Raw genomic sequence first — 142590 nt, 5'->3', positions numbered from 1 at the left:
TCATACCTAGGGGCAATTTACAGTGTTCAATCGGCCTGCCATGCATGTTTTTGGAATGTGGGAGGAAACCGGAGTACCCGGAGGAAACCCACGCAGGCACGGGGAGAACATGCAAACTCCACACAGGATGGCCGGAGCTGGGATTGAACCCACGCCTGATGCTGTCTCTCACTGTGAGGCCATGGTGCTAACCAGTCGGCCACCGTGCCGCCCGGGGCGCTCCATAGTTCAGAAAATACGCCATATAAATCTGGATTGTTTTTTTTTTCTCGTGTTTGTTCGGGTTTAATTAGCAAAGTTGTAGCCGTGTTAAAAGGCACTGTTTTAACAATCTGTTGATGTACCATTATGTGCATTCACAGTAGAAATTTGTTCTATACATGCAGTAAAAAAAAAATATTTCAACATAGAAAACCGCGGTTTATAGCTAGCTTGGTGCGGCTTGTATACCTTTTTTTTTGTTAATAGCTACTGCGGCTTTTATAAAGGTTCGCTTTATAGTCCAGAGATTACTGGAATCTTGGACATGAATTTCAGCATGCCCAAATTTCTGGACACATGAAAAAAAAAATCCCCATTCATTCCCAGTTTCACATTCAACATCATTTCAAATAATTCTCTATTTTTCAATATCACTTCATATTTTTATATATCATTGCATGTCATTAGAAATCCTTCCTCGGTTTCAATATTTTTTTATTCGGCATTTCAGCTTTCACACTCCATTTTTTTCCAGAAATTGTAATGCCTCGTTTATTTTGTTCCCATCCTCTTTTGGCTTCTTCACTACCTCCTTTCTAGCCAAGGACACCATCTTATATCTATGAATGGAATCATCAAACAAAAGTAAGCTTCACATCACATCAGGTAAAGAAGACATGCCCGGCACTTCTAACAGCCTCCCAAAGTGTGTGTTTCAAGTGTTCACAAGAAGGCTGCCTCTCATTGAACTTCAAATAGATGGCTCTTAGGCACAAGCTTTCCAAAAGGAGGCGGGGTGGCGGCGGCGGCGGCGGTGAGGGGGTGTCGCTTAGGGAGGGATGTAGGTCAGCTTGCTCACCTCTGTACCAAACCTCCACCTCCGAGTAAGGCGTCAACATGAGAGAAGCTCAGACCAGAGAAACTCCTTTCCATTTTCTTTTGGCCTTCAAGCCGTCCTCCTTACTCCTTCTATCATCCAGGGAGTATGATAGAAGGAGTTGATTTCAAGGAAAAAAAACGCCACCCCAAAAATATTTATCAAGCTCATTTTTTTTTTCTTTCTTCTTTCCACATTTCTCAACGGATTCAAATGTTCAACTCATTCAGCAATGTTTTTTTTTCACACTCTACAAATTTGTTTTTTTCCCAACAACAATAAAAAAATCCCACTGAAAAGAATAAGAAATTGAAAAAATGAATCAGAACCCGCACACTCGTCCGAGTCGAACCAACTACAAACTTTTTAGTGCCATCAGGACGACATCTCACATTCTCAAAATTGATCTATTATTTTTAAATAGATATAATATGGTCCATATGCATGATGGGATTGCAAGGCGCTGACAACCAAAGCTTCCACACATTTGGATGTTCTAAATTGCAGAATCCATCTGTGTGAGCAAGCAATGACAAGTTTTTGTTGTAAGTTGAGGTCCTCTGACATTTGCAATGCAAGTGTGACAGGGGGGACAAAAACCAGCATTAAATCAACACATGAATAAATAATCCACTTGCCTTTTGAGTGTCCCATTTTGACAAACCCCAGACCATCCTCTCCCCCCCAAAAATGCCTGTGACTCATTTCGTGCTCAACTGTTTCATATCAGCATCTATTTGATGCTGAGCTGAGTTGGGTAATAAGCACAAATATTTTTGCGTTGGCTTTATAGTGGCGCTTCTTAATTTCCCACTGATCAGATTTCATGAGAAAATAGATGCCACCCATCATTGGAGTAAACATGTTCTTGTGAAATGTTACTTCTTGTTTGAATCATCTGTTATAACTGCCATACACATTTTACATTTAACGGCAGGGATTACATTTATTTTATGTTTTTGCCACCACTGGAATAAAAAACAACCAGTCCACATCTAATTATCTGTTAAGTACATAGAGAGGCTATCCAAAACAGACATTCAGCATTGATTTCCTGAAATATTATATGGAAAATAATGATTGATTTGATTTTGATTTTGATTGAAATATGATTTCATGGGATTGAATTTGTCATGTTGAGCAGATGCAGGGTCATTTTTCTTGCTACACCAGATAGTGGTCATCACTCAACCCATTGTCGGTTCAATGGGTTGAGTGATTTTTTCTGAAGAACATAAAATACATTTAAAAAAAAAAAAGTGAAACTCTAGATACCCTACGAGGCAATATTTACCATCAAGTCAGAATAAAACAAACTAAATTCGTCAATATGAATTACTTTACATTCACAAATAAATGAACTAAATGAGCTAACATCACCTCAACTGCCATAGTAACCTGACATTGTGCTAACGCAATTAGAGAGTGTTAGCATGAATCTTAGCGCTTTTATACATGTTGCCGAATTGACATCTTTTAAGATAAAAGCGCCACAGAATTGTACATTGTTAACAACAAAAACTTGTACGTACCCATGATGCTACCAAGGGCGTAAGATGTTTGCGGATTGTGCTCGATTGGACGTGAATATCATCACATTTCGCTCTCATTGACGATCTATTATTTTACTTCCTACTTCCGCGTACGCGAGGTCGGATTTGATGACGTCATTTTTGGTTATGAACTACGCTGCTTCATAACGAAACTAAAGTTACGTTTCACAAAAAACATTTATAAAAACATTTAACGCTACTCTTCACAGTAACTTGAATTCAACAACTGGATTTATATTAACTACAAATTGCAAACAGAACAAGTACTTTTTTTTCTTTTTCTCACATTTGCATAAATAACTTTTTTTTTTTAAGGACAACCTTTACCACAGAAAGCAACATCCTTTTCTCATCACAGGAAACAAACAGTCCAGCACTGAATTTAACTCAACAAACCAAAACCATATGCCTGTCTTACTTTTCCGATCATCCTCTTTTCTATGAGAAACATGTAAATACAAAAACCGAGAAACACATGTGCTAAGTCATAAAGCTGCATATGTACCCCCCCCAGCCTCCATTTTGTTCTTCCCTCTGTTCTGCCCCCAGCCTCAACTCCCTTGCCTGAAAAACAAAACCGCAAGAAAGAAGGGAGAGAGGATGAAAAGCTAAGAAACAGGAAAACAATAAAAAAACAAGAACCAAGAATGGAGGAGGGGATCACAGCATTGGGAAAGCGACTTAATTGCTTGTGAGTGAATAGCAAAAGAAGAAGAGGGACAAGCTGGCGACGGGGAGGCACAAGAAAAAACACACATTGCCTCCTGGAGTCTCCCTCACCGTTTCTTTACAATGGTGGCCTCTTGGTTGGGGCGAGAGCTAAGTTTCATACGTAGAACTTTTTTTTTTTCATTTTTTTGCTCTCACACGTCATCTTCTCCATCTTAATCCTCATCATCAGTCATCACCATCCAATTTTGAGCATGTCAAAATTTCTTTGCCACAAGAAAAACGGTTGGCGAACATCTGAGGAACGTCTTTGCAACCTAAACTCAGCGAAAGCGTGGACTGTCTATAAATAAAGACGCACACTCTTTGTTGGTTTAAATTGCATTTGGTGGTAAATGTTTTGATGAGCAGATATTGTTGTTCTGTGGGTGAACTGGTGAAAATTCGAAAATCTAAAATATATTCTTGCTTTTTTAAACCACAATGGCCGAAGGAAGGAAAAGTGTGTATTTAATTGCGGATACTCTTGCGATTTTCAAGACGGACCTTTCAAGAGAAGCAGGGTCGTCCAACACTCATTGAGTACCGTGTCTTTCTGTACATTTATCCAGCCGTGGTGTGATTGTGTATACGCTCTTCCAATTATGTCTGAACATTCATGTGGAAAAAAAGAACCTCAATGGCTTAATTTCTGAAGTCTTGGAAGTGCTGATCCTCGCCCGAAACACACCCCGCCGCCTCCATCTGAGGCCACAGACGAAGAATTTAGAGTGGCCGCATTCCACTCGGTCAGCGTGGAATGCGAACAAGACGGTGCGCCACGCAAAGCATCTTGTGTTATCAGACCATTTGGACTTTTTCCAAGGTTAAACAACGGCGGTCCAGTTGGACAACGCTGCTGACCACCTTTGGACCACGAGGCATGCATTTGAGCCTGTTCCTCCGCTTGGGATCTGAAAAAGATGAAGTCTTGTGGTGTTTACTGACAAAAGAACTCGGCTAAATTCAGCTGCGGTTCACCAATCTGTAAATATGGCCCTTCGCAGCCAAATTGTTCCCCTTGTTGACAGTGGTTTGGACCCAAAGCTCCATGTTGCACAAAGAACAGAGACTTTCCACGAGCTTGCTTTGAGACTCAACAGGGGGTAGTTTGACAAAATCGGCGCCTGTCCACCACTGTCACAATTTGGTACACTTACAGACAAACTGAGACAAATGAATGCTCTGAAAATAAATGAACCAAAAATGCGTTCTCTTCAAGTGATACAAGTGACCAGGACGAACTACAGTGCATGCTTTTTTTTTTTTTTTTCCCCACTTTGCAGCATTTGAGAATCATCAAATATTTGTTGTTGGTGATGGGCATACTTCTCGGGAAATTAAGAAAGAGTTGACAATGGATGGCTGGTTGGCAGTGGTGGGGAATGTTTCTTTGTTGTCAGGTTTTTTTGGGGTTGATTTTAAATGGCAAATGGATTTATTCATGCGTAGACTATTGTAAAATGTAAACTTGAAAGCACTTTGAGTTACAGACGAATGAAAACGCCCGACGGGTTCTGTAAATTTTGACATCATATTTGATATGTGATGCGATACGATGTAATGTGATATGGGCGGCTCGGTGGACAACTCGTAAGCTTGACCGGCTTATCTTTCAGAGATGCGGGTATCGATTCCGTCTCCGGCCTTCCTGTGTGAAGTTTGCATGTTCTCTCCGTTTCTGTGTGGCTTTTCTCCGGGTAATCCGGTTTCCTCCCACATTCCAAAAACATGCTTGCCAGGTTGATTGGACACTCTGAATTGCCCCTCGTTGTGGTTCGTGTTAGTTTGTTTGCCGGCCTCCAGTCCAGGGTGTAGCCCCGCCGACTGCCTGAAGACAGCCGGGAGAGGCTCCGGAACCCCCTCGACCCTCGTGAGGAAAAGCGGTTCAGATAATGGATGGATGATATGCGTTACTATAAATAATGCAGTTCGACAGTCCCGTCAAAATTTCAGATTTGAATTCTGATTTGGCATTTGAACCTGCAGTGTGTCATTCCAGTCTTCGAGATGTGGAAGTCAAACGTATGTTGGTCTGTGAGGTCCTTGTCGCACGTGAACGGAAGAAAATTTCAGTCATCTGGGATTTAACCTGCACCCTAAACGAGTTCAACTGAGCCCATCTCACAATAACTTCCATCATTACAAGAAAGCGACCAACTATCTTTTTTTTTTTTCCCCCTCTGTCACACTTTCTTCCAAGTTGTCTTTCTGGCAGCGGTCTCCACTGTTTATGCCTTTACTCAGATTGCTGGCGGGATTGTCAGAGAAAAAGAAGGGTTTATTTTTCCATTCTTTTGTCTCTTTCTTTTTCCCCTCTGCAATCTCTTGCCTTCAGAAACCATTAACGCCCATTCAACAGCAACATCAAGGCCCAGCTTTGATGTCTATTCTGGCAACAGACTTCTTTCTTTCTGCGCTGCCTGCTGCTCTATCTCTGCCTCTCTCGCCTTCTCCCTCTCCCCATTCATCCCTTGCTTTTTTTTTTCACCCCCTTCTCACACTCTTTACGGTTACTGTACAATCAAATAATTAAATGGATTGTCGACAGCGATTTTACCTGGCAATTAAATATGCAAAGCGAGTCGTCAGGCGGTGTATGAGAAGGCGATTAAACTGGGGGGGGGGGGTGTCTGCAAATCTACAAAGGCTTCGGCAGCACAATAGGCAGCGAGCTTCATACGCTAGCTTAGCCTGGGGAGTGACTGGTGCCGTTTTATGCTCGCACAGCCATGTTTACAATAGCACCAACGATGGCATGCCAATTACGGCCACGCGTGGAGAAATTAGTGCAACTGTGTGGATGAAAGGCAAGGCGTAAGGCAGCGGCGCAAGAGATGAGAGCCGTACGGGGGCAGAGGTGACCGAATAACATGTTCCTGATTGATGAAAGGACTTGCGACGGAATTGGGTGCTTCAGATTCAAGTTGGGGAGTTGAAGGAGTCAAAAGCATGGAATGGAAGTCAAGTTTCCATGAATAGAACTTGCGTGGCCCTTCAACAAAGCACCTGGAATGCCACAGAAAGGCAGACACACAAGGAAGGAGAAGTGGGAATGTGACAGTCAATGTCCATCGCTCAACACTTTGCGGAGGAAAAATGCAAGCAATTTTCCTGGATCGGTTTCCTTTCAAAGCCGGGAGCCCCAGAGGCTGTGAAAATCGAGTCGGTCAGGAGAGCGGCGGTGGAGGAGGGAGGGGGTGGAGGGCTTACACCTGCCCCATTCCAGACAGTTCAACAGCAAACGAGCTGCTTCTGTCTGATTAAACCCTCCCCATTGTGCTGATAAATCCGTGCACAAATTGATTTTTGGGTTGCGCGGGTATGTAATACACCGATTACGTGTTGAGGTTTCGCCGCTCCGTGCCTTTGATGAAGAGTCTGGGAAATTAATGTGCTATTTGGGGTGCTAAAAAGACAAACTTGAAAGGAAGTGCGGCGGTAAAATGACGTTTGAGGCAAAATTCAAAGCGGATGCGCTTTTTGGAAAATGAGAAATACCTTTTGTGCCAAATTGCCAGGAACAACTTGCTTATAAGGTGGGAAGAAATGCAAAATTATTTTTTGCTGCCAGTGAAAGCTTTTCCCTAATGACTGCTGTTAACTACCTCGGCTTTTTACCACTTGCAAGCCTTTATATATGACCTCAATTTGATTTAAGCAGTACAAGGGACTTCCAAACACTGAATTATTTCCCGGTATTAAATGCCCCCCCCCCTTCTGCTAAAGGAAAACAAGATAATTGAGGAAAGCATGGCTAAGCTCTGTGCTTGGTGCTTCATTAATTTTTGTGTTGACTCTCGGTGAAGTGTTGCTCCTTATTGCTCTTTAATAGGACCAATTAGCCCCGTGCCCCAATTTCCATGTCTAATGTCTCCCATTTAAGTGCCGAATAAAGAATCCACCAATTGAACCGCAGAGGCTGCCATGCGTCAAAGGGTCACACACTTCGGGCATTTTTCTGCTAACCTCGTGAAACATGAATTGTTTTTCCAGCAATGAGTCACATTTTGACATCAAGACCATGTCCACCAAGTTGAATTTGATCAACATCAGTAAAATAAAATACTTTCATTTGTAGGCCATTTTAAAAATAACTGAAGCTGTAAAATGAAAAAAAAAAGATAAGATCAAAAATGAAATAAAATTAGACAAATAAAAAAGTTCATAATATTAGCTAAAAATTTTATGTTAATATTACACCAAAAAATATACAAGGAAAGCTCAAAAGCAGGTGCTCCAAACTTAATAAAATTAACGCTACATCTGTGTAATCTACAAACATCCTTCCTATGCAGACGCGTAAAAGAGGCGGAAATTTCCCCACGAAAAAGGTCAACACTCTTAAAGCGCAGATGCAGAAAATGAATTGAACAAAGATATTTATTTTACAAAAAAATATAATTCAAACGCGAGACCGACAAAGTGCAACAAATGACGCTGGTGGAAAACGCACGAGGAAAATAACGACGGGAATGAAAAACGCTCGCAAAAAGGCAAGGAACAAAAAAATGAAACGAAAATCGCTCGCCGCTGAAGGACAAGGAAAAGCAATTCACAAAAGCACAAACGAGATAATTAATAAACAAATAAATCACTTATGAAGGAATAAGAATATAACTCACGTAATGCATAAAACGAGACGTCTAGTAATTCGCAACTCAGCAGCATGTGGAATATTCCGACACTGTCGGCATGGAGTCCTTAAATAGTCCCGTAATCAAGAACGTGACAAGTGACAGGTGCGTGACTGGTGGGCGTGTCTCCCCAGCCATGACGTTGCAGTTCGTGGTGTCTCCTACTTTGGAAAGGTTTCCTCTTCAATAATATATTCTGCTTTTATTTTTGTGAATGTGTGACTTTTCTCATATTTGACTTTCAACTTTCCTGAAGGTCATGTCAACTAACAAAGGTCATACTGCTAATACATGTCATTTCTGCGTTCTATATTGTCATGGCTTTGAATACGCAATCCCTACTTTACCTTGCAAGGTGTTTCAAATTGGTCATAAAAAAGCGACATAAAAAAAAAAGACTTAGTTGTCGTAGGAACTGACCGAAATGTGAAAATAATAAATATAATATAAATATAACAGAAAGAAAATCAACAAGCACAGACTTCATTTGAAAAATATAAAACTTTAATAAAGGCTACGTCTCTCAATAATTACAATAATTATAGGTCCATGTAAATCTTTAAATGAAACTCTTTATATAATGTATAATTTACAGTTTTCATAGAATGAAAAAAAGGCTGTGGTGTAAAAAAACAAAAGAAAAAAATAAACACGATTACATGATATCAATAAAAGCATAAAAATATCTTCAACATAAAAACCCTTCTGAAAACCAAGGGATATATATTAAAACCCTGAAACAGGGCAGCACATGGTATGGCATCCATTTAGGCACAGGCGCTGTACTCTGAAAACACCAGCAATAGCGTGTTCTTATAAGTGTTGTTTTTGGAGCGTCTCCTCCTGATGTGCAACACGTGTGTCGGTATCCATACTTTCCGATGCATAATTACAATGTATACAGGACTTCTGTTAAATACAAAATCACGATAGCGACATTCAAAGGATATCAGAGCCATTGTTCTTCATAGTTCAGCCCCCCCCCACCCCCCTCTCAAACTTGTTCTTGTTAGCGCAACTCATTTTGGTGTCTGAGCTGTAAATACGACGCTTATTAGATGATACAAACTTGTGTTCCAGGTCTCTGCTCTGTGTGTGTATCCCTCCCCCCAAAATCGCAAAGCCTGGTTTACAAACAAAGGCACAACACAAAAATCGAGCTCTGTTACTAAAGACACAAAAAAAAAAAAAAAAAAAAAAGTGAGCTCCGGCAAATAGGGGGGAGGGAACACGAGAGTGACAAAAGTAGCATTTCAAACTTTCAGCAGCATAAAAGACTGGGATTGACCAGAAGCCTCGACCAAGCCCAGAGAAGGATGGCAATTTGGACCCGAGGAGGGTAAGAAGGCCATGGGAGGTGCTCGGCTCGTGTCACATCCTTTTTGTGTTTTTGTAAAACAAAATAGAAAAACATTTTCAATTTCACCACAGTATTCTCCCAACATTCAAAGCAGCTTGCCTTTTGGCCGGAAAATCGGGAGAGGGCAAGAACAAGGTTGGGAGGGGGATGTTGTTTTTTTTTCTCTTCAATAAATATTCAATATAAACCTTCAACTGGTGGCACAACGCATCTAAATACAATACATGTATATATACATATATGCAAGTTATGTATATGCACATGTATAAACACTTTAGTAACTATGTAATAAGCTGAAGCATAGACTGGCTGGCGTGCTGCGTCTCCAGCCCTCCTGCTCGTCCGTTGCACTTGACCCGCGTGTCAGTGTAAACGCACAACAGTCTCTCAATACGCATCACAACAGTGGTTATATATTCAAGAAGTGGTAAGCCCCCCCCCCCAGACCCCCCTCTTACATTGGTCTTTGAAAGTTTCTCGTTTTGTTCCCTTGTGTTTCTAAGGCTGCTTGGTTGAGAAAATCAGGGAGGGACAGCCCCTCCTCTGGATTAGGCATACTTCATTGGCTCGTCGTCTTCCTTCAATCGCTCCTTGCTGGATATATTAGTAACTCTTTCTCTTTTTTTTCATGTGTGTGTGTGTGTGTGTTTTGTTTTTTTTGTTTTTTTTTTAGCTTAGTATTAATCATTTCAAGAAGTGAAGTTCATGTCTTCCTCAAGTTTTCCGGGACTTTAGCTTTTGGTGTTAAAGGACGTTGCGAGAGTTTTTTTTTTTAGTCCATCCTCTCCACCTTGCCCAGGACCTTGCCGTCGTACGTGGGCAAAACCGAGGCGTCCTCCCACACCTCCTCGAAGACGGCTCCGCACTCAAACTCATCGCTGGCCTTCTTAAAGTAGTATCTGCGGAGGAGACAAAACAAAAGCATGATGAGATGCACCGTGCCTTTTGGTGTGGAAAGACAAAATAAACAAAAAATGTGACTCAGGTGCCGATGCATCTCCATCCATTTAAATGCCGCCGCTAAATTCTCTTTAGTCCAAATCAAACACTAACAAGACACACAGAGAGCCAGAAACGGATCGAGCTCAAACCAACTTAGTCATCGCTTTCATGGCATACTGCACACTTCAAAGGCAGAGTGACTCCACCTCACACCGCTGCACAAACACAGCTCACCCCCCCCCCCCACCAACGACGACACGCCCACCACCCCTCTTTAAACACAATCCAAGCTGTGTGCGCGTGTGGTTCTGTTCATCCGCTTGTTCGTCATGACTGCTGGCCATTCAACAGACGCCTATCTTTTTGCAACCTCTTATTAGAGTTGAAGGGTTAATTAGAAGATGTCTTTAAGTTGCCCCCCTCCCCGTCCCCCCCGTCGCTGCCCCCCTTCTCCAACTCTTGGGCTTCTAATTGGACTCGCTGTCAAATGTCTGCCTTTTCTGTCACATAGCTTGACATTTCAGGTGCCTCAGAGTCTGCATAAGCTTGCACATGAGCACATATGATCCCCGAGTTTCTCCCTTGGAGACACAAACACACTCGGGAGGGTACCAATCAGCAAAAAAAAAAAAAAAAGGAAAAAAAAAATAAAAACAAGGGAAGATGGGGGGGGGGAAAGGGTAGCAAGGCTGGGGAAGTGGAATTGGGGCTGTCCTGTCCTGTCCTGTCCTGTGCTGAGTGAGCGTTAGCAATAAATTGTATTTAGGCCGAGCCCGAGGAGCTTTGCTCAAGGAGCTCGGAGGTGTCTCTTAAAGGTCACAGGTCACGTCGCTATCCCACTCTTCTTCTCTCAAGCTGAGTTAACTCCTAGGGTTAGTTTGCTCCCAGTGATTGTGAAGCCAAGGCTTCTAATGATTTCTCCTTTTTTTCTTTTTTTTTTAACTTTCAAGCCAGACTCAGATCAGCAGGGGGGGATTTAATGATAAGCTTTATAATGGGGGGGAAAAATATCTATACTTATTTTTACGCTCTTTTACGCTCTTTTACATGTGCCGTTATTCACAGTACAAAATAATCAGTAATGGCCTCGTATTTTATGAGCCAATTTAAACACTTAACAATACAAAGATAAAGTAAAGACTTTTTACTGGTGCATTTTCACCTCAGTCGTCGTACATCACATGAGCGTGGATACAAAACCGAAAAGGCGGTAAGAACAGAGCCACGGGGCTCTTGCGCAGCTAAAGTTGGGACGCTTTCGTGAAATGACATTTCCTCCTTTTTAGACTTTGCAGACACTCATTAGTCAAAAATGTGACCTCTCTCCGGTGGCTCGATTTAACATAATGCTAAGTTCTCCGAAATGCCTCAAAGTCATCACTTTGTGTCAGCGCACAAGAGACAGACAAAGCCTTTCCATTGGAACACGTTTTATGTGGTCGAATTTTTATTTTTTTTTCCTCGTAGCAACATCTGGCACCAATATTGTCTGGCAGGGCTGCCGCATACTGTTTTCTGCTGTACCATTGCCATGTCCAAATTAACCAACTCCGCACATTCTGCTGCCATTGAAGCCAAACTTTTCATGTCCGCCTCCCTCTTCGTTGCTCTTGCAAAAAGAGTTTTGGGTTAGCAGGGGTTGCAAGGACTTGTTTCAGTCTCCTAACAAACAGATGTGTCTGCAACCTCGTGGAGACGGCACAGGAAGCCTTAAGGCTTTTTCTCATGTACGCACACAGAGACAAAGTAACGACGGATAAATGACGCCTTTCTTCATCTTTTTTTTTTTTTTTTGTTCAACATTGCTTGGCCACCAAATTTAATGAAAGAGTCAAAGGCATATTTCTTTGAAGAATTTCTTTATCCGTTGTTGGCGGCAGATCCAAAGGCAGATGCTTGCAACATTTGATTTTAATGCCTGATGCAATAATGGGGAAGAGGAATTTGAAGGCCTCACAGTCTTTGTGCACGAAATAAAATGGATCAGGCTTCAAAGACATTTTATTAAGGCTGCCTTACCATGGAAATCAGTAACAGATGTGCAAACAAAATTGCTGCAGAACCCCCTCACACCCCCGCCCCCCACCCCCTTTCTGTGGATCAGCCCAGTTTCTTTCAACTCAAAAGCTCCAGTACTTCACACTCCGTTCTTGGCTTAACAATCAATGTTAAAGATGGCTTTACTGCATGCTTCGAGTGATGCACTTTTGCCTTTTTTTGCTATAAAGGGGCCCAATTCGAATGTGCGCCACGCCAGTGTAAAGATGCGTATGTTGCCTGTGTTATATTTACCGGTAATTGCCTTTCTTGCTAAGCTGTTCTTTAAAGTGTCCCAAGGTGAGGCAGTGGGTCTTCATCACACTCCGATAAGGAATTTCCTCACCGCAGAAGAAGTAGGTGACCATGAGTTCATTAGACCTGTGAAGAAAAATGACACATGCTTTAAACATCTGCCCTTTTGATGACATGAGTAAAAGATGGAAGGAAACGGGCAAACAAACATTGAGTGTATTCGACATTGCAGCATGTTTAATCTTAAAGTAGAAATCCTTACTCGTCCGTTTGTAGTCCAGAAGTGGCGAGAGAGCTGCTTCCGGCAGGGAAGGCTGAGGCTGGATGGCTCTGGTCTCGGAGGCCGATGGACGCTGTTGAATGCCTTTTAAAGTCCGGCAGATAAAATGTTTATGAGTACTCCAATGAGTTGAATGACCAATCAGTTTCGAATCACGCGAACTGCGCGTTAGCGTCGTCCCACCTCGGTTTTGGTGGCTTGGAGACCTCCTCCAGTCTACGACAGGCCTCTTCAAGCTGTGCTAGAGTGTTGGGCGGGGGCAGCGGTGGCATGGCGGGGTCCTGTATGAACGGATGGCCGGGGTGGTGGCCGCGAGGGTTAATCCCGGAACCAATGCCACCCCCGCCCCATAAGGAGTTGGTTCGAGCGGGCGGGGTCTTGAAGTCGAGGGGGTTGGGCTTCTTAAGGCCGGGGTAGCTGTTAAAAAAAATTTTAAAAAAAGTTTACGATGAACTCTTCTGCTGGGCCATCGTCATTTGACAAGCCACGTACCTGTGAGGCTTGTGTTTGCCCTGTCTCTCGCTCTCCAGAATCCACTGCCAAACATTCTGCGATCGGTCCGTGGTATCAAGAGGAAGGCGTGGTGACGACAAACCCTCATCGGAGGATCTGACTTGCCGTCTTGACAAAGTGCTGCAGCGACTAGAGGACGCGACAGGCAAACATTTGGCCTTAGCGACGTCCGTTTGGTGAAATGCGATGCAAACGTGAGCGATAACAAGTTGACAGTACTCACACAGGGGTGACGTCAGCGTAATTGGCGCCTCCGGGAGGGCAGAGGCACTGAACACGCTGAGCTGCCTCCACCTCAATCTGCTCCTTGGTCTTGTGCCCAGCATGATGATGGTGGATATAGTGGTGATGGCTGTGTTTTGCGGACTGCCGGCCTGACGCCGGAGCTTTGGCAGAGGCGGGATAAGCACCAAAGAAGGACCCGTGGCCTGAAGATACCAAGGCGCCGGTCCGTTCCGGGGAGTGTGAGCGCGGTGAGTGACGAGCCACAGAGGGTGACTGGCAGCCGGGCGTCTTCAGGACCCGTGAAAGATGATCGTCGAGGATAGCTTGGGGGTCCTCCTCACATTGGCTAGCAGATGGAAGAAGAGGGTGATGGAGGGAGGTGTTGCTGGTGACGTCCGTGCTTTCCTCTTTTTCCTCCTCCTGGACAGGCAAAGAGGAACAATAAAAACAATCAGGGATTTGAAAGAAACAACGTGGGGAAGGCAGCAAGCTGGGGAATTTATTTTTCAACTTACACCAACTATCGTCCTCAGTCAGTCAGTGAGAGTCAAATCCGCCGTAACTTGATTTGAATTTCCTTTTTGCCACATTGTTATCATCGCAAACGGGCTTTGGGTGTGCTTCATCTATAATGCAGTGCGCCGATGCATAACAAAGAGACTGGCACTACACATATTCAGCAAACGTGCCACTAGAGAGTAGCTAAGTGCTAACTATTTGAAGAAACTTCAAGAGCATCGAGAAACATAACTTTTAAAGTTCCACGGGATGAAATACTGGAGGACAAGAGTGGAAAAAGCGAAGAAGTAGACGGATTTTTAAATCTCTTGGCTTCATCCCTGTTCTTCGACACACCAAATCCGCCGTATTGGCTCCTTGTTATGTTTAAACACGACTTGGAAGGACGTAACGGTTTACCGTTTCCAAATAATGGTGATAATAGATAAGAGACATCGTATTACCGTTTCAAATTGTAATCAATATTCCCAAATTTCACATCTCGCCCTTTTCTCTTTCCTGTGCCATAAAAGCAAATAACCGCAGACGATGATGACGATGATGGCGGAGAACGTGAGACAGCAAAGCGGGCATCAGACGAATAAAGATTTGGGCAGAAGACGGCCCGTATTTCAGATTTTAATAACACCGCAGATGGAAAATGAATAAAAGATTATCGACCCGGATGGAAAAGATGACGGAAATAAAAGGGGGCCGGGCAATATGAAATGTCACTTTGATATTGTTTTGTATTCAAAATAAGTGGTCAATGATAATCATGACGAGCAAATATCACAGTTTCACCTGCAGAGAAAATGTGTGTGCGTGCGCGCCTCTAACCTCTTGAATCTGCTGTAGCCTCTCCGCCAAAGAGCTCATCGTGTCTTGCTCTCGCTTGAGCTTCTCAAGTCGCGTTATGAGTTGGGCAGCAAATGACGCAGGCTCAACGGGGGTCATCTCTTTCGGCAGACGCTGAGTCCTCTGCGGGGCAAACAGCACAGCTTTAATGTGAGGTGGCGTGTTCCCGACAGATGCAATATGGCGCATTAATCCGCTGCCCTTGTCCTAATCCAGTCTTGTTCCAAAAATCCTGCAACTCTTCCAAAACGCCATGATGCAGATGCCCTTGTCCTCGCTAACCTGAACCTTCTTTTAGTGCCCATCACAGCCCAGATCTCCCCGTGGCCAGTGCCCTTGGCAGTGCCAGGCTGCTGAGTAGCAGTTGGTTCGTTGCTTGGAGGGGAGGCCCCCCGCCTGCACCCTCCATAGCCCAACCGAGCCATCAGCTAGGCACCGTCTGAAGTCAGCACACTTCAAAGGGCCCTTGTCAAACATCAAACGCACACTAGGGGTGGGAGGGACACACAGCTTTAAACCTCCGTATAAAAGCCAGATATTGACGGAAAAGAGGGAGCGCGTAAAGAAGGGAGGAAAATGTGAGAAGCGGGACGAAATTAACAGCATGAAAATAATAAGGACGGAAATGCGCAATGGTAAGGTGGCGGCGGTGACAGAGAGGAGCGGCACGAAGCCGGGGAGAGGACAGACGAGTCAAATAGCAGGAAGATTGAAGACAAAGTCGGAATTCATTCCCCAGTTGCATGCAGGGCAGCGCAAAGACACTCCCGTCGCATTATCCTACTTTAAATATACCGTATATAAGCCCTCTTTTTCTGTTATTTGGAACGCTGGCTTTCTTGATTTTGACTTTTTTTTTTGTTGCTTCTCTCATCTCTTTGTATACACGATGAAGGGATAAGAAGAAAGGCGAGTGAAGCTGCTGGCAAAGGAGTGCCAGCCCTACATGGGGCCCCTCCTGCCTAGGGCTGGTACATCATGGGAGTCAGAGCCATCTCCAAATCAGGAGGGAAACATTAAAAGACTGCAAGTGGGAAAGGGAAAAAAAAGACTGTGAAACAGAAACGCGAGGAGGAGGGAGGTGGGAAGGGGGGGGGGGTATGAGGACCAAACAAGCACTGTAAAGTGCAAGCACAGAAAAAGCACACAACCCGACCACCACATTTAGCTATTCTTACTTTTTACTTCAAACGGATCCCCAATCTGAAAGGAGCAGCGGTTTTGACCCCCCCGCCCCCTCGAGGACTCAATCAGGTCCAATAATACAGAGAGTGGCGATGTCCTGCATTTACAATCCCATTTGCGTAACTTGTGGGTATTTGTGATTTCCTTTAACACGACATGAGCAGGACGAAGGTTTGAACATTGCAGTACCGAAACACATTCAAATTAACTTATTCACTTCCAGCCAGGTAAAAAAATGGATCTTTGACGTCTTTAGCCGTCAATGGCAGCAAATGAGTGAAGGAAGAACACATGACCAAAGAAAAACTTTTTTTTTTTTTTAAAGACTTACTGGAAAGTGGGGAAGGGTAATCTGGCCATTGATCTTGACACTGCGATTCATCTCCCGCTGAAGATGCTTCTTGGGGGCCAGTTTATAAGGAGGGATTCCATCTCTGTAAAAGTAAAAACTAAAATAAATAACATTCACTAAATAACATTCACAGTCCCTTTTAAAATGAAATAAACCCAATTTATCGGATTCTCTGCGACACACACGCGAGTCCTGCCACTTTCTTGCCAACTGCTGCTACTTTGGAGCAACTTGCCAATCTTTTTTTTTTTTTGTGGGCGGGAGAAAAAAAAAACAGCTGGGAAGCTGTTCATCAGCAAAGTGACCAACACAATATCCCCCAATGGCATACCGCTATTCACACTACAGAAAAGTCAACAGGCCTCACGTCTTTTGAAGCCAAGGCAACAAAAACGCACATCACAAAACCCAGCAGAACAATGGGTGAGATATGCTAAACACCCTCCTGTGGACTTCAAAGGAGCCCTCCTGATAAGATTAGTCCTTGTCAACTTTGACAGCACTTCTTAATAAAGCGGAATACGATGCACTAATCGCAATGGCTGCCAATGACTTTTTTTTTTTTAATCACCGACACAGAGCATGTCATGAGCTCATTCACTGCCAGCAGCGGTAAAATGGACTTTTTGACGTATAAATCCGTCAATGGGAGTGAATGAGTTGAGACGACATTCTCGCCTGCTGACAATTAAGCAATTATTCTGGGAGTTCTATTTCCTCCGTTTTGCTCGCCTTTCGAGTCAGTTGCCACTTAAGCTGAGCCAATTATCTTGGCCGTTTCGGCCGCTCAGAAGCATCTGACCTATCCCAAACGCTACTTTTCTGCTGCCGCTTTGAAATCTCAACACTCATGCGCATATGCGCCCACTGCCATCTTCGTTTGGCACGCGCTTTGCTGTGAGCCTCTGATCTGAGCAACATCAAAAGGCTGGTTTGTAAGATAAGGTAATGTTTGAAGTTGGTGCTGCAACATTCCCCAGCGTCCAAGTAAATCCATAAATAAGATATAAGCAAAAAACTGAAGCCCCCCCCGTCAAACACACCCCAAAATCCTCCTTCCTCTTGTTCTTTATCTGGGAAATGAGATTCAAATTTGCACAGTGCCTTTCAAACACTAATCAAACGGTTCCCTCGAATGAAAATGGGGAAAAATCTCTTCTTGTATGACTGAAATCCATTTGGGCGGAAAGACAAAGGAACGGCAGTCAAGGACAGGAGAGACGTGTATCGCGCACACCAAGGTCTGTGATTCTTATCTCTCCTGAGAAGAGAAAGAATTTGACATTTGACACAAAATGGGTGACATCATAATTAATATTACAGCCAGACTGGCATTATTGCGCAACATTTTAAGGAAGAAGAGAAAATAAAAATGGTTCTCTCTCCAGCACCCCAAAAAAAAAAAAAAAAAAAAAGAATGACCTGACACGAAATCTACTCTTCTCAACACAACACGGAGCAAACGGCCTCGCCGAACGGCCCGCACACCGGAGACACAATTTGGCAGCTTGATGCTTTGTGTGTAGGTTTTGGGAAGCGAAAACAAGACGTACTATTTTATGGCTTCACGGGCCCTTACTTTATGGGGATCTCCTATTCAGTTGTGCAAGTCATTTTCAAAGCAGCCAGCCACCCTTTTATCCCCCATAAGCCCCCCTCACCCAACAATAGGCTGAAAGCGATTCAGTTAAGCCCTTTATACTCCACGCACTTTATTTTCTCACTCTCTTGCACTTTGAGCCGCGCCACTCCCGCAACAGGCTCTGGAGGGTGGAAGAGAGACGCTGCGGAGGGCTGGGTCACGATGGAAGTGATTTTTTTTTGGGGGGGGTGCACCAGTCGGGCCAGGGGGGAGTTCCTCTGTCCCAAGGTCTATCAATGAGTAACCCCTGTGAAAGCCTTGCAGACACATGATCTCAGCACGCCACAGAGGCCAGTGGCAGGAAACCGACCCACCATGTGAGTAAGCCTCCTTTCATTTGGTGCCAACATTTTTCAGTGAGTTTGTCTTGAGGCCCAAATGGCCATTCCCCCCCCCCCCCCCTCTCCTTTAGCTCTTCAAAGAGAAGAGCGATTAGATAATATGAAGGGGGGGAAAAAACAGGTCTGTTGTGGCAGAAGGGTGGGTAGGACGGATGAATTTCACATTTGAAGAATGAAGCAACACCCACCCCCCCACCACCCACATCAAGTCAATCTCAGATTTCTTTTTTTTTTTATTCCGGTTGACTCTCCCACAAGCAATGCATCAGAAAATAAACTTGAAAAAGGTCTTTTCACCCTGGAGGCCATGACAATGCCACATTCATGGAATTACCTGTTTAACGACATTATTCGCAGGCCAGCTACAAAGAATAAGATGAGTCCGTTGATCTACAAGACCAAACATGATTCTTCGAGCCCACGGTTGTTTTCCTGGAAATGTGTTGAATGTGTGTGTGTGTGTGTGTTCCACTGGAAATAATGACATCCTTTGAAATTTGACCAGTTCTTGAAGTGGAACTGAGACATTTAAATTCGCTACTTTTTTTTTTTTTTAATCACCCGAGGGGGTGTATCTTGATAAAAACACTTACACACTACTGTCGGTCATTGACATGGAGTCGTCCGTCGTGGCATCACTGGAGATCTCGCTGTCATTGGCACTGGTGGCAGGCGCAAAGATGTAGCCGGAGTTGACAAAATAAGGGCTGGCATTGTCTCCTCTGCGGTGTGCCCTGTGAATAAAATGAGAATTGACGTTTTAACGGGATGCTTTTCAGGGTTGGAGTGCAAACTGGAATTTGTGGGATCATGTCGCACGATTGCTGTTTGCTTCTGATGCCTTCACTACCATTGACGGTTAAAGACGTCAAAGATCCATTTTTTTTTTTTTACTCGGCTTTTTGTGAACGAGTTAAGACGATAAACGGGATAACGTGAAGGTTTGCTTTGACGGTGTCCTCCGTCGATTTCTGTAACGTGAGTCATTACCACGACACCGTGCCATCTCTCCTTTTTCTTTCACGCCACCACTTCCCTGCTCTCCCCCTCCTCGCATTTGCTCTCTCCATCTACAGTGTGTGAATGCTCCCTTCCCCAAACTCCCTCGCTCTCCTTACTTAAGTCTTTCTGTGTGACTATCTCCTCTCCTGCTGTGTTGCATTCCAGTTGTAGTGGTGAAGGGGGCGGATGAGGAAGAGAGGGGAAGAGGAGGTGGGAGTTGGGGGGGGGGGGGACTTGAGCTTTTGCAAGGGTGGGGGGGAAGGAGGGGGTAGGCGGGCCCCTTTCTTTATGAGAATGCCTTCTGCTGGGAGTGCTGAGAGGAGAACCCCAGCATGACGAAAGCTGGAGGCCCCAAGCACAAACCTGACCTTTGGAAGGTCCGCGCAAAGAGTCAGGTATTTAGCACAGCTGGGCTTTCTGCACCCCCCACGCCCCCCAACTCTCTTTTCTGCATCTCTTGTTGCTTCCATGACCCCCCCCCTCCATTACTGTCTTCACTTCCTCCCTTCTTGTCTCTTCCTGCAAAGCATACTTAGTCTCTGACAAGCAATTTATTTTCCAAACAGGAGAGATAAAAGTGTTGAATTGCAGTCGCTCACAAAGTAGTGGCAAAGACCATGAAACTGAACTGAGGAAGTTTTTTACCGCTCTGGAGTTGCGTATGGGAGATCTAAGAAGGGGGGGGGGGACACGCTAGAAGACAGAATCTGTGCAGTGCCAAAATTAGTTCCACATGTTTGAGATGGAAATGGGTTGACCTACAGACTTGGTGAGAGCCACGGAAGAGCGAGGGGGGGGGGGGGGGGGCATACGGGTGATGCAAGGGAAAAAAGGTGGCTTTCTTCTCGCTATGTAATTTTTTACTACAAACTAAAAATAATATACGTCAACACCCACTTTGTTTACTGGATCCTTAACTTAGCAGAGACAATGACAATGCAATTGAAAAAGTACAACTTTTCGCCCCCCGCTCTTTACAAGAAGTGACATGAGTAAAGTAGCCAATGAAAACTTAAAGCAAACATGCGCGGTGCAATAAGACGCATCCTTGAGGAAACATTGTTCTTACCTGCAACTGTTTTCCAGAATTTCAGCGGTTGCCCGGATGGTCGCGGTCGCCCTCAAGGATTTAGCCGAAAGTCCGAGCACGGAACCCAAAGCCTTTGCCTTGAGGTCATGACAGCTCCACTCCTCTCCCTCCATAAGAGGTGGAAGATATCCACACATGAGCTTGAGGCTGCCGAGGGTGCCATGATTGGCGTAAGCGGCGTTCTCACAGCCGGTGCGCACATACTCGCGATATATGTCAGAGGTCAAAAACATCTGGTAAGCATTCTCTTCCATGTCGGACTGGATCTCTGTCTGTGCCTGGTCAAACATGGCGGAGTCTATCTGTTGCTTTTTAATACTATCCCTTATGAAGGTCTTGGTGGCGGGTTTGAGCTGCTTGGCAACGATGCTGTTGTTCTCAATGTACCGTTTGAAAATAACTTTGGCCACTCGCATTGTTTTGGTATCCTTTAAGTCCATTTGCCTGAAGCCGTTGCATGCGAACCAAAAGTCCAAAGCGTCCACGCAATTCTCCTGCTCCAAAAAGGTCCTAAAGAGGTGAGCACCATCTTGATCTCCGAGAAGAAAATGCAAAGACTTTGTCCACCGGATCAGTGGCGAGTCTGGAGACGCACTTCCCTCCGGCTCCCCCAATCCATCCTCGTTCCTCCTCGGAGTGGAGCCGGGGAGCGCGGTGGCCGTGGGGGTATCGTGAACCTTATTAAGGGATTTCATTTTTCCAGACCGGCTGGGTATGTAGCATGACGACTCTCCCTCCTCTCCCGGTACCGGAGGACGAGGAGCATCTTCTCGGAAGCTACTGCTGATGTGCTCCGTAAGCGCCCTGCTCATGGCTCCAGCTCCGGTTGCCTATGTGAGAGTGCAGTGGTGCCTCCACTGAGCTCCAGCCTAATCCTACTCACTCTCTAAAAGCAGCGGGGGAGCTTCTCAGCTCCTCTTCACTCTGAAACACACAAAGTATTGATCTGATCAAAGCCATATCCTGCTGAACTTCAAAGGAAGACTTCCAAGTAAACAGTCCCTCTTTTCTTAAAAAAAAAAACACACCTCAATAGGTTCAGAAAATAAAAAGCTTTTTTTTTTTGTTTCATTTGACTATTTATAATCCAAATAAGAGATCAATTGAAGCCCACATTCTCAACGTGCACGGATCTGTCACATCAAAACGTTTTTAGCCGAATAAACTAACCAGAGCATTAACTCCTCACCATAACCAGATTCTGGCATTTGTGGCTTGCACGTGTTTTCCTTTACAGTCCACAACGCTGGCTTCGTTTCCAAAATCACTCCCATTTGCGACCGTAGCAAACACCGGTTATCACACTCACAACGAACTCACACGGACTCATTTTGCATTTGGAGTCCCAAACACTTTGTCAACAGATTTCCAGCTCCGATACAGTACATCTCACGTGACCGCAGTACAACCATGCTCGAGAATAAAGCAGCCCCGCGGGAGAATCGGCTCGTTTGTGCGTAAACGTGAGCGATCAATAACCAAACGATAGTCAATAGAGGCGATTACGCTTTTATTGCTACAGCTTTATAACGAGTGCCAACGTCTCTGTCTGCAAAAATAAATAAATTGTCACCTTTTTATTCGCTGCGAGTTAAATTTCACAGCCAGATGAACAAGACATTTGAAATGAAGAGCAATTGCGAGGACGTCTGCAAGAATTGTATTTTTTTTAAACAAGGCGGACTCTCATATCAAAGCTGAGTAAATGCAACATACCATTGTAGGTTATATCTAATGGGAGTGCATTTGAAAAGTTGAGTTATTCCATTTTGTTAAAAAAAAGATGATGGCAGTCCACAACTCTCTGGGCAAGTAATCCAGCACAAAAAAAAACGCGAAATTGCACCGCATCTGCCGTTTGTCGTACGTGCCACGCGAGTCCCTCCTCGGAGCAAAATAGTGTAACGTAGCCTTCCCCCCATTCAACAAATGACCTCAGAAGTGGCAGGCTCAGTGCCTATGTAGCTCTCTGGGGGTGTCAAAATCTGGAGGAGGCAAACGAAAAGGAGGAGGGGGCTCCGGTTGTAGAATACATCCCACTTTTTTCCCCCAGCTATAGGAGACGCGCAGACTGAGAAATTGTCGTTTGCGTCTGTGCGAGTGTTTTAAATCTGAGCCACGTGTACGCGCGCGCGGGCGCGCACACAGACGCATAAGCTTCTTATCTCTCCGTATTTCTCGCCCACAAACAAGAAACATAGCCCGGCTTTCTCAACTTCAAAGCAGAGCAGCAGCACATCAAAGCGGCCAAGAGAGGGGGCCTGTGGAACAGCTTTGCTACAACTTACCATCCATGTTCTCCACCAGCCTTGCCACATTCGAAAGCGTTCAAAGTTGAGTTTGTATTTCGCTCGCACCCGGCGCGTTCTCCCCCGTCCTATCAAATTGGACAATTCCCTCGGCGTACACTTAGCTGGCGTCTTTGCCAATTTGTTCAGCCTCAGTCCAGGTAAAGAGTCAGTAATGATGAGAAGCAGCAGAACACACCACGGATGTTTCTAAGCCAACTGGGCTGAAGGTTTAACAGTGTTGGACTTCAAAGAAGAAAAAAACGGCTGGACTGGTCCCGGAAGATACATAACAACACGCGACTAGTTTCTAACCTCAGAAAAAGGCAAACAACTTAACCACGTGAAATAAAATGCAGGCAAATCCACACAATCGGTTCCGTGTAACGTGTTAAGCGTTACAGATTTGAACACATACATTTGTGAGTGCACTATTTTCTTCAAATAAATACAATGGGCTCCGAATCAATTCACTTGTATACCAGGACCTTATCAAAGACAAGACAATCGAGCGAACTCTTCTGAGGTTTTGGAACGTTTCAAGTGATTTGTGCTGTACTTTATTCTCACAGCGTTTATACACACCTACTTCGAAGAAGAAAACACAATTAACTTTTGTTGACTCTGGATTTATATTCAATAATGGCAGATGTTTATACAGATGTAGTTGTATATAATTACACAATGCTTGAAAGCATGACAAAAAAATAACGGTGATGTGATTTGCCCCAAGTCCACATATGGAGTTTTGTGATGACATGAATGAGTTGAAAACAGTGCAATTGTACAGACAAATAGTGAAAATTTATCTTCTATGGCAGATGTAATTCATTCTCACGATTATAGTAAATCTTGAAACACTTTAGTCCTTGATTCCAAATCTTTAATGGATCATTTGATGAATTGTGGTCATCTTCGGGGCTAACAATCTGATAATGAAGATTAATATAATTAGTCCCACAATTGTGAAATTGCAGGATTTGCAAATGTGCAATATTGATGCTTGTTACTAAACTTTCCACGTCTTTTCAACCTGACCATGAATTTTCCTCATTTCCTCATTAGGGTCATCAATCCATTTCATTCTTCTGTCTCATTTTTCCATTTTGTGTTTTTGAGTGGAGCCTAAAATTCAACTATAAAAAAAATCTTGTGTGTTCTTTTTCATTTATGTTTGATTTGAGGGGAGGAAAAAAACAAAATGGTGACTTTTTTATGCTTTATCTTTTGCCAATCGGAAATACAAAGAACGAATGATGCACAGAATTATAGCTAACCTGGATCGCGTTACTTGGTGCATCTCTCTGTGCATCTTTCAAGCCTTGCTGCAAAGTTGTTACTCTAACACAGTTACATGTTCCACAATCAAGGGAAATGGCACGGCATGACATTTTGACAAAAATTGGACAGAGCGAAGCATGAGCTGTTTGCTAGTCTTTTAATTCACATGACTTCCCTAATGTCATTGTGACAGAATCTTCGAGAGTGGGTTAGACAGTGATCCAGTCCCATGGTACTTCAAAGGTCCTTTTGATGTTGAAAACCAACTTTATGGGGGAAGAATATAATTATGTAAGTCAGAGGATTCACATTCGCAACACCCTCCAGATGGTACAGGACTAGACAACTAATGAAATTCAGCTTCTCAAAATATTTCATATTAAGTTATGAAGGAATAAGCACGCTGGGTAGCAGTTCCCATGTGAATTTTTACTAAGCTCCCAAATAGCGGGTGCTAAATGATGTGTTCACTCCAACTGTTAGAGCTCGCACGTGCTGTCGCTGGCCGTGTTGCCTGCGATTGACTAAGATTCAAATAGGGTGCAAAATTGCGTGTTCGCTACAAAACATATTGCGTGCTTTGTTGGGGGTGGTAGAACGCCGTACTTAAAAAGAGATTTTGTGCTCGCGATGCTGCGAAACCCGACTGAACTCTCGCATAGTGTATGGGGTTCGGCAACTGTTTTCCGTGAGTGCTTGAGATGTGGCAACTGGTTTTGCAACAATTCAAAATTGGGATTGCTATTGCACGGTTTGGAAACATCACAGATTACAGCCAATCAAAATGCACATCAGCGTTCACAAGCGCTAAAAATTAATTTCCAAGTTTTAAGTGAGTGTGACAGAGGGCTGCAGTGTTGCCCCCAAACCACACAAATACAATATATACAGGTCACAGCTTTTGTGTTTTACAACAACACTTAACCAGCGGTCAAGGCCTTCAAGGTCATATTCTTCACATTGATGTCATATTATAATCTAGTGTTGTATTTTCAGGTAAGAGTTATTATCCAATCAGAATTCCGCTGGCTCGTGTTGCCAGGCAGATTTCCCAATACCAGTAGCACGCACTGTTCTTTCCGAGGCCTTCAGATACAATCGTGCGGGCATCCGTGGACAGTTGCGATAGCCAATCAGATCACCGGTTGGTTACAGTGAGCCTTCTCGCTGGCCTTACTCTGAAGGTGATGAACGCGTTTTAAAAAGCCTTGATTTGTTTGATTGATCCTATCCCGAGAGCACGGCAATAGGTTTTGATAGAATAAATCTCAAATTCTGCAAAACATTATGTTTAACACCCCAAAAAAACTGCTCCGGGATAGACCGGTACCAATTGTCTCTGCTTTTTTTGCAGATGATGAGGTACTGTTGTCTTCTTCAAGCCCGTGATCGTTAGCTCCCACTGGAGCGGTTCACAGGCCGAGCCGAATCTGAGACCATGCTCCTCTTTCGGAAAGAGTGGAGTACACTCTTGAGGTCAGGGATGAGATCTTGACCCAAGTGGAGGAGTTCAAGTATCTCGGAGTCTTGTTCACCATGCGGCGTCTGCAGTGATGCGGCGAATCGAGCCGAGCCCAGATGAGGTGGCTCGGCCATCTGGTCAGGATCCCACCTGGTGAGTCCTACTGAGAGGAGGCCCCAAGGACAACTCAGGACACGCTCGAAAGACTGTCTACCAGCTTGGGAAGGCTTCGGGACCCGTCTGGAGGAGCAGGACCATGTGGCTGCCGCCCCCGCGACCCAACCTCGGCGAGACGGAAGAAAATGGATGGATGGATCGTGGGCTATTTGTTGTCTTTACACTTTAGTACATTGCAACTGGAAGGAAGGGAGGGCATAAAAAAAGCAAATTGGATTTATTTTAATATATAAAATGCCACTGTGCTTTCTGGAAGCATTCTGTCTTGATTTTAATCCACCGTAATCGTCATCAGTAGTCACTCTCCATTGCATTTTCAATATCGCCGAGCTTTTGGTACAAGCCAGACTTTAAAGCTAATTTACAAGTTCTCAATTATAGTTCCCAACATTCCGTTAAGAAACAGCCAACGTTTTTTTTTTTAACGAAAATATGAGCGTTACCAAGCCTCTCCTGTTTTCTGGTCGACCAGTTGATTACACTGACATTCAGCCAACCACACCCTGCACACACTGCGCTTGTCTGGCGGTTCAGACCAGATTATTTCAAACATATTTTTAAAACAAATTTTCACTGTAAGGTGTTTTCATAAAGCGTTGCGACAACAGTTACAAAGTCTGTTTAGGTGTGTGTGTTGGAAAGATGGAAGACGAAGAGGTCCTGGCCTCTGTTTACTCCGGATCTCTCTCTAAAACAAACACCGCTGCCACAAATCCAAACAAACCGGCACCCAAAATGCAAAAAGATCCGAACGATTCCCAAAGCAAAGTGGCTGCTGACTGCAAGATGGAACTTTAAATGACAAAGTGGGTCAGCGGCAGAAGCGGTGGGATGTTCAAGGGGTACTCGACTGATCTGGCCCAATTCCCGGCACGTCGCGGCGCTGATATCTGGGTGCAAACGACATCGTCGTCGTCTTTGAAAAGCGTATGTGTTATTTTCAATTCAGAATAAGATTAAATCTTTGTCCCAATCAAATTTGGCGGCAGATACAGCTGCAAAGTGTGAAAAAAAAAAGAAAAAGAAAAAAACAGACAGTAGAATTTTTGCTGACGGACAGGAAGCTGCTTAATGCCTTCGTCCGTCTGCTTTTAATGACCAAAAGTTCCGACTACTTTAGAATTCTTTGGTTTTAATCCGTTTCTGCAACACGTTACGATTGCCGGATAAACTCCTCCCCGATGGATTGATGCAAATTCATTTTGCAATCGCCACAGGATGCCAAATCCTCGAGACCACACCTGCTGACCCTTGAATGCCATGCTTGTGCTGCGCTCCGACAAAAGAGGGTGCTGTAAAGTAGCCACAACAAACCCCCCCCCCTTTTTTTTCATGTTGACCCAGCACTGACCCCTTTTGTTAGGACCTGAACAAATTTCACAAAAAGATCCAAACGCTTTAAAAGCAACAATACAGAACGGGAGTGCTGCCACTGACTTGCAATAGAGCCCCAATAAAAAAAAGGGTGACCTGGAGGCTAATTGGCAGTTTGCGAAGGAGATGAAATTAAGCACATCTGGTCTGATCATCAGAGATCGGAAAATAAGCACTCGATTAAACAGAGAAAGTGAGCAATCCACTGCTTGTCAGCGCAGGCGACATACCGGAACGTAAATGAAAAAAGTGTCGGAACTGTTGAAAGACGGTATTTTTCGGACAAAAAGTCGCTATGCGGCTAATACAACGGTGCGGTGGATTTTTTTTAACCATTCGGGGCGCTCTATAGTTCAGAAAATACACTAAATAAATCTCGATTTTTTTTTTCTCTTGGGTTTGTTCTGTTTTAATTAGCAAAATTATTAACGTGTTTAAAGGCAGTGTTTTACCAATCTGTTGATTTACCTTTATGTGCATTCACCGTACAAAATCGTTGCAGTAAACAACTCATTTTTTTCAACATAGAAAACTGCGGCTAAAAGCCTGGTGCGGCTTGTATATAGTTTTTTTTTTTATTCTCCTCGTGTTCTTGAGTATTGTAATGCTGCGATATTTGACGCCGCACCAACAAAAACGTCAATCCGGCAGACGGCCTGTATCATTTGTAGTCCCTTTTTCTTAAGAACTCTCGTATTTGCATCAGCCCACAGTTCCCACAATGCGAACAATACATTCCGCGCTGCCTGTTTTATCACCCTTTCCTCAGCACAAATCCTACACTTGTACTAAAATAGCACAGGAAAAAAAAAAAAGTAGCGAGGGTGGATAATTGCAAATAACCCAATATTTAGGAGTTCAAAGGCTGTGCTGGGTTTGGGTGATAATTTTGTCTGAAGCATCTCTATAAACACTAATAAAATTAAGTGCATCGGAGGGGGCGTGGCCAGGCGTCCCTTTGAAGGGACCCTGTGATCAGTTCCCCTCTCAATTAGCGTATTGTCCACTTCTCCTTTCAGCATGGGAGGGAGGGGGGGGCATTCTCCCCCCCACTAGCTTCCCTTTGAAGTGATTATCCCTTTATCTCAAGCCTGAGCGAGGAATATCTTGGGGGACAATGGCAAATTAAAGCCCATACGGAGAGAAGCGTGAATGGCTGTTTGTAGGCTCCGAGAGAAATAGTCAGAAAAGAATGCGCGGGATAGAGGAATAAACAGAGTAGAGGGGGAAGGAGGGAAAAGAAGGCAAAATAGCATCGTTCCGTTTGCATGAGCTCAGGGGTGAGTGCTACATGTCAACAATCATCCCAAAAAGTAATTTCGGGCTCGTGGCAGAGTTGACACTTGTAGCGGCGATCGTGACTTAAGAAGATCTGTCATGACAGATGAGGAAAGACTGAGACGGAGGACTGGGGAGATAGAAGGATGAGCATGAGGAAGGGAGAGGAGTGCAGTTGTCAGCAGAATCAGATGGCGGTCAGGCTTGAAGAAGATACAATTAAAGTGTGGAGTTAAGACGGGCTTTGAAGTTGGACATGGTGCATAACACCCTTAAAATTTGAGAAGCCAGCCATTCATCTTCGTGTTATGGCGAGTTAAGGCGGCTCCTTTTAAAAGATCCAATTTGAAAAAAAAATACAAAATAAACTTTAATTCCAAGTTTGGAAAAGTATAAATAAATCAAGAGCGGTAATAACTAGCTAAGGTTTTCAACAAGGCTAAAAAGGGATTAAAACAAAAAAGAATTGTCGTCTTTTGAAACATGAGTGAGGGATTTGTTCAAGAAGGTGGGAGGAGGGAGGGGGGGGCACTAGGGATGAATAATTACTTTCTGTGCCCACTCTCATGCCTTTCTATCGCAATCCTGTGTTTTGGTGGCTTCAAAGTTTAATAATGTATACAAACAATGTCTGTGATGTTTGGCCTAATCCGTTTAGGCTTGGCAAAACTGCACGCTTTGCAAAAATCGATCTGATGTTCACCAAGCCAGCCTGTACTCATAATTCCTCCTTCCGCGTGAGTTCATGTCCCGACTGTAGAAAGCAAAGTCTTCGGTGCTCTTCAGTAGAGCTGATTTCTGTTTCGCTTTTTCTTTTGAATTTCGGTGACATGTTTTATGAAAGGGCAAAGGGGAAAAAAAAAGAAGAAGCAGAACGTGAGAGGAGAGGAATAAATGAGGTGCCTGATTGGCTAGCTTCCATACAGTCTGTTTGGCAATTCTGATCAAAGTGGTAGATTGTTTTGTGCGTGTATTATGTTTGTTGATATTGAACGTCCAATCATGTTGAGATCAACTCCTTTTCAAAACCTGTGAATGATCTTATGGAAAATGGAAAATGTAAAAAAAAAATACCAGCAACTGAATAATTGAAGCGCATTCTCTCAGTGTAGCATCCGCAAACATCGACTCTCTTGCAGGGTTCATGCATTCACGAGCCACTGACCAACTGTGAAAATATGACAAGCTTGGAATGAGACCAGGACAAATATGGCCGGTGTCCCACACATGGCTGTTATCTGTTATCTGTCTGAATTGTTGTTAATTTCCGTCTTGCGCAGTTGTCACGGTCTGGCCTGGTGACGAGACATTTCAATAGCAAATATGCACCCGTGGGTGTGATGATCAGAATATGAGGTGTGGTTGGCCACATTGTTGGCACATGTCGGATGTCGTACAATGTGTCTGTTCCATTGACTGAAAAAACAGCAAACACCTTGTCTAATAGATTACACACGGCATACAGTTTTTTTCTTAAATTCTTAAAAAAACAAAACAAAAAAAACAAAAAAACAAAAAAAATATACAAGCCGCACCAGGTGACAAGCTGTAGTTTTCTATGTTGAAAAAAAATCATTTACTGCATGTACAGAACAATTTTGTACTGTGAATGCACATAAAGGTACATAAACAGATATTTAAAACAGTGCCTTTAAACACGGCAACAACTTTGCCAATAAAAAATGAACAGACCCAAGAGAAAAATAAATCAAGATTTATTTAGCGGATTTTCCGAACTATAGAGCGCCCCCAGTGGTGAAAGAAAAATCCACAGAAAAGCCGCACCGTGGTATTAGCCGCATGGTTCATAATCGAGGAAAGAACTAGCGGCTTATAGTCCGGAAATTACGGTAGGAACATTGCGGACCCACGTGACAGCATTGTCTGCCGTTTAACAAAACATGAGCTGGTGGGATGGAAAAATGTCTCTTTGTTTTCAAATGATGTTGTTATTGTAGCTATGACAACTTGGCCGTGATGTAACCTTGACCATGTTTTTGAAAAAAATGCCACCATGGACTACATCAAAAAGCCACATGTTGTCTTGGAAATATTCAATGTCAATCATTTTTGTAAAGAGTTTTTTTTTTTTAAGTTGCATACTGTTCATGCGAGAGGTGAAATAAAAAAAACAAAAAAAAATCGGGTGTAACTTCATTGTCAAGTCTAGACTACCGAGTTTGGGGGTCTGTGAGATGAGATGAACCTTCCCATGACATTAACCCTCTTCTCTGTATTCTGAATAAATTAGATGCTGTAAAATGTAAGAGCCCTCCTTACGTGTGTGTCGAGTTTGTTTTAAAGAGGAAATGATGAAGATGACGATGAAGATGATGGCGCCCTTGGCGATTAGCCCTGTGGCTAACATCAAAGGAGAGGAGAAACTGTAGCTCATTTTCTCCTCTGACCTTTGACTCCCACTGGTATTTTGTCAACTGTAAACACGGATTTGTGAAAGACCCGAGCACTTCTTTGGGGACTTTATTATGCGCAAGAAGGTCAGGAGAGGTTGTGGTCGAAGCTCAATTACGATTGTCCCGCTTTCTTGTGTCTTTTATACTCAGAGCTTGTTGTCGCCTCTCCGCCTTCGGTCATTTTTTTTTTACTTTTACCATCAACATTATTTTTCCAGCGACGTTGACAAAGAACCGACAAGGGCTGAAAGGAAACGGTTCTAATGACAAAAAAAAAAAAAATGCAGAGAAAACGAGGAACACCTGGACAAGCCGTAAAGGGTGGCAGGGAGCTGATTGGCTAACACAAGTGATCGGGTAATCGAGCACAGGTGGACACAATGAGCTAACGAGACGCAGAAAGGAACGCAAGGAAAATATGAAACGATGCAAGAAAACCAAAATCAAGTCAGAACATGACATCATGCATTTAATCCATTTGTAAAACAAGTATGGATCATCAGTAAAAGCGCACAATATGGAGGCAATATTTCACAAATCAAATCTGTTATTTTATTTATTATTATTAACTGTAGCCGCGTCATGTTCACAAAACAAAACGGATCCTTCCCGTTTTGCTGAAATGGTCTCCTTTAAACAAGGTGATTATTGGACTGATTAGAAGAGAAAGAACGATTCCAAAATGCAAGCGCATGTGCACACGTGCACCAATCTGATCAACATGAGAATGTGTGCATGTGGGCCTCGGGTGCGATCGCATTGTGGATGTCCGTCTCAATCATTCGAGTGTGGCTGACGATGTTGAGCTGTTTGTCTTTCTCATAAAAGGAAACAGGATCAAAGGGCTGGTCCACCAGCTGGACCTTCAATCACTTTTGGACACCGACTTTGGAGCACGGACAGCTGGGCCCGTGTGTGAGTACGTGTAGAACGTGTATGTGCTATTTGTTCAACAACTGCTTTTCAAACAACGACAGCAGACATCACCAATTATTATTATTTTTTTTTTGCAATAAAAGGCAGATATATGAGGGGTTGGAGGTTATTTACTAGGGAAAATTAGACTTTTATGTAAATTTTATCTATCCATGATCTTAGCCGCTCTTCTTATGAGGGTCACGGGACAGTAGGCGGGGGACACCCTGAACTGGTCGCCAGCCAATCGCAGGGCACATGAAGACAAACAACCATCCACACAGGGACTCCTACCTAGGGGCAATTTAAAGTGTCCAGTCAACGTGCCATTCATGTTTTTTGGAATGTGGGAGGAATCCGGAGTACCCGAAGAAAACCCACGCAGGCACGGGGAGAACATGCAAACTCCACCCAGGAAAGTCAGAGCCAAAACTAAACCCTCCATCTCTGCACTGTGAGGCTGAAGTGCTAACATTTATATAATGTATTTTCCGGACTACAAGACTCTACTATTTTCCCCGATTTTGCGGCTAAAACAACAGTGCAGCTTTTCTGTGCATTTTTCTTTCACCACTAGGGGCGCTCTATAGTTCAGAAAATACGCTATATAAATCTCGATTTTTTTTTTTCTCTTGGGTCTGTTCTGTTTTAATGAGCAAAGTTGTTTCCGTGTTAAAAGGCACGGTTTTAACAATCTGTTAATGTACCTTTATGTACAAAATCCTTCTGTACATGCACTAAAATATTTTTTTTCCAACATAGAAAAGCGGCTTATAGTCTGGTGTGGCTTTTTCTTTTCAAAAACAGTTCCTGCGGCTTATATACAGGTGCACTTTATAGCCCAGAAAATGCAGTACTACTATTTTGTTTTTCAATTACGTCTTGGGATTTAGAGGGCTAACCTGCGACCTCTGTTATCGTAACTAACAAATCAATACAATATAACTTTATTTATATAGCGCATTTCACTTGAGCCATATCATGTGAAAACGTGAGTTGGTACGACCATAAAAGTTCCTTCAATCCTTGAAACAAGGACGTAACAGTGAAAGTCTGTTCAAAGCAAAGTTTGTGGCTTCGTCCCTTCTTGCGTAATTGCAAAAAATGCATTGTCACTAAATCCGCAAAACACTGAAAAAGTTGGTAGCGGCAACAGCGGCAGTTCCATTCATGTAACCAGCTTGGGAAGGATTTCAGAGGCATTCTTCAGGAAGCCTAAAAATAGGTTGCTTTATTTAATTCATTTAGGAATTTGAATGATATGTCAGTGGAAAGGGCGAGCAAAAGGCTGCGGTTGTGTGGGTGGGATACGGATGCCATCCAATGTTCAAAGCCTTGAAATATGTGTGGCACACAATGTTAAAGCATTCCTTTTCACAATTTACAATGGATAAACATGATGGCTTACAGAGGCCCTGGGTGATTATTTGCGCTGTGGTCTCCTTTCAGCTATTTCAGGCTTCCTTGAGGCCGCTGCTCCATGCCGCCTTACAAAGTGATTCCTCCAAGTGTGAATTCACGGGCCCGCCGGCTTTTCTGTAAGGTGCTTACACACTGCACCAGGTTTGCGCGGCCTAACGTGTTGCAGGACGCATGACGGGGCAGAGCCGACGGCGACGCGGCGCAAGCGTGCCCAGATTTGGCGCCGGTTGGTGACCTCGCAGAAAATTTGGCTCGTGCCTTTTCCTGCTGGTTTGGGCTAAAGTAAGCCGCAGTTCGGCGAGATATATTTTTCAGTGTTTCAGGGGAAAGCCCTTTATTTATAATTAGGAGGAGGTGAAAGGAGAAAAATGAGGTGATGGGTTTATGCGATTCTAATGGCACGGCACAAGCCGCAGGTCCATGAAGTCCACTTTGAGGTATGTCAACTGTCCCAGAGGTTGGGACACTCGGACAACGCGTGTTGATTTTACTATAAAATGCCATCCCAAAAATCTTGCTGTTTACACTTCCTCTGAAATTTCTTTACTGACTGACGGGGTGTGGGAAAATTCACTGGCCTAACATAACCCAAAATTAAGAAATCATATCATATATAGAATAAAAGTTTCATATATATATATATATATATATATATATATATACACACACAATTCTTCACATTCATATTTTTAGGTGAGAGTTTTTATCCAATGACAATTCAGGTAGCTTGTGTTACCAGGCAGATTTCAAGGTATCAGTGCCACCTAATCTACATCCAAGGCTTTCAGAATAAACCGTGCGGCCTTCTTGTCGTTGCTCATGGGTTGTTTTATTATTGCGATCCAAAAATGTACATATTGGAACTAAACTGCATTTGGCCCAGTGCTCTCTGGGTCATATATTCATGGCATGAACCATCTTCATTTCATGAACATGACTTTGCTGTCAGCTGCTCTGATAACACAAGTGAGAATGCGGCAATTTCTTATTTTTCAAAAGTTGTTCAAAAAACCATGCCGAGCAGCGGCTCCGCCAGGGCCTCACTGATGTATCTTGAAAGCTAGTGACTTCTTAGTTTGCATTTGATATGGTCTTTTTTTTTTATTTTTTTTTTTAGCAGCCACACGAGAAAGCCAGTTAGGGGAAAACTGCAAAAGGGAGCGACAGGATGAGCTCCTGGGCCTTCAGAAGTCTTGTCAAAAGCGGTTCCTTCAATACTTTGTCCCACACATATTCATCTTGCCAGTTGAAAAGTGAAAACAGCAAAAAGTTGGGATTTGAAAATAACTTTTCAACTACAAAGAAGCATCTCACAATAGGGTAGACAAAAAAAAAAGTTTAAAAAGAAAAGTGAAATCGGAGCAAAGGACAGACTTACACATTAAGGGGCAATGTTTAAAAATGTATCTTGAGCAAATTTTAAAAATATTTCGCCAGTCTCTGTTAATGAAAAGAGGACGCACTAATTGCAGGACACAACATCTTTTTCAGGGGTAGCATCATTTTTGTTTTTCTTTTCAAATAATTCTGTTGAATCAAATTTAAAAAACAATATCAGATATTTATTAGTTCATTTTCATTAAATTTTGATCATTATTATTATTATTATTATTATTAATTTTTCTTTATTTTATTATCATTAGCTTTTAGGTACCAGCAATTTTGTCCACATGTCTATTTACCGTATTTTCCAGACTACAAGTCGCTCAGCCACATTTTTTTGCGGGTAATTTATTTTTCAAAATATTAGAAGTGGGGCGTCTGGAGAGCGTGTTTGGCCCATTCAACATGGCAAATCGGGTCAGGTTAAATGAGCACTCCGATTGGCTGTGAGCTGGGACAAGAACCCAAAATGACGGACAGACGGTGAAATTTGAAGCTATTCGTCAAGAACTAATTCAACTTTGCTCATTTTCCACATATGGCCGGACAGAAGAGCTTGAAGGCCAAATAATCGCTCTCATTCACTAAAGACCGCCATTATTGGACATCCCCATGAAAGGCTACGCAGTGACTAGCGCCGCCGAGGGCATGGAGGCGTACTACATCTCACGCATGCGCAGAATGTCCGGAGTTGTCTCGGCGTTCTTTGGTCATTTTCCGTTTAGTTTGGTGCGTAAAAGCCTGAAGGAGTATGAGATATCGTTGCATAAGATTAGAGTGCCCTCTTGTGGCTGTCTGTGAAATAGATTTTTTTGTTTTTTCATGTATAAGTCACTCCAGACTATAAGTCGCATGAACAGCCAACCTTTGAAAAAAATGTGACGTATAGTCCGGAAAATAGAATAGAATAGAATAGAATAGAAATCCCTTTATTGTCATTGTACTCAAGTGTGCAACGAGATTAGAGGGCTCCCCTCTCCAGTGCAATACAACAATAATACAGACAAATATATAAATTAGATAAATAAAGAAGACAGTGCAATGGAATTCAGTGCTGAATATATAATAAAATATAATATGTATAAACTTGATACATTTACGTGATCAGAATTTTCTAAAGTGATTGACCCATCAGAAAAAAAGCTCAATCACAAAAAAAAATCGATTGAAAATGTTTTGATAGAAGTTCAAATAATTCATAATCTCAAAGATACCCAAATGGGATCTTTCAGAATTTGCTTTTTTTCACCTTGTTGAAGCATCTTTCAAAAGAAAGCTGACTTCACCAACCGCATTACCGGCGTTTGACAAAAATGAACAGTAAGCTCCTGAATCCTTTTCTTTCCTTTGCTCAATGGCAAAATGAATAAATGATATTCTTGCCTTTAATCGACACGCTCAGCTCTAACAAAGAGACGTTGAGACACTTTGAGGACACCTAACGCTCAGAAATATCAGGAGGCGTGCTGCATTTCTGTTGACGGACAGGAAGATCAAAACCCACGGCCCTTAAACGCTTCTGCCCTCTTTAGAAACATTTTGCCCCCCTCCCCTTTTTAAATTCAAAGTGGAACAAAACAATCGTTTCATCTTTTTCCGTGTGCTCCAGTTTCAAGATTATTTTGCCAACGATAAGGCACTCCGTATTGACAACTTTCAAGGCACATTGTCGCTTGAATGAAGAGACTTTTCTTTCTAAATATATATATCGGATTAAGAGCGCGCCTGCGTTGATGTCTCGCTAGGAATGTATCTTGTGTTGATGTGGATGACAGCTGCCGGTTGAAAGACACGAGGAACCTACTGAACATTCAAATGACGTTTTTGCCATGACGACAGGGGCTGGCTTGAATGCTAATCAATCGATGGGCTTGGAAAAAAAAAAGGAAACAGCAAGTGACAGAAACTTGTCAGACGCCACCGAAAAAAATATCAAAAAGTCAAAGTTTGCGTTGTCACACAAGAGCCCAAATCGCAAGTGGTGCACGCTATAAAAGGTTTGACTTGAAACGTCTCACATTTAAGGAAAGGAAATTGGAACACTCCTCCATATGGTGTAAAAAGCCGGCAAAGTTTCTGCTCGTTTTTTTTTTAATGCTTTGCTCCTCTGACACCGATGAGGAGTTGCTCCTCAATTGTTCTAAACTCGACGTCTAAAAATATAACGTGTGACGAAACTTCTATCAGTGTTGCGTACGTTTATCCATCTGTCCATCCATTTGCTTTGCCGCTCGTTAGGGCTGCGGGTCACACGCGGGCTCTCGAGACGCTCTCCAAATTCCCGCGTCACACACACACGCACACACACAACAACGACATCATCCGAATGGGGACATATTGCAGTTTACGTGCCAATGTCATGCACGGACTCCAGTGAGTGATTTTGATGCAAAGTTAGGAATGCGGCCAGGAAAGCACAACGTCCCAACCCACAATGGCGTACACGGGTGCAAATGCCCCGTTACACCCAATTTTCCGGAGCGCAAAAGTCTAGAAAAATAACAAAAGGAATAAAGTGGGCACAGTTAGACTGCGCTTTGTGTTAGACCTGCACTCAGAATGAAAATAGGGCCCATCATGTTAACTCATTCACTGCCATTGACGGCTAAAGACGTCAAAAATGCATTTTTTTTTTTTACTCAGCTGATCACATTCACTTTCAGTTAACCCAGTGCTTCACAAATAGTGGGGCGGGGAACCCTGGGGGGGGGGGGGGATGCTGAGGGGGGTCGCGTTTAACCCTGGGGAACATGCTTTTTTCCCGCCGTACTCCAATAAAGTGTAATTGCACCTCCACTCCAGTAGTTGGCAGTGGCGCTCTCTTTGCCTATTGTGCGTCGCCAGTATTAACTCTTTGGTGTGGGTTTGTTTTGCAACGAAAACGCTATTATTTATAGTTGCGGCGGAGAGTGGGTGTTGGTGGGGGGGCGCAAATTGTTTTCTTCTTCCTAGGGTGTTGGGGGGGCGATACAGAAAATAATTGAGAACACATACACGTTTTGAAATGTGGGAGAGAAAGAGAAGCATGGAGTGTAAATTCCGCACTCAAAACCCAGGAGCTGAGATTCAAACGCCAAACTTCAGAACAGTGAGGCAAATGTGCAAACCAAACATTCCTCTTGCTGCCCCGATTCATCAAGCGTCAATATTTCATTGACAGTTGTTTAAGAAAAAAAAAAGCTTCAAGAGTTATCTGGAAGTCATGTTGCGTGCAGGTTCAGCATCTTGAAGCTCCCCTCCAGTCCTCCGAACTTAAAAGGTAAAACTTGAACTTCGAAAATGCTGCTGTTCTTCTCAGCATTTCGCTGAGCAGCTGGAGCTTTCATAACATCATCAAAATCCTTTCCAGATGTGGATCTCCGTGAAATTCCAGGAAACAATCACTGATATGCTCATCCATATGGACGTCACATTTAAAGAAATAAAAAATAAATAAATAAAAAATAGGTTTAAATGGTTAAAATGGCACACATCATGCCAAAATTGCCAAAAGTCGACCTGCATAATAACGTGTCCATTATTTTGGTCAACTTATTTAGCCAGATATTTCAGTAAAACGTCACGTCGTGATGCAAAGCTGCAAAATGCAATTGCAATCGTAAAGTTCAATTCAAATCTTTCTGATGGTGACAAGAAAATTGACAATACCTCAAAATCCAAAACATGCCTCAAAAGACGCACAAAACCGCCACTGAGCACGACGAGAGAGAGCGAGAGAGACATTTTTCTCGTTAGCATTAGCCAGTTTCAAAATCAAAATGGAGTTTCAGTTCATTTTCCTTTTCCCACTCTCATTTTTACTTAATTTCGTTCACAAAAACCGTTTGCACTTTCAATTTTTGTCTTGCGCCAGACACAATAAAATAAAACAATCGGCAGTATGCACGGAAGATCACGTTCAACATCCAGTGACAAATAAAGCGTCCTGGAGCGTTTTCGAGGCACAACTTCTCCGACTCACAGAATGTGGGAGCGATAAATCATTGTATGCGAACATATGCGACTCCTGATTTATAGCGAGCCATACATAACACATCTGCTCACAGACACACAAACACGAGTATGATTAACGCTGTGAAACGATTGACATCAGAGTATCTCTCTCATGTCGACATCAAACACATATTTTGGGCTTTTTCATCGCGGAAGATCAGAGAATTGATTGTCAGGGAAGAAAGGAGCCTTTCGATCAGCTCGACGTCCAGCACACTCAGATCAACATTCTCCGACTCCATCACCCCCCCCCCCCCCCCCAAAGCAGCACACTTGGCCTCTTGCATCATTTACGGAGGGAGCGTGCCACCCCAACCCAGCTCTCCCGGGAAACAAGGACACTCGCTGACTGTGAGGGCGACAATGGACAGAAGAGCCGGCGGTGCCACTGGGCTCATTGCGATGCCAGATGTCATCAACATTCGACCCGGACACCGTCAACATAGAGGGAGGGAGGGAACGGTTGAGGGTGCGAGGGGGCTGTCGGATTTGAATGGAGAGTTTGTATTTGCGTGTAGGAGGGAATGTGTGTGTATTCATGGTGCTGATGAAAGAAAGTTTATAAGCAAGAAAATGCTGTCGCGTGTCAAATAAGAGCGGCTGAAAACAACTGGCAATGGAAGACTTGCCTGACTTTGGTGCAGGCAGCATTGGTTCAGTCCCCACTTGGTGACGGTGAAAATTTGCTTCAGAATTGTCGCGTAGGTGAACGTGTCGCTCGCAATTGCCGGGCAATCCGGTCCAGGATGAAGTCCACATTTGGAAGCAAGCCAGCACCCTGAACAGGATAAGCGGGATATGAAATGGATTAATCACAAATGACAGTTTCTGTCTAACCAGTGACACACTAACGGACGTTTGTCAGTTTACGGAAACATTTTCAGAAGAAAATCAGGTTTTTGAGGGTGATGTTCGATAAAAGAGTCGACTTAACTTGTATCCGATGAGACATTATTTTGAGATCATAACGAATTGTAGAGCCTTTAGTGGCATTTCATATCAATTGAATTCTTTTAATTGTTAAATTAGTATGCCGGAAAAAAATGCCTCGAAAGATGAGGAATAATGAGGAAAAAAAATTCTAAATGGGAGTAGTTCTAATGGAAATTTGTTTAAAAAGCAGGATTTTTAAGTAGTAATTTATTTATGGAATGAGCGAAAAACAGCACCCCCTGTTGGCTCTGGTTGGGCACTGCCCCTTGGACAGTTACTCAACTGATTTAGCACCACTCTGACTATGTCGAGGCTATGCCATAAACCCAAAAATACAAATAAAAACTGCTTTACAATAATATAAATCTGTGGAACAACCACTTAGAACATCAAAACAGTTTGAATTGTAACTAATCCGAGATTTGAGATTATTTCAGATGGGAAATCTTCAACGGAGACGCTCTGACTCCATTTTCATCTGGGATTATTGCACGCTTTCATTCACAGCATGAGACTCACTGTGAATAATCGGCCTTTCATGTTTTGGCATGCGACGAAAAACACAAAAACATATACGACTTGCACACATTTTTTTGTGTCTAGCGTGGATTTGGAATGTGTTCTTTAAGGCAAAGGGAGGACTCCAATGACCATGTCGGTCCAAAACAAAACCAACACCTCTCACTGAGCGGTCCGAGACGTCTTTGAGCTCGAGGACTGAGGTTCTTCCAGGTGTTGCTTTTCACACCGGTGATTTTGACAGAGAAGCTCTCCAAACACGGCCCAGATGGTGGGCGGGAGAAGCGCAAACACGGCAAACACATTTTACACAAAGGTGCACGTTGCGGCTCCCTCGCACACAAAGGTGAGGACTACCTTGTCACTCCTTGGGTGGTCCATTTAAAGGTTTGGGTGGGGAGTTAAGATTTTCATGCTCAAATCAAAAAGCACCAAATTCCATCGCGTCTTTTTTCATAAATCTCGCTGCAATGTTGTTTGTATCATTGTGACACACGTCCTAATTTTGGAGACGTCACTGCTGTGTTGGTCTGACACGTAGATAGCCCGAGTGAATTTCTAAGCCGTTTTCCTCCGGAGATGTTCAAGGACAGCCGTGGAAAACAAGTTGCTTCATCTCTCGCAGCTTTTCTCCAGCTAGCTGTGTTTCATGTGGAGACTGGAAGAAGAATGTACATTGAGAGAACGAGGCCTTTGATGTTGCTCCATTCGCCGAGGTCGTCTTAAAGCAGAGCAGAAAAAGGGGAGAGAGAGAGATGCAGGAGAGATTCTGTGGTCTGCTTTTGCTCTTTCTATTTCTCTCACACATTCAACTCTCCCTCGCTCGCTCGCTCGCTCGCTGGCAATGCATCTGACGTCTTTCGGCAAAAGACAAATTTGGTTTTGCTTGTTAAGTCGCCAGTAAAAAGCCGCATTTTGTTTGCGCTCGCTCTCTCTGGATCTTTGCTTCAGTTCCATGGATGCAGCATTGTGATGGTCGCTTACACGCTTTCCAAACAATAACAGTTCAACCCCTTTCTCAACCCCCCCCCCCCCCACCGCCCCCCCACAACCACCACAAGTTTCCTCTTTGCCAGAACCTTTTGCATATGCCAGCACATCCTTTTAGGAAGCCTTGAACCGACAACAAACACAAAGCATCCTCACTGTTGAGAGGAAAGGGGGCCCAGCCGCAAGCCCCCGGAGAATTAAACTCCATCGAATACTGTTCTACGTTTGCCTTAGACGAAAAAAGGAGCAATTTTGGGCTTCTTTGTCGCAGAAGCGGGTACTTTTTGCCAGGTCGACACAAAAACCTGCAAAGGGTTGGTCCTTACGGTTGAGCGGTTCTAGCGAAGACGTGTGGGGACCCCTTGATCTTTTTGATAACCTCCGAAATCCAAGGCTATTCAGCGTTATGTCATTTGTCTTTTCAAGCATGGACTGCTCAAAATGCATTGTGTTGTCGTCCACTCTTAGACGGTGTGCACAAAAACACTTTAAGAGAATATGAAAGCGAATAATTGTTGTCATGCCTTTACTGCGGACATCGAGAAAGCATTTGAGTGGGATGTGGGCAGTCTCTGGTTTAGGAAGAGCAAACTATGTTGGTAGGTATGAACATTTGATTTGAACTGGCAGAACTATTGCACACCGGTGCCAGTTCGATAGTCAAGAACACCCGCATTGAGTCCAAGTCGAGTTCAAAGGTCAGAGTCAGAGTCAAGGCAGAGTCCACATGGTCCAAGTCTGAGTCCAAAAGGTTCAAATCCAAGTCAAATCCGAGTCCACGTGGTCCAAGTCCTAGTAAAGTCCGAGTCCACAAGGTTTGAATCCAAGTCCAGATGAGATCACGAGTAAACCTTAAGATAGAGAAAAACAATTTTCCCGATCACAAAATGAGGGCAATTTCCTTATGCCCCACTTTTCTTCGACGGTATGAAACCTTTTATGAACTTTATTAACCACGCGTGCAGAGAAACAACAAAAACAATGACTTCTTTTTGTTGTGCCTCTGCAAATGTCGAACAATGTTCAATGTGGCGCCGTGCTGTGTGCGTCCGAAACTATTTTCTTACAGAACCTTCCGGTCACGTACAACGGACGGAAAAGTGCAGCTGCTTAAAATCGGACTCATGCGAATATAAATATGGCTCCATATGTTGAAGAAAACAACTTGTTCGTTTTTGTGAACCCTTGGCTAATGACTGGAACGTTTGGGGCAGATAATCAAGTTCAATGAGTTCCTAACCTTTGATTTATGCAGATTTGAAGGTGTCGCTGTGTAATGTAGTCGATTGCTCACCTGACTTCCAAGCAGCCGGTGTGGGTTCAATCAAACGCATAAATGCATAGCAATGCAACACTTTGATGGCCTTGAAAGATTTTTTTTTTCTAACTTTCCACTAGCGGTGTAGGCTAATGGAACACCAAAAATCATAGTTTGGTTCGGTACGGAGTTAGTTAAGTTACTGTTAATTGTTTACTGAACCTTTTTGTTTGGCAGTGAAGTGTTAATTGTTTTGTTCGCGACATTCCTTGTTCTTGACTTAAAGGTGATTTTATAAATATTTTGCGTTCCATTTTTTATCCATCCATCATCTGTACCGCTTGTCCTCATGAGGGTCGCGGGGGGTGCTGTAGCCTATCCCAGCGGTCTTCGGGCAGTAGGCGGGGGACACCCTGAACTGGTTGCCAGCCAATTGCAGGGCACACAGAGACGAACAACCACTCGCGCTCACAATAAGACCTCGGGCCGATTTCGAGTGTCCAATAAACCCGCCACGCATGTTTTTGGAATGTGGGAGGAAACCGGAGTACCCGGAGAAAAGCCACGCAGGCACGGGGAGAACATGCAAACTCCGCACAGGAAGGCTGTAGCTGGAATCGAACCCACGACCTCTGCACTGTGAGACCACTGTGCTGCCCCTTTCACTCCGATATTTAGTCATATTTATAAATTAAGGGTTAGCTTCAGCAACAGGTGGAATATCTTTCTGAAACGTCAAAGCTATAAATTACAACCCAGTCCGTAAAATAGTGAAAGCAAATAATAATCAAATGAAATCTCAAAAAAGGAAAAAGTGACACCGATAATTGTCTCGGAAGATAAGCGAACACAAAAGCGAAATTCTATCGGATGCCACAGTCTGACTGCTTCTGTCCGTCAACACGGTAGAACTGGACCGCACGTCACGCGCTCTCCTCTGCAGTAGGCCGCTGGCTATTGCTTCACCTCCACTTGTGCTTTCCAGATTATTGTGAAGGCGGGGGAGGAGAACATTAAAGAGACAATCAAAAACAGGCATCAGAGTTGTCGCCAGTGCCTGCAGAATACAAAGCGTTATCAGAAATGCAGCCGAACCTGAACGCTGTCCTTCCCAAAGGCAAAGTTGTCCTTTTAAGTCACTTTGGCTTTGAGTCACATACAACAAAACAAAAAAAAAAAAAAAAAAAAAGGGACGCCAGCCTCAACGTCTTCAGAGCAAAGTATGTGTGTCAATAATCAGATTAGACTCGATTTTTATGAGCTCTTGAAAATGCATTTAAATAATTAAAAAATAAAATCAAATCATATTATAATTTATTATGATTTTTTTCTAAAAAATAAAATCAAATAATATAATTTAATTATTTTATTTTTTTTCAAAATGACATGACAGGAAACAAAATAAGTTTTCAAAATTAAATGGCACCGCAGCCTTTTAGCCGTCCTGGATACAGTGGCGCTATTGTCACAATAACAGAGTGTGCAGAGACAAAATCCAGAAGCCTTCGCCGTCGCTGCAGATGAAAGAGCCCGGCTAAGTCTCATTACTTTATCCGCCGAAGCAGCCTCTCTTACTCTGGGATGTCTCTCAGATGTTAGGTGCTGAGATGTCACGCCGCTAATTGAGACTTGCAATCAGCACCCTTGTTTGGCCTGGTCTAGTGGTCGGGTTTCAGCGCTGATTTGATTGGCATGCTTTCATGTGGGAAATGGACCCGACATGAGAGAAATGGCGTCATTTTTCTCATTTCTTTATGTTGGCAAAAAAATGCAATTACACACACACAATAAATAAATAAATAAATATATATATGAATGAGTTTTCAAAAAATAAAGGTTCAAGCCAGACTTCTGTTGAAAGTCGACTGTGCACCAAAGCACTTATCTTGTGTCTTTCTCAATTCTGTATTTCACTTTAGCGATTAGCACGCTTAGCAACTCCTCGTTTGCCAGATCGGTTAAAACGCTACTTGTTAGTGGGCTAGTTTATTTGTCGTCATGGAGGAGCTTCTACTGTGCACAAACTTGCTTATAGTCCAAATAAAGGCCGTACTGCTGCGGCAGAAGCTAGCTTGGCGGCTAGCATTCATGCTAAAAAACTTACTTTGGGGACAACGAGCGACAACACGAGGCTTTTTTATAAATTATTTTTTTTCAGTACGGCGCTGGTGAGCATGGCCTTCTTGGGGCAAAAGAGCCACTTTAAAAAAATGCAGCTTTGACAATCTCAAAATCGCCTTGTCTGAGATCGCGATTTCTGTCTCAAAACGATAAATCGTTCAGCCCCATTCCCATCACTACATAACAGATTACCAATTTTTCCCAAGGCGGTTAGGCACCAAAGTTACAGCACATGACGAGCGCTTCCATGAAAAGCAGGCTGACCACTTGCATTCATTATTGCTAACGAACACAAGGAAGAGAGGACACTCCTTCTCTACCCACACAACAGCCCCTCAGTTCTTTGAAGAAAAAAAAAGTTAGGACTTGAAAAAGTAAATGATCTATTTAAATACCAGGAAACAATCTTCAGATGATGACACATCAAATATTCCCCGAGTCGTGGGTGGGTGTTTATATAAGTCTTGTCCATCTGGGATAAAGATCTTCACACTGCTTCAATTCTTTTGCTGTGGGAAGATGCAGGAGGGTGGGGGCAAGAGCAAAAGAACAAAAAAAAAAAAAAAAAAGCTTAAAATGCACCTTTCTCGCCTCTCTCTTATTTCCCCCCCCTCAATTCCCAACGTGAATATGTCGGCGAGCTCGTGGTATGCAACAAGATGAAAAGTCCAGGCCATCCCTTTGAAATCCTCCTCAAGTCAAAATTACCATTTCATTTCAACTCCAGCCAGGAAACGGAAAGCGGGGCCACTGCTAACTGCTTTTGGGCATATTGTTTATAAACTTTGGAGGAACATTGTTGCCTGGGAAAATGTTTTGTGTGGGTGGTGGAAGTAAGCAGTTGGAGCGACCACAAAGACGGAGATCAGGTCTATTTTCCCAGTAGGAGGAGCACATTAAAGTGAAAATAATGTTCATTATTCCAGAAAAACAACATCAGCCTTCGGTGTTCGTAATAGCATGCCGTTTAACGGGCAAAAGTTGCCTCGAACGCCACGCAGTCAAGCAGTTGACCCAACTTGAGGAGCCGAGCCGTTATTTCTCATGCTTTAATTAGTCCACGTTCATTGTTTAAGAGGTGATTATCTGAGCTGGAGGTAAATGCTTTTTCCACGGGAGTCACATTAAAGCAGTACTTCGGGGGGGGGGGGTGCGAAGTAGGGGGGTGCGCGTGACCCTGGCGAACATGCGTTTTTTCCCGATGTACTCCAATAAAGTGTAATTGCACCTCCACTCCAGTAGTTGGCAGTGGCGCTCTCTTTGCTCATTATACGGAGCGAGTATTAACGCTACGGTGTCGGTTTGTTTCGCAACAAAGATGCTATTATTCATAGTTGTGGCGGAGAATGGGTGTTGGTGGGGGAAATGTATGGTTGGAAAACTATGATCAAAAAGACAAGTCTGGTAATCAAACAAAGCAATCTGAAAATCGTATAAAAGAGCGATGAACTCTCTCATATCAGTATCTAATGAGTTGCTCGCTTATTAGCACAACAAAGTGTACGCGTATATTGACGTGAGGAGCTGTACTTGAATTTCAATATCATCAATGACAACTAATGAACATGTTTTATTTTTGTTGGAACTGATTGAATGAAGAATAGAATGATTGTGCAGAGCTTGGGCGTGTTCATGGACGCAGACCGCTCAAGTTTCATGCACTCAGGGACTGATGCATACATTTCACAGGAGCAAGCTCTATAATTGCTGAGCAACAGCCAGTCTTCAAATTTGATTATGTTTACTATTTCTATTTCTTATCATATCTTATTCTATTTACTCTATTTTTTTTTCAATTTTCAATTTTAATGTTTCATAAATTCATAAATTTCAGCTTATTTTATTTTTAACAAATAAATAAATTATATATATATATATATATATATATATATATATATATATATATATAAATAAATCATTTACTTAATTTCACGTCAAACTTTCAAATTCGAATAATACAAAAAAATTGTTATTAATTTCTGATTAAATTTAAATGTAGCGTGTAGAATTGAATGCCATCTAGTGGCAAACTACTAGAATGCAACCACCTAAACTCGAAGCGCGTGCACGGTACCTGAGAGAGACCACACTCTACCAATCCCTTCAAGAGAGTTGCATGCAAAATATCTTCACAAATGACTTCTAGTGTTCCCTCAAGTGGGTGTCCGTCGGGACCTTTCCGTCCCCGCGATGAAATGACCATCTCTGTTGAGTCACATGACTGAGATGGAAAAAAAGAGTAGCCACGATCTCCTGTCGAGCGGGACAAGCTGCAGAGGCTGCTCCAGGCCATAACCACTCACCAAATTTTCTTAAAACTTGCGAGGTCACGTATGATTAAAACAAAAATTGTGCTCGACTCTCAACTAGGCATTTTTGTACTGACTCATTTTTAAACGCAAACATATATGCACGACAACATCGAGGCATGATGTTGCAAACTTTACGTGCAGGCAAAAGCAATTCAATACGGTGGGTTGTTTTCTCCGAGGCTTTGCATTGTGGGTAGTAAAAAAATGCTCGGAATGTTCCAAATTTTCTCCAGTATAATCTGCCGAAGTGACGAGACTCTTGATATTGACAACCACTTTAAATGTTTAACACAACTTTTTTTGTTCTACGATTCAGCAAAACAGTTTGTTGGTTCTGTTGGGTGTTGCATAAAATATATAGGCAGGATCATTTTTGTTCCATGGACACTCCACCCGGCGTTCACCTCTGTTTATTTTTACTGGCACGTATTTATGTAAACAAGCGCTGTTTAACTCAACTGCAGTTGGTTGTCATTGGAGACAAGATTTTTTTTTTTTTTTTTACCTCCGCTTCCTTTTGTTGCTGCGCACGCTGGCGATGTCTTTGGGAGGCCCGCTTGTGAGCTGCAAAGAAAATGCAAGAACACAGAGGAAAGAGTATGTGAGAGTCGTAGAAACAAACAAAAAGATGTGACAGTCGGAAGGGGTAGCGGGCCGTCCAGATGGAAACAAAAAAAGGATTTGGTGACGGGATCATCTTACAGGAAGCACACGCTCGGATAATTTAGCCGCTGACCTCTTGTGTCGAGGCGTGTGTGTGTTGGAGGGGGGGCGACAAGAGCGCTGTTGGCCCCATCTGCATGTCTTGTCGCTGGTCATGTGACCATGTGCAGCATCTGGCCCCACGCCAGCACCCGACACCCCTTTGTGGTGGCCACAGCGGCCGGTTGGGATCTGCCTTTGATCCTGAGCCAACTATTCATCTCTAAAGGAAGAGGAAGAGCAAAAAAAAAAAAAAAAAAGATAAACAGAGAAAAGAGGGAGGGGGGGTCGGAATAAAAGTCAACCTCTACTGCCAATTATTGGAGAAACATCAAGGTCTTTCCTGCTTGTGTAAAAAGCGAGAGTAGAGAAGAGGGGTGCTGTTTGATGGTTTGATTGAGGTTAGTGGCGAGGCTGACAAACGGGATGTGATCATTGCTATGATGAGCTTTTGCATGTCTGCTCTGACACTTTTGGGCTGTTTTTTTTTTTTTTGACAAGATGCCCTTATTTAGGTCAGCACCGTTGCAGTGATTAGCACGTGCGCCTCACAGTTCTGAGGTTGAGGGTTTGAATCCGGGATGGGATCCTTCCTGTGCGTTGTGACGTTCTCAGAATGTTACATTCCAAAAACATGCTTGTGAAATTCCACTGACGACGCCAAACATTTTACTGATGCGTGAATGCGGTGGCGGGACGTGCATTTCTCACGCGGGCCTTCAGTCAAGTCCTACTTAGTCCGACTTGAATAAATCCTCCTCATATTAGCATCATTTATGACACCACGGCTGGAGAAATAATGAACAGAAAGACACTTACACACCACACAGATATCAAATGTTAACGTTCAAACAACAACTTTCCTGGCTTGTGGTGAGAGGGCAGTATGGATTGTCTATTCTCCAAAAAGAATTGAAAGTAACAAATATGTTTGATGACATCACATTTTCTAATCAGCTCCTACCGTTGCAGTTAGCAAACGCAGCATGAGTTGAAACGTTACGTATACGTTCCAATATTCGCGCCGTACTTTTTTGCCATGTTGACTGTTGGTATGTGCGCGCCACGTCAAGTCTGTCGGAATAAGTATTTCTATTGGTCAATGCCAAAAGAACCAATCGAAGGACGACGTAGGACATGTCTCCCAATGCGGCAAGACGAACAACATTTTTGACGTCGGTGGGGGTCGTGAAGCAAACGGCAAACGACCAATCGTTGTCACACCACGCGAGCGACGATACATCCAGACATCTCAAGATCAGCTCCGATTTTGGCCGACGTTTGTCCAAAATCGGGCTACATGCGTGTAATCTGACGTCGGCGTAAGAAAGTTGCAAGCAGCAGCCATTCCTTTTTTGTATCTGGCGGGCTGTACTTGCTTCCTTCGTCCTTGAGGACAAAGAGAGAAAAAAAAAATAGCATATGCATTGATCACCAAGGACGAGATTCGATTGTTTTGTCTCTTTGAGCCTCTCCTTCTGTTTGTCGCCATCATTTTCCTTTCATTGTCATTTTTTTTTTCTGCTTTCTCTTGAGACCTCCCCGGCGAACAATTGAATATACAAACCGAACTGAAACATCAATTCAATCTCACCATTGTCCTATCAGCGCAAGTCATTTGTCCTTGTCCTTTGTTGTAAGAGATCCTTGGAGTTATTTTTTGCTTCATTATAGATTGGGATCAAAATGGAAAACAGGGAGCTAAACAGACGGAAGAAAAAAAAAAACTTTGTCTAAAGGGTGTAAGAAGAGGAATAAATTCAAACCATGCACAGTAGATTGAATTCTTAAAAAAAATGGTTCATGACACAGATGTCATGTCTTGGATGAGTTTGAATTTGGTTTGGATTAAGGATTGAGTTTCACATTTTTCTCGTGTCGCTTTGTCCGTTTGTCTCGTTACATTATTGGGTCCACCTGCGCTTGTCAAGCCGGTCCCTCGTGTGAGCCAATCAGCTGCCTCTTATCCATGTGTTGGTCATTGTCTCGTCAGTTTGTTTGATTTTGGGCGGGGTCCCCAAATGTGGCTTAAAGGTCAAAGTGTCATTGATCTCAGAAGCTGAAATGGACTGACATGGGTCATCCGCGATCTCAGAAGCTATTCACACACGTAAACGGAAATGTTGATGCGTCAAATCATATGCAAACTAAAAAACGTGCTTTAAGCTAAAAAACTCTCTTAAAAAAAAGGCCTTGTTTTAACCCTGGAAAAAAAGCAAATAAAAGATGATCAAACATCAAAGAAGTAACCGAAATCAAATTGACAAGATTTCATGAACACACCCACACGTACAGCTCCTCCACTTCCATGTTTGCATACGTTCAAATAAATACGCGCGCACACACGTCCACCTCCCCTTTCCACGAAGATGTGATTGGAGGAACATCTTTGATCTTTTTTTTCCTATTCAATGAGATAGACTGGCGCTACACATAATCCATGACTGACATAATATGATTTAGTAGTATCGCTAAATGGCAGAGAAAAACAGCTGAGTGAAATTAATAAGGTAGCAAAGTAAGAGGAAGGTTTGGAGGAAGGTAGTGGAGGTGGAAATCGAAGCTGGCAGCAAAACATACAAATCATCAAATTATCTCTTTACGCATATTGTCACGGTAATCACTGAGCTCGCTCGGCAGCGACTCATCGCACTAATCTGTAATCTGGAGTGATTTGGCTATAAAAAAAAAAAAAAAAACAAGCACAAGGCCAGTAAACCTGTTGCGACCTTTTGTCTCATTTTAGTTCAGCCCAGATGTAAAGTTGAAAGGCTTCCAGTTGACACAACTTCACAAGAGTTTTCGTGACTTGAACTAAGAGGGCCATTGTTTGCTGAAACAATGATTAGCGCACGTTGGCCGAAAACCGAAAATTGCAGCTGGTGTCAAGGTGAAGCGTGCGCGCGTTGTTAGTCTCAAAGCTGCACGCGAGAAACGATCATCTGATTGCATGTGTTGTGCAAGCATTTTGAGAGACAAAATGAAGACGAGATGAGAGTCACAATAAAGTGGAAGCTCTAAAGTTGAATGCCCCCGATGATATTCAGTTAGATGTATAGTTTCGGAGAAAAGTATAACTTTTTAAGTTATGCTGTGAATGATAAAAAAAAAGCTAATGAAAATAATTTTGAATATCACATAGTGAACCTATAATAATAATATTATTATTATTATTAGTCTTTACGTATATATATGTATATATATATATATACATATACATATATATATATATATATATATACACATATAAAAATATAAATAAATTAAAAAAATTATATATATATATTTAAAAATTAATATATATAAATATATATATATATATATATATATATATATATATATATATATATATACACATATAAAAATATAAATAAATTAAAAAAATTATATATATATATTTAAAAATTAATATATATAAATATATATATATATATATATATATATACATATATATACGTTTTTTTTGTGTCTTCGATACATATAGTTTTGGTCGGTGACCTTGGAGACACACACACACACACGCACACGCACACACCTTAGATTTCCATCAGCTTGCACTTACATTGATGTTCGTCTTCTCCTCTCTCGCTCACCCTTCTCTCTTGGTCCCTAGTTCTCTTCCTCCCTTTGTTGTCCCCCGTTGTTGTTTCCATGTCTTTGAAACTTAAAAATATCTCACCCGATTGTGTTCTGTACATTTTGTTACCATGGCGATTGCCACATCGAGCAAGCAAAGCGAGCGCAAGCGTGTGTTTGCATCTCTAATGTGTGTCCATGTGCCAATTGCGGCGCTATCAGCTATGCGCAGCCACTGTACCGAGTTGAATGCAAGAAAGCAGAAGAAAAAGAAAAAAACACCCACCATCCCGTCGCTCTTCGTTGGTCTTCTCCCTTTCTGCTTGTCTCATCTTACTCATTTTCCCTCCTGACTCTCCTTCATCCTTACCTTTCTCCACTCACCCGGTCTCCACATATCATCCCTCACTCTGCTGCAACACGTCAAGGTGACAAGGAGGTAGAAAGAGAAAACCTCCGGAGAGAAACAAGTTGTCTTAAACTGAATATTATAATTGTGACATTTCGGCACCCTCCAACATCAAAGCGTCGATCGACGCTTCTTGCCCCAAAGAACGTCCGAGTGATCAATGGCCATTGAGATCTCTTAATTTGATGTGATTCAATAGATTCCATTTGTCATTTTTCTTGGTATTTATTTTGTCTTTGTTTTTATTCTGGAGACGGACAAGGATAAGAACCAATGAGACAATTGCGGACTGGATCTAGTGAGACGTACGAAGGCGGAGGTGAGACGCGAACGCACGTCCATGAAAATGTTCCTGTCACGCTGTCACAATCCTCAGCGATCTGATCAACTTCCGTTCTGCCCCCCCCAAATCAAATTAGCGCGCCAGCACTGCAGTCACACGTTCTGATACCTTGGAGTAACCTCTCTTTCTCCTTCAGCAAACCAATCCCCTCAAACAAACTGGTCTAATGAAAATACTTTCCTGAGTTTGGCCGATTTAGCACATTTCACCTCACATTCTCCTTTGCGCTGTGTGTGCGTGCGTGTGTGTGTGTTGAGTCGAACTTGTAATAGCCCATATTAAGAAATGCTGACGTCGGCGCACCGAGCATTTCTGTGTGCATTCTAGGAATGAGGTTTGCACTGTATCTCCAAACAGCTTAATGGCAGTTGGAAAGAGTGGGAAATGAGATAAAAGAAGAAAGAAAGTTGGATTTGGCGGAGGAGCGAGCAGATGATAGACGGATATAAAATAAGTCAAGCATGCTGGGAGAAACGAAAGATTCCCAGTCACTTTGCGTCTTGCGTCGTCTCCGTCATGATGAATCATTAACCAACTTTGCCCACCGTGCCACAAAAAAAAAAAATCTGATCACCTATTGTTTCGTTTAGGGATACTGGAAAAAATAGAATTGGTGGTGCGGCTTGTATGTCTTTTTTTAAAAAATTTCCCCAAAAACTTGTTGCGGCTTATGTGCGGGTGCGCCTTATATCCTGGAAACTACGGTACTTGACGAACTAATTCATCAGTTCTGGCTGGTGCTTTATGCAAAGCGACGGTAATGAGCACAGCTGCAACGTGAATGCAAAGCAAAGCATGTGTCTCATTAACTTACCGAACAAATCGCAACGGCAAGGACCGTCAACATCATTTGATGTTTTGTCTTGACCGTCATCCGTCGGTTGGTCGGGCATCCTCTTCTCCAGCTGTTCTTTGTCCGCGTCCTCTTCAAACAACTCTTTTCCTCTTGGGAGCTTTGAGCACTGCCAGCTGAGCCACCGTGTCGCCAGCTGGCTCCCGTGGTCGACCGCCGCCACCTTGCTGGGTGCCCTGAAACAGCCGGCAAGACCCCTTAACTTCTCGAGATAAGCATGGATAATAATGAATGCAGGCGACGGCAACGGCAGAAATAATCAAGATGCATTCTTTAATTTACGGGAGCGCTGGACGTGGCGGCATGAAAAAGCCAAAGGTCGAGCCCCTGAAAAGGCCTCCATTGAAGCAATTCCCAGGTGGAGCAGGCGATGCCCCACCCCCTCCGCACCCACCAATGGGATCAGTAAAGGTCACCTAGCAACACAGGTCAACGCTTTGATCCAATCAGAGGAAAATCCAGTGGTGGGAGTTCTTTTATGTGAGTGGTTGCAGGAAATGATTGGCTGTCATTTTGGATTTCAGAGGCTAAAGGGAAGCGGGTACCAGCCCCAATTATTAGGAGGCTTCTATCCTAAAAGCTTGGTGGGAAAAACAAACAATACAAAAGTATGCATAATGACTGTTATGATTAAACGGCATATTTAATGACCTCCCAATGAAAGTCAATTGGCAGTTCTGAATTCATGCAGGCAGTGAGTAGGCACAGGGATTGACCCTCAAGAGTGACCTTGAACGCTTTGAACACCCCACCTCTCAATCCCTCTTTCTCGCTCTCTTTTTTTTTTTTTTTCCTGCCTCCACTTGATCCCCGGGAATGAATGCTTTGATTCGTGCCGTCCAGCTGCATAAGTAAAGCACATTTTAGGAACGGAAAAAGCAAAAAAGCTCGTTTTATAAAAATGTCAGGAGATTGTCTCAGACAGGAAAACAACTGTTTTGCGTGTATATTGTATGTAAATATCTCTTAATATTATGGAGGAATGAATACAATTTTTTTTCTGAGTCCTCAGCATCGATTTGAGTCGGTCTGGTGATTGGCAGTCAGTGAGATAGGGCAGAAAAGTTGGAGTAATCCTGAGCATGGTGAAGATGGTTCAAGATTTTGAATGGCCTCAAACCTCAATAAAAGCATTTAAAATAGAAGAGAAGTCATTTCCAGCGTCAAATTTAGAATATTCTATCCATCCATCGCTTTTCCTCATGAGTGTTGCGGGTGTGCTGGAATCTATCCCAGCTGACTTTGGGCTGGGAGGCCAAACCGCCGATGTACAACAATAAGCAAGAAAATAGAATAAAATCAACACCCTCAAAGAGAGAGCCAAACAATAAAAGTGAATCGTTTTAAAAAGCATGTGGCATTGGATAAAACAACCACTTAGCATCCCTCATTTTGCGTCAGGCATTGCAATTGGAACTTAGTTCAGCTGGCAAGCGGATGGGAAAAATTCCCGTTTGACATGAGCGTTGACTGACATTTGCAACTCCAATTTAGACCTCCCAATTAACCTATTATACAACATGCTGACTCAACACAGACGGGTTCTATCGTGTCGAAAACCTTGAACTTTGTCACTTTTTTTTTTTTTTTTGATGTCAGGCAACCGTGCATATCACTCGACCACCGTGCTGCCCCCAAACGAGGTCTCGTCAGGTTCCTGTCATGATCAGAGCTCGGAAGCAAGAATAGGCTTGTACACTGGGAGGCCAATCGGTATACCTGTTTGATTTAATGAGATCAATCATAAAAAAAAATAAAAATGAAAAAAAAAGAGTATCAAAAAGGCTGCCTTACAAAAAGAAAAAAAGTCTGCAGAGGTTATATCGTAACAGAAGAGCAAAGTGACAATATGATATATATATATATATATATATATATATATATATATATATATATACACATTTATTTTATTATTTTTTTTTTTTATACCACGATTATTCAAGAAACAAATGAGCTCAAATCAGCTGTCAGTCATTTTCTCTCACACAGACTGATCTGACTTCCTTTCTGTCGCTGGGGCATTTCTTTGGAATGACAGGACAGCTGGTTCGACATCAAGGTGTGTGTTTTCCTTGTAGCTGAAGAAAAAAAAAACACGAAACAAGTGCCAGTCACTTTCACTCCGTGTCCTCCTCATGTCCTAAGACGAACGGAAAAAAAAAAAAAAGATCAAATCAATCCAAGTAAATATAAACACACAACTCCTCAGTCAACATCTCCACACAGCTAGGTTGATGAGAAGTCAATTTTGAAAAATGTAGAAGAGTCAATAGTAGCGAAAATATCCACAATAGATTTCCGAGCTCAAAGATGTTAGTGAGAAGCTGATTGGCCAATAAAAATTAATGATGAGAATACGGCAGAGCAGAGACGCTCTCCAAAGACTAGCCCGGAGTCCCCCAAGGGAGCGAATGGAGCGTCAATTAAGTGACAGGCGGATGCATTCGAATTTCTATCACGAGCCTCGGTGGCATAGCGAGATGCAGCACGACAATGCTTTGAAAACGGCTGTGGTTTCCCCATCAAAAACGTCCACCGGGTCCTTTGATCTGCTGGGTGCTATGTGTCCTTGGAGATACGCCGCCACTTCCTCAAAGCTCTTTGTCGCCTCCACCTCATTTTGCTGTTTTTAGTTTTTACTCGTACAACATCAGCAGCATTCAGAAAAAATGTGTGTGTGTTTGTGTTTGTGTGTCTGCAAACAATCAGCTCATGTAAACAGGTGATCTGATCATTGAAAGGCCTGTTTTTCCCCTGAATTGCACCTACTCAGCTTGCCTAATACTCGCCTTTTTGGAATAGTCACATTTTCACGACCATTGACGGCTAAAGACGTCAAAGATCCATTTTATTTACTCGGCCGGTCGTGAATGAGTTAAAGGGGAAGTTAACCCCCCCAAAATGTGGAATTTACGGCATATGAGCAATATCTAGCCGTTTTTAGCCATCTCAGGGGGGCGGCCATTTTGTTGACTGGAAATGACATCACAGTGGCTCAGGGCTCACGTAACGACCAATCACGGCTCACCTGTTTTCTGAAGCGGAGCCCGTAGCAATGTTGTTGCCACTCGCTAAGCGAGCCTAATTTCAATACGATGATTTCTCCGTGGCGTTAACTCTGTATTTTACGTCTCTACGGTGAAAATGACCCAATGTGTGTCTATAAATCGGTGCGTCTGGCGAGCAACTCACCCTGCTCTAATGTGCTCCGGTGATTTGTTCATCCAGTACCGTCCCAATCCCGCGATTCAAGGTCAAATTGAGAATCCTCCTGGATTTCCGAAACCACGTCACCATCTAAAGTAGACGTACTCACGTTCTATTCGGCTTGATTTACAACTTACAACTTCATTCAAGCGCTGACACTTCACTTTCCACACTTGGAAGTGAGCAGTAAGAGAAAAGACCTTTGGTTTTACGAGACGAGAGGAATTTCCGTCTCGGTCTGGAATATTGGTTCAACAGGACCTCAATTCTTTGAGACCACAAGAGCTTTGATCTGGACCGATCCTCAAATTTCAGAGAATCCGTCCGGACCACAAAACCAAAATTGACCTCAATAGTGCGCGCATCCAAAGGCCATCCATCCTTTTTACGATGCCGTTTACACTCGCTAGCATTGCAGGTGAACTTGAGTCTATCGCAGATGACCTCAGGTGAGAGGCGGAGATAAATTCTGTGCCTTGAGTGAACAGAATATGCACGTTCGTGCTAAGTTAAAAGAAGCCGGAGTACTCGGAGAGAACCCATGCAAGGACGGGGAGAACATGCGGACCCAACGCAGGCCCAACCGCTGATCTCGATCACTTTGCTCAATTTTCAATCTCAAAAACTAGAGCAAGATTGCTCATGCTTTACACTTTTATTCTTAGTTCTTCTAGTTCTTTGACATTTGGCGGTAATTTTAAGATGTATTTAACAACCCTCCCACCATGCCGCTTTTCGAAGGGGAGGAGAAAAAGTACGAGTTAAATCACACGTTCTTATTCATGCGTCAGCGTCTGAGTCCGACTGAGCGCATCACAGAATACTTAGGCGATATGACTTTGGTAATGCATGCCGCACCTGCCTTATGTAAATTCAAATTCAATCGCTGACATATTCTGCAAGTGTCATAAGTAGTTAGACAGAGTGAAATCATCTGCTTCCCTGGGGGATCTCCGTGAAAGTCAGCGAATGAAACTGAACTGATCGGGTGTGGGAGAACACGCTTGTGTAGTTTCTTACTTTCTTATTTTATTTAAAAAAAATAATTTTATAAACAATACAATCCAACAGGAGCTTATATAACATATTTTCTGGACTATAAAGTGCACCTATATATAAGCCGCAGCAACTCACATTTTTTTTTAAATTATACAAGCCGCAACAGGCTATAAACTGCAATTTTCTATGTTGAAAAAGAATTAGTTGTTTATGACATTTTGGACTGTGAATGCACATAAAGGTACATAAACAAATTGTTTAAACAGTGCCTTTTAACACGGCAAACTCTTTGCTAATTAAAAAAAAAATCAAGATTTATTTAGCGTATTTTCTGAACTATAGAGCGCCCCTAGTGGCAAAAGAAAAATCCATAGAAAAGCCGCACTGTTGTATTAGCCGCATGGTTCAAAATAGGGGGAAAAAGTAGCAGCTTATTGTCTGGAAAATATGGTAGTTATAGTGTTTATGTGCGTCAAAATTTGATTTGTCTTCATATTTTTTACGTGAATTCTTTTTCTTGTACCCCCCCAAAAAATAATTGTTTGAGAAATATTTTTTTTTCATAATGAAGCCCTAATATGTAATATCTTGATTAATTTATGTCATACAGTTTTGCTGAACACAAAAGGGTGCCAAAAAGCAAGTCGGGCCGCCACCCAGAATAATGTCTTTTTGTCATGATATGACCCTTCACGAAAGCATTTTCAGATGCATGACTCCACCCCACAAAATAATGTTGACACACTTTCAGTACAGCCCGTGCCAAACACTATTTTCCAGAGAGTCCAATTTACTGTTTTCTCTGTGTGTGATACTTGCAAAGAAAGACATTTTTCCAAGGCTGGAATTCGGCGGAGAGCTTCGCGAGAGGGCAAGAAATAAAGACATCGTAAAGTCGTAGCCCCAAAACAAGCATGTCCTGCAGTGACATGTATATTGAATACCAATCAGAGGCATGAGCTTTGCCAGCCCCAGCGCAGCACTCATTTCCAATGCACATGCTGTAGCTCAATCAGAAAGGCCCTTGTGGATAAAAAGAGATCACTTGCCTGGCTCTCTGAATTTGAGCTAATACCGCATTTGCAAGTCTTCAAGTGCAACGGGGGTTTGGTGAAGGGGGGTGAGGGGCAAAGAGATGAAGGCGATAGAAAGGCATGAAGAAACAGAAGAATGTCAGAAGGGGCTCGATCAAGATAGAAAGCCAAAGTAAGCGGATGAGGAGAGAAACATCAAAATTGGGCTCTGCTTGGGAGTGTGCAAAAAGGGATTATTTATTGCAATAAATAAAACCGCGAATGGCTTTGTAGGGCACAAGTGATGGAAGTGATGCCTGGATGGGGATTATGCTCTTTTCATCATAAAGCCCCATCTGGTATACTAGCAAGAGCACGTCTGTCCAGGCCTCTCGCCCTTTAAAGTGCCGGCTTGGGTTACACATCAATCCAGTCCCTGTGCAGCTGTGCCGGCGAAATAAAGCAGAGCAATCCTGCAATTGCGTGGAAAAGCATGCACTAACATGTGCGCACAAATACTGGATACAGAGCGACGTTCATCACTTACAAAAGTCTGTGTGTGTGCGTGTAAATAGAGGGAGGAACCAGAGTGAGATATAGTAGAGAAGCGATATACAACAGTTTCACATATGTGCACCCCCCCCCCCCCCCCTCACAGAAACAATGGTCAAACACAAAGCGTTTTGAAGTACATTTGATTACAAGTTGAAAGAGCCGGCCATAATTAAAAGCAATGGGCAGTCATGTGAGATAAATGAATCGCATTGTGTTCTTCATCTTTGAACTAAACCACTGGTGCTGTGGCTGACAGATGTTCCACTTCCAATTAGTCGGTTTGTATTTGTGTGTGTGTGTGGATGAGAGAGAGAGAGAAAGAGAGAAGAGAAATCGACGACATGCAATATTCAGGTTATGGTCAAAATTCGGACTCCTTCGAAGCAGCCCCTTTACATGGCGTTACAGACTCAGTTATTCTCTGAAATGATTCATTTCAAGTCATTTTACGTCGCCTAATTATGATTTCATGGTATTTTGATTTTTTTTTTTTTCAGCTTCATCATCATACGGTGTTCCACAGGGTTCAACTACGGGTCCTCTGATGTTTTCATTATGACTGCTCCACTTGGGTTCCATCGGAAGGAAGCAACATTTCTTTAAACTTATTTTTATTCTTTGGCTTTTGACTCGGCATGAGACTTGACTTTTGGTTTTATAGGTTTTTTTTTGTGTTTTTTTTTCCTTTTTCTGTCTTCATTATTAATCAGTTTTATTGTTCGTCTCCATGTACGGCACTTTGTTCACAGAAGTAGTTGTCTTAAAGTGCTCTATATATACAGTTGAGTTTAGTTCCTTCGAAAGTCTCGGCCCGGCCACCAAATTCCCAGGCGCACCGTCGGCCTATCAAAGGAAACGCTTTCCAGAAATACTAACACACGATGACACAATTCGCCCAAACTTTCTTAGGCGGTGGGTGTTAAGTTTCTCTGAGAGAAAAAACCGCGTTGGTTAGAAGTCAACAAAATATCCATTTTAGATAGCAATAAAGTTTGGACTTGCTAATGTCTTTCTCCATTACTTTCCAAGATATTTTAATTCTTTCCGGCACGAGAGGCTGCGTCGACTGCAGATGTATAATTACCTTTCATTGCCTTTCGGCCACAAATGATATTTGATGTCTCACATTAACTTCAAGGACACAATTCACTTTGGAGCTATGTTAGACCTTTAATTCTCCTGTCGAAATTAGCTGGGGAGGATGCCTCTTCATCTTTGGACCGTGTCATCCTCACTCTGGGCCTCATCATTGGAAGAAAGAAAACGCACTCATTATCTCATGATCTGCCCATAGTTGTTCCAAGACCAGCCGGATAAGAACACAGAGGATAATAATTACGGTTTCATAAAGAACTCCATCTTGCTAGCATGACAACAGCTTTTGAATGATTTGAAAACCAAATGATATCACGGAATTTAATTTGATTAGTTTGGCGTCGGAATGAGAGTCGGCCGCTTCCATCAAACATCTGAAAGGAGACAAAAAAAAAGTATGTGTGGTTGCTTATCTCTTTGTGCCTTTAAGCTCCGAACAAAGACATAAAGAAAGAAAGACAAGGCTGAGATGGAGGCGAAATGTTATAACTCTATTGAAAATTGTGCCGTTAACAAATTGGTGGGCCTCAGCTGTTTCGCAAGACTTCAGCCTGCGGCCGCATTTGTCTGCCAGTTGCTCTCTCTCTCTCTCTTTATCGTGCCGCTTCTGACAACGCGGGACCTTCACTTGGATCTGGACAGCTCAAATGACAATGCTGCTGGCAATGGAGAGGTAGTTGATGTGAGAAATGTGAATAAAAGGAGCCCAAATCATTGCCCCCCCCCCACTTGTCAGTCAGCCTGGACAGCCCCGAGGAGATCAAACCTGTTTGTAATCCACTTCTTTCATTTCATGTCTGTGTTTACAACCTGACCACACCGCTGCCGTGTTCTTCCTCACAGCTCCGTCTGGGCTCCACGTCTCTCTTTATTAAATCCGATGGAAGTTGGGGATGAAATTGGATGCATTCATTGTCCTTGGCTGACAGCCTCTCCAACAACAGCGCTGGTTTTTATGCTCATCTCTGACAAGTGACGGCCAATTAATTGTGCCAACCTCAACCCCTATCAGCACTTTATACGTTTCCTGCCGGGGTTTGAAAGGAGACTCAAGTTTGGCGCTAATGACAATGATTAAGATGTTTCTTCTAAGTGGTTCTTTTTTTTTTAGAGGAATGACTTTGAAATTGGCATATCCTCCGGAGTTGTCTGAGAGTCTGGTTTCTCATTATCCATGGTTGAGTTCTGTTCATATTGACGAATTTATAGAAGTGTCATTTCAAACCATTTAAAATCCAAATCGAATCATCACTTCCCACCACAAATTTGTATTTGTCGGTTTCGATAAAAGCGCACTTATACATTTTTAATACAACGATGCAACTTTCCCGGCGTTCTTTTGAGTTGACCTGGGTGTCTCTTGTACAAGGTGACCGGAGGTTTCCAAAAACATGTCCAGATTGTGGCCCGATTCACGTGATTGTGCTTGAACAATCGTGGCGTGCTTATTCCTACATCGGTGATCTACCAAGACACGGAACGCTCACGTGAGAAAAACAAACGGGGATGCAGATGTGAGGCATGCCCAGGCACGGAATGAAAGACCTCCAAGAATGCATCGATTCTCATGTAAAAATAATTCTGTTTTCAAGGCAATACTAAGAAACCAGATTTAAAAAGAGCCGAGATCACATCAAGAGCAGCAAAGAAGAAAATTGAGTCGTTGCTTAATTCATTGCGGTACAGCCATTTGCTTTGACTTTTATGGAGAAAGTGTACAAAGCATTAGCAGGTTTTTTTTTTACTAGTGGTCACGTGACAAGTTAACATTGTGTAATACATCAAGTGACAAAGTCAGGGTTCCTTTTTACAATTAAAGAATTTAACTGAAGTAATTTCATTCTGCGTTTATCTTCGTAATCTACTTAAAGCAAATGGCAATGCATCACCAGTAAAATTGTGCAATTGACAAGAACTCATTTGGTAGAAAGCAAACGAGCTTTGAATGTCAGAATGCTGTGAAACAGAAACGGCAACTACATTTACGTCGTTGTTGACCGTTCCAAGTCCGAACAAACTGTTCATTTTCATGAAGACATCCATTCAATTTTCAAAGTTTGAACCGTTGAGTTCTGTTCTGTCTCAGGCTGACAAATGGTTCCCACAGAGAACCAGCGACATGGAGAAATAGTTTAGCAAGGGAGGGGTTAAAAGACAGAAACGTGAACTGCACAAATAAAAGCTAAAAACTACTTGGAAAATATTTTTTAAAAAAAACAACATTTGAATGAGGTGTCTTTAGTAAGCATGTTCAATTTGATGCAAAGCAATAACAGGCTTAAGAGGACGATGACCAGAACGACTACCTGCAGTGCACTGAAAAAAAAGAAAAAAAAAGGAATGCGCCCCCACCGAGCCCTCCATCTTTCACTTTCACGAAGGCTTCTCCTTTGGTCAGCTTGGAGAAAATGAATAGAAAATCCTCCCCGCCGTTTGTAATAAAAGGCCTTACTCAAAATAACACCAGGAGAGTTTTTAGCTCACTTTGCACTTTTGCAAATAGTCGCCTTTCTTCCTCCTGATCCACATCCCGCAATGGGAGTGAATAGCAAATGACATAACGTTAGATCCTGACCACTTGGCTTTGACACTTCCGCCCCTTTAATAAGATTTCATTTCACTTTTCATCCGGCTCATTATTGCTGGTGCCGATTTGCAAAAACCACCTGCAGGAGTGTTTTGCCATTTTAGCGACGTACTCCGAAGAAGTCGGATCGCTTCAACTCGGCATGCAAACCGCTAAGTCGTATGAACACAAATGTTTCAATGAGTTCACCTCGATAATCGTTAGAAATACTCGATTAACGCTTTGTACTGTAAAGAAATACGTCTCGAACGGAATAATAATGGAGACCCCCTACCTGGCAGCTCCGCGACCCCCGCTGATTGCGTTTTGTCGAACCATGGCATTCCATTGACAACATCCCATAGTCTGTTGGTTTCCCGTTGGTGGTCTCGGATTTCGCACGTCCTTTCTTGGAAGTGTGCAACCGGAATAGGTGCGTCCTGCGCTGTTCACGCTGCGGTGGTAGTTTCACGATCTGATTGGACAACGTTAAGCGGGACTTCATCAGCAGAACATCCCTGTCGTCATGACAACTTGCCAATATCCCAACAGGGGTGTGTTTGTGGGAGGCTGGACTGGCGAACCGTGGTTGCTTTCTCGCCTGCGACTGGATTACGAATTGTTTTGTATGACTGTTAGCCCACCGCTCGCTTCCCCCCTCTCGGTCGTCGAAGGCTACGCTAATCTTTTCAGCGCGCCATTGCGGGGAATCTCTGAACTACGATCCAAGTCTATGACCAGCTGTCCCATCGCAGTTTAATAGCTCAGTGTCTTGCACCGCAGGATGCCAAATCAGATTAAAACTATTCAGGACGACCAAAAAGGAATGATTTAAAAAAAAAAAAAAGCGTTCTCCGATACGCAAAAAAAATGTCGTACTTTCCTCTTTGGAAGATATTTCACTTCCTTCGCCCAAAAAGGCCTTTGTCAATATTCCCCATCATTTCTCAACCGTATCCTCCGAAGGAATATCTGAAAAACAACTTTGATACAATGAAAATAGAAAAACAATGGAATCACTTTATCTATCTATTGTCTCCGTTGACATCCAGTTGACATCAAATATCAATTAAGTAATCAGACGGACTGGAACAGAAGAAAAAAAAGCGTCAGGCTGGCAAAAGGAATTATCACGTTGTCAGCCGCGCTAGCTGCGCTACAAACAAATGAATGTTTGTCGGCGGAGACACCTGCTGTGCTGCTAGCCTGCTAGCGCATGATTAGCGAAGCGCAGCCGGACAGTTCCCAGACTCTTTCCCAATTACCTCCCGCCGAGCGGAAGACGGTGACCTTGGCCGCCGCTGGAGCTCTTCTCACAAGCCAGAAGAGAATGGCCGGCTGAGACATAAGGCCTTAGCCTCGGCGCTCCTTTGATTGCTAATCCCTTAAACATTGTGCGCCACTCGGCTCCCTACCTGGCCTTCGAGCCGGAGGCGGCTTGGTGGTGGCCATTGAAAGCAGGTGATGAATGGAGCGGAGCTGCTGGAAGCCAGACTCCCCGGGTAGCCGATGAGTTCTGTCAGGCCTCAAAGCTTTTTTTTTTTTTTGCAACAGTCCAGTGTGCTTATCGTCAGTTTTGGTGGATTTTAGAAGAACTACGTCATGCCAATTTAGATCATTTGCAGCTCTATGTGAAGCTTGATCATATTAAAAGTGTTTGTGAATGCCATAATACATGTAAAAAAAAAATGTCAGCAAAACATATATGACCCCCCCCGCCCCCCCCCCAATTTCTTTTTTTTTACTTTAATAGAAAATGACAAGGCAAAATGTGGATTGTATTAAAGCAAACAGATGTCGCAAAACCACAATGGTGATGATTTGCATGGTGACAACGCTTCCATATACATTCATGTGATGGGTACGGTAAATGAAGAGCAAAAAAAAAAAAACCTGGAAGAACGATGTCATTGAGTCTGGAAGAAAAAAAAAAAACGACAAATCTTTGGTCATGTCAGCAGCATGTTCAGAGCGCTTAAGAAGACCGCAGCTGAATTGAAAGGCTCTTGTCAGAGGAGCTTGATGTGATTATTGCCCCCCGCTAGGGCAGGGATAGTGAAGTTGTCTGGCGCTGCCAAGGACGCTCCAACAGCACCGCGGGACGCCCCTTTCACTCGAGAAGCAACAGAGGGTGGGACGCATCCAGCAACTTTTTCCGAGGAATCTAAACGTGTGCATGCGTACTTTTGCGAGTTCTGCAGTGTCCACTCTGCTGATGCTACAGAAACAAACGGGAGGGGCGATTGCTCGTCAAGACGAAATGAGGCTTCAGCCCACGACACTGGTCTAAAATGTTGCCGATGACCTGGCCGATGTTTTTTTGGGGGGGATATCACGGTGAAAGAAGCTGTTTTAAGGTGCAGCCGTCCCATGAGTGCAAATGTTTGTCTTTGCCTCTAAGTGAATTGAAAGCATTGTTTGATCTGCTTAAGAAATGCACCCCCCCCCCCCGCCCCTCTCCTCCCCCATCCCTCCAGTGAGGAGTCCTTTGCTCAAGGCTCATATCGACAGACGGGCTGCCGACTATTGATTGTACAATATGAGAATAACAATGCCTTTTTCACCGGGATGCTGGCGTTTCGATTCTTCTTTTTTTTCTTCTTTTGGGTGATCTTTTTCTTATCTCCTTAAGTGAAGAATTTTACATCGACAAAAGCAAAACCACACGCGGGAAGTCTCAAAATAATTGCATTTGAATGGCGAATTATGCATGCAGATAGAATTAGATACAAAAAAAAAAAAACGATCATACAACACCAGTAGTCGGGTGGAACGTGCAACAAAATCAAATATCTAATCTGATGACAACTCCATTTTTGCTTTGACCACCCAGGAAAGAGATCAGGACAGCAGAGAGCAGTGCCTTTTGGGATATGAGGGTAGATTTCCCCAAATCGTAGCACGCAACCGCTCAAACGACCCCTTACTCCCTACTTTCGGTGCTTCTTATCCCCCAGAAGGCAAACGGGGTAAAATAAGACTTCAAAGCAGCTCCAAAATAGTCTTGACACAAACTCATTTCCTCATGTTACATGTTGGAGTCTGGCAAGCTCGCCAGACCGCTCGAAATGTGACGAGGATCTGAAGATCTGTACCGCTTCTCCTCACGAGGGTCGCAGAGGTACTGGAGCATTTTTTCTATTTTTTGGGTGCAGGGGATGGACCGGACTTAAAAGGACGAGGACGGTCAGGGACGCCGGATGATTATTTTATGAATAAGGCCGAATAGACGATGGCGATCGCACCATAATGCCGGAGGTATCCCCGCAAACTTGTGAGCCAAAACCTGCACCGAATTACACGACCCCAAACTGGAACGGGATGAAATCCAAACAACATTTAATTGGACTCACTTCTCATTGGGAAGATTATAAACTGGCCGCAGATCAGACGTTTCAGTTTGATGCCGTCAATCGTATTTGAGCTCCTTCCCACCTAAAACGTATCCATTTTAATATGACCTCTTTTTGTGTGTGAGTGTGTGTGCATATTTTCACCACAGGTCTGCTGGCATATTGTGACAAACGTGGATAAATAATGTGCTTCGTCTGGGGAATGGGGTTAAAATGTTGCTCAAGATAATAAATACAGTATTTAGTAGCCGACAGGAATCTTGTGATTGGCTGTGCGTGGTCGCTCCAGCTGCAGCAAAAGGATAGTGGTTGGTTAAGGCCGTTTATTCGGTCGGGGTGGGGATGCTGCACTGCATACATGTTCAGACGGACCGGCACAGGGGTTGAGCTTCATATAGAATTTTAATTCGGAGAACCTTCCTTTAACAAACCATTTACCACCAAGCGCATATATATATATATATATATATATATATATATATATATATATATATATATATTTATTTATTTATTTATTTATTTTTTTTGCATGAATTACATTGACATCTGCATAATCTTTTTCATTCACACGGGGAAATGGGGATTTATAATCAAGATTAGGTCACATTAATATTGGCTCCGTCCAGGATGTAATATGCCTCGTATAATGAAAATGGGGATCAGCTTGACTGTATTCCCCAGATTGTAATTGATACAAGCATTCAATCTACCCAGAAAATGCAGTAGATACCTTGACATTACCTTCGCATTACCATCACCACCCACCCCCACCTCTAAATTTAGAAGCTTCACAGTTCACATACAAGCCGGTGGAAAGGAAAATGATTCTACAGATGCAGTCCAGTCAATTATTAAGCACCAATTCAACAAATAATTCACAACTTTGTGCTGAGATAATAGTTGAAAGCATTGTTGTCATGCAACACCAAGAATTGTGTCTGTTCTAAGTTTTTGACTTTACATTGCTTAAGGAGACATTAAATTGATTTTTATTTTCTGATTGTTCTTCATACACACAATGCGTAACAGAAAGTAGTTTCAATCTTTCTCCTTGTTTGGCTCCGTGTCGAGTCACCAAGATGCACTCTTTCTCATTACCTCTCTTAATCTCTGCGTGGCACGAAGTTATAAAAAGGTGATGACGTCAGCCGCTCCGTCACGAACCTTCGCGGGAACATTTATCCTCATAGTGCATTTGGTAGCAAAGACTCCCTTTGTCATTACCATTATTATAATGATTGTTTTTTTTTTTTGGGCTATAAACAAAGATGAGTTGAGCGTGTCCTTATAAGCCGAACACGTCTATGGCCGCTTGTACCTGCGTGTATTGTGTCGCTGTGATCACATCGCTTCCCTTGGATGACTCGAGCAATTAATAAGGTATTCCGTCATTTATGGTAACGTAACGTCATTCCAGCAGACCACGTGTATTTTTTAAAGCATTTGATGCTATCGCTACGCGTTAGACTCGCGGCCGGAAGTGAGCGCGCCTAACGTGGAAATGATACATTGCATAGGGTCCATTCTTTACCATAAAGAATGGGAAGAGAAAGACTCTTCCACAGCTTTGATGTAAGCATGTAAGACTGGAGACTGTAGGAAGTTCAAAGTGCATGTCAGGAAAACAGAGCCAATGAGCTGGCGGCTTGGAGGGGAGGGCGAGGGAGGAGGGGAGGAGGGGGGAGGGCGGGGAGGAGGGGGGAGGGCGGGGCGGGGGGGACGGAATACTCGTAGCGGGCAGCTCCGGGGGAATCGCACAAACTCTTAATCATGATAAAAGCTAATGAGGTCCAGGGACATTCAGTACACACTATTCTCTGTAATTGCATATTTTACGCTGACCTCACCACCAAAGTTAAAATGCCAAATGACATATTTTCCTTGAAATAATCGGGTTAGGAAAAGCAACGCCATGTACCATGTTCCGGCACCGGCCTTCCAGTGTGGAGTTTACATGTTCTCCCCGTGCCTGTGTGGCTTTTCTCCGGGTACTCCGGTTTCCTCCCACGCTCCAAAAAATTGCATGGCACGTTGATTGGACAGTTTCAATGATCGATCCTTTGGTATGAGTGTGAGCGTGGATGATCCAATCCTTGTTACACTGCACAATCTAAATGAAAAGCGCTGTACTAGCGACAGCCCATTTAGTCTTGTTATCATTCTAAAATGAAAATCCCGTGAGGGAAAGATGTGGGGTGAGAACTGGCATTCCTATGTAGAGCCCTAATGAAAGCAAGAACTGGTTTGGATTCATGGACATTCCCAAGCTTGGCTCGCTTGATGCAAGACCTTGTGATAGAAACAGCATGCAGCAGGAAATTGAATGCAGCTGCATCCCTGTTGTTTGTTTCGGAGGATTTTCTTCACTCTGCCTTTTTTTTTTTTTTTTTTTTTGCTCCCACGCACTTTAAACGGAGACAAGGTCAAAGCATCAAGTCTATACCCGGGAAACATCACAAACCTCATGTAAAGCGTGTCTGCATTTTCATGGCGTCATCTTCTCCGACTTGAAGAACGTCTTGGCCAGCCACTGCTATGGAAAGGGGGAATTCCGTTGTGGAAGTGGACAGGTGGTTCCTGGAAGTCAGTCAGTGGGTTCTTAGCCTGACGTTCTGGGACAGATTACAGGGATGTAGTTCATTATTTCAATCATTACAGTCTTATGCGAAGTGTGCTGCGCCATTCCTTACAAAACTATTACACGTCGTCTGTTGTTTGATATTAATATGAGATTATATAAGGTAAGATTTATTCGTCCCTCACTGGGAAAATTTTAGTTTAAAAGTTGAAACAAACAAACACAAAGATAATATTGCTACATTTATCTATTAGTCGTCATTTGGTTTACCAAACAGTACCAATAGCAGGGGTCACGTGGTGTCCGCGGGTCCTGATTGGCCGCAAAAGAACCACAAAAACTGTTCCAAAAATAAATCACCAGTGATGGGACATTGTGATTTTGTAGGAATGTTCTATCAGTGAGTCATTCGAAAATGCAAGACAAGTGTGGACTGCTGGCAGGCCAGTTGAGTACTCACACTCTTTTTACGACGGAAGCCATATTGTTGCAATGTGCAAAATGTGGGAATTGTGTTGTCTTGCTGAAATAAGTGGGGAGGTCCCCTAAAAACGATGCTGACAGGATGGCAGCATATGTTGTTCAAAAGCAACCTTTCGGCATCAATGTTGCCTTCACAGATGCGCGAGTTACCCATGACATGGGCACTAATATTGTCATACGATCTTTTTAACTTTCAGACTAGAGTGATTTCCCAAAACAATTTGAAATGTGGACTCGTCAGACCACAGCACACTTTTCCAATTTGCGACAGTCCTTCTCAGATGAGCTGAGATGCCAGAGTCATTTCTGGGTGTTGTTGATATATCCAACATTTCACTTTGATGGTAGATCTTTAACCTGCATTTGGAGAACATTGTTGATGTTAAGTCATCTTTGCATGATGCACAAGGCTTGGAGCAATTCAACCTGGACATTATTTTGGTACTTTTTTTTTTGGTATTTTGTGGCGTCATCTTCCATCTGAAATAGAAAAAAACAATCACATAAAAACTAGCATTAGGTTTGAATTAGCAGAATTCGCTAAAAAAAAAGAAAAAGTCTTAGCTAACTGCCCAGATGTCCTCATCAAGACTCTTAATCAACGACACGTGAAGGGAATGTGGTGATTCTTTTCGAGCACAGAGGAGCACACGGAATAGGCATATTCAGAAAAGTGGCTCGATTAATTTGACGTTGTTTTCCTTTATGCTGACCTGATTTTCTGCTCCAACACAACAAGAGGTCCTCATGAGTGACAACGGAAACCAATCCATGTCAAAATAAAATGCGTGCACACAAACTGTGTGACGTCCGTGCTGCTCCGACCTGCTGAGTTAACAGTTGCCTGCACCTCCTATAAAACTTGCGACACTTTCTACCTCGTGTCAGCCTGAGACAGAGGGCGCCATCAACGCCAAGACAGTCTGCTATCATTTGATTTTTAGTTATGATGCTCATGACCTATTTTGACTTCAACTCGAAATGAGATTTTTTTTGTTGTTCGGCAAAGAGATAGCTGAACGGGAGAAAAACAAGGTCAATACATTCATGAATCAAAATATTCATATCTCGTTTTGACCACAAACTTGCAAAGTGGCAACGAAATAATAAATTCATCCTGTATGTCACGTTATATTCTCAACACATTCTCACCCTCCAAACAATGCAAAATGGTTGCAACTATAGTTAGTAAAGAGCGTACCGGAAATTTTCTCAGATTCTTGTTGTCACATGAGGCAAATTCACAGATGAGTTTGGACCGATGTCAAACTGTCGAGATAAACTTTATTTGCTGCACTTCATCCCTTTGCTCAAATTAAACACAATTCAAGATGTTCATTTTGATGTCAATTGCTTCTTCACACAACCGCACGTTATCGCTTTTGAGATTTTGTCACTCTTTCTCTCTCTCGCTTGCTCTCTCAGGTGAACTCTCAGTTAAAGGGCCGGTACACATTATAAGATTTTATTCTGCTCCAAGTGCAAGTATTTTAATTTTATACTCGCGGCGCTTAGAGATGCACGAAAACACACGTCTGATCTTGCTCAGAACGTCCATTTAAAAAAAAAAAAAAAAGTCTCTTCGTCCGACGGACGGAGGCGGATGAAATAACACGTGTCGTTAATGGAGATTTCCGTGTCATTTTCAATTCATAAGGAGCGCTCAAAATCTTTCTCACGACTGCCTTTCTTCCAAACAAGCAATGGTGCGCTCTCTGTTGGCGCTGTACCTCCACTGCCCGTGAATATGTGAATCGAAAGCAACATTATGTTTTACATTTTTGTCGCCGTGCAGACTGAGCAGTTTCACCTTGCTTGACTGTTCCGAGGGAGACGGAGGAAGGAGGGTGAGGTGACATGGTCGCTACACTGAAATGCTGATAGTGAAATCCAATTAGCTGCTCTCCCACCAATGCAATGTGAACACAAATAAGAGGAGCCAGAACAGGTGGGTGGTCCGTCACTTTCACTGTGCCAACCGTGAGGAGAAGCCTGTGCCTGTGCACCCACACGCCGAGCTGGAGAAGTCTTGGCAAATCCCTTCACTGTGTCACTGAGCGTGTGCGAGCGTGTGTGGAACGAGTCTGATTTTGGTCATTTATGACATGATTACGTGGTGCCAGTCCATTCAAATTGCATCACGGAGAACATATTTGCATCGGCCAGGTACATTTGGCAGAAACCTGGTGAAAAAAGACAGAATGGAAGAGAAAGAATAAATGAAAATATGATCAAAGAGGAACGGCTACTCGGATGTGGCTGGAAATGTGATTTTTTGGGGGGGTTTTTTGGGGTTGGACGAGGGGGCAAATGATCACGTTCACCAGGTGAACATATTGTATATATTCGTGGAAAACGTCTTTTTTTGGCGGGCGAGAATGAGCTCATCCAGATGGAATGAGATTTAAACCAAAGCCAGATCAAAGGAACAAGAGCACAAGAGAAAAGGCGGACAACTCTTGGGAAAAAAAAGAAGAAGAAGAAATTATATATTCATCACAATCAAAACAGGCTTCTCTCGTCCAACACAAGAGACGACAGACGACTACTGTCAGCTCTGCACTGGATTCACGTCAAGGTTCATGTGTGTAGACGCACACGCATAGAATAGATTTACCAAATGACAGTCATCGTTTGAAAGAGCCGATGAGAACAAAAGCCGCAACAACCGCCTCTCGTGATAGGCCCGACAATAAAGATCACCGAAGTCAAGCATAAAGCGTTGAGCCCAACTCGCCAAAGATGTGTTCCTCTGCATCACATGAAGAGAAAACAGACCCCCCCCCGCCTCGTAATGAACCAAATCGTTGTCTTGTTTACCGCTGAGGGGCCTACATTTGCCTGCGGAAGGGAACGACGAGTAGTTGTAGGGGAAGAGGAATGCTCAAGTTATCTATTAGGCTTTGCCTGGCCAGCACATTAGACACACGAGTCTCACATCACTCATTTCATGGCAAGTGTGCTGGAACAGATTAGAGATGGCTGCTACGGAAATAATACGGATAAGAAGCGGCGGTGGATGGGTCCGGGAGTTTGGAGTCTGAAGATGAGCAGCAAAGTGAGCACATTCCTAATCCCCATTTATGCACACCCAGATATTATCCAAAGTTTTATATTTACATACATTTATTGATTTAGTCTGGTGTTGGGCATATTTTTCTATTTTTTCTATCATCAAAGTTCGCAACTAGCAAATAAGTAATTTAATTCCACACACATATATATATATTAATTGCAGAGTTGTTGGGTTCGAATCGAGCCCCAGCCATCCTGTGTGGAGTTTCTCTAATTGTTCCAATATTTCTCCCATATCAGGAAGCCACAAGATTGCAAAAAAATGTATTGCGAACAAAGAACTATCCGTGTAGAGCAATGAACGTGAGAGCGCCAGCTTTAAGGTGAATTTCACTGGACTTCACAGATTCTCAACCGAAAAAAAAAAAAATCACTCTATTTGAATGGAAATTACGTACGGAAGAGGATTAGGACCATGAAGGGGAAAAAAAAAAGGTTGGAAGGATTCTGACTTTATTTTCAGAATTCTGACTTTAAAGTGAGAATTCTGAGAATGAAGTGGGAAATCCCACTTAAAAGTCAGAATCTCTAAGAATAAAGTCAGAATCCTTCAAACCTTTTTTTTCCCTTCATGGCCCTAATCCTCTTCCGTAGTTATGTTTAAGCACCTTAGCGACAAACTTTTCATGTGTTTCAAAATGTTTCAGTTGCATGAGAAAAAGAGCTTTCAGAAAATTTGAATTGACAATTCTTCACAATCCAATCATTTTGTTGCATGCGCATCACTTCAGAATGCAGCCTCAACACAGTTTTTTTTTTTTTTTAAATGCACATCAATGCACAGCAGTGAGCTGTTTCTCATCATGCAGCTCCAAAATGCACATCTGAAACCATTTAAATCAAAAGCAGTCACAGTTTCCACAGCGCATTATAGGCATTCCAGCATGGCCTTTCACTTTGTGCTGCAGCCTTTCTCAGCATGGGTGTGAGGGTAGAAAGCGGGCACATGGCAGCACAAATATTCACCCGTTGTGCATTCCCCCCAGGAACACGAAAGAAGGAAGAAACCAAGAAAAGCAAAGGCGGTGGCATGCTGAATAACCTCCTTGGGCTTAAATCTTTTCTTGCTTCAAATAAGAACTTTTACTCTTCTTTGATAAGTCTTCTGACCAAAGCACACCAAAAAAGAGAACGGAATGACAGGAAGAAGACAAATCATACTCTGTGGTTCGTACTTGAACGAGTAGACAAAGAGAAAGATCGCACTTTAAAAAAAAAAATAAACTTGGAAACTTGGCCCGTATAAAACTCTCCTCTAACACATAAATTGAAATCAGGGTTATAATATTTTGGGATATTTCAGTATAATTATTTGTCATTTTGCGTCAATTTTGTTTTATGTGGTTAGTTTTAATTAGTTTTCATAACAGGTGTGTTTGTTTTATTAGTTTCACGACTGGTAAGCACGATGGCCTCACAGTGCAGAGGTCGTGGGTTCGATTCCGGCTCCGACTTTGCTGTGTGGAGTTTGCATGTTCTACCCGTGCCTGCGTGGGTTTCCTACGGGTACGCCGGTTTTCTCATAAATTCCAAAAAAATGCATGTCTCTGTGTGCCCTGCGATTGGCTGGCAAACAGTTCAGGGTGTACCCCGCCCCCAAAATTATATATACATATATATATATGAATTCTATACACGTGGTAATTGGGCCGATTAAAGGAACAAACGAAAAGCCACTTATAAATGCATGCAAATGATAAATAAATCCAAATGCTAAATGCATTTGGAATATCCTAACACCAAATAATGAGATGTGTGTGTAAAGCAGACATGCTTTATCCAAAATGTTCCAATCTGCTCAGACTCATTTCTGGCTCTGTTACTTGCTTTTTTTCTTTCTCTTGTTTGTTCGATTGTTTGTTTGTTTTCAGTCATTTACACATGAAGAGGTTCTATTGGTATGAAGTCACACTAGACTAGTGTTAAATTTGCACGGGCACACGTACACTGACAAACGCACATACAAAACTCCCTCGCTTCCACCTGCTGACAGTGTGGAGACGAGATAAGGCGGCATCAAATGTGCAACGCGGTATTGATTTCCATGCCAACCAATCTCACCCAATCAAAAAAGGTCACACTGTGTAGAAATCAAAAGAAAGCCTCTTTGTTTTGGAATTGCATCCTGGGTAGCCTTAGGCTCGCAGACTTAGTTTGAAGCAGAATGTTTTTTCATCTGTGGCTAACCACCTTTCGTAACAGACAAAATTGGAAAAAATATATCCTTATATGACCAATGTAATGGCGCAAATACGGCTGTGAGGAATGACAACTTTTGTCTCGCTTTTGAGTCTAGGATGTCGGACTCATGCGCAAAATAAGAGAAGTACATTTGTTCGTTATCTACCGGCGTGAGAGAGAATCTTATTTTGATGGCTCCAGGTCATGTTTTCCAAACTCAATCTGCAGCTCCGTGAAAGACATTGTTTCAAATCTTTGGTTTGGCTTGAGGATTTCAGAGCCAACAAATGTTTTGATGGTCAAGTTGTCATAGTTAATGAGTTGGAGTTGTTGAGTTCAAATTCTGGGTCAGCCGTGGCTTGCATTCGCGAACGAATCTCATCCACCTCATCTATTTTTCAGTTGCCACAACCTGAACACAAAGACAAACAAGAGCGTTCAATAAACCTCCCATGCATGTCTTTGGAATATGGGAGAACACCGGAGTACCCGGAGAAAAGCCACGCAGGCACGGGGAGAACATGCAAAGTCCACACAGCAAAGTCGGTGCCGGAATCGAACCCACGACCTCTGTACGGTGAGGCCATCGTGCTAACCAGATGTCCATCGTGCCGCCCATTTGAGGGATAAGATACTCGAAAATAATTTTGATCTTGCATCGGTTCTCTGTTTAGCTATGAAGAGAATGAAGGATGATCAAATTCTCGTGTCGGTTTGCCTTTGTTTTGAATCTTCAAAGGGAAGACTCACAAAGATGTGTCGGATAGCAAACATTCCAACGAGCGTCGTAAAACTTTGAGGGTCTCTCCTTTGGTCGGAATCAGAGCATTGTCAGGAGAGGAAGTTAATTGTATTCCGATTTGACCATCTGGCTCTGAAAAAAAACACATGGAGGGGTCACTGGGGGGATCGAAAGACAAAGGTGTTTTTTTTTTTTACATTCAGTTAAGGATTTTGTCCGATTGTTGTCTCGAGTACAGTCGGCACGGTATACCGCGATGTTTAACATTGTTTCGCAACCATTCTTTTTGTTGCAAAGATCACGAACACAAGAATGTTCTCCGTCACTAAAATATGGATGTATTGCTTCACCAAATCCTCTTCAAGTTGTTTGACAGCCCTTGCAAACATGGCATCATCTGGCATTTCAAGCTCTTCCTGTCACACGCTCCGCGACCTGCTGTTTGATCTCGCCGTCTTCCTGATGCTCCATAACCTTCCCTCCAGGAATCCAGTAGCTGGCCTGGTGGTTTCATCCTTTCTTGCCAAGAAATTAATATCTTTGATGACTAGAGATGAAAAGTTTAGATTTTTACAGATTGGGTGAGAACACGATTCGGCGTATTGGTGCATCTGGCTGTTCTGAGAGAAGTAGACAAGTACCTTGGTCCACTTGTGTTCCATGTTTTTGTCACCCCGAGAAACCATGGGAGATATTTAATTGAAAGTTCATTACTTATCAACGCATAAACAAACAACTTGAAGAACAAATCCATGCCCATGAAAAGCCTCTTTGGTGGAGGTAATTACTAATGCATACATTCGGCAGCATTAGAGACTCTATTTGTCGCCTCTGATGTGTGCTTTTAATGGTTTTAAGCAATTATATAATTCCAAGACAATTTCATTCATTGCTGGGATGATATATTATTTAGATGAATGCATGTATACAACGCACATTGAAATGTAAATTTCCCCTGGGCCGTCATTAATGAATCCATTCGGGAATTTTCATTTTTTTGAAAATCCTTCTATTTTACCCTGAGGTGCAATTATTTTTCATAGGTTGATGGAAGGAAAAGCACGATTCGAACATTAACTGTAAACTAACTACCGTAAATGTATAATGGTGGGATATATTGTAAATAATTCAATGGTTGGTGGTTAATTTCAAAACCAGGTCTCCAGTGGGGGCTTAAGTGACCTCATCCACCTTTTAATACCACCACTATCACAAAATAATATACAAAACGTAATATAATGATACAAGCGGGAATACGGAGAGACGTTTTAGGATGAATATCATTATTACTAAATCAAGAAACGGTTAAACCTTTATCTTCCAACATAGACCTGACACAACTCCGGACCTCCACACGACAATATAGAAGTTCACGGTCACTATTTATCCGATAAAATGACAAAACCATAAATGTTTCAACAGACCTGTCAAGTAACAAAGTAAAAATACTTTGTTACCTTATTCACCGTATTTTTCTGACTATAAGGTGGAGTCTCAATGAACAGGTCGATTTCTGGGAATTTCCAAATTCAGGACGCACGACTTATAAGGCGCGTAAGGGAAATAAACCACGACAGCAAATAAATTAAAACTTCAGTCCACTTCCATACATAGGGCGCACCAATTATGAGACTAACTGTCGATATTTGAGAAAATGAAAGGAATTTCAGTACGCCTTGTATTCCGAAAAATACGGTAAGTGAATTTGCAACCCTAATGAGGCCAAGGATCACAGAAACTGGATGGGTGGATTGTATATGTGCAATTTAGTTCATGATTGATTTATTTTGAAAGGAATTACTAAACATACTTTTTTTTTCAAATCTAAGATTTTATGCTAATTATATAAAACATCCACCATCTTGAATTTGCACATTTTATGAATTGGGATAGGAATAAATTGTATTAATACTGTATACTTTTTTTGACGAGTGTCCTTTGTCTACTTTGTTTCCCTTGCGCTTCATCAGCCATGTGACACACATCATTGGTACTCATGCGTACTTTATTCCCCTCCCAGACTTGAATTCACAGCCACACAAGACGAGACGAGTCTGCGGCGTAGAGCAGCCAGCCAGAGGAAAGCCGAATGAAGAGCAAGGCAAACACAAAATAAACAGATTTCAAAGCACTTTAAAATCAAGACATTAAACGTCCCAATTGACGAAACGACATGCTGCGACTCGCACTAATTGACACACAATGACAACCTCAAACTTATCAGAAGAAGAGAGCGAGACTGCCTGACCAGGATGGATGATAAGAACCGGTGGGGGGGTGGAGATATGAAAGACGGATCAGCTTGGGCTCACAATAATAATGCAGTGACAGATGATCTTTATTTTGGCTGACAGACGGCGCTTTTATCAAATTGTATGCCTTGAACTGCATCTTGATTGTTTATATAATAAGACGGTCTGCTCTTAAGCGCTGGTCCTCATTTGATGCATCCACAAAATGTGTTTCTGCTGACTGATCGACGACACTACGATTTTAGTACAAAATACAGGGTTATTAAAGTTATTATTCTTTTTTTTTTTTTTTTCATATCATTTTGACTCTCGATTTGTTTTTTGGGGCGTGGAAAATGCATATTTTTCATATTAGTTCTAGAGTTGTTTTTTTTTGTTGTTTGTTAAGAATACAGTCTTTGTCCGGTGCAAAATTAAAAAAAAAAATGACACGTGCAAAAAAACTCAAAAGGTCTAATTTCGAAAATGTGTTAGCTTAAAATCTACGAGTGACCATCACATTTTGAATAACAGCCCATAGAACTTGAGGTGCGAGAAGTGCAGTGAATTTTATGACCTCATTTGGAACGCACTTTTACACCTCACTGAGGCTCGTATTTTTGTCGAAGTCAGTCCTTCTCAAATAGTGGGGCGGGCACTTCTCGGGTGTGAAGGGGGTTGTTTGTGGTGCAATGCCAGTGCCATGTGTCGTGGGGAATTTTTTTTTTCATCACATGAGATAGCTGATGATAGACAAATTATACTAGCAAGAGCCGAGGCTGAGATTTTGGGTGACCCAAAATGATTTGTTCATCCTTGGGGGGGTTGGGGTTATGTGACAGAAAATATTTGAGAGGTCCACTAAGTTCACTTAGATGGACTTTGGCTACTTTCACACTGCAGGAAAGGATGCCCAATTTGGATGTTTTTTTGTTAAATCTGACCTTGTTATGTACTCATTGAGCCTACAAAAACACATGCGACTTCAAATGTCAATGCATCAACTCTGTGATGTGACGCACATGCACAAAAAAGCACACCGTTGAGTGATGAGCACCCCAAAAAAAAAAGGTCACGTTGCAGAATGTTTACGGAAGTCGCATGTAGGGGCTCATCTCATATCGCAAGAGCAGTGAGTCAGGAGGAGGTAGAAATATTTTGGAGGGATATGAGACAATGGTCCTCAATCTCCTCATTTAATGGAGACGTCTCCCAAAGATGATGTCACGTCATTGCCACGTGTAAGAAATGACCCGCCCAATGTCAATATATTAATTGTATCCATAAGCCGTAGCTATGATGTCTGTATGTTATGTTGACCTTGTGACATTTTTTGTTACGTGATGAAATGTTCGCTCTTGGCCCAAGTTTGACCATCGAATTAGAGTTTGCTTTTCTTTTCACCTTCCTTTGAGCCGTGAGTCCTCCATGTAGGACCTGCCGCCTTTCACTTTCTCATGTTTGCTTTGAGCATATCTGGCATAGCTGTGGTCTTGTTAATGCCTCCCCAAACTCAGCACATCTGGAAAACCTTCTTCACACCTTTTGATCTGACACCGGCTGTAATGTATTATGAAATGCTTACACAAAATCGAGAAGGATGTCGCAAAATGGTATTGTGCAGCATAGTGTGCAAGTGGGTTGGGGGTTTGCCTCACATTCAAATTTCGACCCTGTTGTGGAGTTTGTATGTTCTCCCCATGTTACCGTGGCAACCCACATCCGATTTTTAGGTGAATTGAAAATTAAATTGCTCATTGGTGTGACGTCAAGTGCGAATAGAGGGCGACCGATCCAGGGCGTACTCTGCTCTCGCCAAAAATAGCCGGAATAGGCTAATACAGTTCACCCATGAATCGACGAGGATTCTCTTGAGCAAAGAATTTAATATAGTAATAACTAGAATTTCGTTTTTTTGTTTTTGAGAGTCCAATCCATGGGCGCCTTCTTCAATGATAGCTCATTGTGAAGAAAACTAAGGAGAACTGAAGATGATATAATCAGTGCTCTCTTAGAAGTCTGACTGAAATGATGAAGCAGCGGGAAAAATCTGTCACTTTTGATGTCAAAACACACGCTGGCTTCGCCTTATCTGATTTATTATCCAACTGAAATGAAGCAGATCAAACAAGATGTCTGTTTTGTTTTTTTTTAATACACACTCCCACTCTACTTTGTTGTACAAGCGGACCTCTTACATCTGTTCAATCAAACTAATTGCTGCATTTTGAAGAATACAGTCGATGGGGGACCGAGGCCTCGGTTCCCAACAGCATCACCTATGCACGTTACAAGAACAATGCGGACTTTTCCCCTCTCTGTGTGTGTGTCTTCAGAAACAGAACAACATGGAGTTTTCACTGCCGATTGGCTATCACTGAGAAAGCAAACAAATATATGATGCTGTGGGCGGGCCAATGACGGACCGAACTCACAGCAGACAGAGAGGCAGAGACGGAATAATCCAAAATTTGATTGATCGTCTATTGGCCGTCGGATTGATAAAAAAGGCAGATCCCGAGATTCAACAAAAGACCAAATTTCACCCCCTATCTATCTATCTATCACTGATAAAAAAATACAATCATCATAAACTGAAAATAAGAAGCCCACTATATTTTTTATTCACTTCACATCATAAGGTTGCCTCGTAAACATTCCGTCAACATTTGGAAAAAAAAAAAACTTGAGTGATTGTCACCAAAATTTAGGTGAAGCTAACAATTGCGGTCATGCTTTCCGGTTTTAGGACGTAGCAGCTTTGATGAAAACTCTTGGAGACCCGCAATGTCAAGTTTGCCGTCTCAGCACCCTAAGCTCCGCCCCCAGTGTCTGCGTGCGAGTGTCATACAGGTTTGGCTGTTGGAGACGCGAAAGCAGCTGCACCTGATCAACCTGATTACATCTGTCGGCCTTCAAGCAGCTCTGGGACTCTTTGGAATTTTCCCGTTTGGTTGCTCAACTTTTATCTTGACTTGTCCGTCTCCTGCCTGCTCCCGGTTACACGGAAAACTTTCGATCCGACACAGTGAGCCACCACGTTTGTGACAATAAATGTACCATCATCATGGCGATCACAATGTGCTGCTTGTCGTCTTGTCTGCATTTGGGTCATCGGCACTTATGCTCCGTAACTGACTTTATTTTTTCTTAATTTGCATTGGAGTAATCCAAAAGTAATCAAGTTACATTACTTCAAACATTTTTTTTAAAAAGTAACCCTCCCAATCCTGGTATTCAATTTACCGTAGTTCAGGAAATAAAAAATACTTACTTTGGTTTTTAGATGACTTTATATATTTATTTCCCGCCTCTTTTTCCAATTGTTGAAAAGGGATTAGTAGAAACGTCAGTCAAGACTTTGGACGTTAATCTTAAATCATTTTTTTGTCCTTGGCAGTTTTATAACCTTTTAACGGAATCTTGGTTAGCGTTAAAATACGCAACTTCTAGATACTAAAAATCCTTTTAAATTCAATTAAATTGAAATTGCCATGACAGCAGATTATAGCCGAAAAATCTAATCATGAGAGAACCTTTTTTGTTCCTTAATTTAACATAATTCAAATGAAGTTATATAACGTGGTTACAGATTTTTTTGCCCTTTTAATGATGGAAGTTCAGTAAAAAGAGCAATGTTTGTGCCTCAACATTTTTACGTCTTTACAACTTTAACATACAAACAACAACATTGTGAAACGAATGCCCATTCACAAATACCGTGAATACCGTAACTGTGAACGTTTGCGAACCAAAAGACAACCATTTTAACTCAGTCACACGAAAGGATCATTTCAAGTCTTTGTTGGACACGATAGCTTTTGAAAGTAAAACATTATAGCCGAATCATCCACGAGACGCTTATTATGACCCATTTCAAATAGTTGCGTCATTCGCTGTTTAAACGCTAAACCATCATTTTTTTTTCCAACTTTGAGACCCTTTCTCTATGTATAAACGGAGGACCCCCCCCCCAAAAAAATAAAAAAACCGTTCTCATCAGTTTTTGGTTGAAACAGTCTTGCGTAAACTGCTCCTATGTCGTCCGGCCTTCAAGTGTGTCCGAGAATCTGACCCGTACACTCTCAACTCTCAAGTATCTTCCCACTCGTCTATTGACTCAGTAGACCCTCTGCTCCCAGCCAAGTCCACCGAGGGGGGGGACGACCCGGGATTCGCCCCCTGCACTTCAAAGACTCCTTATGGAGGATGTTAATATTTGCTCAGGTGCATCTTGTGGGTCTCCCTCTAGGAGCAGAGGCTGCTGTCGCTTACAAATATGTCAGAGGCCAATAGGACATCTGGCCATGCTGTCCCTGTCCGAATGCGCGTGTGTGTGTGTGTGAGAGAGAAAGAGCGTGACGGAGACAAAGAAAACAATTTAGGAAGGGAAGGGAAGGGGAATGACCGTATTTGCGGTGGCAAAACACATTCACAGACGGGCTTCACGTATGCTCACGTCTCTAGACTGCATTTGAACCTCTTCACCTCGTTTTTATGTGGCCGTCTGACCTTGGTCAGTGGGTGGGGAGGCCAAGCACAGGACAGCTGGGGACAACAGGATCCCTATCCTCAACAAATCGCCCCCTGACTCCTGACTTTTCTATCCCATGACCCCTTGTATCGCTTTTGAACTTCTGCGGCCTGACTTTGAGGCAAGAGATCCCTCCCAAGATTAAACAATTGGTAACAACACAGCAGTAAAAATAGATACAACTTTCCAAAATATTTTTTTTTTATAGCCGAAGACCAGCATCTCTGATTCTGACTCCATTTTGGTATCACTGATTACAAAGTTGTATAGAAATGGTTCCATATTTTGAAGAGTATATTTCATATTTTCTAGTTCCTTGGATTTGTTTGACTTGGCTCAATGTGACTGGCTTGTTTACGCAGAGCTCTCCAAATGAGATTTTACACTCAGCAGCCAACGCAGATAGACGTATACGGAAGGCGAACATCTTGGGTGTGACCATTTGCACAGTATCATTACACGTTAAAAAGTAAAATCAACTCTAGAGAGTGTGCGTTTCACCTTGACTGAAGACAAAAGTGAAGTCAGCAAGACCCCCAAACAGAAACTATGAGCGGCTGAAGTCAAGTCATGGCACGGCAACTCCAGGGAGCAAAGTCTGACTTCCGTCATCATGTCCCGTCTTTTTGGCTGCTCATAAATTTCATCCAATATTAATTATGATCGTATTTGGCCAATGAATTTTGAGCCCAGAAAAATGGGGGGGCCACTTTACATTATACAAAGAAATTATATAAAGAAATGATAAGGATGATTTTCATCATCATCATCAACAATGTTACCTCAAAGAAATATCTTATCAAACATCTCACCAATAGCACCTGCAAAAAATCAATTCATACTGTTATTATCAATGTGGAAATTCTGAAAAAAAAATCATCTGCAATTACGTTGTCTATCTATCTAAACCGGACCTCAGTCCAAGGACGTGCGCAGAAGGAAATGTCATTCTCTGATGCCATTTTTTTGTGCTCCCTGTGAATGATGATAACATTGGCAAACAAAATCAAACCAGGAGTGTTAAATATTGAGCTGTTCTTATCAGTAATCCCCAGCAGTTAGACTAACTCGCCGTCTTTATTGCTTGTGGAAATCATTTATTTTAATAATAAGAATGAAAGAGGAAAGATTCAGACAAGTAATAAAAAAATAAAAAAAACTTAATTTCCATACTAAATCCTCTTTCAATCTTGTCATTCATGCAGATAAGACTGGGCGAATCAATTTTGGCTCTTAAAAAGTTTGGTCATCTTCCTTATCTGCCCGAAAAGGTCAACTAACTAATGTGCGCTGTGCACCTTGACCCACACGCACAAACCGTGGTTATTATAAATGGAAAGCTCACCTCATACCTGCAAATCAATGAAATGGAGCAGACAAAAGTGTGAAACATGAGGACCTTGTTGACACTTTATAAATGTATCAAATGGAAACGAATGTTGCTGAATCAATCCTTAATATTAAAGTAGGCAGCAAAGGAAATGCAAACTATTCATTATTGTCATCGTAGTCACAGAGAAGAAAAAAAAAATCCCTCACTGATATATAACGTGAAAAAAAAAACACTCCTTGTCAAATATTCATTACATCCCCCTTTTCCTCCTTGCTGAATTCAGGCTTCCAGAGCAATAAATACATTAGTGGATTAAAGGAAAATCCAACAGTCTCCCGGGGGAAGTATGTAAAGCTTGGCCATCTTCATGTGTTTGTACTTGAGAAAAAATCAATTAAAATGTACAGCTGTCACATTTCATATTCATGTAATATTCTTTTTTACATCTTCGACGGAAACTGTTAGCTGTGTTACTACTTTAGGAATGGGGGAGGAGAGCGATGCCTTCTCGCCAGCAGCATTTTCAAATCTGACACGGGTCACTAAAGTTGGGATCACTTTACTCGGGCAAGTATTTCATAAAACATCTCTGACAAACAGACAAAAAAAACACAATTTGAGCACACTTAACATCCACTGAGAACATTATAGTTCAAATCACCCATTGATTTATTTGTGTTGGGGGCGGGGCTAGGAGTTTGATTCTGTCTTGAAGTTAGTTAATTACAACATAATTTATGACATGACACAAACCGCCGCCGTTTGTAGCAACTTCTGGCTAGCAGCTAGCTGTTAGCATTAGCAGCGATTGTCAGCCCCCGTCAGCCCCCCCCCCCGTTTGCATGGTCTACTTAATGTCAAAATCAAAAGATTGAAGATTTGCGATGAAGCCGCCTCACTTTCATTTTGTCGAGAGGAGCCACAGGCCGATCTACACAGTCGCAACGGAAGTGAGTCAAGGCTATCTGAGATCACTCTGCCTTGCTCACAAATTCACAGGTGCGTGTTTCATTTTCGGTCAAGCAAGAATGTTCAAAAGGGCTTTTAAAAAACGTTACCTGTCGTACGCATTGGCAAAGTCCGACTTCTACGAGCAGCCAAGTAACACACTCACACTTCATGTTTCACCTCTTCCACCTTTTATCACGATTCAGTGCAATATTTTTCAGATATCAGTTCGAGGGAAACTTGAGGAGACTTACAGGCGGGGATCAGTCAAAGGAAATTACTCATACTCTGTTGGAGGGGTGAAAAGTATAGATGAGCAGATGTTTCAATCGAAGCATATATTCGTGTGAAGCACCGTTTCTGGATGTGTGCGATGTGACGCAGTACGTTATAGATTCCAGATGGAACCTTCTTCCTGAGTTCCTTCAGGCAGAAAGCATCAGAGGAAGTGCTGTTTATCGAACCTTGAAGATTACAGTGACTAAAAGACGGCGGCGCTCAAGGTGAGCTAACACCTGGGCTACGTCTTATTGTTGTCTCCGCCTTTGCGTAAAATAGCCGCGCGACTTCCGGAATGGCAAAACTAAAATGACTTTAACAACATGGGAATGTCAGTTGTTGCAGCTTAGAATGGAAGACATTTCGGTCCAGTTTCTTGCTAACGTAACAGAGTAGGACGAACTACTATCCGAACTCTGTCGCTTCAGACGTGGGGCAAAAAACAATCTGAAAAGCTACGCGGTGTACTTATACAGTAAGAAAGTCGTTTGCATTTTATTAAAAGAAGTTGGTCACGGTCTTTTTTCGCTTCAAGCACGTGTAGGACCTCGCCAAAACTCCTCCCTGCACCTGCATGGTAACCACATGCCCGGGACGCTTCATGTCAAGAAGCTTCACGTTTCTCCACGTCATAAATCGGCAATCAATCTTTCAAGTTCATGTGAACATCTTTACTCATGTCAACTTAGAATGATCGGCTCCAAAATCTTCCTCGCAATAGGCGCTAACTGCAGCTTACGGTACTGGCCATAAGATGCAAAATATTGATGCAATTCTTCTAATCATTTCAGAAGTTGACAAATACATAAGTGTCGTGTTGTGCACACCCGCTATGGATATGTATACGTTCATCTCCGTCTTCTGTGGAAGCAGCGTCTAATGTTTAGATTTTACACCCCGAGAGAGAGAGAGAGAGAGAGAGAGAGAGAGCGAGCATTTTCAACAGAGGCTCGACTTCTTTGGATGCATCACAGAAGACCTTCACAAGTAAGTTTTCAGATTTCAATGTAGAAAACCGTAAAGGTAAGAAACTCTTTTTTTTCTTTTCGTCAATAGGTACAAAAGGGTACACAAGATTGTCTGAAATCTCAGAGCAAGTAACATGTTGGCGACATGGCTGCAGGAAAAAACAAAAAAATGAAAGCAGACAATGACCTGCGAAAAGCATCACTCTGACAATTCGTTCTGGCTCTTTGCCACACATTTCTTGCTTCTTCTCACTTTTATTTATTTCTGTTCTGGCAGTAGAACATAGACGTTTTTGTAGGCTAGAGATACTGAGGGTTACTGTATACACACACGCACACACGCACACACAATAAGCCAAGCTTTATCTGGTTTGTTAAAAGCACATCACAGACACAAGGGGAAGAACTTGGATGTTTCGAAAAGCACTGCTTTACAGAGATAGCTGGAAAGGTACAAGCAGGAAAAAAATATGTCTTTTCACCTCAAAGAAAGTGTTCACGAAAGTTCCCAAGGAGGTTTTGGAAACATGGTCGTAAGCGGTATTAAAATCAAGGTCCTTATAACAGAGAGCAACACGATGAGTCCCATAACCCAAAGTATCTACCCAAAAAATTCAAAGTTCAGTCAACAAGTTTTGGAAAAATATTCCTAAAGAAGTCACATTTAGAAATGGATGATCTCAGGCGTCTATTTTGTCACATCTGTCGAATGAAATCGACTTCACCGTTGCTCGGGGCTCAGCTGCTGACCAATCATGGCTCAGCTTCGGAGGACAAATGTGATGTTTGGTCGTTACCTTCTACCTCTCGTCCATCGAGAGCCTGCTGACTTACTGCGTCTCTACCTGGTACGGCGGCTGCACTGAGGCAGATGGAGTGAGGCTCCAAAGGACAGTCAAAACAGCGCTGAGGATTATTGGCTGCCCTCTCCCCTCTCTGTCGGACATCTGCACCACCCGATGCCTCAGCAAAGCTCTCGATATCATCAAGGACGAGCTCACACCTCTTCGACCTGTTGCCCTCTGGCAGGCGCTGAAAAACAGTTTCTTCTCGAGACCCATCTCCATGCTGAACTCTCGCACAAAACCACCCTTACCTTGTACAACTGCAACGTTATGTGTTTTATTTATTTAATATCATATTTATTTTCTATTTAATTATTTTATCTTTAATTAATTTAATTGCTATATATAAATTATTGATCTATTGAACTGGAGAGGAGAGTTCTCCAATCTTGTTGCACACTGAGTTCAATAGAGGGCATTCTGGTTCTGATTCTGATTCTAAAGCATATTCCAAAGAATTGTTGGTGGTTGACTTCCCCTTGGACAAAAATTGAACTAAAAATCTTAACGACTTCCCAAAGCTGCCAAGGTAAACTTAAAGGCATAACATTGCCATCCAGGAAACGTACCTTCATATTTAACTTATCACAAATATTCCCACACTCTCACGTTCACTCGAGAGCACGCGTAGGCGCACTTGTGTGCACTCACACATCCAACAGCAATTACAGGGGTATTTAGAAAATTGGGCCCTCTTTGTTGCCGCTTTCTTTTAATAGCATCACTCAAAGACAGTAAAGCTGAGAAAGGTTGACTTTCTCTCTCATTTTCCCGTCTCTATTACTCTCAGTGTCCTGTCCTTGACAAAGACAAGGACAGGCTCAGACAGCCTGGGAACGGCCAACTACTAAAAGATCCGAGCAACGCAACTTCAAAGGCCAGCCCTTTTGCACAGCAGCTTAAACACACCCACACACACACACAAACAGCGGCTTACATATTTGGGCTTACTTCCTCTGAAGTTCATCACGAGTGGCAGAACTATTAATCTCTTTGACGGCACGGCATTTGCGTCAACTATAAAAGGGGAGAGATCAATGCTTGAATAGTTAACCAAGTTCCAAATAAAATAAATACATTTCTTTTATGTGTTATCAAATGTTGCGGACACGAAGATGATGTTTTAACATTTTGAACGCAAAACGACGTTTTTCACGACGAAGAAAACAGCATGAATGGATGGATTAGTGGACATCTCCCCCTTCCTCTGATCTTTCACAGCAGTCTCATGAGAAGAACGCCTCCCTCCACCGTCATCTGGTAGACTTAATCTTAAGTGGCAATATTAGAAGCCTGAGCTGGTGCCAAAACAAATGTGCCTCGCGCACTCAACTGGCTGTTCCCAAAGGAGAAGAAAGTACAGAACCAGAACTCACATGACTTGAGGAGAGTGCAAAAGAGTGAGACAAAAACCGGGCCGAATAACGTGAGAACCGAGGAGGAGAGTATCACGTGTGGGAGGGACAAATGATGGATGGAAGATGTGTGAAGACCTTCGCGCGCGACGAAAGCATTCGAGAAATCATTTTGAGTTATCGGAGCGAGACTCGGAGCAATATGCGATCAGTACGGCATTAGCAAGACGGCGTATGTCACTATGTAATAGTGCAGTAATAATCGGATAGTTTTGTAAAATGATCCTCGCAGGTTGCTTCTCTACAATATTAAAGTTTAATAGATTGAGGGATGTCAATATTTGACATTTCAGTCGGTTTGTGAAGTCCCGTTGAGACTTTTGTGTGAGTATAAGTGTTTTATACTAAAATAACTTGGCTTCTTGACTTGACTAGGCCAGCATCCATCATGTGTAAATAAATAGTAGGCCAAAGAATATTAGAGGTCATGTTTATGTATGAGTGATAAATTGATCTAAATTGTTGCTTTTGGCAGCGGAATTGGTAGCTGCGGTTCAATGCGAGCGGCTCTTTTTTATCAATCATCCAAACATGTGGACAGCTGCTACATTCAGAAAAGAAAGGAAAACGTAATCAAGATTAAATGCCGATTTTTTTTTTTTTTTTGCTTTGTGACACTAAGCAGAGTGTCATTAATCCATCGAAGGAAATTAAGTAGATCAAACCCGACAAAATGTGTTGATAATATACAGAGGGGGAAAGAGTTTCAAGTTGTACTCTTGTGTTGAATTTCATGATAGAAATCAGACGGCTTCACAACATTAAAGACCAATTTTCTGATGCGCTATCAAAGACAAATTGCCATCCTGATTAAGTTGGGCCATACATTGTCTTTTGTTTGATTTGTGAAAAGAAACATTTTCCGGAGCGCTCACTGGCATGCAGGTCAGTGTCAGGGAATACAAAGTCGGAGCCAGACTCCGACTTGCCATCTGGCTTTTCTGGCACACAAATGAAGACTCAATCTACTTTACAAGTGACACTGATGATCAATTGTGAAATAGTTCAGAAAGACCAAGAGCGTCCAATAATACTTGTGCCCACCTTCTGCCAAAGTGAGAAACAAACGCTTTCCTTCCAAATCTGATCCACGAAATTCTCATCCGTACTTAACATAAAATATACGTTGATCCCATTCTGCTCAAATTACCAAAGGTTATTTGATCACCGACATGACCGACAACGACCAAGACGTGTGGGACCACCGATTCGGTGCTGCCAGATATTTGACACAAACGTGACGGGCATTTTCAAACGTCACTTTCCTTTTAATGCAGTTGGTGTGTCCAGCCAGTTTCTCTCGGGAGACGCCAGCTTGACACCGTGGCCTGATTTGGGAGCGGCAAGCAAACTATTCCAGGGCCGAGTTCCAGTCCGAGCAGAATCTCCTCACAGAGATACGTTATGAATGGCTTTCAGGTCAAGCCGGTAGATGTGCGTGACATCGAAAAGCTCCGCTGAGCTCTCCTTATCTTATTTATCACTATCCCATTGTCAAACGCAAGAACGTCCTTCTGTATTTCGTCCGAATCTCGGGCGTATCCTGTGCAATGCCGTGTGGGCGATAGCAAAGCCTCACGTCCGCAGACGATTAGGAAGTGAGATTAAAGCCTGCCGGGAGAAAGCGGGCCATGGTGGAAGTGTGGGTACGCGGGGTGATGGAATGAATAAAAGACAAGTTCAAACCAAATCAGAGTTCCCCGGTCAAGATACAAGAAACCGTGTCAGGTTTGCCTTGGTGATGACGATTCGAGAGTCATGTGGGTGCTTTCAACGGTCAAACCTCAAATGAGATTTGGAATCAGACACCGTATAATTTTAAATCGATGATAGAAAAATGACCTGCATCTTAATGGTAAAGACACAATAATTACTGTATTTTCCGGACTTTTGAACCATGCGGCTAATATAAAGGGGCGGCTTTTCTGTGGATTTTTTCTTTCACCAGTAGGGGCGCTCTATAGTTACGAAAATATGCTAAATAAATCTCGATTTTCTTTTCTGTTGGGTCTCTTATGTTTTAATTATTTTTTTTTGTACCTTGATGTGCATTCACAGAACAAAATTGTTCTGTACACGCAGTAAACTCATTTTTTTAACATAGAAAACTGCGGCTTACAGCCTGGTGCGGATTTTATATCTTTTTTTGGGGTTTTTTTTCAAAAAGAGTGGCTGCAGTTGATACACAGGTGCACCTTGTAGCCCAGAAAACACGGTTTGTATTGTCAAAGTTTCAACCAAGACCTATTCAAAGAGGCTGAAAGTTTGTTATCCGTATTCCAATAGTTCCAATGTCCCATCTAAGGCCAATCACAGATCAGATATCAGTCTTTTCTTTTCATTTTGTGAGATGGTAATTGGCATTTCCTAATGTAACACATGACCTGCCCACTCTGATTGACATCATACCCTGTACCCCAAGAAAATTAAAAACCTTCATCTCCACACATTGTACAACAAGATATTTAATGTGCTATACTGATGGATTCCTATTAGAATATACAGTGGAGGATGTGGCTGATTAAACACATATATAGCATCCATTTTTGTTTTCATTTCCTCTGACACTTTCCTGTATGGTTCTACCATCTAGTGGCGACCACAGAAAAGTATTGGCTGTCTTCAATTTCAACCACTTTCATTTGGCGTCTCCAACACAGAACATGAAAAAAAAGTACTCATGTTGCTTCTATGGTAACGTAAATAACTGGAAGCCAATCATTTGAAGTTGGTCCATACTGCACTAATGAAGCTAATAAGGCTAATGACAGAGGATCCTCTGTACTCCTTTCATGTCAGCCATGAAACAAAAACATCTCCCCTCCTTAGGACGGCATTGAAAGATGAATTTTGGCTTCTCGGGGTCTATCTGTTGGCTTTGAAAAAAATGGAAAGGTTTTTATCACGAGAGGAAGCTTGTGGAGCCGGCCAAACAAAGCGGGGAAGGGGTTGTTTGGAGTCAGAAACACAATTCAAATGCTGCCCGCAAAAGCCAGCAAAAATTTGAAATGGGTCCAGCAATTAATGTGCCGTATGACAATAAATAATATAGCAAGAGGAAACGGCATGGAATATATAAATGCATATATATTTTTAATCCATATATGGACTGAATGAAGGAAACCAAACGAACATAATCGGAATTGTGCTGTTAAATAATTTGTTGGATTTGTCTCTAGAAGTTGGAACATTTGTTTTTTTAATTCTTATTTGCTCGATTAATGTGAATGTGGACCAATGCATTCAAGCATTTCAATTTCATACAAATATTGTACTTTTCAAAATGCTCAGAATCACTTGTTGAACAATTTATATGCATAACAGCATTCATTCGTTTTCTGAACTGCTTGTTTCATTCGGGTCAAACATGAGCTGAAACCAATCGCCGGTGACATAGAATAGATCCCTTTAATCATTCTCGCCAGGAAGAAGAATATATTTTGATTATTGCTTGCATCTTACACTTCTCAGATGCAAAATTAAGACAAGCGTTTTTAGCACAAATAGCCAGCAAGTAAGAAAAAAAAATCCTTTTTCATGTTCTTTGTTGGCCAAGTTAAGGTGAGAAAAAATAACACCACAATGTCAATGGGAATGTCATGACCAAAGAACAAAGACCAGCATGACATGGAAACCAAATGAGCCTGACTAGAAGTGGATGTGTGATCATATTATTGTCAGAGGAGACTGAGGGTGAAGACCCAATATAAAGCTGCATACGACACAATTCTCTCCCAATAGATGGGGAAACGGGGACGTGAACAAGTTCTTGCTAAACTGGATGATAGCAACGATATTGTTGTAAAACGCTGACATCTTGTGGCGAAATCAGGACATTACAGATATCATTCTAAACACCAGCACCTGTAAAACAACGCAGGCCAATGAGCGAAATTTTTGGGTAAATTTACCAGAGTACGGTAAATAAAATGTTATAAGAGAGAATACAACAGGAAGAAGTAGAAACTTAAATAACAAGGACTTAAAGTAAAGAAACGCTGTTTATGTGAGGAAGGCGACCCCAAGTGGTCAAAAATAAAAAATGTAAAAAATGTGTCCTCACACTGTACGTAATTCAGTCACCACACGGTACACAATCTTTGGTTTATCTTAGCTACGTACTTGAACATATTAAATAATTTGGGGTAGGGGGCTTCATGGTCCTTTACGGTGTGGAAACGCCCCCTGCACACGAGGGGGGGGGAGCGAGAGAGAGAGAGAGAGAGAGAGAGAGATTACGGTGTAGTGTGCACGCGCGTCACCTTTCAGCATCGCGCGCGCTCCCGTCTGTGGCCAACAAGCGTCATTTGCGTTAACATGGAGGTCTGCCTTCGGTGACTGTACAATGCGCGATTTTCATCTTCAAATGTATTCATCTTGATTCTGGGGACGCTCTAATTCCACGTTCGGGACAGCGTGAACCCTGCCACCACCTCCAGCGCTCATTGGAGGGGATTAGAAACACAAACCCGCACGGTAAGGTCTTTAACTCTCATTAACAAGACTGAATAACAACTAGACAGTAGGAAAGTGCAATAGATTATGTTGTAAAATTAAATAAAGGTACTGCTTGTTTGTTTATAAATTCTGCCTAAATTCAATGTAAAATGTACATGTTAAAAGGGGCATGATTGTGGAATATACTGAACAAAAAGGTATAAAACAGTAAAACTGCATTTATTTCAGTGTTATTTCCTAAACCTTCAAATAAAGTGCCTAGGCAAGAGGGGCACATTGTCCTTTGAGGGTACACCCGCACAACAGCCACCTCACTGACTCATTCCATTCACGATCTCAGTATGATATGCTTTCCACCAATGTGTGGATACTGTACATTTCACAACAAAGTGAGAATTAGTAGTTGCATGTTAAACAGATAATCTACCTCAGACCTACCACAATAAAAAAAAGACAGTAACATTAAAGTTTTATACAATGATTTAAGTCCACTGCCACTCAGGGATAATGCAAACAAAAAAAGGGCTGCCACTACGCCACGGCACAACTTTTCATGTTTTGATATGATAAAAGCAATGCACAGACATAGCGGAGGTTGTCATGTTTATTTGGGGATTTCTAAGCTTCGAGACGGTCTGACAGATGGGTGGTGCTGAAAGAACTGGAGGGTTATACGAAAGGTGAACCTAACGCTTAGTGTGTCTCACTTCTGCTGGGAGAAAGCTTGAGGAAAAAAAACAACAACAAAAAAAAAACACTCTACCTTCTCGAAAAGTACACAACTTCTTGATTCAGCAACTTCAGAGGAATTGATGACTACACAAATAAATCACAGTCGGTTCCAAATCAATAGCTTTTTCCAGTGACCAACGGTACCGTGAGCGCACACACACTCTCGTGCATTTTATAGGACTATGTTGCTCAGAATATTTTGCTGCATCATTCCTCCTTAAACCAGATTACATTTTTTTTTATTGTGTTTGCATGTGCTCAAACCACATGTGTACTTTTGACACGGCAAGCAGTGCGTTTACGTGTTTTAGTGGCGTCTCTTATATGTCATGGCCAGATTTGTAATCAAAATGAGCACTGACACTTGTACATGAGATGAAACGGGAGCTGCCAAGTTCTCAAGGCCTTCCCGTGCTTTATTAATTTATGATCTTATTTTTAGGCCCGGATACATTTTTGATGCAATTGCATTTATCAAGTTTAATACCCGATGAAGACTCTGGGTGTGCCTACCACTGTTTGCATCTATATTTTTCAAACATGAATGCTTAGACAAAATACGATAAGAACAGTATTGCGCTGTTATTGATTGTCAAAATGAGCTCATCTGAGTCCAAAATGGGATGGAAGCGGCTCTATTTTGGCATGTTGTAGTTGGCGTAAATAGAAATGATTTCCTGTACGTGATACACAGTGGAACGGTGGCCGACTGGTTCGCACGATAGCCGGTTGGGTTCCGTTTGCATGTTCTCCCCGTACCTGTGTGGGTTTTCTCCAGGTACTCCGGTTATCTCCCGCATGCCCAAAACATGCATGGCAGGCTGATTGGACACCGTGAATTGTCCTTAGATGTGAGTGTGAGCGTGGATGGTTGTTTGTCTCTGTGTGCCCTGCGATTGGCTGGCGACCAGTCCAGGGTGTTTCCTGCCTACTGCCAGTTTTCAGCTGGGCTAGACTCCGGCACGCTTGCAACCCTTGTGAGGAGAAGCGGCTCAGACAATGGATGGATGAATGTTTACGTTATCCTCCTGGCCTACAGGCAATTCCTGATGACTGTCAGGAAAGCCCAGGCAGTCAAGAGAGGATCTTCCAGGGGTCAACCACATTAGACAAAAGACAGCCTTAGGAAGGAGACACAAGGAGTACAGACATCCAGCGAGAGCTGAACAACAGCAAAGGCAAAACAAAACTGCCGTGATTCAAAAAGACAAACCTTTGGTCACTGTGCAACCCGCTCTCATTTCTGCCGCCATGATGACATCATCGTCACGACTCAAACTTTGTCAGAATGATTGAAGGCAAGAACATAAGAAATCAATCCAAAAATTTAGAACTGTAGTTCTCTCTTCACCACAGTTCATTTGTGACAACGTACTTTCCTCAAATGTGAAGAAGATCCGAGATTTTAGAAACCAGAACATTTTAATTGAGCAAGTCGCCCTGGAAGTTTTAAACGATGCCAACCAACACATTTGATAATTGATTAGTTTGCCTTCTTTGGGGGTTTTTTTTGTGACTCACTCCGGTCTTTGGAATCTCACATATAACGTCTCCGTCTTTCCTCTCTCGGTCTCTGTCCTCGTCTGTGCGCTGACATGCCTGTAAATTGTTGGCAAAGTGAAGCGGCCGCATTATCCGAATACATTATTGATGCATGCAGCTCTTGACTAAGACACACCCACATTCAAACACTCCAAACACAAACACAGCCATAAAACCCACATTCCCCCCCCACCCCCCCCAAAAAAAAGAAAAAGTCACACACTGCTTCGAGTCTTTGTGTGCAAATGCTAATGGGATGCTTAATGTGCTTGCTGCATGGATGAGGATAGATTTGTTGTGCCTCAAACTTAACAGATGAAATGATTCTGTAAAAGTTCTGGAAATTTCTGAGCCCTGATACTGAAGTCAGCAACACTTCACCTCATTTCATTAATTATTGGATTTTTCCCTGTAATTTGTTATGTCGGATGTTTTAGAGGCTTTACAACAAAGTGTGTGAATAAATAAACACACGCTTTTTTTTTGTTTCACGCGAATCCTTTATATATGTACAGTATTTCGCATTTCACGTGGACTATTTTGTGCGCAGTCATCAGGCAAAATTAATTAATTACAAATATTTAAATTAGAGGCCGTCAATTAACAAAGAGGTTAAAAAAAAATCCAAGGGGTGTGAACACTTTTTCAAAGCAATGAAAGACAGCAGAAACACTGACTCGGATGAGAGCTACAGGAAAGAAAAGTCTCGAGTCAGTATTTGACAGTTGGCCTGGTGGGACTTTTCCCGGGGCTTTGCGAGGTCCTCATTAAATATGGATGGTGTTTGGAGCTGGGGCAAGTGGGACTCAACAAACAGCACAAAGAGCCCAGCCTGGCAGGACCATCATCCCTTTTTTTTTTTTTTCTCGCCTATCACACAAGCTGTCTCCTCTTCATTCCCCAAATTTGTGATTCGTTTCCCTCCTCGCTTCCTTTTTCCTCGTTGCTAATAGACTATCTCTCCCTTTCTAGTTTTCCCTCTGTTATGCCGCTTGTCATTTCGACTGCTTTCTCGTTTCATTTGTTGCTGCTTCTTCCGACTCTGTGCCGCCTGCACTTGCACACTTTTTTTTCTTTTTCCCTCTCTCTCTCTCCCGCTGTGTGTAAGCATAAAACATTTGGGTCGAGACGTTTGCAGGAAAGTGTTCCTGTTTTGCATCAGCATGCGGTGCTAAGTGCTGTAATCACTTAGGTGGACAGTTTTCTACTGTAAGTGAAGTTTGCGTGCGTGTGATTGACTTTGTTTAAACAGTAACAGCCCATTCGAAATTAAACCACGGTTAGAATACGATGTTTGCATAATTCACCAAAATACTGAATTCCAAACACTGTATTTTACGTCTGAACGACAGAGCACCCCTAGTGGTGAAAGAAAAATCCACAGAAAAGCCGCACCGTTGTGTTAGCCGCATGGCTCAAAATCTAGGAAAAAAAGTATAATATTGGACGATCCAATGTCTGGTTTGGAATATAGCATTTTGAGAAAGAAAAAAAAAAGGTAAAATGCAGGTCAGGTTAAAAATGGTTATGATTGGTGTACTGTAAAGAATGAAAAATGTGCAGCACTGCATTGTTTTATCACCTTTTAATTCCTTAATGTTTTTTTTTTTTTCTCTTCCCCAGAACTGGGATTCATTACTTTGTTTTTGTCATTAAGGTAATGAAGACTGGTCCGCCTCAGCAGAATGATGGATGGCGAAATAGCAGGATGGGACTTTAAGTGGCGCCCACATGGAGCCCTGACAGAAAGGGCGGAGAGCAGGTGTGTGCTGGTCTGTGAATCAGAAAGCATTTGTAGGTGTGTATAAAAAGACGAATGATGAGATTAGACGATTAGCAGAATGTGCAAAAAATACTGACAAGGGCAGACAGTGAGAGGGAAGTGTGTCGTGGTGGACCACAGACACTGTCTGCGATACCGTTTAACTCGGTCCGTTGCCCTAACAGGAGCTCTGAGGTTAAGGAGAAGCTCATTCTAATCTGGCTCAGCACGGGTGACGCACAAAGTCCCTGTACTTGCCTGCAGACATACACTACTTTGTAATCTCATTTGCCGCCACTGTGACTTTGATGTATTCAGAATGCCGAATACAATTTTAATCATGCCGTTTTTAATAAGCAGTATGCAATTTTCTCCGGAAAATATTTAGTAATGGTCTGCTACAGTCAAAAATCTGTGATTTATCAGAAATTGGGTGGTACGGCAACTGACTGGTTATAACGTCTGCCTCACAGGTCAGGGGTTAAAATTCATGGCTTCAAAATCCAGGCTCCATATATATATATATATATATATATATATATATATATATATATATATATATATATATATATATAGCACGGTAAATGCTTGGAAGATCATTATGGGATTGTACTCGTGGATGTGACTTTGAGCAACTGTAGTAAACACATTTTGTGTCTCCGTAACCTGAGACGAGAGCGAGTGAAAAAGGGTCGAGAAATGTCAGAGAACACCATGGCTAAGATAGAAAGGAAAGACAAGACAAACGAGGATATCCAAGACTACGTCACTTAGCATTTCCATCCCTTAACTTGTTGTCATCATTTTCTTCATTTTCTGTCCTCCTTACTTCTCTGCTTTGGTCTCTGTAAATTGGCAAGTCATCCTCTCCTTTCCCGCCTCATGCACTTGTTCCCTCTAATGGATGGTGCTAATGCCCATCATCAGCAAAGTACGTCTACGAGAGATTGCTTCCTGCAGCTGTGGGATACACCACAGCCGAGATTACCCATCTCGTCATCCATCATTTCAGTCATTTCAAAAAATGTTGATCATAAGATGCAATTCGTGACGAGAGCATGAATGTTGACATATTATTTAAACCGTAGTTATGACGGCATTTTTCTGGAAGTCTTATATTAGAACAACAATCTCATGCTGAGACTTTTCTGAGACGGTTTTTGTGATTGGAGCCAATTTGACCTCTTCTCAGGTAAATGGAACTGCAGGACAGGAGTCGCTCCCCGTGCCGCAGGACCAGCAGGGTCGAGCAGGTGGTGGGCAGATGGCTGAGACGTTCCCGAGAGTTAGGCAGCAGGTCTCACTCGTTGAGCAGGTAATACTTCAGACATCTAATTTGATATCTGAAGCATGTTCCCAACTATTAGTTCCAGTCTTACAAATATCTGGGAGGCTGGATTGAAAAATCAATATGTTGTGATCAAAATCCAACTGCAAGGTTTTCTGCGACTTGCCAACCTGCCGTCCGTTGCCAACGACGTAGGGAGCCGGTCGCCAAACAACCAACTGCGAGATGGTGGTCGCACAGCAGAGATGATGTATTGATGCCACTCGTTCCCTTCGCTTATTAAACTCAACCTCAAACTTCTTCGTCTTATCAAAGTCTCCTCACACAGCCGGCATTAGTCCTGACGTAAGTTCCGACAATCAGTCAGTGACGGGCGGACACCCGTTTACTGATGATTAACAAATGACGGGGAAATCTAAAAAAAAAAAAAAAAACAAAAAACAACAGACTAAAAACTAATGGTGAGTTTTTGTCCGTCGGCGTAATCGTCACTAACCGAGTGTGTTCGTTCGCCGGGCTAAAAATACAAGCAGGGTTGCTTTCCTTTAACGATATATGCAAACGCTTTACGCTCCCCATGCAGTTGGTGGCGGGATGCAACAATGAATCAAGTAGAAGAAGAAAGAAGAAGTGGACACCAACGTTTAGCATTTATAGAAACAAGTTGTGGTGCAAGCACCTTGGATTGCATTTAAGACACTTTCTTTGGTCCACTGTGACAAGTTTGGTTCTTTCATTGGTAAATTTATGTGAAGCTTGGTAGAAAAAATTCATAAATAAACAAAATGTAATTAAAAGCCGCAGGGTTCAAATTTTGTGGAAAAAGTAATGGCTTACAGTACTCCTGAAAATATGGTACTGACTTTATATCAGGTGTGTATTTGTCGAGGCCAACCAGTAGCAAACAATGACGCCTCTGCTCTTTTTCTGACCACTTGCAGAGACAGAGTCGCAATAGACGGAAGACCGGCAGAGTCCGTTAGCACAGAGCAGAGGAACTATCCCTTCCGCTTCAATGTTTTGATCCAGAAGGACCCCAAGCTCCGATCTCATGGCCTCACGGTTTCTTCCCAGGTACCCATCTTGGTACAAGAGGTCACACAAGGTATGAGAAGAAACGTGAAGCGTGACACGTTTGCTTCGTGTTCACAGATAAAATGGTGTTCAGAGGTTTATCTCCACTACATAGTTTTCGTTCAACCCCACTTTTTATGCATGTAGGAGGTCCCGCAGATGGCCGGCTCGTCCCTGGCGACCAGCTAGTGAAGATCAATAATGTTTCTGTCGATGACCTGACCCCGGAGCAAGCCTCTGAAATTATCAGGTCTCCACTTTCACTGGCAACTTCATTCGACCACTACACATAACCGCATGCACGGGCAGAATTGAAATTTCAAATTGCGCCCGCTCCTCTCCATTTTTTTCCCCACAGAGAGTGTCAAGATTCCTTGTCTGTCACGATACTCAGAACAATGCTGGTAAGTCGCAGTATACAGTACATATAATCGTACACACGCGTATGTGAACAACAGGTAGAGTGTTAATGAAATATGTAAATGTCATGTAAAGATGGTTCTTGTTTCGAGCAAGCTGGTCTTAAATACTAAGGTGGGACAGACTAAACACGGATTTAGCGTCAGGGTAATATAGAAGTTGCATGATTAAAAATTACAATTAAGTTTTCTTCTACTTTTTGTGATCACAAGATTTTTTTTATTCTTTACTCACAATGATTGCGTGTGAGCTCCAACTTTCTTGAAATGCTACAAATCGTTGTCATGACAAACAGAGGGGGACTGAACTAAGCTGGTTAGTGACGATTCCGATGACGGACGAAAACCCACTTCCGTCAATGCTTAGTTTGTCAGATTTATTAGATTTTTTTTCAATTTCCCATCATTCGTCATTCATCAGCAACAGATTGATGGAACCTCCGTCAATAATAACAGAATGCCCACCTCTGATAGTTTGTACACACACACACACACATCCTTGAACTTCTCTGACACACCATGCATGCTGAAAGTGTGTGTCCCGTCTTATAGTGCGGATGCAATGTCCAATGTTCGGATGCATGTTCCTAATCGCAACAAACCAATAAATCAATGTGTCATTAAGGCTTGGGGTTGCACATCTTACTCCACACCAAGGTCCTAACACTTGAATGTATGTCTCATAATTGTGGTGACATGGTCACTTCGTCTGTGTGTATGTTTGTTGTACATCTGTGTGTTGGTGTGCGAGTGTACAGTCACAAACTTTGCACTTCAATCAGTATCCCACTCGCAAATGTATGATTTAATTCATGTGTCTGTAAATAAAGTGGCCGAGCCGCAATAATTCTCCTCTATGCCTCTGCTGATAGAAGCAACTCTAATCCCATTTGATTCATGGCTCGCAGCCTCTATATTTTGCACTACATCTATATGCATCCTGAGTCGTCATGGTCATCTTGCTTAAAATATCAATTCAATTAATTAAATATATGTAATAAGAACACCATAAAATATATTTTTTTAAAAATTATATTTATATTTAATTTTGTTATATTGCCCGTCTCCTGCCGACTCGCATTATATTAACTGCTGATTAAATGATGAAGAATATTCCGCAAACGTTTTAGTGCGCCTTGTATATCTTCCAGGGACCCAAGTCATCATTTATCACACCTGAGAAGAGGGCCAAGCTCAAGTCCAATCCCATAAAAGTTCGCTTTGCCGAGGAGGTAGAGGTCAATGGCCATTCTCAGGTTAGTGTTGACACGCTATCCGTTTTCAGATCGCGTAGCGTTTTCACACACCTGCATGGCATAGTCCTGACGTCTGTTCATGTGAAATGTTTCTCTTAGGAGCGAAGATTTATGGGCAATGTCAGAGCATACTGAAACACCTGACTGACAAATATCACATTGGGTGGTCATATGGACAAAAAAAAACACCAAAAAAAACCTAACCACCCGACATTGAATTAATTCTTAGCAATAGCCTTGCATTTCAGATCGACATACTTAGGTCGTAGTGCAAGATGTAGTAAGTGGTTCAAAAAGTCTTGTAAAGTGCTCCTATTTATGTGTTAAGAATCTGTTTCGACATATCCTCGGTTGTATGCGGTATCTTTATACACTCAAGATAAGTGATGCCTTTTTTTTACGACTGCTCCCATTTTGTTACCGGATGTGAAATTAGCTGGTTGGGGAAAAAAAAACACAGAGGCTGGAGTGCCCATTACTAATCTCAGAGAAAATGCGAGTCGATATTTGCCTCATCTCCCAATAATGACAGTGATTAACATGCAGGACGTGAAGACTCACTTTTACAGCCTGGCTTTTATTTGGGATTTAGGATACCCATATTTTTTTATGGCTTGCAGGGCAACTCGCTGCTATTCCTGCCGAATGTTCTGAAGGTATATCTGGAGAATGGGCAGACCAAGGCCTTTAAATTTGAACCCAGCACGACAGTCAAGGTACGGGAAACATATACGTTTATATTATTACAGACAAACACATGCAGTCCACTAAAATATGACTCGACATCTAAAGTTTACCAACTTGTCTTGCTACTGAAAAAAAAATTCTTGCACGATGTACTGTAATTAAAAACGAAACAACCTTGTCAATTAATTCATATTATTTTCTTTGCATCAGGACATTGTGATGACGCTTAAGGAGAAACTTTCTCTGAGAAGTATCGAACATTTCTCCCTGGTTCTCGAACAGCTCTACAGCGTCACTAAACTACTTCTGCTACATGGTGAGGAGAAGATACAACAGGTACGCTTACAACATTTTTTTATCGGCTTCCTCAGTTAAATGTATTGAAATTGGTCCATTAAAAGCGACATATCTTTGACATTGGTGCAATGAATTTTATTTATTATTTCAAAATGGCTTTTGCAGAGAAACAAAGATGTTTTGCTGTTTTGTACAAATTGTTTTGAAAAAATGCACTTGCTGTTTTGCAAATTTCAATTCTAATCGGAAAAACCACATGACTTTTGGTTTGAGTTCAGGTGGTCCAGAAGAAGGAGTCCCGTGACTACAGATGTCTATTCCGTGTTTGTTTCATTCCAAAACTACCTGAGACTCTGCTACAAGATGATCAGACTGCCTTTGAGTACCTTTACCTGCAGGTATATTTCGGAAACTGTCAGCTCTCTGCCAGAACAAACATTTTTCATATACCCTACTTTATTTTGCATGTCAATATTTTCCATCAATTCATTAATTTGTACTATGCAAAATGTGTTTATAAGGCGGGTGTGTTGTATTTTAAAGCCTGTCAACCACTGTTTGACATCCCTGATAAAGAAGGTTTGAAAAACAGACGTGATATTAAAAAAAAAAAAAAGTGTATTGGTAAAAACGTCAGCCAACTGTGTGTAGACAAATTCATTTTCTCCAGACTAGATGACCCTGTTTTTTTTAGGAGGGTATTACGCTACAGGATTGGTCTCTTCGGTTTGTAGGTACTGAATCAGTTAGACAGAAAGTTTGACGCCTATTCAAAATAATGGGAAAATATGCATGTAGATTTGCGTTTACTGTTAAACACTTAAAAAAAAAAAAAAAAAAGTCCTGCCAGAGTCCCAGTATTCATCCAGTCTGAGCCAGAGACTCGAAAGGAGCCTTTTAGAGGAAATTAATGTGCCACAGCCATTCACTGATTTAAAGATCAATCGAGCTATATTCAAATTAAATTTGTGGGAGACCAATGTGAGCAGGCTGTTGCCGTACTGTGCAAGCTACAAAAGTGTGGTCGCTTTCTTCAAGACAGAAGAGCCTGGCAATAATCCAGCCTGTTTAGGATAAAAGCAAATGGGCGTAAATCATGAAATATGAGGCTGACTGGTGTGTTTCTGTTTGTGTTAGGGAGTGAATGATGTCCTGCAAGAGCGTTTTGCAGTGGAAATGAGGTGTAACACCGCTCTGCGACTTGCCGCACTGCACATCCAAGAGAGATTGGCAGGCTGTGGACTGTCGCCAAAGACCAGCCTGAAGATAGTCACGTAACCAAACACATTCCGTCAATGTATCTACTACAACAGGGGTTTTCAATCCTGTTCCCCCAGTGTCCTGCCCGTATTCCATCTGTCCCTGCTGCAACACACCTGATTCAAATGGTCAGGATTGTTTTCTTGCTTCTGCAGACTGATAATCTGATCATTTAAATCAAGTGTGTGGCAGCAGGAGGAGATGGTAACCAGGTAGGACAGCGGCCCTCGAGGAACAGGATTGAACAAACCCTGTTGTCAACTAACACCTTTTATTTTCAAATATCTCTGGATTACTTTAATTTTCTTGACTGGTGTCGATGTGTATTTCCTCCAGTAAGACGTGGGGCATCGACAACTTTGTTTCATCCACATTGCTGAGAAACATGCGAGAGAAAGATTTGATGAAGGCCATTAGCTTCCAGCTGAAGAGGAGCCAACCACAAAATGATTCCAAACAGAGGGGCCTGACGGTCAACCAAGCTCGCATAAATTACCTGGAAGAGCTGAGTGAGCTCAAGTCTTATGGTGGGAAATCTTTTAGTGCGACTATGATGGTGAGGATTTCACATTTTGAAGTGTTACGCATGTATTCATTAATATCGTGCGGTTAGCGATTATTGTTCTAATTACGATGTGCCCTGGCTGGGAAGGAGCCCAGAGTTACACAAGGTCACACTCTGGGATAACCTCCAGTTTGCCCTTCAACCTAACGAGTGTTGTAGAACATTGGATATATGCATCAAAGATGTACCTGTATGGTCAAAAATCCCTCTCCGCTTTTCTTCAGCTCCAGGACCGAGAGTCCACAGTCACGCTGTTGGTGGGTGCCCGTTATGGAGTGAGTCAGGTGATCAACCACAAACTTAGCATCCTGTCCACCCTCACAGAGTTCAACAGCATCACACGCCTCGAGCTCGTTCCTGAATCCGATAAGGTCGGCTTGGTTAAAATATACCTGCAAGACATTATGGTAAGACTTTACTCACCCGCGTCATGTGGAATGTGTGGAAATGTGTGTCTGCATATTGATGGAGTAAAAATAATGTACAGTGTCAATCAATCTTTATACCGTGCAACTGCGGTAAACTGAAGTCGGACAGATGCATTTTGCAGGATTACGCAACAAATGCAAAACCACCGGGTGGCCATCGGGAATGTCGGGAAAATATGTTAATTTTCACAAACGGCCGCTGTATTCCGTGGCCGGTTCTGGCCACAAAGGAAAAATAAGCACTTCGGCCGAGGCGCACTTCTCCCGCATCGAGCTCTGCATGACATTGTGACTGATCTTCAGTCTTTCCTGACATTACAGTTTGTGTTCTTTCTGTATATGTTTAATCCCCTTTGTCTTTGTCCCATTATTGCTGCTTTGTCTCTTCCTCAGCCAATAACGCTACTCCTGGAGACAGTTGCAGCGAAGGATATGTCATGCCTAATAGCTGGATACTGCCGAGTGTTTGTTGACCCCAACATCAGCATCTTTCCTTGGATGGATGCCCCAAAAAAGCACAGAGTGTCCGCTGAAGAAGGTACACGTACATCTTATAAACAAATCAAATAAATTCCTGAAGTCCCATTAGGACTCAGAGGAATACAACATAGACGCAATTAAAACAGAGTAGCAGACTCATGCAACGTCTGAGCGCTAATTTGCATTTTGCGTCCACAGGTTATGTTTCACGTTGCGGTAGTGACTCTGACCACTCGTCCGATTTTGACACGGTGCCGCCTGTAGCCCATCCGTCTTCCAATCCCAAACGCCGCCTACGTGTCAGATCCTCTTCAGACCCAGATGCAAGGAAAAGACGAGAAGGGCAAGCCAGGAGAAACAAGCACGACAGTGAATGCAGGAATAACAAATCGACAGACAAGAGGCAAAAAGAACGGAATAATACTGATGCGGACAAAGAAACGTATCTACCTGAGAGTGCGAATGAGGACAAACTGCTCGAGGGGAAAGAAGCCCAAAATGTTGGACAATCAGTCAAGGATGATATGAAACTTGCAAATGAGACGCAGGAATCTAAATTGGGAAGTGGAGTAGCAGAGGACCAGCCGTCACTATCAGATTCATGTCACACTGATTCTCGTATCGTCACCAGCCCTTCCAGTGACTCTCTCGACCTCCTGGAGGAGGACGACTTGATTTCATGCTCCTCTTCCTCCATGCATACGATACCTTCCGCACAAAATCATGCTCCAATCTATTCAGTCCTTCAACTTTACCCCTGCGCTCACACCCACCCCGAGGCCAACTTACTCGCTCCTCCACCTGCTCATTCCCATCCTCTTCTTCACCTCACATCTTACACAAGTGATGACGGGGTCAACAGCCGTCCCGATGACGTAGCTGATCCCCAACACGTCGAGGGCGCCCCCACCTCGCTTGACATTCGTCTTGCCAAACAGTCCACCAGCTCTTCCGCCGAAGACGACATTGTGTGTTTCGCTGAGCTCTCTCGTCTTGCGGACCTCCTCCCGAGCCCTCCGGAGGCCAGTGACGAAGAAGAGGATGAAGAAAAGAACTTGAGGAAAAGGAGAAATATCCTGAATGACAAGGAGGACACTTTAAGAAGAATATGTGAAGTAACAAACAGCAAGAGCAGTATCAGGGGACACCCGCAGTCTCCGTCCTTGTCCTCTGCCTCTTCCCACTCAGATTTTGTGTTCAACTTTGAGCAGAGAGACGCCAGCTGCTACTACAAACTTTGCTCCAACATCACCCCTGACAGTGCCCGTAGCCTTTCCCAGCCCGTCAATCAAAATCAGAGAGCAGACAGAGACAAGATGGAGGAAGAGCAGCGTCTGGAGTCAGCTCCCATTTTGCAGCCGCCACCTGGTTTTGGAGACAGCAGTTCTGATGAGGAGTTTTTTGACGCAAGAGATGGTTTCACGTCACCTGATGACACCATGGCAGGCATGGAGCTAAAAGGTGATACACTGTTTCCAGAATGAGGTTGCTGTGAGTGTCTTATGTGTGTTCAGACTCACTTAATTATTTATTCAATTCAATTCAATTGAAATCATAGACATTGATTCATCGTTTCAAGCTTACATAATGTCACGATCGGTTACTGATTTTGCTTTAGTATTCAGTGTTAGGTCTTCCTTGTGTTTCTTGGTTTGTCTCGTTTAGCTTATTGTGTCCACCTGTGTTCGTTTAACAACTCCTGAGTGATGACCAATCAGCTCCCTCCACAAACACAAAACAATCTGATATGAATTACCTAAAGCATGTGATGTTCATATGTATTCCATCTATAGTAACTGATTCAAAAACACTTAAAAATAAAAGTTTGTTGTCTTTGTATCTTACAGATAATTGCACTGAGATGAAGGTGAATTTTGTAAAACCACTCACTCTTCGTGACATCAGAGTCTCTGTGGGAAATCCAAAGAAAGACGGCAAATCAGAAGAGGAGCAACCAAAACGTGACAAGGAAGGATGTGGCAAAAAGGCACGGTATGAGCTGAGAAAAAGATCCCGAAAGCGTCGTTCCTTCATGGAAACAGAATATACCTCCAGGGTGACGTATCCAGAATCCCTTTCCACATCGATGCAGGACCGGGTCCATTCCATACTCAGTAACAACTTTGTGGCCAGAGGTAGCAATGTCCACACACTGAGTTCTGAGCTTGACCCTTTAGAACAAATCGATAATGCATGTCCTACAGTCTCCTCTTTGACTTACTCCGAAGGGGAACCAGCACAGCTTGAGTCAAAACCCATTCCCTCTAATAGTGGAACCGATGAACAAACTCGAGAACTTCTGGCATCGGGAACCAGGAACAGGAAACGAGAAATGGAGATGGAACCTGATGCAATGGAATCAAAATCTGTCTCAGATCACATTACGATAGTAGCTCCTTCCATCACTGTGGTGCGAAGTCGAGTCGAGCCACATGGAAGGGAGAGTGTTGATTGTAGAGGTGAAAGACCGGAAACTGGAAGAGACCAGGAAAGGGAGGGTGATACAAAACCAGGGCAAGATATGTTCTTGTTGAAGGTTACCGAGAACCAAGACAATTCCAAAGGACCAATTAACAGCAGTGAAGGTGAGCTCAAAGCTACCACGTTGACTTCGTGCCTGATAGAGTTGAATAACAAGAGTGTCCCCCAGATTGGCTCTGTTCAAAATTCACATGCGGAGGATGATATGCCTGAAGATGACTCAACATTTGCATCATATTGCTCCCCACCTCCTCCACCGTCATCCCCTCTGCCCCCAATACCGCTTTGTCAAAATTCCCAAAGTGGTTGCTTGCCTAAAGAATGCTCAACCAAAACATCCTCATCCAACTCTGAGGAGAAACAAAACAAAGTCAACAACTCACAGTTAAATTCAGAAACGATGACAAATGATGATGAACTCACTGATGTGATAACATTGACGACGACTGCTCGTGATGAGGTTACTGACAGCATGAATTCCGAAGTTTTTGATGATGATGATTTGATAAATGCTTCTATTGAAAAAGATGTTGACGGAGACGACTGGACGACATCTGTAACTTTGATCATGGGTGGCGATTCACCTACAGGAAGTGAGCAATCTGAGGTGAGCATTAAATGTCTCCACAATCAGACCACTGTGGCCCAAACAAAAAGTAATGCTCATTCTGAATACACCGATACTATAAAGTCCATCGCAGCTAAGCTTGGAGTTGCAACAAGTGTCATAAATCCTACATTTAATTCAGGGGCTGGATTGAAACCGGAAATTTCAAATGCTTTATGTATGACTGAAACGATACATACGCCAAGAGAAGAAAACTCTTCTCCAGGTGCTGAGTCTTGCTCACTTCAAGCTAACACTGCCATGGCCCGTGATCTTACTATAGAGCCTCCTCTGCCAACTCCCTTTATCTTCCAGTCCTGTTCCTCCAGCATCATGGGCCGTTTGTCTGCCTCCACACTTCGAGGAAAGATTCAAAAGTTGCCTCTTTACTTGTCTCGTTCCCAAGAGACCATTAACAAAGTTGGGTTGGAAAATGAAGCCCAAAGTCCTATTGGGGACAGCGAGGCCAACATTCATGTCTCACACATTGTAAAAAACGTGCATGATGTCACAGAAATCACAGAAACAATAACAGAGGTAGTGGAGTCAGATGATTCAGACACAACTGTTACAGGATCGGAGGTAGAGTGTGAATTCTTTGTTGAAACAACCTCAGCCAGGAACTCTAGTTTGGAATCAGAAGTAAAGGAAACACCAGTTAAGATTTTAGTAAACCATGAAGCTGCATCCTCCCCTATCCAGGTTGAACCTGAACCACAACATACAAATACGCTTCTCCCTGAAACTGAGAAGAATACTCTGGGGCCAATAACAGAGCCACCAGTTTCCACGCTCAGTACCCTTCGGAGAGATTCTACAGGCCTTACAACGGACGCTCCTGGTCCGATAATAGTACCTCCGGAACCAAAGCTGAGAGATGCAGCGACCGGTGAATGCATTCCAGGTTATAAAGTAAGCACTCAGTCAACCAACAGCCCTCCTCCGATTGTGGTGACCACACAAAATCTCAATGGGCCAGGTCTACATTTTCATCATCAGTCACAAATTGCGCAACGAACCAGCAGTGACAGGCCTTTGGTGGGTCTTTGTAGGCCAGCAGAACAGACAATGGACTCAACTGATTCACTTTCTTCAGCTTGCAGGGTGTTTACCTTCTGGGAGGAACCATCACAAGTATCGTCAGATATGGGGAGTACTCCAAACTTGAAAAACGAGATTGGATGCACTTCTGTGCTGACATCCCGGTGTGAGTCAGTCGTTGAGGCGTTAAACGTGGATGCTTGTGGTTGCCCTGCAGTCTATAGCAACTGCTTCAACAGAGAGGGCAGTTTTGATGAGGACTTGACCGTCTATGAGTTCTCATGCCAGGGCAGTAGTGAACCGCAAAATTCAAGATTATCTCTTCCACTCATGAGCGATTCTCCAACATCAACCTTTCTTACATCGACCACAGACTTTCCCTCCTATCCACACATTCTACCCTCATCCCCAACATCTGAACTAAATCCACTCCCCTCACAACTATCTGATGCAGATGTTCTCCACACTCAAACACAAAAGGACACTATTAATCGCCTTAGAAAGCAACGTTACCCAGAACCGCCCACAGGGTTCCAAGTTCTCCGTGCGGATGTAGATCAGCTCCTTTCAGTCCTGGAAAATAGCAGTGCTGATCGTTCGGTAGTTGGTCGAGGAGGTTGCCACCCGAGAGAAACGTGTGCTTCCCACTTTACAGAGAACAAGCAAGTGCTCCAAACGGAGGCAAGGCGGTTGACGGCATGCTGCCAAAAAGTGGTCGCCATTGACCAGTGTCCGGAGAAAATGCTCAACTCTCTGGCGGACAGTTTCCGGACCCTGGTGGAGTTGGCGGGCGCATGCATATGGTTTTCTAGTTGCGACAGGTGTAAGCGGAGGAACGCAGAAGCAGTTGCTGGTCTGCAAGACGTGGCACGCTCATTCAGGGACTTCTGTCTGGCAGCAGAGCGAGCCGGCAGAAAGCAAAGCTGCCATGACCTTAGCACCAAGCTGCTAGCCAAACAGTGTACTGCACTCACTGCATCTGTCTTCTGCCTCACTCAAATCTTCCGTACTCTAACAGCACTGTGAGGCGATAAGAAGCGCTGGTGCAAAACTTCAGCTGGCATGTTTTTGGGTTGAATGGTGATGTGCATGTGTTTACTGACTTTATGATATGCACAAACCCAACAGTCTGCCAGTAGCCCACCTGCAATCTGCCTACGCAAATCTGCTTGCATTACAGATAGATTTGTACTTGAATGTATGCCGTGTTATGTTTATGTACTACAGTGTTTTATTGAGTAAGCAAGAAACGTAAAGCACAGGTGTCAAACTCAAGGCCCGGGGTCCAGACCCGGCCCACCACATCATTTTACGTGGCCCGCGAAGGCGAATCATGCACGACTTCATGATTCTTGCTAAAATACCAAAATTGTCATCAATTTTAATAACCTTAAAATATTGCAAGAACAGCATTTTCTTGGATTCTGATGTTAAAAACTAAATATCCATTAATTTGTTGTTTATAAATAATGAACATATGATAATTTATGTGGGTTCACTGTCATAATGGCCCACAAAGGGAAAACTATGATGTGGCCCGTGAGAAAAATGAGTTTGACACCCCTGATAAGTATAAGAACATATTTGTAACTGTTTACATACTTAACTTTACTCACAGGAGTTTTGGCTTGTGGCAGTGATGGGCCTTTTAATGCTGTTGCCCTGAGATCCAAGATACAAATTTAAATAATGTACTAAAACAAAAACTTCCCAAAATCGAAATATGACACATTTGCCAGAATGTTTCGGTTAATCTCCTCATTTTATACCACAGGGCCGAAATATTTATTAATAGTTGAGTACAGCAACATACAGTATATAAAGTATTTTTGAATGAGAAATTCCGTGAATGTTATTGTTTACAAAACCAAAAACAGTGAGATATGATTCCGTGAAATCACACGAACCAAGCCTATAACTGTGTTTGAGATTTTATAAACCATTTTGCAGAATCATTGCATTAATGATTATCCTGCAGTTAGGGTTAGGGAGTACATTTCTTTAAACGGACAGTCTGCAGAATGTTTTGATTTTTAAGTATTCCTTTAGTTTAGCCACCATTAATTTAAATAATATGTAAGAAAATATAGTCTATCATACCAACGTACATTTTTTTTACATTATCGTAGGTCTAGTATTGGCTACAGAGATGGGCATTCCGTCCCAGATCCGTCAGGAATCCCATTTGCTATTTGCTCATTTTAACATTGTCATTAACACTAAGTGCATTTTTAGGATCAATTTCCCAGTATGTAAGAACTCTACGAAAACCTAGTTAACTAATGATCAATTGGACCGATTCTTTTGAATTTGACGGGCATTGGTTGTGCGATTTTTCAACATTATTTGACAAAGTGTTCAAGGAGTTCAAAGAACAACAGTCACACTATATCCAGGCATTAGCCTGTTTTTTTTTTTCTTTTTTTGGGGTTAGGGGGTCACCAAGTTGTATGCACCTGCGACTGGAGCATGTCCAACGAATATGTTTCACCGCAGAGGCACCAGGAACACGATATTCATTTATATACAATGGCTGTTGAACTTGAACACTGTATTTCTTTAACTCCAATAGAATATAAGTCTGACTGGAACTGTTACTTTCATAAAAAAATAAAATAAAATACAAAAAAAGTTCAAATGTTTTTATCGCTGTCAAATGTGCTCCAGAAGCATGCATTTAAGCCATACTTTGCGTTCTTGTATCAGGGATTGTGTCTGAATGGCTGAATAATAACTTGTCGCCCTTGCTTTGTACTGCTCTAATGTACTATTAAAATGTCATTCAGATTTATTTATTTATTTATGTTAGTATTTGTGACTGTGATTCAATGCAAACCACCAGTCAGTTTAAAATACAATATCCCATTTTCTTAGCGGCATCAGGTCAATAGCAAGAAATCGGAATGCAGCTTGAAACATGAAATATTTCTTTTATTTGATTTAGAAAAATTGAGAGGAAAGATGTTGAATATGTATTCATTTTAAATGATAAAGTCTTGTGTATCTTTCCAGGGAATGTATATTTTATATATTTTCTGAATTATACATAGAAATAAATGATTTTACTTGAAAGGAAAAGATATGCAATATTTTTTAACAATTTAAAGCACACGACTCCTCCGGCAACTATTTTTCAAAATGCAACTAGCAACAGTCGTGACTTTTTATGGTGGTGTTTCGAAAGTATATAAAGAATTTTTGGAGTGTAGCTTCCAGAGTTTCCAGATGCAGATAATAGCATAGCTGTTAAGCTACACATCGCTAGGCTACGCTGGAGGCAAACAGTGTGGACTGATTGCATCATGTGAACCACACTGATTGAGCAACTGTAAAACAACATCAACAATTTGGAGCTGAATATTTAAAACTTCCATCCCTGAAAGATAACGGCCCTATTGTGATAGACTGGCGCACGTGCAAAATAGACCAGGAAAAGGATCATACGAACAGTTGCATGTTGCAACACGTCACAGTAATTACATGAACTCCCAGCCGGGAGTCATCGTCTCTCCAACGTATCCTGGGTCATCCTGCCGGTAACACCTCACCAGGGAGGCGTCCAGGAGCTATCATTCATTCGGCTTCATTGCCCGCTGTGGCGTTCAGAGAGAAAAATGCTTCCGATCGTCAAGAACCTCCAAAAGTGAAATTGGTTCCAGACCAAGGCAACGTCAAGCCAAATGCCCGATAGAATTGTGTCGTCTGGTCTTTCAGGCCTTTTATCAGTTGGTCTCGCAAGCAAAAGTCGTCTCGTAAGCATTTCATTTGGCGTTCTCATCACATGCCAATACCGCCATAACGGGATCTTAAATCCGTAGACGCAACGGGCGCTCAATATTTGCATATTTTCAAGGTTAGCTATTTTAGGGTAAAAAGAAAAACCTCAATGAGGTTAATATGGCGCTTCTTTGTCCATGTGAATAAGTTGGGTCTCATGTGACTGATGTTTCCACGCAGGGCATATTATTCACGACAATTTTAGATGAACTGAGTTCTTATGGTACGTGTGGGTAGTTGCTGCAAAGAAATTTAATCTGATTTGTATTTTTTTTTTCACGTCTCAAAATACCCCTCGAAAAGATTTCCTCCTCTCTTTTATTGAGTTTTCCCACAATTCTGCAATGATTGTGTACCAGTGGGTTGCCTCGAGGTCGTCTATTTGTTTGCATAAATCATTCACAGCACGGTAAATAGCTTGCTCACACAAAAGGACGGCAAGCGAGCGAACCAAAATGAGAAACCCGTTAAGCCTACGCTCTCACTTCACAGCTGTTATGCCTCCCGACGCATTTCCTCATTTCATTCCAACGAGGACTTTGCACTGGACTGCTGCGTTTGCTCCTGTCAGCTGTCTGGAATGTTTGTTGCATTGACTTCATTAATGAGGAATTACCACGACAAACTTGCGTGCCATCTAATTTTACAGAGAACGTTCATACACATTTGTTTTTTTAGGTTTTACGTTATTCAAAAAGTATCAATGATGCCAAAATATATTGTTTTACTATGCTTTATGATTGAATACAAAACCGGCCACTTAAAAAGGTGACGTGTGGACTCTTGAATAATAATTACGTGTTGTTTCTTTGTGATGACAAACAATACGGCCAAACACAAGCCTGCCGTACTGCAATTATGTGTTTTAATTTGGCGTCGTAGTGTTGGTAAGGAAGTTTCTGCAGACCGATCCCACATTGTTTGACAATGAAAACATGGTTTGTTTTGTGATTGCAACCCACTTTGGCGCTTCTGCCAACTGTGTGTCGTCTGCTCACACTCTGCAGACGTCTTGTATTACAGGTTTTCCCACACGTCCACACACACACACACACACACATCCTCTACACTTAATTTGACATAAACACCCACTGGGTGTGGAGACGCTGTGCCTTTAACACCGTCGGCCTGCCTCTTCCAGTCTCTCTGTCATTCTTGTCTAGTTCCAGTAAAGAGTCACTGAGCAGTGGCGGCAGCAGGCGACGTTTATCGCTGACCACCCCAACACACTCAAGATGGCAGGAGAGAGTGTGCTCGAGGGTCCCGACCTGAAGGAGATGGGCGAGGAGGAACTGTGGGAACTCATCAATGACAACCGCCATCGGCTATCTTTGGGGGTGCGGCCATGCATCGTGATCCCGTACCTGAGGCAGGCCAGGGTGCTCACTGAGATGGATGAGGATGAGATCCTCTCCAGCCACAACCTCACCAATCGCTCAATGAGAACAAGTAAGATCTTGCTGCTGCTGCCGTTTTTTTGTTTTACTTATCACTGGGATATTATAAATGTGCTACTAATTTTGAAATTTCAAGCCATGAGTGCTTGCGCACCTGAAATTGAAACGTTTTGTTTTACTCTGTAGTCTACTGCCAGGTCAGCATTGCAAATGAGAATCTGTTCTCAATTGCCTGACCTGAATAAATAAATACAGTGCAACTTTATTTATATAGCACATTTGTCAACAGCTGGAGCAGAAACAAAGCACTTCACATCTGTTGTAATATAAATCAGCAGTAAATTACAACACAAATTTAAACACATCTATAGTAGACACCAGGAAAAACAGCAGAGACAAGAGACAAACGATAGTCATAAGGATGATTCCACCCCACACATACACTGTTTGCAGGCCATATGATGGATCTGCTGCGGACGCAAGGTAGGAACGGTGCAGTGGCTTTGCTGGAAAGCCTGATGATCCACTACCCGACCCTCTACACGCAAGTTACTGGACGCAAGCCCAGCTCGGAACCATCAAGATTCAGCGGTTTGTGACCTAAAGTCCACAAGTGCCGAATGAGTTTTATTTCCCAAATGTCTGACTTGCCAATGTCTATGCTCTCCGCGCAGGCCTGATAAAATATTCTGAACTGACCGAGTACCTTATCAGAGCAGTAACCGGGATGCAGAATGAGCTTCGGGAGGCTCGTTGCGAGGCCGGAAGAATGACTGCTCGCTGTGCCTCTCTGGAGTCTGAGATTCAACAAATAATGGAGCACGAGGAAAAGTCCAGATGCCTTCAGTTGGAATACAAACGCATACATAGACACTTGACTTCACTGCAACGTGAAGTTACGCAACTGAAGGACGAGAAGTGCGACTTGTATGTGCGCTACACCGCAGCCATCGAGGAGAAATCAGCTGTGAACATGCGCCTCCACGACCTCAACTTGCAGGTTGGTAGTCATCACCAAATGGTTCCGAAAATAGATCGTCCTAAAATACATTGGATCAAGTTTTGTGAGCTCTTGCGAGTAATTTATCCTACAATTTTTTGCAATGGCAATGGCATCTCGACAACGACGACAATAGACCAACATTTGTCTATCAATACTGCCGCAGTTCAGATTGGAACAATTGCTGAATTAATGAGGTTTTTTGATTTTTGTTTCCGTGACAAGGATGGCACTTTCTTGGGCATCTAATAAAACAAATGGAAATTTGTTTCATGCTCACAACACTGCCAAGAATGCAGTCACGTGCCAACCACGTTAGATAATCAGCATAATATTCACAATTAAAGTTTGTTATGATAGTTACCAGTAGTCTTTATTTTGTTTTGAGATTTGTTTTTATGAATTTGGTTTGTTTATTAGTTTTCATGGTGGCTATTTTTTAGTAGTCATTAGTTTTATTTCTTTTTTTTTTTTTCAAAAACCCTTAGTTTTAATTTAGTTTTAGCATTAGTTTTCATTGTTAAAAAAATAATTACTTCAGTGCATGACTTAAAAATATGTAAATATGTCTTTACATATTTTAAAGCATTTTGATAATACATGGTGCATTTTAAAGTTTTAACGGTCCACGGACTTTAAAGTACAATGAGTGCAATGCTTACCATTTCTAAAGTTAGATGCATGCACGCATGCCTACGCCCTCCTTATTCTAAAGCTTGTTTGTCAAGTTGCCAACTTCTAAAGAGGATTTGTGGCTTGAATTAATGTTGAGAAGTATTAAATCCGATTGTACAGTAAGCTGTTATTTCTAATATACTGTATATATTTTTTTTATATATACCGGTATATGAACCAAAAAAGGAAAGTACGTTTTACTTAACGTTGCGTTTCGGGCTGAGGAAATTTTAAGAGCGGGTGACCCATTCGCGCCAAAGCCACATGAAAACTCATCTCTAAGGAGCAACGTCATTTGCTGGCATTTTTATTGTTAGTTTTTGTGAATTAAAATATCCGTATGACCATTATACTATGGTACCGTAGTGACCATCAAAAGGCAAGTAGTTTTTATTCCTAAAAAGTACATATAGTATTTTACATGTTTGTATGCTCAATTTGAACGTCTGGCACTCATCTTAAAAAGATGAAAATGGGGGGAAAAACGGTCTTGTTTCATGGTGATTCATTCCCCCCAAAAAATATTGCACTAAAAACGTGAAGTCAACCGTAATTCAGGACATGCAGTTGTCCTCAAGCCACACCTTTGTTGACTTGGCTGTGTGTTGAGGGTCATCGTATTGTTGGGAGGTAAACCTTCGCCCCCGTCGGGAGATTTCATCCAGCGATTCACTTTGAATTGCTACATCTATATTTTTTTCCCTCAATCCTCGCTATTTAAGTCGACATTATATCTGGAAGTAGTGGCTACTATGAATTGCAATAATGAGAATAGAATATTTAAACAACTGAAACCTTTACACCACATGACACAAACTTCACTTATTTAAAACACCTCGAGTGATAAATTGCTATTCGACTGCTGTCAAATGTTGTGCATTGTTCCGTCAATGCCATCACTCTTTAGTCTCTTAGTACCTTCAGAGTATCATTTATGGTTCGTATGTTGTGAGAGTATGTAAATAGTTTGTGTATTTTTAATCATGTTTTTTATACACTATTTGTATCAATGATAATTACACACACACTCACAGACACGCACATCATTGCTTCAGCACACATGCGCACACCCACACGCTTGTTTTAAGTTTCACTTTCCATAGGTTTCGTTTTTCTCTGAATAAAGTCCAGAGGGATGGGCGAAGGAGCCAGTGAGAGTGCGGGAGAGTGAACTGGCAAGACGTCTACTTCACTTCCTGGCTTCTCCTCCCATCGCGATGGAGAAAAGACAAAACCTTCCCTGGTGGTCTAGTGGTTAGGATTCGGCGCTCTCACCGCCGCGGCCCGGGTTCGATTCCCGGTCAGGGAACCAAAATGTGAGAGTATGTAAATAGTTTGTGTATTTTTAATCATGTTTTTTATACACTATTTGTATCAATGATAATTACACACACACTCACAGACACGCACATCATTGCTTCAGCACACATGCGCACACCCACACGCTTGTTTTAAGTTTCACTTTCCATAGGTTTCGTTTTTCTCTGAATAAAGTCCAGAGGGATGGGCGAAGGAGCCAGTGAGAGTGCGGGAGAGTGAACTGGCAAGACGTCTACTTCACTTCCTGGCTTCTCCTCCCATCGCGATGGAGAAAAGACAAAACCTTCCCTGGTTATTCCTCTGGTTCTCTGCATTTAATTCAGTCTAATGAAGGCGTCAGGACCTTTTAAACCTGACATTTATTGGTGCCGGTCAACCCGGGAGCCACACCCGGACGGACGAACGTCGCTGGATATTTCGGGGGCCAACGAATCTGACGTCAGCGCTTCACCATTTGAAAGCGGGCCTCTGAGCTGCGGCGCGGCCGTCCGCCCGGATGTCGGTTCCCTGTCGGACCAGGCGGATCCGGAGGAAGCCAGGTATTGTTTTTCAAATTATTTTGTGCCACCATTTTAAAATTTAAAATATTAACACAATTCGTAAAGGGGTGATTTATGTGAGTAAGGAAGCGCGCGCCGGCCGTTTTGCAGTAGTTCGGTCGAAAAGAAAAGAAACTGGACCGTGCTCGTCTAAGGAGTTATAGAAAAATAATTAGGTCATAACTCATTGCGCTGAAGAGAAACTGGGTTTCTCGGGAGACTAGATCTCCCCTACGGAGGGTACGGTAGCATAAAAGAACGTCCTGAGGTACGTCTAAACCACGATCGTGTTGTTTAGGGAGTTACAAAAAGAAGAAATTAGGTCGTAACTCGTTCAAACCGACAGCACGGTAGAGTCTATTAAAAGTTCCTCGGTGTCGATAAATAGAAATTATCGACGACTTAGAGGTCTACTCACAATTTCACATTGAAATTTAGGGAATAATAAGGCATTATTTTTGGTGGTTTTTATTATTTTTATTTGAATATTGTTTGTAGCTGCGCAGCTGTGTGTGTGTGTATGAGGACAAAGAGAAGAAAAAAAAAAAGGTGGGGGTTTGCGTGCGTGAGGGGGCGTGCGTGCGTGTGTGTGTGTGTGTGTGTGTGGGTTTGGAGAAGTAGCTGACCAGACAACAGCAAAAGAAGAGGTCTGGCTGGGCCAAGCCTGAAGGATCAGGTTTCAGGGTAGTGAGAGAAGAATTTGCAGAGAAGCTGAAGAGAAAAAAAAAAAAAAAAAAAAAAACCCGCACACACAACACCAGATGTGGAATGATCATTTTGCTGTATGCAAAGTGAGTGAATGGTGTGATTGGGGATTACAAATACCATTTGGAATTTTATCTTGTATAATGCAATAAGGGTTATAAACAGGAATAGTATTTGAGAATGACAGAGAAGGTTTTAAAAGAAGGTAAAGAAGGGTGAGGGGGGTGCAAATGCCCCCTACATCCTGAATTACCCCCACCTCCACATTATCAGGTAATGCCACATAGAATGACAACTAGATCAGACAGAATTGCATCGATAAGACAAAAACCCCCAGAAAAGATAGACAAACCAAAAAAGCGCTCACCTCAATGTGCTGCGTGTATAAGTGACAGTGTGCATTTGTGGCAGAGGCTGCACTCGCCCTACAGGGCTGCACATACATAATTATGAGCGATATTAGATAAATTAAAGTATTTATTATGGGCAAAAGATAAAGATGGATTGTGTTGCTGTTATTACTAACATGTTATTCTTGTTTGAAGTTGTTCCGTGTTGAGAACTGTGTGTGTCGTTTTGTGGGCCCGTGTATATGTCTGTGTGTCTGTCTGAGTGTCTGTCTGTGTGTCTAAATGTCAGGGAGAGTGATCAAAGTGGTTGGAATTATGCTAAAAGGATTGATGAAGTAGAGATAAAATGGAATCAAGGATTAGTAACCAACAAAAGGCTACTTATGAGTGACGAGATCTTATTGAGAAAAATAATTCCCAAATTTACAAAAGAAATTAATAAAGAAGATGATTTGAGGAGATAAATTCATTTAAATTTGAAATTAAATAAAATAACTTATACAACGGGATAGGTTTAAAAGAAAAGAGAGAAATAGCCTGATGTGCGTTTTCTGAAAAATAAAGAAATTGAACCCAGACGACTAGGCTGGTTTAAAAAGATGAGTGAAGATAAGGAAGTTCATAAAAAAAACAGGATCTTGATAAAATTCAGTATTTAGACTCATGGAAAGCTGAACATGGTTTTAATGGTCAGTTAAAAACACGAAAAATAGCCGCATTGCAGAAATCAATCAAAGCAAAGACAAAGAAAGACCACAAAAAGATTAAGAAAAATGGCTTTGAGGAAACAGAATATTGGATGAGGGTAGCCTTAAAAAGAGAAGAGGGTGAATGACAGCTGTGTTTCAAAACCACAGCGGGCTGCAGGAAGATGGTGATGTGGATGGGGCATTTCAACAGCAGTTGAAGAATGCTTTACATGCAGGATCAAGAGAGGAAATTCATAAGTGGGTAAATAAACATTACATTTGCCTGCCAACAGGTACCCTGGAGGAGTAGGTAAATCACGCCCTCCATGCTGAGAAGATAGAAAATAAAAAGAAACAGAGGTCTATAGACACTTTTTATCAGAATAAAGGTCAGAAAGTCTTTTATCAAGGTGGAAGAGGCTGAGACAAGGACGCCTTCCCACCGGAGATGATATTTTTTACAGTTGTGGCAGATCAGGACACTTTGCCAGAAACTGCCGTCAACCACACAGGAAGATCACACTAAAAGAAGGCCAGATAGCAAGAAATTGCCTTGAGAAGAAGCAGCCTTCAGCATGACTAAGATAGAAAGATTAAAGAACAGATGAGTTTTTAAATGAAGAGGTTTTCCTAAATTTACAAAAGATATTGGCTTTTGATTAAATGATTGAGCTGAAATAACCGTATTGGTAATGGGACACCAATTACCCTTTTTATGTGACATTGGTGCAGATAGGATTGCTTATAATAAATCAATTTCAAATGATAGGGCAAGTGAGAAAGGGGCCATAGTCAGATTTGCAAGGGGAAAATGGAACAGAGTAACAGAATTAGAACCTGTGTGGTTGAGGGACCCAGAAGGCCACTGAGTTGGTTGCATGAATTGAAATTAGTTTTATTTTTACAGAATAATGAGAGCCCAAGTTGTGGGGATGTGATTAATTTACAGAAAAAGTTTAGTGATGAGACAATTTATACTTACATGATTCAATAGACAAGATATATCATTTTGATGATGGTTTTTACTTAATTGTATACTTGCGTCTCCTTCAGAAAGGGAGAAGTAGGTGTTATGAAATTTTAACAATTGGATGAAGCTTTTGAAAGTGAACATGAGGAATTTTTGCAAAAACATAGGTGTTTCTTGATTTTTTTTAATTTTGATTCGAGACATTGGTAGGTTTGAGTGGTTGTGGAAAAACTACAGTGAATTTGGAAATTAGGAGCAGACTGTGGAGAGGCTCCTGTGAGGAGGAGGAAGAGAGAGAGTTCAGTGAGAGAAGGAGGATAGAAATTAGATTTTGCTTTTTGGTGAATTGAAGAAATAAATATTTTAGATTTCATATTCCAGTTGATCATGTTTATATTAAAGTAGGCCAGAGATGCAATGAAATGCAGAAATATAAATGATACAGGAAAAATTTGGCAAGGGCTATAATTTTCATTAAAGCAGAGAAGAAATTAGAAATTACAGATAACATTAATGTGTACTTGTCCACTTTAAGGTAGAATTGGTCAAAGTGAAATGAGTCAAGATTAGAGAAAAAAAATAAAAGATAAAATAGAATTAACATGTTCATTTTGTGATAAGAAATTTGTGATTATGTGAAAAGGGAAAAAGAGAATTACAGGCTTTTCAAATAAAACAACCTAATTTAAATTGGCCAACTTGTAAAATGGAAAAGAAGATTCTAAATTATGCACAAAAAGCTTGAACGTGTTGAGCAGAAGGAAGAAAAAGAGAAAACATTTTAAAAAAGAAGGAAGCAGAGAGTCTTGTGATAAACAATAACTTTTCAGGACGAAGAGAGAAGCAACAGAGGATCACATGGCGAAAGAAAGAACCTAACATAAAAGTGTGTGTAGAAGGACTTCTACATCAACATGCGTTTTGCTTATTAAGCCGTGATACACTGACAATTGGACTTTAATATCAGAATCAATAAGCAAGGGCGAATTTAAACAAAAGTCAAAACTTTAAAAGGACGCATTGTCAGTGATAAGCGGGAAGAAAAATAGTAATAAATCTTTGCCAGACCACTTTTGTGTAAACGTCTTCCTTGGGACTTTCATGACCTCCATTAAGTCCCTGACCTTTCATAGATAAAGTTGGAGCCCAAAGTCTCTCAGGGCTGTAATTTATGCGACAGAGAAAGAGCCCAACAGGCTTAGGGTGAGTTTAAAACAATAGTATCATGGCCATAAAATGGGTTGTGTATGTTGGAACTTGTGGAGATACACTGCAAGATTGTATTTACAAAGCATCTTAATGCACTACCAAATTATTATTATAAGCCATTTGGGCAAACAGTGACTGCAAAAAATGGCTTCATGGACTTGTGTTGCTGCAGAAACACAGGAAAGTGAATCCATTTGCATATTAGTCACAACAATTTGGATTTCGTGGCAGAGAACCACTTAAGAGTGTGATCAAGAGCTTTCACTGCTGCTTTAAGGAATGAAAAAATGACATTCCATCACACGACATTCACATTGCACGGCGATTTAATTGTAACATTACATTAATAAGGTGCGATGCATTTAAGCCCAGCGTCATTCTTTTTCCACGCACCATTTAGAAGGCGCCACACGACTGTGGAGCCGTCCAAATTTTCACCAAACCCAGGACTTGACTTTTTGACATATTTTCCTCCCGACTGGAGGAGTTAAGACGTGTAGGACTTGAAGACCAGGTGCACCTTCCAGACTGATAAGAAAGTGTCTGAGAACCAAGGTTGTAGGAAGAAATCACGCTGACTTTTATGCGATGGGAGTATTAGTAGTGCGATACCAACAGATAACTTGTAAAAGAGAGAAATTGTTAGGATAAGCAGGAAGAGCGTAGGCGGTTGTGAGCTAATTAAAATTTGGAGTTTCCCATCTTGTATGAGCTGTATGGTTACAATGTGAACTCACAGTCAAGATAAGATGTTCTTGTGTTCTGTTGATTTTGGGCGAACGGGTGCTTTAAAAATCACAAAAGATAAAAGAAAAGTTGCGCATAAAGCACGTCTAAGTAAGTATTTGTAAATAAAAAAAAATTTCTGAACAGAAAATGACACGATTACGATTGAATAAAGGCTGGAGCCAAGCCATAACCCCAGAGTCAACAAAGCACAAGAGGTTTCATGAAAGCACACACACACACACACACACACACACACCCCCACACCCACACACACACACACAGTAAATCAACTTGACAAGTTGATCTCAGGCCAGGGAAAAAGGCACCACTAATTGAACATGCATATTGGGTGGACAATGATGCAAACATTGAGTGAGACACGAGCAGACGTCGTGCCTCAACAGGGAGGAGATATCATATGGAATTGTTCCCACATACAGACTTTTCAACAAAAAATTTTTTGGACACTGTTATTTGTTTGGGTTGCAATATTGTTTGACTATGATTGATATGTTTTCAAAATGGATCAAGTTGTTTCCAACAACACATGCTGATGCTAAAAACGATTGGGAAAAGTGTTGTGTAATCAAATTATCCTGACATTTGGAATTTCAAGAAGTGATTTGAAGTGAAAATGATGCATTTTGTGAATGATGTTGTAACAAGTGGGACAGTTCGTCTTTGTGTGCACTGTGATTGGCTGGCAACCAGTTAAGTACCCCGCCTACTTCCGGAAGAGAAGCTGAAATCGGCTCCAGCACGCCCGCGACCCTCGTGAGGAGAAGCTGAACAGAAAATGGATGGATGGATGGATGGATGCTTGCTTTGTCAGTTCTTTTGTCTGAAATAGTGACCAATCGCCACCCAAATTTAAATGCACTTCACTACTCTTGTTCACTTCTACCGGAGAAAATATGAAAGCATTCTGCACAATAGTTCGGATACAAACGCGAGCTCATATGAGCAAAAAGTATGATCGCCTCCACAAAATCAAAAACAATGTACCAGTCGCTCCTTCGCTTACACAGGATGAAATGGACAAGAGCACAAAACCCCGATGGTGACTGGATGTAGTTTTCAGACAATTTGCTTTGCTAAAGCGTTGCTAAGTCTCGCGAATCACGGCGGCCAGGCATAGATGTTGCCCCTACAGCTAACCGTAGCCGCCACTCCGGTGTTGTTAAAAGTAACAGCAACGCTCAGGGCGGATATTAGCTCTCGGCCGCTAAACGGGCGAGGTTAGCAGAACAAAATGAGCTTCTTACCATCCAGACATGAGGCTGTGTGCCGTCGAGTACATTCGCGTCTGTCACCGCTTTCCAATTCAAGAAGCCGTCAGCGTTGCGATGCGAGCGGTCGTCAATTTTGGATGTATGACCCACTTGAAACGACATAATCATTCCAAAACAGAAAACACAAAAAATATAAATGAATAAAACCGAAAAGGAAAAAAAATAGCATCCAGATAAATTATGTAAGGTTAAGATAAGAATGAGAAATGCGAAACATTAAGTGCTTCTGCTTTGACGAGCTGAACCGGTTTCCTCCGTCAGAAATGATCTGCCGTGTTTTGGAAAAAAATAATCTCTCGGCAGGTATTGCGATTCACTTGTCACTTGCCTTCCTTTCATTTCATTGTTAATGGTTCTGAATAAAACAACGCTGACGAAACTTTAAGTAGAACTCTGAGATATACCTTATAGGAGAAAATTTGTAACTGCATTCTTACCAGATTTATTAGTACAACTGTACGCCACCCACTGTGACATTTTCGACACAGAGACAGAAAATAACGGGAAAGTGCTACGCAGCAATCAATTTCCTCTAGTTGGGCGTACTTGGCGAGAAGGAATGTAAGATGGCCGCCGGTAGCTTCACTTCTCGCTACGGCGATTGAGTGCTATTGTTTTCCCCTCCAAGCTACCATCACGCTCCACTATTGTTGTTAAATAAGATTCTCAGCCGCATCTATATGAAGGCTTATTTACGGTGTGTTTTGCTCCGGGAAGTCTAACAAAACCTGGCAGTCATCGTTCAAAATGAACTGTTGTTCACAGACTGACCAACACCTTAGTGGTACTTGTTTAAAATGTTTCTTCTTACTATTGTCTCCTGACTTACCGTACCCATTGCATAAATGGAAAATGTCAATAAAAATATCGATCCATCCATTATCTGAGCCGCCTCTCCACACTAGTGTCCCGGGTGTGCTGGAGCCTATCGCAGCTTTCTTTGTAGGCAGGGGACACCCTGGACAGGTCGCCAGACCATGCAGGGCACACAAAAATGGACAACCAACCGCACTCACAACCACACTTAGGGACAATTTAGACAATTTCGAGTGCAGAGTAATCTACCATGTATGTTTTTAGAACGTGGGAGGAAACCCAGAGTACCCGGAGAAAACCCACGCCAGTACAGGGGAACATGCAAACTCCACACAGGAACTGGAATCGAAAGCTGCAGCACCTCGGAACTGTGAGACAGACATGTCAACCAGTCGCCCAATAAAACATTTAAAAAAGACTCATGACAGAAAAATAGTACACTGGTTGAATACAAATTCAACGCCTCCATAGAGGATCACTGGTACAGTTAATGTGATGTCAGCATTTATTTAGCACCAACGTGACTTGTGAGTTGGAATTTGTCATTCAGGATTCTGGGAGTTCTTGATTTGCAGCTATGTGCCTGAGGTCAAATTGCGGCAGACCGTCAACACTTGACTGCACTGGAACTTGTGCCCAAATACATTCGTTGCCAGTTATACAATGATGTGGTTTCTCTGTCTAGTTAAGCGCAGTGTTGACTTCATCATGAAGTTTGGAGTGTCTCGATAATATTCATGCACAAAATCCCCACAACTACATTATGTGTATAACTTTTCAGCTCCTGGATCAGAACGAGTGTCTGACTCTTCAAGTGCAGCAGCTGACCCTGGACTGTAACATGCACCAACAGAAGAGCACTGTGATCCAGAATCAGATGAGAGAGCTGCAGACAGAAAGAGACCAAGTAAGACAAACTAAACTAAACTAACCCAGCTTTAAAAAGTATTTGAACGGTTTTAACCTGGTCAATCATCCATTAAAGTTTTGAACCCCAGAAAACTATTGTGCCACTTTACAGAGTAGTATAATAAATTTCATGACATCAATTTCCCATGAGTAACATGTCCCGTACTTTTTTTGTTTATGAAATGCCCATGTGTTTCTGAGAATGTGTCTACAAGCAAGCCATTGAATTTTTACAGATTGTGCAATAGACGCAATACCGCCCCTAAATGAAGCTCCCGAGCCAAAAGTTAAGCCGAGCTCATCGACTACCAGCATTATCGACGTCAGCTTTTTGATAAGTGTCTGGCGATGCGTGTCTGCTCCATGCTCCACACCAAATTGACACGTGTAATTAGGTTTGCTGAATACTTTCACAGCCAGCAACAGCGTCACGTTTACGACGATTGTGTTTGCACGGTTGAATGTCTCGCAAGAGTCAAGACTTTCTGATAACATCAGAAAAAGTTGATGTCATAATTGGAAAGAATGTCACCAAAGGGGTGTGAATTGCAAATGTCACAATCATGTTTTTTTTTTTTTCTGAATACAAGTCCCGATGCAATGCAATTAAGAAGAGGGTCTGGTGATTAATAGATCCGTGCAACCCATGAGAGAAACGTGTGAGCGTGTGTAATTGAGAGCGGCAAACGTTCTCAACATGAATCGCAACGGATGGTTTCTGTGCTTCCTAGGCATACCTTTCCCGAAACGAGGCCCAGACCCAGATCGCCTGCATCTTGGCGGAGAAGGACACCCTGAGGTCTCAAATGATGGAACTCCAAGAGCGAGCCTTTAGTGTGAATGCCAAACACAGCAAAGAATGGCAGAGCTCAGATGTAATTTTGGACCAAAAATATCTTGGCTGACACCACAAAAGAATTTCCAATGAAATGCCATTCTTTTTATTTTTTTTTTAATCTCCCAAGGAGACGGGGATTGGCTGGGAGCGTCCTTTATCCAGCTCTGAAGATTCCGCATTCCCTAACAGACGCAGACTTTGCCGCATGGATGCGATTTGCCCTTTGTCACCGAATTCCTTTGCGTCAGAGGTTTGTGAATGAAAGTGAAGTTCCTGTCAAAATTGGCAAACTGTAGCTCAGGGGAGCGTTTGAACGTTTTTACAGCCATGGAGTGTCTGAAAGTATCTCATCATTCGGAAGCAACATGATACACATTGAGTAGCTTCACAATCATGAGCCTTTCGACATTGACATCTTTTGATAGTTCTGATAAATTGTCAAGCGCAAGATCTCCTAAAATACTTGTGACGTTTTTTAAAGACAAAAAAAAAAATGTCAATATGTAATATACACAGGTCACACAAAAACTCTAAGATCTAAATTGAAAAACTTTGCAAATGTTGTCAGCATTTGGTTAAGTTGCTATCGCACTTAACCTCTAATAAAGCATATATGCTCGGTTTTGAAATTTGTATTTGTGCACATTTATCTTTAAGTGTGAAGATCCATTGGGAAGTAGTGTCCGATCCAAAAACGTAGAGCCGCCCAGTCCGCAGTCCCTCCGCAGAAGGGAGGGAGTCCTTTATAAAGACAGCAGGTGAGTAATATTTCACCGTGTCTCTGTTATTTGAAAGTAAACTATTAGCTCAAAGTTTGAGAGACATCTAACTGAGGCCATGACTTCAGCATGCTTGTTTGTTGACGTAACGACAAAGCAAGCTGTCAGTGACATTGAGAAAATAATTGACGTAACCCTCCAAACAACGTGATCATCTTCCGCCAAACCTGTCAGAGTTGCTGCAATTACCTCAGACTCAGCACTCACGACTTTACTAAACAATTAGTTTTGAAGAATTTTGAGGGAACTTTCGTTAGTCCGTTTGTCTCAACGTTATAAAAGTTTTGGGAATTTTAATTAGATTTAGTTTTTATTTTGTTTTGGGTTCTTTTTTTTTATGTAGTCAGTTTTAATTAGTTTTCATAGTGGCTGTGTTAGTTTTTCAATTAGTTTTAGTTTGATCAAAAACTGTTTTAGTCTAGTATTAATTTTTGTTTTTTTAAAAAAAATGTGAAAAACACCATGCTAAATATTGTGTAGTAAAAAAAAAAAACAACAAAAATATTAGTTTAAAACATTTTGATGATATAGGGTAAAGTTTAACAGTCCACAGACTACGAATTAAAATAAGTGCGGTGCAAAATCCCGCTTCTATAGTTAGATGCATACACGCACCCTAATTGGTCCAATCTGGTTCCTTGATTTTATATTATATTATTCCATGGATGGGGGGTGACTTTGCTTAGCCCTTTTGACAACGTGCGACTAAACTGACAACACTGGCAAGTCCGCCAGCGGTGCCATAGATAAGACCAAGCAAGGAGAGGTCACAGCGACAGCTCTGGTCACCTAACGAATTGTGCGCCAATGAGGCGTAATCAACGTAATCAAACAGTTTGAAGTCTGTCCATGTGATGACTCACAAATCTGAATGAGTTGTTTTCTTCTTTTGTAGCATGGAAACTGCGGAGACTGATGATTCTTCATTGGATGACTTTGAGATCCTCCCGAGTGGTGTGTTTTGCACGTCTACATTCCTTAGTTAATTCTGGTTCTTTGCGTGGGTGATGAAATGTTTCCTTTTGAAAAAATGTTTTCTTGTAGAAAGGCTTTCAGTGATGTATTATCACGGCCGCATTTTTTATTTCACAGGGAAATAACCTTGATGCTGTGTATATATATATATATTATTTATTTTGGGTTATTATTATTATTATTTTTTTTTTTAAATACTATCTCTTCTGTTAAGTGGTGAGTGAAGAGAACCCCCCGTCAAGACAATATACTCCAAGTGGGACCAAAAACGCATACAGGTGAGGAAATCCAACAACAAAAATACTTTAACAGCTGATTTTTTTTTTACCTTCTCAATCTCTCACCAGCCTGGATAAAAATTCTGCGCCTCCATTCCTCGTGCGTTCACGTCCAAAAGCAGTGCGCATTAATGGCCGCGTCGTCACCATCGCCTTCCAGGGGGAGACACTGTTAAGTCAGATTGCAGTGGTAGGTGGTAATAAGACGGGCGTCTTTGTGCATGAAGTAACAGAAGGGAGTGCTGCACATACCGTCGGTATCACCCACGGAGCACAAATTGTTGAGGTGAGACTTTTCTCTTTGATGACACTAATTATAGCACGCGAAGGGGTCTCACAAAAATAATGATTTGCTTTTGTAGGTGAGATACGAGAAGGACGAGAAAGCTCTAAGGATGGTGCTGGAGGATTCTACTTTAGAAGAAGCTCTGTGGGCACTTGGCCAAGTCACTGGTTTCTGCCATCTCTCTTTGCGTCCCAGGCAAGATGGTATGTCCCACAGTTCGCGAAACCTGCATGTACATTTTAAAATAAATATCAGAATCAGAATGCCCTTTATTTGCGTAGTTGTGTGTGAGAGTTCAGTGTGGCTATGGCTATCAGTCTGTTAGTCTTTGTCTTGATGCACCTGTAGCGCCTGCCAGGGGGCAAAAGGTCAAAGATGCGTGAGCTCGGGTTGAGGCACCGGGTGGTGTAGAGGGTTGAGGGCAGCCAATAAATCCTCTGCGATGTTTTGACTGTCCTCTGGAGAATCACTCTATCTGCCTCAGTGCAGCTGCCGTACCAGGTAGAGACACATTAAGTCAGCAGGCTCTCGATGGATGAGTGGAAGAGGGCCAGCAGCAGCTTGCTGTCCAGGTTGAATTTTAATATAGTCAGCCATTCATAGAAGAGTGCTATTATGAAAATTAGGTATAAAAGTTAATGAATGTTAGGTGGAAACATTCCTTACATAGACCAAAGTACAATGCTTCCACGACTATTGTTTTCTTTTTGCTACTTGTTGATGAAAGTCACTGTGATATTTTGTTGGTATACTAAACGTGGAGACACTGACATGTCAACAATTATCAGTCAATAGCATTTTTGGGCCAGAGCTTCTCCTTCGCTTGGAGATGAATAAGTTTTTTTTTTTCAGAGAATGGAAAGAAAATCCTTCCCAACATTGTATTTAGTGCCAACCAGAATTGCACTCATTGTGAGTACTCACTCATTTTGTAGGACTGTATTTTTCTCTGCCTTCTGTACAGACTATGAAGCACTGCTTCAGCAATTGCAGGAGAGTGAGATGTCATCAGGGGACTCCTTCTACGTGCGTGTCAACGTGACCATCCCAGCAGGTCCCAAAGGGACTCTGACTGTGTCCTGCAATGACATTTTACATGTGATCAACACTCGCCCGACCGACACTGAAGACTCGTGGTATGCCAATAAAGTTCATCCTTGCCAGCTTCTGGCCCTCCACAGTGGATTAGTACCCAACTACTACAGGTATTTGTGAGCTCGATTCAAAGGTTTGAGGACATTTAAGATTCACGATCGATGACGACTTTGTTGATGTGCCGCTATCACAGAGCACAGCGGCTTCTTATTCGGGCTATTGAAGAAATGAACTTTCAAACGTCAAAGTCTCGAAAGGTAAGCGTGACTGCACGTGGAGTGCAATTGCACAGCTCACTGATGAATACTTTTTACTTTTTTTCAGCATTGTCACGTGATGGCTCAGAATACTCAGAAAGCAGTGAGGATTGTCAGCACAGGTCGCCAGGGCCGAAACCCTCTCTGGGTCAGCGTCGAGAATGAAGAGAGCACAGAGTCGGGTACAGAAACAAAGGAGAGCTACAACACACAAAAGGAGTCATATTTTTTTGCATGATAACAGTTTCTTACCTCGCTCGTAGACAAAACTTCGGCACCCAGAAGTTGTCTCACCCTCATGCCCTATACGCCGGTCACACCCCACTTCCCACCCATCTGTCGACCAGTCCTGTTACTACCTTCCATCTTGGGACGTATCCTGGATAAGAAGGTGGCGGGATGGCAAGGCTTTGAGCTCTGTGAACCTGGTAAAAGAAACTTTTTTTTTAAAGTACAAATTTCAATCAAGTTGGGAAGGTGTGTGAACTGTAAATAAAAACAGAGTACGATAATTTGCAAACAGTTTTCAATCTATATTCAATCATATACACAACAAGACAAGATATTTAATGTTTGAAGTTTGAACCTCATTGTTTCTTTGCATATATTTACTCATTTTGAACGTGCAACACATTTAAAAAAAAAGATGGCACAAGGAAATAAAAAAAAGACTGGGTAAGTTGAGGAATGCTAAAAAAAAGAAAGAAAATGTTCAATAACGTGACTGTCAATGATCTGTAAATTAACATCCCTCAGATGGCACTGCATAAAAAAAAAAACAAACATCATCATTGTGTAAAGCAGGACTGACATTAATTAGATAAAGAGGTAGACGGTATTGTTCTTCAATGAATTACAGTACACCAAGTCAAAAAAAAAAAAAAAAGGTCGAATGTTTGTTGCAGAGATGTTGAGCTCCAGTGATCATGCAGCTCGAATGCAGAAATCTGAGCTCCTGGAGGAGTGTGAGCAGGGAAGGAACTGCTGCTACACCCTTCAGAGTGTGGAAAAAGTCATGAAGAAGGTCCGTGTGTGTGTGTGTGTGCGTGCGTGTGTGTGTGTATGTGCGCGCATGTATGTGAACTACAAGCATCTACTGCTCATAATGTAATTTTGTGATTTTTTTTTTTGTCTCTTCATCCCACAGGGTATTCATTGTGTATTACCCCTTGGGCTGGACTGTGTACGTCGGCTGCACAGGGCAGAGATCTTTCCTATTATTATCTTCATCACCCAGTCAACGCGCAGTGCACGCAAACTCAAGTACATTTTCTTCCTCTTTCATCCAAAAATATTACCACACCATGAGTAGACATGAAGATAATGTATTAGTTTACACACACACAGAGAGACAGAGAATATTGAAAAATCCACCGTTATCCAGATCATTAACAAAAAAGGTTGTAATGAACTACAAATTGGTTGCTGAAATGTAATTGATTGAGTGACTTACTGATTGGCCGACCCCCTCCCTGCCTTCTAGGTCGAAGCTTCACCGTCTCAACTGCTCTGAGGAGCACCTGCTGGTGTGTTCCAGAAGCGAGGAGACGCTGTTGGACAAACTGCCCTGTTTGTATCAACGCGTGGCTCCCGACTCGTGGTGTGACCAAACCTCATTACTGACCAGGTTGCGGACCATCATCTGGGAGGAGCAGAGGAAGATTGTGTGGGTGGAGCCTGACCTGTGGTAGACAAGGGAAGAAGTTAAATTGTGTTTCATTTATTTCGCATGAGTATGTAATGATGAACAGCGGTGCATACAAACCATTTTTGGTGGAGTTTTTTCAAACGGGCACCAGAGGTTGTTTGGTGTTCATTTTTTTCCCTCGGTCATCCACCAATGGAATCTGATGACTTAGAGCACCGCCGGGCAAAGTAGAGCCCGCATGCAGGCCACATTTAGCCCATCCAGTCTCTGCAGCCTATGAAGTCAAATAAAACGTCAAGTATGTGCTGCTTTTATAAGGACACTTATGTCAGCAGTGCAAGCAAACAAAAGCTTCTTACTTTCTGTACAGCAGAGGAATTTGAAATGTTTTGTTTCCTTGGAAGGATTTGTGAGTCATTTGTGGTTTGTACAAACCGTGACAGCACACTTTAAAAATATACACTGTACATATTTTGTTTTGTGAACGTTGATTAAATTGTGATTTCATCTTAACACGTGTTGGTATGTCATTTGAATGTGACTGATACTTTTTTTTTTTTAACCAGATTTTCTATATGCCATTTATAACATATGCTACAGCTATTTAAGTAGCAGCTTATTAAAACAACGTAATTTACTGTTTCATAAAAAAAGACATTAAATTCACAGTGAATAGCACATCACTTTGACAGCAGCCAATCAAGAGTCCAGCTTTTCATTCTCCTTATTGGTTTGCAAGTTTCAGATGTAAAAGTTATCAAGACGGATTGCACATCTGATGGGCAGCCACGACTTGGCGTTAATATTCCAAATGTGAGGCTGTTTTGACGGGATGTTCCTTACCGTTGCTTGTGTGGTGTTTATTTCCGGAGCCTCCTTGTCAGACTCCATCAGGGGTCACTACAGCGTGTCATCCATTTCCATTAAAGCCGGAAGCAGATACAACAAACATTTTTTTTTTTTTTTGCCTTCATGAAAATAATCTCATGACTAATGAATCGACTAAGAACTAAAAGCTGTTAAAATCTTACCACAAGCCACAATGTTTGTACATATCATCTCTTTATTTTAAGGTCGCTGTTACATCAACCACTAATTCTCTCTTGTGTTCCTGTTTAATTTATCCCACTCTGACACTTCCTTCTTCAGATTCTGTGTACTCTGTCAGTGAGCGCAACACCTTCCAGAGTGACCCCTGGTATTTGGGCATCTCCACCCACACACGGTGAATGATACTGGTGACGACATGCACTCGCTCTGTCTCACCCTGCAGGGCAGCTTCAAGTGACGCAGTGGTGGACGGAGTGCCATCGATCATCTCCTGAATCTTCTTAGCCTTGTTCTGAAATTCTTCCTGTGGAAAATAAATGAGCACAACCACAAAAAAGCTGACAGGATCAGAAATGAAGCTGACTTTCAGCTTTTAATGGAAAAAAAACGGATACATTATATTTATGCCGTCTTTACAAACATTTGTTGTAGTTTGCAGTGAATAAATAAGTCAAGAAAGAAAAAAAAAGTAATTCATGGACTTACTTGACCCTCTTGCAGCTCTTTGATCTCCTGGTCGTAATCTTTCACTAACTGAAATAGAAACACAACACGTCAAGTGGTTGTACAATGGCCGCTGATGTGTGCACTCCATGCGTGGATTCACCACCTTGTGTATTTCTTTGATCTTTCGCCGCAAGCCGTCATTCATCAGATTTAGCTCCCCCTTGGTGGTGGCTTTTTTAGTGCTACGAGCCAAGACCTCATTGCGCTCAATGATGTATCCTCGCCGTTCCACAACCGATATGCTGTCCCGCAGGAGCTGCTCCCGCTGCCTCATCAGCAGACTGAGCCAACGCTGTCATAATAAAAAAAAAAACACAAACTCGGTAAATACCCCGCAAACTTCCAAGCATGTCTTATATTATATAGAATATTGACGACACTGGGACACGTGAGGAAATTTCAAACTTGACTTTGACTATCCGCAGTGTGTCTGTACCTCCATACGGTGAACATCATCCCTCATTATTTGGATGTCTCCTTGACCCTCTTGCACGACTAAGCAAGTCTCTTTCATAACATGGGTCTTCTTTTCCCACAGCATAATCTGACGCCTGTCACAACAAACACGTCTTATTTGCATGCATTTTTCACTACAGCGAAACAGGAATTTATATTGCGCAATCAACTGACTCGGCCTCCACCAGACTGCTGAGAAGTTGCTCTTTTTCCTCCTGGGTCTTCTCCAGTTTCGCCTCCATCTCTATCGACTGCCGCTCTGCCTCCTAAACACGAGGTCGTGTCACGTCGGCATTCGGCAACAATATGATGAAAGAGAATGAGAAGCAAGAGTATACCTTGAGCTTATGAAGGAATTCCGTCTCCATCACGGCGTTCTCTTGCTCCAATGCGTGTCGCAACTGCGAGTTCTTGCTCAGGAGAGTGTTGAGCTTCAGCAAATCTCTCTGCAGCATCTTATTGCTCTTCTGCACCTCGTTCTCCTCACGTTGCAGGATTTCAAGCTGGCCTGGAAGAAAGCATTATTCCAATTATGTTTCGCAAAGGAGGCATACCTGTCAATTGTGAACGGGCGTTTGCTTTTTTGGAATATGAAACATACGTTCCAGGTAAATCTTCTTCTGACAGATCACTGTGTACTTTGCCTGCAGTTTTTTATATTCCTTGTTGTGTGTTTGTATCTCCAGGGTTAATCCTATAAGTGTTCCTTGATGCTTCAGCCACTGCTGCTGATTTTTCTTGATTTTCTGTGATAATGCCTCAATCTGATTTTTTATTGCTTCTATCTTGATTTGCAGCGGACTGAGGTCTTCATGCTGAAAACACACACACACACACACAGGTAAAATGAATGTACTTTTTGGCTATACTCGTCAATGGCAGTGAATGAGTTAACTCATAATTGTCATGCTGGGCTGAGCTATTTTTTAATCATAGGGAGGTAAATAATCAAGACTCACCCCAGTTCGAGCTGCGATGAGATCAATTTTCTTATTGATGTTTGCAATGGTGGTCTGCTTCTGTGCGATGAGTGCATCAATAGATGAACTGTTCGTCTGGTTGGATGCCACCACCTTGTTGTACTTTCTAATTTCCTCGTCAAGCTCCTTCTGAACTCGGACCAAGTTTTCAAGTTTCTCGTTGATCACATTGCTCTCCAGGGCCACCGCCATGACTGAACTCTCCAATTGCCACAGATGATAGAACTAGAAGAAGAAAGGGAATCAGAAACATGATGCTCACATTTTTGTGCGGCACGTAACTGTGACATGTTTTAAGTGTGACATCTATGGACTGTGTGTTCGACATCTTTTGGATTGATTTTAATTGGGGAAACTGTTTCCAAACAAGATAACCCAGTGATCAACCGTACTTTGTTCTTGCACTGGCCACAAGCGATGATGAAGGTACAAAATAGTGAGTCTTACACGTGAGACTCTTGATTAACGGTATGTTCTCAAAAATCTCTGCTTACCTTCTCTTTCTTGAGTGAGGCTTTCTTATTGGTAAGTCGCTGGTAATACTGAGCAGCCTTGTTGTCCATGAGCTTCTGCAGCATTTGAGTCATGATCAAGTTCTCCAACTCCAGGTGCTTATTCTTGTTTTTCTCCAGGTTTCGTCTCTGATCGGTCACGTCAACCTGAAGGCCGTTATCCTCCTGAACAAAAAGAAGACAGGACATATTGATTATCCGGTCGATAAAATCTTGACAGTAGCTGCCTCCTGAGAAGTCTTCCGTCAACCTTTGTGAGTTCGGCGAGTGTCCGCTCTGTCTGCCCCAGAGTTCGATGGAAGACGCTGTATTGTTCCTGCAGAATTTCATGCTGGGCCTGCTTCTGCGTGATCATCTTTTTGGTGACATCGCAGTCCAGCTGGGCGCAGTTCAGCAGCATGGTCAAAGTCTCACTTTTCTCTTGCAGCTCAGAGATGCATTTCTTGTTGCCTTCAATCTCTCTGTCCTTCACGATCACTTGGTGCTCGGCCATGCTGTGGGAAACGTCATCGTATTGATCTGACAAATTTACCACGGCACATAAATAAGTTGATTTATTGTATGTGCTTTATCAAGATCAGCTTTGATTTTTGTGTATCCATAGCACAACGTGGAGTCAAATTTGGACTGGAAAATTGGAAAATGTTCGTTTTTTGTGTGCCCTGGCAACCAGTCCAGGGCGCACCTCCCGTCTACTTCCCGTTGTCAACTGGGATCGGCTCCAGCATGCCTGCGACCCTTGTGAGGAAAAGCGGCTCAGATAATGGATGGATGGATGGGTGAATAAATGTCGTAGTTTCCGTCCCTTATAAACCGGACGGAGCATGTTTGTAAAACAATCTTACCATACAGCCTGCTGAATTGCTCCAAATTCCTCATCTTGCTTCCTCATATTTAGCAGGCTGCTGTTCCACTGCTGCAGCAACTGTTTTTGTGCCATCGCCAGAGACTCCATTTGCATTTCAGCCTGAACACACATTTGCATAACATACAAAAGGGTTACTCCTCGTTCAGGGGAATAATAAAATATATCTATCGAGCCATCCGTTCCCTACTCCGCTTGTCTTTATTATCATGGGTAAGTAGAACTTTTCCTAGCTGACTGAGAGTCTGGAACAACCTGGACCGGTCACCAGTCCGTCGCAGGGTACATATAAGTGAACCTTCATTCACACTCACATTTGCATTTACAGTGGTAGCCTTCAGCTAATTTAAGAAACATCTTTTGTGAGTATTTTGTGCAGTGTATACCTCAGAAAGAGCCTCTTTTGTTGCCAGCGTTGTCTCTGCCTGGGCATTGGTCTGGACCTCATATAGGTCCATCTGTTGTGTCAGTTTGTCCAATTCCTTGGTGAGGCGCTCTACATACAAATCCTGTTGGGACAGCAATTCAATTGAATCAGCATCTATTGAGTAATTCTTAAAAGAGGACAAAGCCAAAACATGGACTGCATGCAGTGTACACCCACATATTGATGTCTCAGCATTCCTTTTGGGGACCTCTCCTACTTTACTTTCTGAAAAACTCACCTATTTGCTTTGTTCTGGTCAGGTCAAAGCTATAACTATTCTAAAAAGTATTGCTTTGGCGCTATCTTGTGGATCTTTGGTCCAAGGAACTATGTTGAAGTTGAGGGGATTCAAGTTACATTTAGTTGGGCCATAGCCTTGTCTAATAAAAAAAAAAAAAAAAAGCCCGTTGCTGCCATCTTGTTGCATCGATAGGAAATTACACACCTTTTTTTGCGCAGCGTCATATACTCTCATTTTAAATCTGTAAACTGAAAAATGTTGGACAATTTGGCTTCCCTGCTAATCCTTAAGGTAGTATTTAGTTCCATATATTGTAAATTGTTTAAGAGAACCAATTTAGAGCATTTGTTATCTGATACTTCAGCAAAGGACGATTGCATTGGATTGGATGATGACACGTATGTAAGTAAAGAAGGTCAAGATATGTGGAGATGAAAATGATCTACAGCAGCTGAGGGTAGGTTAAAAAATGTAGAAGAGGTGGCTGTGTAGTTTTTCACCATGTTGTTGAATTGAATCATGAACGGTGAGAAGATGCCTGACGAATGGAGAAAAAGAGTGATGGGGCCCGATTTTTTAAAACAAATCCGATTTGCAGAGGATACGGAAGACAGACGAAATGGGGGTCAAACCAAAAGAAAAATAACCAAGCAAAAAGTTAGTTTAACTGAATATTTTATTACTGAGTAGGATTTTCAGCAGGATACTCAAATACTAAAATATTAGCTAGCTGCAAACTCTGCATTCTCATACTTGGCGGGACCTTGCCTTAGAGATTAACCTGCAAAAAAATGACTCCTCAAATTAAATCCTTGATGAGCAAAAATAGCGCCGCTCAAAAAAAAAAATATTTCGAGCATTGGTGTAATCTATGTTTTTAAAAGTCTTGTATGTATTTAAATCTTACCCTTGGATTCATTTTAGCTCCACAAATTCTAATCGGGAAAACTGTTTTGAAAATGTGAACATGGTGAAGGTCATACATCTTCATAGCCCCGCAAGTCGTCTGCTATTTCATTTGAGCCAGTTCACCTGCTTGAGTTTCTCGTCTTCGGCCTTTGACTTCTTGGTTCCGACTTTCCTTGTGGCGTTCTTTGTTGCTTTGACATTAGAATGCAGATCTTCATTGGCTTCTTGTGTGAAGTTGACATGCAACTTCAGTGTGTCCAGTTCCAGCTGCAGCTTGGATACTATGCAACGAAAAAACGCAGTTAGCAACTAACAACCAACAATTGCCTGAGGCTTTCTGTGAATCTCTGTTGATGTGAACTAGATTTTATTGAGCGTATTTTCTGGAGTACAAGATGCTACTTTTTTCTTGTATTTTGAGAGTTTCTCACCATTGGCCTTGGTCTTGTTGCACTTGGTGCTGGTGCTGGAATGGCAAGCCTTCATTGCCTTAAGTTCATTTTGTACCTGTCTATGTTTGTCTTCAGCCAAGAGCTTTGACTTGTGTTGGCCGTCTAGTCTTATCTGGAGTCTTTTTAGCCTTTCTTGTTCCCAGAACAAATCCACATATAATTCCTCCGTTTGGTTTGCCTCTGTCTTCTCCAATGCCCCCTGCGCAGATGACACAAAGCGACACTCAGTGATTTACAGGAGATCTTAAAATTTAATCAATAAAATTGACAAGAAATGACGTAGCTCACCTGTTCTTTCAGTGTCCGGGTAAGCCTCTCAAGTTCCTTGATGAGTTGATTCTTTAGCGCTGCTTGCTTCTTTGCCACCAGGGGCTGTCAATAAAAGAAACAAATCTAAGCCAGGCTGGTTTTGAGCACAAAACAAACCAACAGGCGTTGCCTTGATCGTGACTTTTAAGTTCATCTAAAAATAAATACGACACAGTAAAAAGCAATTTCAATTGTTTATCTGCCACAAATAATAATTGACTAAAACAGAGAGAAAAGCCACACACATGCTGAGCATCAAGAACAAAAAAATCTTCTTCTTCGTTATCCTCTCCAAATGGCTCCTTGTCCTCCTTTTCTTCGACTGTGTTCATAAGGTGGGGCGGTGATGGAACTTTGGAAAAATGTTCCTGCTCTGAAACAACGGAGGAAAATTTATTAAATTGCATTCAATCTTCATCAATATATATTTTTATAACCCAGTAGTTTTTGTTCTAAACTGACCCGACTGTACGCTCACAACAGGGTCTTCCTCAACATTGCTGCTGACTAACTGTGAGCTCACATCAACTGACTCGGATTCAGGCTGATGCTGTGAAAACAATGCCAGTGACATTTTAAAGACAATGATTCTGCTGGTGAGGTTGAGTTCTGCATTTGGTTAAAAAAAAAGTACAAAGTAGATATTTTGTTAGTACCAAACATTTACCTGTGGAAAGGGAGACACATTGACTTCAGCATCATTTGCAGGTTGGTCATTTCCATCCTGCTGCTCGGGTCTTCCCTCTTCTGCCTCCAGTCCCCCGACATGTTCTAGTTGGTCTTCAGCTGTCTCCACTGAGGCTGATGAAATGGGACATTTTCAAAACAATCAGATGACATTGTGGTGCCATTACCAAGTACAAGTGGTTGTATTCAATTTTATACGAACATGTGAGAAAATCGCCGTCCGGTTGTGAGACCACATCAGCTGGCTCAGATTCAGGCTGATCCTGTGAAAACAACGACCGACAAAGACAGTGATTCTGATGATGATTTTGTATTCATAATTTGGTTTGAAAATAAATGAACAAAAAAATCCTGAAACACTGTCTACAGTCGGCATTTTGACAGGACCAAACATTTACCTGTGGAAAGGGAGACGCATTCACTTCACTATCATTTGCAGGTTGGTCATTTCCATCCTCCTGCTCAGTTCCTCCCTCTTCTATCTCCAGTCCCCCGACATGTTCTGGCTGGTCTTCAGCTGTCTCCACTGAGGCTGATAAAATAGGACATTTTCAAAACAATCAGATGGCATTGTGGCTCCATTATCGTGTAGAATTGGTTGTGTTTAATTTTACACCAACATGTGAGAAAATCGCCGTCTGGCTGTGAGACCACATCAGCTGGCTCAGATTCAGGCTGATCCTGTGAAAACAACGACCGACAAAGACAGTGATTCTGATGGTGATTTTGTATTCATCATTTGGTTTGAAAATAAATCAACAAAATATCCTGAAACACAATGTCTACCATCGACATTTTGACAGTATCAAACGTTTACCTGTGGAAAGGGAGACATGTTTGCTTCACCATCATTTACTGCTTGGTCATTTCCATCCTGCTGCTCAGTTCCTCCTTCTTCTGTCTCCATTCCCACGACAGGTTCTAGTTGGTCTTCACCTGTCTCCACTGGTGCTGATGAAATACATTTTCAAAACAATCAGATTACATTGAGATTCCATTCTCAGGTATAATTATTTGTATTCAATGTGAGAAAATCACTGTCTGGCTGTGAGACCACATCAGCTGGCTCAGATCCAGGCTGATCCTGCGAAAACAATGACAGTGAAGTGCAGTTATTCTGGTGATGATTTTATGTTTATCGTTAATAAATTGAAAAAACATTAATAAAAAAAAAATATCCAGGACCAAGAATTCACCTGTGGAACAGGAGACACATTTGCTTCGCCATCATTTGCAGCTTGATCATTTCCATCCTGTTGCTCGGTGACCTTCAGGTCAGGCGACAAAGCCCAGTACAGGGTGGCTCGTGCTGACCTGAGCAAAGGCATCAAGCTAGCCAAGGCAACCTACAAGGGGAGGCTGGAGGCCCACCTTGCCAGTAACAGGCCACGGGAGGTGTGGCAGGGTCTACGGAGCATCACCAACTTCCGTGGCAGCAGCACGACCTCTGTAGACCCGAGTGCATCGCTGGCAGAGGAGCTTAACTGCTTCTTCGCTCGCTTTGACTCGCCCCAACCGTCACACCCCCGCACTTCAAGCTCCAACTCCCCCCCACTCATCGTAGAGGAACACGATGTGAGGCGCGCGCTCCTGGCGGTCAACCCCAGGAAAGCTACTGGACCCGACGGAATACCAGGCAAGGTCCTCAGAGCATGTGCCCACCAACTGTCACATGTTTTCTGCAGGATCTTCAACCGCTCCCTGGCTCAGGCAGTCATCCCCTCCTGCTTGAAAACTTCCACCATTATTCCTGTCCCCAAAAAGTCACCAGCCGTCCACCTGAATGACTACCGTCCTGTTGCTCTCACACCAGTCATTATGAAGTGCTTCGAGAGGCTGGTTCTCCAGCACATCAGGGACTGCCTTCCTCCCACTCTGGACCCCTACCAGTTTGCATACCGGGCTAACAGATCCACTGAGGACGCCATCGACACTGCTCTGCATGTTGTGCTGGGCCACCTGGAACGACAGCAGAGCTATGCAAGGATGCTCTTTGTGGACTACAGCTCGGCATTCAACACGATCATCCCAGACATCCTCGTCGCCAAACTGGACACTCTCGGCCTCCCTGCCCTCACACGCATCTGGATTAAGGACTTTCTGACCAACAGACCCCAGACTGTGTTGCTCGGCCCCTACACGTCCTCCACCCTCATGCTGAGCACCGGTTCCCCCCAAGGATGCGTGCTGAGCCCTCTCCTGTACGCCCTCTACACCTACGACTGCAGCCCGGCCCACGGCAACAACACCATCGTCAAGTTTGCTGACGACACGACAGTGGTCGGTCTGATCTCGGAAGGTGACGAGACAGCCTACAGAGAGGAGGTAAAGAGACTGACAACTTGGTGCAAGGACAACAGACTGCACCTTAACTCTGCTAAAACAAAGGAGATTGTCGTCGACTTCAGGAGGAACAAGACGGTACCGCCCCCCCTCTGCATCGAAGGCGTGTGTGTGGAGAGGGTCCACACGTTCAAGTTCCTGGGAGTACAGATCTCCGATGACCTTTCTTGGAGTCACAACACCACAGCAGTGGTAAAGAAGGTCCGCCAACGTCTGCACTTCCTGAGAGTCCTCAGGAAATTCAACCTGGACAGGAAGCTGCTGCTGGCCTTCTACCACTCGTCCATCGAGAGCCTGCTGACGTACTGTGTCTCCACCTGGTACAGCGGCTGCACTGAGGCGGACAGAGTGAGGCTCCAGAGGACAGTCAAAACAGCGCAAAGGATTATTGGCTGCCCTCTCCCCCCACTGTCGGACATCTACACCGCCCGGTGCCTCAGAAGGGCTCTCAACATCGTCAATGACAATACCCACCCAAACTCACACCTGTTCGACCTGTTGCCCTCTGGCAGGCGCTACAGATGCATCAAATCAAGGACCAATAGACTGAGAAACAGTTTCTTTCCGAGAGCCATCTCCATACTGAACTCTCACACACACACGAGACCACCCTAACCTCGCAAAACAGCATTGTGATGTGTTTCTATATGCCCTATTCAGTACTGAATTCCATTGCACTGTCTTCTTTATTTATCTAATTTATATATTTGTCTGTATTATTGTTGTATTGCACTGGAGAGGGGAGCCCTCTAATCTCGTTGCACACTTGAGTACAATGACAATAAAGGGATTTCTATTCTATTCTATTTCTATTCTATTCTGCCTCCATTCCCTCCGCATCTTCCGACTGGTCTTCAGCACTCTCCATTGAGGCTGATGAAATTCCATTTTCAAAACAACCAGATGAGATTGTGATTCCATTCACATGTACAATTGGTCGTATTAATATTTTTGCCAACATGTAAGAAAATTGATATATCCTATATAATAATGCTGAAATCCCCTGATACATAAATGTCTGTTTCTTTTTGAATACATTGTGGAAATGTCTATAAATCTATTTTCAATTGTGCTAATCCACAAATACGTGGCGAGTGAGCAAGGGCCTACCCCAAGTATGGCATCTGCAAAAATACTAATGCCTGAAAGGCTGCGCCTATTGTATTGTATGACATACATATTACATTATATAATAAGTATAAAAATGATTGTTCAATCTATGACTTTTAAATCAACCTTTTTTGTAATTGTCAAATTGTTAATCTATGCAGCTCCTAAATACACGTCACGCTATAGAATATTATTATTGGGAAAATAATATTTACAACAATTTAAGATTATAACCTCAAATTTAAATATTCGGTACTTACCAGCGTGTTCGCTGATGGTTACGTTCAAATATTCAAATTTCTATACCGAGTCAATCTGTCACCTAGCACCGCAATCGTGTACACAACACTACAAAAGACATCATAAAGTGAGAGTGGGGGAGGGAAAGAAATTCTTTGAACGCAAATAATTTTGATTATGACTGACGAGAAGCGTTATCAATAGTCATAACTCATTACGTACCGACAACACGACTATTCACAAGCCATGTAGCGCAACGCTTTGTCACGTGCGTCCAAATTCAAACGTATTCACGCGAGATGTTACTTAAACGTCTCGCTACTGGTTGCTGATCCCCGTCATAGCATCACTGAGTGATAAAAAGCATAGAAGTACAGTTTTTAGAGGATGTTAGCTAGCAGGCTAGTAATCGTTTTGCTAATTGCTAACCCTAATTTAGTCAAAGACCCAACAAATACATTTTACATCTGACCTCAGCCACAACCCATTTGGATTTCAATTAATTAATGCTGTTTATACGTTGCATAGCATTTTACAACACAAACCAGGTCAAAGTCTTGGAAATCTCATTGTTATTTACTTTGCATTTTATGAGTGTTAATGATTAAACTATTCCATCCGCAAAATGGGAAATCAAAAAAATGTCAATGAGTTCTGCTTGATTTAAATTTGCATCGTACATTTTGGCAGCGTTTGAATACAACATCAATAAATAATACCTTAGCTATATTTTTTTTTAGTTTGTTTATTTCATTTTGTTGTTGAGGAACTATCCTTGGATGACATGACATTCAATTGCCACATCGAGGCAGCAGAGCAACGTGACTGAGAGGAATTTCCAGTCACAATTGTATTGTTCCATTTGGAAATTAGGCAGCCATGGATTTTTTTGTTCTTGTCTTTCTTTACATCCTGTGAGGCAGAAAATGATTTTTTTTTAATCTAACCAATGTGCAGAAAAGTATCTTCATATATTTTAATGCCAAACAATAATATATTTGAAGCATAAAAAAATAACCAACAACTGTAATTCCAATGCAAAGAGCTCTCTTGCATGTAAATTTCCATTCATATATGGCTCAAAACTGCTTTACTGTAATCAAACATTTTGTACAAGACCTCATTTTGTGCACATCTTCACCAACGTCAACTCACTCAAGCATTTGCAGATTATACTGTTTGTCCAGCCTGTCATTCAAAATCCCCAAATGAAGTCACTCACCTGTATAACACATTGCAAAATGGGGCCATGAAGCTCACTCTGCTTTCTTTTGCAAAGCTGGAAGATCCCCTTTGCATCGAGTGTGCGTCGTCCATACAGCCGCTTGTCCAAACCACCATACACATTTGTAACTCTATTAAGAAATAAGTTTATCTGTGGAGGTCACAGATTTATTGTCGACTCATGCATTTGGGGGGGCATCTAGACTAGACTCGTAAAATGAATTTACGCCCTCTTCATGCCTGGCCCACAGGCGCCGGTCTACCAAAAGAAGGCCCATAATGTCAAACTTACACGTCGGCGAGTGAATTGATCTTCTCTGTTGAAGATGTGTGGGTCGAAATCCGCCCCATCTCTAAATGTGGAAGCACCATCTATTAGCTGACCTGATTTCACTCAACGAGAAGACAA

At 42.3% G+C, this 142590-nt stretch overlaps 6 protein-coding genes, 1 long non-coding RNA gene and 1 other non-coding gene across 13 annotated transcripts; 4 read left to right on the top strand and 4 right to left on the bottom strand.

Annotated features, from left to right (window-relative positions):
- Nucleotides 1–9983: 9983 nt before the first annotated feature.
- Nucleotides 9984–23217, bottom strand: LOC148332749 (axin-2-like). 3 transcript variants are annotated; one of them, XM_088303581.1, is made up of 11 exons: nucleotides 22845–23217; nucleotides 20536–21480; nucleotides 19058–19198; nucleotides 16461–16563; nucleotides 14927–15067; nucleotides 13587–14008; nucleotides 13343–13492; nucleotides 13034–13267; nucleotides 12833–12934; nucleotides 12571–12696; nucleotides 9984–10235 (listed from the first exon to the last, which is right to left on the bottom strand). In XM_088303581.1, exons 2-11 carry the CDS (start codon nucleotides 21366–21368, stop codon nucleotides 10109–10111), a joined length of 2379 nt encoding a protein of 792 aa, XP_088159707.1. In that variant the 5' UTR covers nucleotides 21369–21480; nucleotides 22845–23217; the 3' UTR covers nucleotides 9984–10108. The 3 variants fall into 3 exon arrangements, with proteins under 3 accessions (XP_088159707.1, XP_088159705.1, XP_088159706.1); XM_088303579.1 differs by lacking the exon at nucleotides 22845–23217 and adding an exon at nucleotides 22273–22755; XM_088303580.1 differs by lacking the exon at nucleotides 22845–23217 and adding an exon at nucleotides 21746–21945.
- Nucleotides 23218–39178: 15961 nt separating this feature from the next.
- LOC148332748 (uncharacterized) lies at nucleotides 39179–62576 on the bottom strand. 2 transcript variants are annotated; one of them, XR_015844761.1, is made up of 5 exons: nucleotides 62290–62576; nucleotides 52521–52735; nucleotides 47413–47601; nucleotides 47182–47240; nucleotides 39179–39321 (listed from the first exon to the last, which is right to left on the bottom strand). XR_015844761.1 is itself a non-coding variant. In XM_088303795.1 (4 exons), exons 1-4 carry the CDS (start codon nucleotides 62355–62357, stop codon nucleotides 39232–39234), a joined length of 432 nt encoding a protein of 143 aa, XP_088159921.1. In that variant the 5' UTR covers nucleotides 62358–62576; the 3' UTR covers nucleotides 39179–39231. The 2 variants fall into 2 exon arrangements, 1 of the variants encoding a protein (XP_088159921.1); XM_088303795.1 differs by lacking the exon at nucleotides 47413–47601.
- Nucleotides 62577–68858: 6282 nt separating this feature from the next.
- Nucleotides 68859–122534, bottom strand: LOC148332744 (uncharacterized). Of its 2 annotated transcripts, XR_015844585.1 has the most exons (4): nucleotides 122426–122534; nucleotides 121962–122077; nucleotides 102488–102691; nucleotides 95308–95465 (listed from the first exon to the last, which is right to left on the bottom strand). It is a non-coding gene; the product is annotated as an uncharacterized LOC148332744 (long non-coding RNA). The 2 variants fall into 2 exon arrangements; XR_015844584.1 differs by lacking the exons at nucleotides 95308–95465; nucleotides 122426–122534 and adding an exon at nucleotides 68859–68888 and having other exon boundaries at nucleotides 121962–122272.
- On the top strand, nucleotides 91205–110123 carry frmpd1a (FERM and PDZ domain containing 1a). Of its 2 annotated transcripts, none has more exons than XM_088301780.1 (16): nucleotides 91205–91435; nucleotides 95349–95453; nucleotides 96646–96768; nucleotides 97683–97846; nucleotides 97963–98065; nucleotides 98174–98219; nucleotides 99386–99490; nucleotides 100111–100206; nucleotides 100388–100513; nucleotides 100753–100872; nucleotides 101612–101748; nucleotides 102071–102290; nucleotides 102524–102706; nucleotides 103121–103265; nucleotides 103406–104668; nucleotides 105055–110123. In XM_088301780.1, the coding sequence occupies exons 3-16, from the start codon at nucleotides 96650–96652 to the stop codon at nucleotides 108360–108362; spliced, it is 6135 nt and encodes a 2044-aa protein (XP_088157906.1). In that variant the 5' UTR covers nucleotides 91205–91435; nucleotides 95349–95453; nucleotides 96646–96649; the 3' UTR covers nucleotides 108363–110123. The 2 variants fall into 2 exon arrangements, with proteins under 2 accessions (XP_088157906.1, XP_088157907.1); XM_088301781.1 differs by having other exon boundaries at nucleotides 95349–95489.
- On the top strand, nucleotides 112202–113759 carry LOC148332746 (caspase recruitment domain-containing protein 14-like). The gene is made up of 4 exons (XM_088302213.1): nucleotides 112202–112562; nucleotides 112964–113101; nucleotides 113185–113510; nucleotides 113736–113759. Exons 1-4 carry the CDS (start codon nucleotides 112349–112351, stop codon nucleotides 113757–113759), a joined length of 702 nt encoding a protein of 233 aa, XP_088158339.1. The 5' UTR covers nucleotides 112202–112348.
- trnae-cuc (transfer RNA glutamic acid (anticodon CUC)) lies at nucleotides 115423–115494 on the top strand. The gene has a single exon. It is a non-coding gene; the product is annotated as a tRNA-Glu (tRNA).
- A 589-nt stretch (nucleotides 122535–123123) lies between the features above and the next one.
- Nucleotides 123124–130382, top strand: ccdc40 (coiled-coil domain 40 molecular ruler complex subunit). The gene is made up of 16 exons (XM_088303409.1): nucleotides 123124–123174; nucleotides 123586–123711; nucleotides 124445–124588; nucleotides 124679–124801; nucleotides 125209–125309; nucleotides 126226–126284; nucleotides 126520–126583; nucleotides 126653–126869; nucleotides 126946–127072; nucleotides 127834–128074; nucleotides 128158–128221; nucleotides 128289–128403; nucleotides 128485–128649; nucleotides 129127–129245; nucleotides 129369–129484; nucleotides 129705–130382. The coding sequence occupies exons 1-16, from the start codon at nucleotides 123124–123126 to the stop codon at nucleotides 129910–129912; spliced, it is 2040 nt and encodes a 679-aa protein (XP_088159535.1). The 3' UTR covers nucleotides 129913–130382.
- A 607-nt stretch (nucleotides 130383–130989) lies between these two features.
- LOC148332742 (coiled-coil domain-containing protein 40-like) lies at nucleotides 130990–138497 on the bottom strand. The gene is made up of 24 exons (XM_088303408.1): nucleotides 138461–138497; nucleotides 138303–138348; nucleotides 138082–138215; nucleotides 137885–137945; nucleotides 137663–137796; nucleotides 137467–137527; nucleotides 137245–137378; nucleotides 137040–137127; nucleotides 136823–136950; nucleotides 136557–136640; nucleotides 136248–136467; nucleotides 135940–136097; nucleotides 134626–134748; nucleotides 134220–134341; nucleotides 133625–133868; nucleotides 133357–133539; nucleotides 132842–133087; nucleotides 132484–132697; nucleotides 132221–132390; nucleotides 132057–132148; nucleotides 131863–131977; nucleotides 131530–131718; nucleotides 131406–131453; nucleotides 130990–131223 (listed from the first exon to the last, which is right to left on the bottom strand). Exons 3-24 carry the CDS (start codon nucleotides 138169–138171, stop codon nucleotides 130990–130992), a joined length of 3138 nt encoding a protein of 1045 aa, XP_088159534.1. The 5' UTR covers nucleotides 138172–138215; nucleotides 138303–138348; nucleotides 138461–138497.
- Nucleotides 138498–142590: the final 4093 nt, after the last annotated feature.

The sequence above is a fragment of the Idiotropiscis lumnitzeri genome, chromosome 8, assembly GCF_059441095.1.
Source record: "Idiotropiscis lumnitzeri isolate Australia: NSW breed Sydney's pygmy pipehorse chromosome 8, RoL_Ilum_1.0, whole genome shotgun sequence".
NCBI lineage: Eukaryota > Metazoa > Chordata > Actinopteri > Syngnathiformes > Syngnathidae > Idiotropiscis > Idiotropiscis lumnitzeri.
Note: the sequence above shows the minus strand (reverse complement) of the source record. Positions and strands in the feature narration are given on the sequence as shown.

What these genes read in the sequence shown, in the direction of transcription:
- LOC148332749 (XM_088303581.1), bottom strand. Translation starts at nt 21,368, where the DNA reads ATGAGCAGGGCGCTTACGGAGCACATCAGCAGTAGCTTCCGAGAAGAT. An exon ending in TTACCCTTCCCCACTTTCCA is followed by an intron (nt 15,068 to 16,460) that starts GTAAGTCTTTAA and finishes TTTGCCCCGCAG; the next exon opens with AGGACTCAGCGTCTGCCGAA. An exon ending in GGCAAACACAAGCCTCACAG is followed by an intron (nt 13,268 to 13,342) that starts GTACGTGGCTTG and finishes TTTTTTTAACAG; the next exon opens with CTACCCCGGCCTTAAGAAGC.
- LOC148332748 (XM_088303795.1), bottom strand. Translation starts at nt 62,357, where the DNA reads ATGGGATGTTGTCAATGGAATGCCATGGTTCGACAAAACGCAATCAGC. An exon ending in GGGGGTCGCGGAGCTGCCAG is followed by an intron (nt 52,736 to 62,289) that starts GTAGGGGGTCTC and finishes CGGCTGTTTCAG; the next exon opens with GGCACCCAGCAAGGTGGCGG. An exon ending in AGCAACAAAAGGAAGCGGAG is followed by an intron (nt 39,322 to 47,181) that starts GTAAAAAAAAAA and finishes TATCCTGTTCAG; the next exon opens with GGTGCTGGCTTGCTTCCAAA.
- frmpd1a (XM_088301780.1), top strand. Translation starts at nt 96,650, where the DNA reads ATGGAACTGCAGGACAGGAGTCGCTCCCCGTGCCGCAGGACCAGCAGG. An exon ending in ACCAGCCTGAAGATAGTCAC is followed by an intron (nt 101,749 to 102,070) that starts GTAACCAAACAC and finishes TATTTCCTCCAG; the next exon opens with TAAGACGTGGGGCATCGACA. An exon ending in TATACCTGCAAGACATTATG is followed by an intron (nt 102,707 to 103,120) that starts GTAAGACTTTAC and finishes TCTCTTCCTCAG; the next exon opens with CCAATAACGCTACTCCTGGA.
- LOC148332746 (XM_088302213.1), top strand. Translation starts at nt 112,349, where the DNA reads ATGGCAGGAGAGAGTGTGCTCGAGGGTCCCGACCTGAAGGAGATGGGC. An exon ending in CAATCGCTCAATGAGAACAA is followed by an intron (nt 112,563 to 112,963) that starts GTAAGATCTTGC and finishes CACTGTTTGCAG; the next exon opens with GCCATATGATGGATCTGCTG. An exon ending in TCCACGACCTCAACTTGCAG is followed by an intron (nt 113,511 to 113,735) that starts GTTGGTAGTCAT and finishes TTCCGTGACAAG; the next exon opens with GATGGCACTTTCTTGGGCAT.
- ccdc40 (XM_088303409.1), top strand. Translation starts at nt 123,124, where the DNA reads ATGCAAACTCCACACAGGAACTGGAATCGAAAGCTGCAGCACCTCGGA. An exon ending in TGCAGACAGAAAGAGACCAA is followed by an intron (nt 123,712 to 124,444) that starts GTAAGACAAACT and finishes TGTGCTTCCTAG; the next exon opens with GCATACCTTTCCCGAAACGA. An exon ending in CGCAGTGCACGCAAACTCAA is followed by an intron (nt 129,485 to 129,704) that starts GTACATTTTCTT and finishes CCTGCCTTCTAG; the next exon opens with GTCGAAGCTTCACCGTCTCA.
- LOC148332742 (XM_088303408.1), bottom strand. Translation starts at nt 138,171, where the DNA reads ATGGAGACAGAAGAAGGAGGAACTGAGCAGCAGGATGGAAATGACCAA. An exon ending in ATGTGTCTCCCTTTCCACAG is followed by an intron (nt 137,128 to 137,244) that starts GTAAATGTTTGG and finishes TTGTTTTCACAG; the next exon opens with CATCAGCCTGAATCCGAGTC. An exon ending in GCAATTCAGCAGGCTGTATG is followed by an intron (nt 133,869 to 134,219) that starts GTAAGATTGTTT and finishes CGTTTCCCACAG; the next exon opens with CATGGCCGAGCACCAAGTGA.